At 41.9% G+C, this 123,946-nt stretch overlaps 3 protein-coding genes across 16 annotated transcripts; all 3 read left to right on the plus strand.

The window, feature by feature from the left end:
• Positions 1–1,414: 1,414 nt before the first annotated feature.
• syt3 (synaptotagmin III) lies at positions 1,415–39,257 on the plus strand. The gene is made up of 13 exons (XM_039825714.1): positions 1,415–1,748; positions 7,802–8,149; positions 9,697–10,109; positions 16,478–16,873; positions 18,404–18,512; positions 19,271–19,447; positions 23,786–23,912; positions 27,057–27,275; positions 31,039–31,159; positions 33,420–33,591; positions 34,236–34,365; positions 35,444–35,537; positions 36,015–39,257. Exons 3-12 carry the CDS (start codon positions 9,959–9,961, stop codon positions 35,531–35,533), a joined length of 1,692 nt encoding a protein of 563 aa, XP_039681648.1. The 5' UTR covers positions 1,415–1,748; positions 7,802–8,149; positions 9,697–9,958; the 3' UTR covers positions 35,534–35,537; positions 36,015–39,257.
• Positions 39,258–45,153: 5,896 nt separating this feature from the next.
• On the plus strand, positions 45,154–72,162 carry med25 (mediator complex subunit 25). Of its 7 annotated transcripts, none has more exons than XM_039825619.1 (21): positions 45,154–45,282; positions 45,601–45,682; positions 46,806–46,955; positions 47,111–47,156; positions 47,297–47,421; positions 47,564–47,662; positions 48,514–48,634; positions 48,811–48,967; positions 51,307–51,431; positions 51,580–51,655; positions 51,947–52,200; positions 57,180–57,281; positions 59,758–59,843; positions 59,939–59,996; positions 60,094–60,201; positions 60,824–61,000; positions 65,318–65,428; positions 65,627–65,698; positions 67,980–68,150; positions 68,264–68,384; positions 71,557–72,162. In XM_039825619.1, the coding sequence occupies exons 3-21, from the start codon at positions 46,810–46,812 to the stop codon at positions 71,658–71,660; spliced, it is 2,259 nt and encodes a 752-aa protein (XP_039681553.1). In that variant the 5' UTR covers positions 45,154–45,282; positions 45,601–45,682; positions 46,806–46,809; the 3' UTR covers positions 71,661–72,162. The 7 variants fall into 7 exon arrangements, with proteins under 7 accessions (XP_039681553.1, XP_039681556.1, XP_039681557.1 ...); XM_039825622.1 differs by having other exon boundaries at positions 65,321–65,428; XM_039825623.1 differs by having other exon boundaries at positions 59,761–59,843.
• Positions 72,163–79,026: 6,864 nt separating this feature from the next.
• lrrc4ba (leucine rich repeat containing 4Ba) lies at positions 79,027–111,468 on the plus strand. Of its 8 annotated transcripts, none has more exons than XM_039825706.1 (6): positions 79,027–79,175; positions 82,981–83,091; positions 86,429–86,520; positions 87,024–87,144; positions 103,857–104,397; positions 107,270–111,468. In XM_039825706.1, exons 5-6 carry the CDS (start codon positions 104,152–104,154, stop codon positions 109,226–109,228), a joined length of 2,205 nt encoding a protein of 734 aa, XP_039681640.1. In that variant the 5' UTR covers positions 79,027–79,175; positions 82,981–83,091; positions 86,429–86,520; positions 87,024–87,144; positions 103,857–104,151; the 3' UTR covers positions 109,229–111,468. The 8 variants fall into 8 exon arrangements, with proteins under 8 accessions (XP_039681640.1, XP_039681639.1, XP_039681641.1 ...); XM_039825705.1 differs by lacking the exon at positions 79,027–79,175 and adding an exon at positions 80,801–81,074; XM_039825707.1 differs by lacking the exons at positions 79,027–79,175; positions 87,024–87,144 and adding an exon at positions 80,801–81,074.
• The last annotated feature ends 12,478 nt before the right edge of the window (positions 111,469–123,946 follow it).

Here is a 123,946-nt window from a genome sequence, read left to right on the forward strand (position 1 = left end):
GAAGAAAGAAAGGGAATCGATGATTGTCGATCCTGAAAAACTCAGCTATACTGTACATCACACAGAGAACAAGAGTCAAAAGCACACACTGTTCACTCTGTTCATTTATTATGAGCAGGCCCATATGCAATGAACATCTTGAGGGGCAGAGGGATGACTTGCCTTACATAACTGCTAAAGTTGGCACTGTCTCAGCAGTAGAGAGAGAGAGACCCTAATGCAGGGGTTCACACATGTTCAACTCATTAACCCGAAGGATTACACACAGACAATCTTCTTATTACATTGTCTGTTAGATTTGATGATATTTTTGTTGATGGATGTGATTTGATACAGAACTGTACATCTGAATATCAAAACTACATTCCTACATTCTTTCACTGGTTGATGTACAGATTCAATTATAACTGAATTACAGTTTTCTTCATTTTGTTGGGCGAGTCCCCTCTGGGAACAAATCAAGGACCCCAAAGGGCTCCCTGAGGAACATCACATTGAAAACAACCACTTGGTTACAATGTCTAAAATGTATTCCCGATCGTCCGCGGAGGGTCCTCATTATCCTACCAATGATGTTACCATAAAACACAGAAACATTTTTATGTGCCCCCTCTCTGCTTATATGAGGCCTGCCGGAATATCATAATCTAATCTTGACTCCAATAAGACTGTCTTTCTAACTAGATCATGGCCTCTGTATACCTCAGCTGCTCTTCTCATTGAGGTTTCCATGGTGCCCACACGCACACAGACACACACAGACACACACAGACACACACACACACACACACACACACACACACACACACACACACACACACACACGCTAAAGCCATGTCCTTTTTTGGCTCAGAGCCGAACATTGGCCCTCCATTCCATCTCTGCTCTCCACCGCCTGACATCCAAGCAACACCTCCTCCTCACACTCCCCCATCCCCACCTCCACTTCCACCTCCTCCTCTCATCCCAGGGACGCTACCATAAAAAGGAGGAACATTTTATGTGGCCCCACAATCCACCCACCACCACCACCTCTCCAGGGGCATCTACAGGAGTATTATTATCTAATCACAGTTTTAATAAGATCAAACAAGATCCCGGGCCCTTCTAACCAACCCATGTGCCCTCCAGGCTGAAAGGGCCATTATCCTCCACACTATCCCCCGACCCCCCTCACCCCATCCCCCCCAAACACAAACACCCCAGCACACACCACCTCGCCCTCTCTGGCGTTCTCTCTACATGCCCCACATACATCAGCATGTCTTTAGCACAGGCAGGGCTGTACAGGCAGTGAGTGGAGAGACAGAGTATTAGTATTCAGAGCACAGGGAGGAAAAAAGGAGAAGGAGCGAGCGAGCAACCGAGTGAGAGAGTGAGAGGGAGGGGATAGTGAAATAGAGAGGAGGAAAAAACACAAGGAGGGGGGAAAATATAAAAGAGGAACACAGGAAACGGGAGGGAAAATCGAGGAGGGAAGTATCATATTGTTAATTTCGCTCTCAGTCTACCATCCCGGTAGCGGGGCTTACTGCTCGGTGCGTCTTCGAGAGAAGAGAGAGAGAGAGAGAGAGAGAGAGAGAGAGAGAGAGAGAGAGAGAGAGAGAGAGAGAGAGAGAGAGGAGGCGGTGGACAGCGCGAAAGAGGGCGGAATGCCCCTTTACAAGCGTCGCATCTGACTAAAACAGCGGAGAAGCTCGTAAATCGGAAATTGGACAGAGGGAGACAGTGATTTCTGCAACGCCAAGGTAGGAAGATATCCCCTTCGTTACTCCTGTACCAGCATGCATTCGGCTCTGTAATATGCGATGTGTGCGTTCTTCGCATCATATCTCTTTGATCCTGCATCCCGCACTGGGCTCTGCTGAATATACCCTAAATCTAGCAGCATGTGTCTGTTTTCTATAAATATTTAATGTAGCCTATATTATTTGTGCATCAACCAGGCTCTTCTATATTGCATTCTGCCATTGGTAGATATGTTTCGAGCATATAATGGGATGCATGTTGTGTGGAGTCTGTACAAGATATATAGGCTGTACTAGCCTCTACAACAGATAAAAGGCTCGTATCTGTATCACAACTGTATCAATGGCAGCTATCCTCACTGATGATGATCATTTAACTTTTTTCTCCACGCAAACGCTATTAGATATAAGATGAACAGACAGTTAGGGTGCGCGCACGAGCACGCAGAAAACACACAGAAGACAGGTTGACGTGCGTAAGACGTGCGTAATTCGCCCTCCACCCCACCCACACCCGCACCCCACCCCCCCCTACCATCAAAGGCACAGTTGCGCTGGCTTGCCACAGAGAACCATATTTATGCAAATGGTCAAAAAAAAAAAAACATTGAGACACACTTACTCACCGACTCCGAAATAGCGGTAGGTGAAAAATGAAGTGAGGGCGGTTATGTGTGTGTGTGTGTATGTGTGTGTGTGTGTGTGTGTGTGTGTGTGTGTGTGTGTGTGTGTGTGTGTGTGTGTGTGTGTGTGTGTGTGTGTGTGTGTGTGATTACACTCCTTGTCTGTAAATAGGTCCCGCTCTGCAGCTACATTGGCTGTGCAAGAGACAGGAAGAGCAGCACCAATAGCCCAGGGTTCCTGGCTGGCCACTTGCTCACTATTTCCTGTCCCATATAGACAATTTAGACACTTGCTTCAACAGGCCCACAGTGGTGAAAAGGTGTGAGAGCCTGAACAGCAACCTTTGATATGTGTGAATGTGGGATAGAAATAGAGATAAAAGGAGACTGCGTGTCTGCTTGGATGTAAAGGGGGGTTGGATTTCATGTTTATAGAGATATATGGTCTTAAGCAGATATTAAGGCCCGCTCTCCCCCACCTTATGTTATTTATTTGCTGAAAGGGTGTTCAGGAGCTGAAAGGGTGTCCAGGAGCTATTATAGGAACAACCTCAAAGCTGAGGCTCGGCAAAGCTATTACCTCTAGTCAATAGACATTAATATCCCCACGCTCAATCTTGGCCTTATACGGCGCTGTCTCTGTCCTGGCGAAACACAGTAATGCTCCACTGGAGTAACCAAAAAGATGTGTTGTAGTAGCCCTATCTGTTTACCCCTGTGCATCAATCTGTCACAGCCGAATGAGCAGAGAGGAGCGATGATAGCATTGTCTCAGGCAGACAATGCTGTGGCCTTGAAAAGAAGCGATGCAAAACAAAAAGGAGGATATGCCAGCGCCGGTGGGGAGAGGTCATGACCTCTATGAATCAGGGATAGTTCTGACAAATGGCGGATGATCTAAGGGTACATGAGTACATCGATTTGAGATGGTACCCAACATGATATGGCCCAGCAGGGTATAGCAGAGCAGACAGCATCAAAGTCTGGAATAGAGCCATTCGCCAGTCTGTAGAGAAATGACACGTTATTAAAGGAAATACTCTTACTGTAATGCAAAAATTGGCGCAAACATGCAGACATGGGAAGTGTGAAATTCACTTAAACTCTTAAGCAAATTTGCAGACAGAAACACAAAACAACAAAAGAATCAGGGCAAGGATGAGAGTTTCAATAAAAAGATGACTTCCAGGTAAAGATGAAAACAAAAGGAAGACCGTGACAGTAGATATGAGGACTTGAAAGCAGGTTCAATGAGATCTGACTGAAACATCCTATTAGGTATATCCAATGAATTAATCTCCTTTGTCTATAGAAGCATTATGTTCTCCCACAAAAAAGGGTCTAACTGTTCTCAGTTCAATTTTGCTGTTATAAAATTGTTTAGTTTCTCTCCTTAAAAATTGTTATTCATTTTAGCAATAAACAGTAATTCCTATTAGAGAGGAGGTGAGACTGAACATACTTTTATTAAGAGAATAAAGATATGATTTTAAATTAAATTCAGAAGAACCTCAAGGTACTACTACTACTACTTCTACTACTGTTCCCACTGCTAATAATATTGATCCAGTTACATCTGAACTGGAAAAGCTACGATTGTAGCAGACTCACATTTCACGTATTTTACAAAGACAAACATAATTTGACTAGAAAATGAAATCCCAAATGATGATATGGGATTGCAATAGATCACAGGTTTGTGGTAAGCATCTGAATGTCTTCTACTTCTTATTCAGCAGACAGCAGCGTTTCAAATGCCTTATCACTGTAATTCCCAAACCCAGCTGAGGTGTGTGATTCATCCCTCGGAGACAGATTGCACATACAGATTTCAGATTTCACTCGCACAGTCTAACATGATCCTTGTTACTGAAAAACCTGCCCCCCTGGGTTTTATCAAATTCACATTCATCCTGCTCGAGGAGTTTGTTTGTAGCTGTTCGGTGAAATTTCTGAACAAGAGATAAAACCACTGGAATTCTTGTTTGAGAAGTCCTGAGCCAAAAAAATAAGAAATCCAATACAACTACTCTAAAAGAAAAAGTGAGGGGGTGTATTCAATACTAGATAAATATTTATTGGTTGTATGCCCCAGCAATAAGAAATGGGAGTACTGTGTCGAGATTTCTTCCTCACTTTTTGGATGTGCTTCCTCACTCAAATTTATATTGTGTTTGTTGGATTTTTCTTTCTCAGCTCTCTGTGCACCTGAGGGACGCTCCAAATCTGTCCTTCCTGTGCAAATACAAGAATGATCCCTTCATTATAAGGGGATACAAATATAAACGCCTCATCTGCTTCATCGCCTGTAAGCTAGATTGAGGATGTTACGGCTGGAGTGAGCCATTAAAAATTAGACATTTAGCTGATGCTCTTATCCTTAGTGATTAACAGGAAGGGCCGACCAGGGGCTCAGTGTCTTACTCAAGGACACCTGTGTAGGGCTAAACTCGTAGCCTCTTTCTGACTGATTTACCCTTGAATTTGGGTTTATATCTATTGATTCTTATTTGTAAGTCTAATCTTTCTTTGTGGTGCAACTGGCCTTTTCCCAAAAGATATATCTTATGATCTGATTGGCCAGCTTCTCCCATGATTGGGCACTGATGCTGATGTGATTCACTGATGTGATTGGCAGGATCTCTGTATACTGATTCTCCCTTTTCCGTAGTGTGATAATACTGTGACCTTGCATGCTGTCATATCTTCTCAGCCCAATTGAACAATAACCTCACGTGAATCAGCCTCTTATCCCACCCTGTACACAACCATTTTTAACCATAACTAGTCAATGCAAAGCACCTCATGAATGCTGATCAGTATGTAAATGGCCTGGCATTTGTTCTTTACGCCGAATCATGACAACTGAGCCAACTGTATTTGGACCGGGATGGCGCGGTTCCGGCGCGTTGCCCTCTCTACTGGACCCAATTCAGTACATAGATCCAAGAGCTCAGCTTTAGGGAATTTAAATCGGCATATTAGCCAGTCATCGTCATGGTCCCTGAAGTTTCTTTCTCTACTATTTCTTCCATTGGCGTAGTCCTCCTGCAGGGCCATCATGCAGCATTACACACGGGTTCACCGCAGTATTTATATGTTTACAACAATTTGTGATTGTAGACACCTTGCCAAAATCACAGCATCAACTAGTGGTATCCCTCACCCCGAGATACAATTTGAAGACGAAAGTCTCAGGGAAACACACTTTTCTTTATGCAGGTTTGGTCATGAACAGTATTAAAGGTCGGACCGATAACGTTCGGACATTAATTGTAACGATTGCGCGAGAGTTTAACGGCTGTATTTTCAGACTTTGACATTTGATGATATATGCACAGTATTAAAGACAGATATTTTGTTATTTACACTGTGTTCTGCAGTTATCTAATGGTAGGGTATTTGATACTATCCTGTATTCTATGCAGTCGGGCCATCTCCTCCTCCTGCTCTCTGTAGCGGACAATGTGATGGTGAGACAGCGCCGATTAAATATTAAGAACAAATTTTGATTTAAGATTTAAGTTGGATTTTACAAGGTCTTCATGGAACAAGTATCACTCAGTAAAAGCGCAAATAACACTGCTGGATTTAATTTTCATGATAACGTGGATGATATGGAGTGAAGAAATGTGCGTGAGACATCAATACTTGAAAATATTAAGAGTAATCGTTATTCCCACATTTATTTTCTGCAGTCTGACTTCAATTCACCACCTCACCATCTGTGTCACCAATTCCCATTGTCTCCAAAATCCGCGTACGCATGGGTCAGAGTTTGCGTGGAGGAACACACATTCTCCCGTCAAGTTTGTTTTTTATAAATAACAACCTTCACGTGGGAAGTGGCATACGCACATTTTCAGCCCCATTTTGTGCGTATGCCACGTTCATAAATGAGACCCCAGGTCTGTGTTGTGGTGTATTTGTTCCCTGAGAGTATTGATCCCAGGCAGAACAGCAGTCAATGGAGCGTCTGTGGGAGGTTTAGTGTTGCTCTGTACACTACAGTAGGAATGTGCATCTCTGGGCATGGTGATATCTGAGTGGAATGATTCGTCAACATGTTTCCGAAGGCATATTTATCCCTGAATAACCAGCCTCTGTAAATATTTAACTTGTTGTAAATTGCATCCCCAAACCCTTTATTAATATTGTTGCTGTGTCACCCCTCGCCGCCAGCTTCCTATGTTTTTCTTCTGCCCTTCTCTGCTCCACTTTTTTTGTTCTCTTTTTTTGTCTGTCTGGCCCTCAATTTATTGTCAGCATCTCTTATATCCCTCTTCCTCTGTCTTGCTACACAATCGTTCTTTCTGTCTGTCTCCTCAATTTCTTCTTTGCCTCTCCCTCCCTCCTGATGCTCTCACTGGCATTTGAGTGGCCAGTTTTGCGCCAGACAGCCATTCCTCAGATTGCGATATCCTGGGTTTAAAGTCACTCAGACAGATTTACTATCTTAATGGGAGTGTGTGTGTGTGGGGGGGGGGGGGGCTGGTATAGGATGTAAGGTCTGGATGGCGTTTTGACTCGCTAATTTCTGACTCATTTTTCTGCAATAGGCTGAGCTGAGACAGATAAAAAGACTCTGCATTATCGAAGTTTTTTTTTTAGCTTGACATACTATCCTAATGTGACAATCAGCTTCTCAAAAGAGACAGTGACAGAGGGCTAACAAGGGAGGAAATGTGTGTATCTGTCTTCAAGAGGAGAGGGAGAAAACTAGAAAGGGAGTGGATCCATGTCTTGTTTCGGAACTTGTTCAGAGTGAAATATGTCTTTGCCTAATGCAGTGATTGATTGATTGATGGATGGTAGACAGATGGACATGTAAGGAGTACTTTGCTAGGGAGGTGCCACTCAATGCACAAAGACTGATGCTGACATTTCCCAGAACAACATACATCAAATGATCAATAGTCCTTACCCTGTCCGACGAGGCACCTTGTTTGAGAAATAGGTCCACTGCATCACAAGGACAAATCAGCTCAGTGGAAAAGGGAGCTGACCTCTCTCCATGAACATTGTTTTGCCAGTGATTTATTTTCCAACCACATCACAGCTTGTACAAGATGTTTGGCAGGACATATTCAATACCAAGGTTTTTGCAATGGATCTGTATTATTAGACACAACTTTGCATAGGTTCTTCTCAGTCAGAGTCCCTGGAGACTCGCAGAGTGTGAGAAATTGGAGTTTGGGCATTGACCTGCTTTTATTTAGACAGAATGAGTTCAAAAATAAAGACAGTATATTAAAGAAGTCTAGTTTCTCTTGGATGAAAGGACAAGGAGCACAGGCAGTCACACTTAATACATGGAATTATAACGCAATCTGATGTGTTAGGAGATTTTGTAGTCCTCCAAACCTTGGTGAGGTTTTGCAGTTTGTTGGTGTCTCTTCACCTTATTGACTGATTCTAATTGTTTTCCAGGGGATGTCGGAGAGCTTCAAGAGAGTCTCCACAAATCCGACAGTGGGTTCAAATCCATGCTGATGTGTTGGCAAGACCACGAAAAAATGATGCATTCCAGTTGGAGCTAAATGACTAAGAGCTCAACTCTTTTCACAACTTGAAGACAAGAAAAAATGCTACTTGTCTACAGGCTCCTGTTTGTAGTCTTGGAAACATTAGGAAAATAACAAGCTAAAGGTTATGCATGTACTGCAGGCATAACTCTGCATTCCCCAGCCAAATCTATTTGCAAAGTAAATTTAGTGTCTCCGCTCTGGCTTGCAAAGTCGACATGGCCCAAAACCTCAAGAGTCAAGTTCAATAAAGGTAAAAACACATAAACCATAGCTTTATGACATATTGCTTTCATTTGTTTTGCTTCTATAGTACAACAGATCTATGTGAAGCTAAATCTGAGGTAGCTGGTGGTTCATCCAGGCAATAGATTGAATATGTTGAATTATTACAAAAAAAAAAAATGCTTAAAAAAAAAGAGAAACCACTACTCCAGTCTTCTTCACACTCACAGTGTTTGTAGTTCCTTCATCATATTTGTGTTTTAGGGACTCATCACAAGACAGCTCATAATTATCTAAATTGCTCTGTAATTACAGTAAAGAGTGTTTTGCTTTGAAATATAACATGTTTCAGGATGATTGACCCATTGGTCAGTTTTAGACACCAAAATCATCACTGTTTCCCCTGGAGATCATTGCCAGTACGGTTCCTTGTAATTAAGTTTGCACCAGGTTGAGTGAGTACTGAAGCATCTGGCATAGAATAGAATTGAATAGAAATTGAAAATTAGGCTTTTACGGGTAGTGTGTCCATTTTTACATTTTGAAATTACAATAGTAACTCAGTACAGTCATTGTAACTAGGTTTGTTTTTGGATACACTATTTTAGCTACACAAAGTCACCCATCAATTACCTCCTTCACTTCCCAAAAGAGGGGGTAAATGTATCCTACATAATTCAAAACGGGGTTTATTTATTTATAGTATATTTAAACTTGCATTAGGTGATACTTTCAATATTAACATTAATTAAATGAAATGAAATATGAAAGGGTTGCTAGTGCCGAACCCACTGAAGAATCAACACCTCTGAACAACTTTGCAGCTCCACATAGCTTTCAGCTACTTTTTAATTTGATTCAAAATACTCTATGCATACCTCAAGGGTAGGTTAAGGCTCATTAAGGAACTGGTATAGTTCTTCTGGCCACACATGGTGATTTTATTTGCCCAGAAGCCTTCTGCTGCCCCCCATTTTGCAATGGAGATAAATGGAAATAATTTTTTGGTCTTCAAAGCACTGAACATGTAATGTTTAACAAATTGCAATAGCAATGTGCCCTTGCAGAAATTACGCCCTGGTAAATGAGGCTAATCTACAGACCTCGCTGTCAACATTTTTTTTTCTGGAAGTATTCTCTACCAAACATAAAAAAACAAACAATTACCAACAGTAAGGCCTGTGGTTTGTGGTGGCGGCAGTGAGGCTAATAGCTTGATACGTGATAAGTAAATAGTGAAGTTATATTTCTTCATAATATGGCTGAACTTTTAATGTGACTTTTGCCAGTTTCAACACAAATCTTCCAGACTTTATAATTTTGCTGTAGTTGCAACAACATCACATTTTCTCACTTCTTACATGATGCCAGTTCTCTAGTATCACTCTTCATAGTGTATGCTAAAGTGATATTATGTAGCACCAGAGCCAATGATCTATCAGGGACGCATTGATGGTTTTGGCATCAGTGTTCTCACTTAATGGGTAAGGTGACCAATCTGCCAAAAACTTGATTTGTGCACTTTTATGTCCCTACATTCACATTGCCATTTTTCTCTCCCTATATCTCTTCCAGGGAAAGTGAGAGGGGTGGGTGTCGCTCAGTAATACATGGGCACGTCAGTCTGGTCTCTGTGATCCAGACCAAGGCACCCTGCAGAGTCCCTCGCGTTCCTTTATTGCCGCTGGCCCCTCAGCTTCCTCTTTCTCAGTTCACACCTTGCAAAAGGTGGACGGGCCAACCCTCTACTTACCCGGGCGCCGTCCGATAGGCAAGGGCGGCGAGGGCTGCGCTGTCATTGGCTGACTGCTGGTGAGAGTGCGATGCGGATTGGAGGATGTCGGGGGACTGGGATGAAGACCTGTGTAAGAAGGCGCTGGTGTTGGTGGAGGAGCTGTGCTTCAACTCCCCGAGAGGTTACAGCCAGAGTGAACGCTGCCAGGAGTTCAGCTACCTGCTGAGAGGTCGCAACAGACAGGTGGACACAGGTAACTGACACACCAGGAGCTTCTCATGAATCTATTTTACAACGTCTGCATTTGTAAAGACTCACTCCTTGGGCCCTATTTTAACGATCTGAAACGCAAGTGTGAAACACAAAACGCAAGTAGCTTTTTGGGCGGATCTCGGGCGCTGTTGCTATTATACCGGCGGGATAAATGACTCTTGCGCCCGACGCAAATCTTAAATGGGTTGGTCTTAAGTAGCTAGGTGTGGTTTGGGCGTAACGTGAAAATAACCAATCAGAGCGTCATCTCACATTCCCTTTAAGAGCAGGCGTATTGTTCCGTGGCGGATTGCTTATTATGACGGCGGATTTGCCTGGCGCACGCCAACGGGAGCTGTCCGGGATGCGGCAAAGTAATAAATGCCCGTCTTGTCCGGGTGGCGATGTTGCTGCGGCCTCTCGGGCGCGTCTCCCGACCAGATTCCACCGGAGTGTCCAATCCCACCGTAGTTCAACATCACGTCTCCTTAAGTCCTCTAATATTTCCTCATTTATGTCATCAACACATCCATGATTCATGGAAATGTGTAAAACACAACAAGCCACAAAGAATGCTGCGACTTTTTGAGGATTGTACTGTAAAATGATCTATCTAATGATCCTGATCTATCCAAACACATGAAGCGCATTTTCAGTAATATTTTTATTTGTAATTATGTATGGTTTTCAAAAATTTGAACTGCTGTAGATGAGAGAAGTGTATGCGCGTTGTGCACACGCTACATTATGGCCAAGCATTCGTCTCTAAAATAGCATCTGAATAACGCGCCACTGACTTTAGACCAGGTTTTTCCTGGTCAGTGGCGGAATTGTTTTCTGAAACTGCAAAATAGCACCAAGTAACGTTTGCGCCGGGAGAACGCCTTCTCTTTTCGCTGAACCGCCCCCGGGAGCGCAAATACATTCCCTAATTTACCGACGTGCGTCTGTGGAGGGAAAATTCCGCTGTACGTGGGGTGCAAAATAGGAATGATACATGCGTCGGTGTACAAAGGCAATTGCGCTGAGTGCAAGTTAGGTCCCCTTGAGTATAAAGGAAGATTTTCTCCTGTTTGCTCTCAGAGGATTCAACAGTTTATAACAAGACTAAGGCTGCATTCAATAACCACCTACCTTCCTAGCAGTACTTATTGATTTGGCCAGAATGTAGCATGAAGTATGCAGTCTGCAAACAAAAATCCCCGGATGTCGTATTGATTAGGAAATAATCTAAAGTATGCATCAGACCAAACTACCTTGCCTATTGTGTCCCACAATGTGAAGCCTAAGATTGTCATTGCCAGTGACTACTTATGTTACTGTTGTGCACCTGACAAATAAAGAACTTTGAACCTTGAACAATGCAAAGTGCTGGAACGCCCGTGCACCGGAACTGGAAAGTAACTGAGCCTGGCCAGGCATTCTGCAAAATAAATAAATTCAACGGTTTCATTCATTATGCTGTATGAAGTACATACTTGGTGTGTTCGCATGCTTACATTTCTAATTAGCAGTAAGCACAAACTACAGCAAAACCTAATGGGATTGTCTTTAGTTTTGCAGGTATTTGATCATAAACCAAAGTATTGGACAAATTAAAATTTTGTCTGACAACGGTGCTAGCTGAAAAGTCTGTGAACCACCAAAGCGATTACATTTCAACCAGAGGGAGACATGAATGTCCATACAAAATTTGATGGCAAACCATCTAATAGACAGACCAACATTGCCATCCCTAGAGCCGTGCCGCACAGTGAAATTTGCTTCACCCTGCCTTAAAGCAATACTTCAACCAAAAGGTACCCCTGTAGTATCAAACGAAAGGTGGTTTGTACAAATTGGTAGTTTCCTCCTTCACACAGAATAGAGGCTGTGGTCAGCTTGATTAATACTAGTTAAAATGTACTCCAATCATAACCTTTTACAATGGAAATAACAGACACCTTTCAAGCCTACACGGCTCTTTGATACTGAAAAGATTTTGGGAATTGCTTTGAGGAACTGATCACCCTCTCAAAAGGAATTCTGTTAATATGGGCTCCATTGAAGACTTTTAGTATGCCATTGTGGTCTAAATCAGGCTTTTACACCCTGACAAGAACAAAAAAAGAACTTCAAATATGGTATGTTTTTCATGAAAGTGATAAAAGAATATTGACTCCAAATATTATTTTTAAATCTTCAGTAGAATCATTTCATTATTGCCTCAGCAGTCGCGGACACATACAGCAACATGACAAATGCTAAGATAGAGATTGTTAGAGGTAGTGTGCTCTCAGAACAACAAACCATGAAATATTCATCTACTAGACTGAAATGGCTACGGTACATGTCCATCATGTCCATCCCATTTCTTTTACGAGACCCAGAAGAGTCTTGGTAGAATTCTGTGATTGTTATCTCAGAGCTGGATTGAAAATATATATATATATTCTTTATTTTACCAAACAAAATAGGGGCATAATGCTGCATCGTGGAGTGTATTGTGAGCAGAGCATTGTGTGTGGGTTCTCATTGAAGCATTAGGAAGTGCAATGCGCTGTTATGCAGATTAGCGCGGATATCTGTGGCTCAGTGTAGATTAGCCTGGATTGGCTGCATGTTGCCTCTGGAGATTTGGATGGCTCTGTGAAGAAATGTCACACCATGGTTTTAGGCGTTGGCCTCCCTCGCTTACCAGCTGTGATTTTGTGGTGTTTGCTGACAGAAGTCTCCAAAGCCTCCGAGGACGTCGACCGCCGAAAGCTGTCAGCGAATGGCTTGTGTAAGCAACGGAGATGTTTTTGATGTGGAGCAATGTACAACTCCCAGTGGGCTTGCATCAGTCGCTGATTGACAGGGAGTCTCAGTCTCTCTTCACGGTGCACTTCAGAGGCCTACTACCCACCCACCTACCGTCCGCTGACTGGCTTTTTATGCTTTGTGGATTAGCGATAGATCTTTGGCAGGATCAGTGCTCATGAAGGTACAGCGACTGCCCTAAAGAGAGACAAATGGAGCAGAGTGGTTTGGCCCCCGACAGTCCCTGTGCACGTTTGATCACAGCCGTCTTATCAGCGCACCCTGATCTGCCAACCGCACACAACCTACTCCTCTGCCTCTTCGCTTTGTTTTTCCCTCTCCAGATCAATACATTAACCTTTTTCATCCTTAAACCCCTCCCCTTTTTATGTTTTGCTCTAAATCATTGTCAAGTTGTTTCCCTCCATCGCTCTGCTCCGGGCTCTTTCTCTTTCTCCCTACCATTGCCTCTTTGGTTTCTACTCTTTCACACATGGCATGGTTGTTGCATCGACTTTATCAACCCTCCTCCCTTCCTCCCCCTCCTCCTCTGAGAAAACGAAAGGGGGAATAAACCCAGTCAGCTTATATGTCTGTTTCAACATGTGCAGCAATCTGTTTTCAACCCTCTCCCTGTCTTTCCGGCCCTGTTGGCCATTCTGTGCTTTGGATCGTTTTCCCTTTCACTCCATTCCCCTTCATCATTACTGTCCTTTCTTGATGTCTTCTACCTCATCCTACCTTCCTTGGCCTCGTTTCCTTTCCCCCCGCTTCATCACTTTGCCCTCCTCCGGTCTCCTGATCTCCATCGTCACATTCTCTCTTGCCTTGCTCTCTCTTCCCTTTTTCTTCCCCTTTCCATCCCTTGTTTGTCACTTCCTACCCCGTCTCATTCACCACCATGACCGATCGATGTCCACTCGCCCATCCCCCACCTCCGCAGCCCCCCCAATCATATCTTTTTTGAACAAGTGCTGATTAATGACATACACAGACTGATGAATAATTCACCAAAGAGAGAGCGAGGAAGGAGAGGCGAGGGGGGACAGATACATATAGGTAGGGGTGACAAGCAAAGAGACAGTCGCTGAAGAGAGGAACACAGTCATAGCGTGCAGAGGCAGACAGCATGGGAAAATAAATGATAGAGAGCAATAAGGGGTTTTTGACGAGATTATATAGAGGAGAGATTGAAAGACAAAGAGAGGGAGGGCGGGTGGAGACAGAAGGCAAACCACATTCCAGAAGATGTACCCCAGGGCTGGAGGATTGGCTGCTGTTGTCTTGTTTTCACTCAGTCTTGTTGTCAGCCTGTTACAGATACAATTTCATTCTCTTTTGTGTGATTTAACAGTGTTCATGTCTTTGTCATGCCCATTAACACATTAAGAGTAAATTGAAGGAAAACGGGGTTAAAGGAATACGCCACCGTTTGTTGAAATAGGGCTTATCACGGTCTACCCTGGCTGTAGATAGGTGGGCCAACGCATTTTTTTGTCTTTTGTTGGCTCACTTTTACTCACAACATGCTAACCGGCAACATAGGATTCATAGGATTCACTACGCTAAGCTAACTAGTGGTGGCGCTGCCGGTGTTGCACCGGACTAAAACAATGCATGCACAAAAAATGCGTTGGCCCACCTATCTACAGCTAGGGGAGACCGTGATAAGCCCTATTTCAACAAACGGTGGAGTATTCCTTTAAAGAAAAGGAGGCCTTTTTTATGGATCTGGTTCAGGAAACATTTTCCTCTGATGGTAATTCATTGCTGTTCTACACAAAGGTGATGATTGGCCTGCACGCAAGCAGGAAGATGTTAATTGGTGGCCCTTATCTAGACGAAACCCAAGATGGCGAGAGGCAAAAATTCCAGTAAGACGCTGCAAGGTGGGGAAGCGTACTCGGTTTGCAAAATCTGCACACTGTATCGTAATGAGCCTTCTCAGTCTACTTACAACCTATGAATATTCATGTTCAGGGCTCTTGGCCTATAGTTCATTTTGGGCTCTGATTGGTCCTTTTGTCAAGACATAAATCAGACCCAAACATGCTATTTATAAAGAAACTTCAAACGGCACAGGATCATTATAAATATTCATTGTATATTTAGTCTATTTATTTATAAATATTCATGGAATATTTATAGGGTATTTTAATAATAATTTATGAATACATGAATGTACGTATGATAGGCTCCGACATGTGCAGTTGTGCACTTCAAAACCATAAACAGAACTACAAAAGTTCCCTACTGTAGCTTTGGAGCTGATGTCAACTCTCTTTCATTTATGCTCTCTTTGACAGAGGCTGTTGCTGGAACTGTCCGGCAATCTGGTGCTGAAACTGCGCTTTTCTTTTATTCTATACACTTTTTCATTTGAATGAGTCATACTCCACCCTCCCCAACACACATACTGTATCCTTCACCGCCCCATATTCAAACCCCCAATCCCATCCTTCCCTCAAACCCAAGCCTTGAGCCGTCACAGACTAAAAATGATCAAAAACCATGAGGAAATGCAGGATGACATTGCACAGAGATTGACATTGTATCACTGTGGGTGTTTTTTTATTGTTAATATCCACTCTGCCAACCTTTGCCCCCATTTTAAGCTCAGGATTCAAATGTGGAATATAAGCTTCAGGGGATGGTTGCATCAATTTAGGCCTACAGCGGGTTCCTTCTCCTGCTCCGTGATTTGGGATTTTTTAGATGTTGTTGTGATGCTGTTAATGATGTGTGTGTGTGTGTGTGTGTGTGTGTGTGTGTGTGTGTGTGTGTGTGTGTGTGAAGGAGGTGTATGGATTGTTGATCATGCAGTGGCTAACTCCTGATATGTTAGGCATAGATACCAGATGTGTGCTAGCAGCATGGCTCTATACATGGCAATGTAGGCCTGTCTCTCTGTCCACTTTGGTCCAGAGTCAGAAATCTCAATAACGTTTGGATGGATTGTAATGAAAGTTTTTACAGGCATCCATTATCCCCTTGACAATGAATCCTACTGACTTTGGTGATCCCCTGACTTATTCCTCTAGGACCACAATGAGGTTCACATTTGTGGTTTTGAGTGAAATCTCTCAACACCTATTGGATGGGTTGCCATTCACATCCCCCTCAGGATGCACTAATAACGTTGGTGATCCCCTTACTTTACATCTAGCACCATCATCAGGTCAAACTTTTTATTTGATATTCTGGTTGATGACCTAAAATACTGGCGTTCAGACTCAGTTGGAGTTTGTGTTTAGTGCTAATTAGCAGGTGTTAGCATGCTAACAAACTACACTGGTGAAGATGGTAAACATGCTAAATATCATCATGTTAGCATTTTTGGTGTGAGCATATTAGCATGCTGATGTTAGCATTTAGCACTGCTGTGCCTACATATATCTTACAGAGCTGCTAGCGTGACTTGTTAAAACTAAATTCTCTTCATACATCTTTAAATGAGACTTCTTTCTTTCTCTGTAAATACATACGCTATAATGACCAAGTAATGGATGCTTTCTCTTTGTTGAATCTTCTGTTTATCTCCTTATTTTCTTCTTACTCCCTTCCATGTCTTCCTCTGGTCCTCTGTAGAGATCTCTGTCAGCCTGCTATCGGTCATTGTGACATTCTGCGGCATCGTCCTCCTCTCTGTCTCCCTCTTCGTCTCCTGGAAGCTCTGCTGGCTGCCATGGAGGGACAAGGAGGGCGGAGGCCTGAGCCTGACATCGGGGTTGCTGCCCGGAAGCGCCGGTGTCGGAAGCCTTGGAGGCACCGGGGGCTCGTCACTCTTACCCCCCTTGCTGCAGAGGAAGGAGGGCCACTCCTCGTCCTCGCTCTACCCCTCTCTGGGCCAGCAAGGCCAGCACCACCCCCATTTCTCTGACCTGGTGGGGCTGGAGAGGGGGGAGGTCGGAGGTGTGGTTGGGGGTCCACAGGAGACCCAGGAGCCCTCCTACTTGGATATGGACTCCTACCCCAACAATGCTGGTGAGAGTGGAAGCAAGCTCACAGACACCCTTAATCCCAGTCTGACTGTAAGAGTAATGTAATGCCCCGGTCAATAACTTCTCATTTTAATACACTCCCTGGGTACAGAATTTAATACATTTACATACAGTAAAAATAATGAATCTGTGCTGCAACAGTGTGATGAATGCTGACCATTATTGAATATGCAATATAAATGGCTTTTCTTTCAATAGTGCTACATTCAAGGAATATTACTTTTTCATGTTACTGGGCTAGTCTGTTATTACATTTGGAAAGAGGTAGTCTGTGACTTTAGTTACAACCGTTTTTTTATTATTATTATTCATTTGTTTATTTCTAAGCAGCATACTGTGCAGAGACATATACTTGCCTTTTAAGATTTCCATTGCTAACATGTTAACACACAGTTGTTCCAGACATTATTATCATGCCATCGGAGTCCTGTTTCTGGCCACCTGGGGAATATAACTACTATATTTACTCCTCTTTTAGCTCTGTTTGGCCTCTTCAAACCCCTGAGAAAATCTCACTCTTTAGCTACTAAATGTGTAACTTTCTTAACCAATTTTGTTAAAGCTTGTTTTCAGAAAACAGCTGCCTAAAATCACTGAACACAAAGTTCATGTAAGCATTGAAACTGAACCAAACGTGCCAAAACAAAAACAATGAGCTCAAAAGTTTGCTAGAGCTGCCGAGTTGGCTCATAATTCTGTGTAGGTTTGTTACTACAAGCAACCCTTTTACACTACCACAGTCTTTTGATTTAATCTCCAAAATAAATACATATGCAACAAGTAGGTAGAAACATTTATTGATCAATTTGATGATTGACAGAAAATTAATTGGCAACTATTTTGATAATCAAATTCATTTTTAACTTGTTTTCTGATGTTTTATAGACCAAACAAGTAAAATGAAATAAGCGTTAGTTGCAGCCTTAACACAAAAACACATAAAGCTATTGATTGACTCAGCTTTAAAAGAACTTTCCGAGAAAGCATGTGTTAGTAAGATGGTTGGATTCGGCCAGTTAAGCTCAACGGGATAAATAATAAGCCATTAGAACAAAAAGCAATTTTCACAATAAGATATAGACTATTATAAACTGATATGACAGATGTTTAGGACCTGGTTTGATGAAACAGCTCAGGTAACAGCTATGGGTTTTCACTCTGCTGTTGTATTTATTCTGGCTGTCAACATTGGTGCAGGTTGTTAATCATGATTCACAGTCAAATGTTGCTCTCTGGCTTTATTGCAGTTGGATGTGCCTCCTTTCATATCCATGTTATGAATTTCATGTTCTGCTATTGTAAACATGTCTGATCATTCCTTCCCTTCACTCTGCTATTAAATCACTCTCTGTCGAATCAATGTAATACAATCAACGTAATCAATGATGCTGATTGCATTACAACAAAACAGACATTGCTCTGGGCCGCTGTAATGACCAAGGCCACTATAGTACTGACAAAAGAGACATGTGAGTCATCGAAGATTGTTTTTTCCACTTTCTCACTCTGTTAGGAACTCTGAAGCTGAGTCAGACGTCTCCAGATGTCCCCAACTCAGAGGTTGGAGCCCAGCCCGTTAAAGACCTGCCCAATGCTCATTCTCAGCAGCAGGTCACCTCCCGGTCAGTACTGAGTGTATGAGTGTAACGGGCGTGTCTGTGGGTTTATAAGAGTGTGTACATTTTGTGAATTTTTCAAGTGCAGTAGTTGTTTGTTGTATGTTTCTGTTTTTAAACTCAGAGATGCAGAGGTGAATAAAACAGGAGTGAACCTTAACCTCCAGGGAGTGATCATTAAAGGGAAATCAATAAAAAAAAAAACACATGATTGAAAATTAGGAAAATGTTCTTTTTGTGAGCAAGACCATACTGGTTGAACGATGCTGGCTTTAATCTCGCTCAGCTCTAATGAAGGCTTTTAAAGTCTGTAAATCATCCTGGACTTTGTGTGAACCTCTTCATATTAGTTTAATTTTGAAAAACATCAATTTGTTTTAAAACTGGTGCTGATATTATATATATATATATATATATATATATATATATATATATCCAAAGCACAGCTGCATTTAATTCTACAAAAACAGAAAAAAAAACCTACTATTTTTTAACAAACACCAATTTGTGTTTTTTGTGTGTGTGGTTTGTACTCCGGAAGCACCATCATAACACAACTAACCTTGATTTGATAAGACTTTCTATGATGCATGCATGTGTAAAATAGGTGTGTAAACCCTTATGCAAATAAAAACAGTGTATAAACTCAATTTAGGTGGTTTACCCGCCACTGCATCTCTGATTAAGCTGCTGAATCACACTGTTTGTGTGTGCTGCACTCTCCACTTAATATTCACCCTCTGAGCTCTAATGTGTCCGTTTAGGCCCAAGCCCATGACTCACCAGCTCTCCAGTCCTGATTTCCACGGCGAGGAGAAGGAGCAGGTGACTAGCATTGGGCAGATCAAACCGGAGCTCTATAGGCCCAAGGGCGACCAGGGCGAAGGCAAACAGGGCGACAACTGCGGCAAGATCAGCTTCCTCCTGCGCTACGCCTTTAAGTAAGTCAAAGAGCTTACATCAAAACAACCTGCTCACTCTGTCAGTGTCCTCTTATGTAAAACGTGTAGCCTCTGAACATTAATAAATCATTGCCACGATAATTTTAAGATCTAAAGTTAAACTGTAACATCACCACCAGGTTGAAGATGCTGCCTCTGTGGGGAGACCCATTGACTTTGCTTTGATCAAAATAGTGCAAAACACAAACCTTTTCTATGGTTCTTCCTGTGACTATGACTAGATTTCATGGCAATCCAGTCATAGTTGTTGAGATTTTTCAGTCTGGACCAAAGTGGTGGGCCGGCTGACCGACATTGCCACTAACGCAGCTAAAAGCAATAGATAAATAAATAAATACATACATTCTGCATTATGTGGATGCTTGGGATAGCTGTGCACAGCTTGGAGAATTGGATCCTTAAAAATGAGACTAAACATTGTTTGTTGAATCCAACACTGAGTGGAACTACCAGCACCTGCAGTTTTGCTTATCTCTGGTGAACATTGATGCGTCTGTTTTTGCATCACTTTGATCATTGGGTGTGCATTTGTTCAAACACTAAGTCAGACGCCGGTTTGCTGAATTTCTTCATGGCACAGAACAGAGAGAGGGTGCTTCTTGGAAAAATATATTTTAGTGTGTTTATCCTCTTCAAAAAGAAAACCTCCAACACAAGTAGAAAAATTGAGTTTTGGATGGGAACAGCATAACATACAATACCACTAGCATGAGATGTGAGGGGCTACTAGTTGTTGTCTCGACTGTGGTCTCTTTTGTTTATGGTAATCATACTGAAACATGAATGTTTAAAAAGCAACAGCGGTGTCTTTTATGTACTGTGTGGCACAGATTTCTGTAGTTACTTTCATTTAGCTCCTTTGACAATTTTCTGTTGAATATTCTCTGCTGGATAATTTGGGTCTAAGTACGTAATTGGTGGGTGCCATGCTGTGAAGAATGGGTGATGGGAGAGTGTGTATATGAATGTGTGGGTGTGTGTGTATTGTAAGTCAGGGTGGCTGTGGGTTGTGGGGATGAGTGTGCAGCTCACTTGCTCGGCCTCTCTGTGGCTCAGCTGGCTGTCCCCCATTTCTGCCTGCCCCGACATGTCGAAACATTACAACAGGCGAAAGTGCTGATGGTCAGAAATGAAAGGGAGCGAGAGGCCGTTTCAGTCATGAATTATATATGGCGAGCCACTTTAAACAGCAGCCCATGTCAACACATAATAACACCAGACTGTGTTATAGCTGGAGTTACAGATACAGAGAAATGGCATGGGAGTTAGACGGACAGGAAGGTTAATGATGAAAACTATTCATGTGTCCCTTATTCCCATTTATAAAGTCACGAGATAATTTATGTCGTGCTGTAGTTGCCTGCCATTACACTGGAGGGAAATTGTTTTCATGAGAGGAGTAGAAGAGAGAGAGGGACTGAGGAGTAAAGAAGAAAGGTTAGAGATGTAGTGTGGGCATGTCTGTATATGTACATGTAGAGGTGTTAGCACTGGGACTGTGATAAGATTGGTATGTTAATGTGTGAGACCCAGCTGTTTGGAGTGTAACAGTCAGAACAACGGTGTCAATCCTCAGATCTTCATATCCTCTGGGAAAGGCATGTCTATTGACAATCCCATTAAAAGCTGACACATTTCCACTGTGGGAATAACAGCTAGCTTCTGTCTGCCAGGAATAAGGCCGAGAATTTCCCTCTGTGCTCCAGCAGTAATAGGTATATTCTCTGCAGTATGCCTCGTGGATTGTGTAAAAACCTTGGTTTGGGTTCACGCTCATGTCTTGTTCTGTAATAGGACACGTGAGTGCAGGACAATCTTCAACCGTGTCCTTGTAACAAACAACAAAAGCAGGAAAATTCATGAGGGGTGTTTTTTTTGTACACAAGCTTCATGTCGTTTTCAATTATTTTACATCTCTATTTTTTCCTCTACTTGCCATGAACCACACTGGCTAATCACATCGACTGCATAGTCTCTACCACCAGCATGTCTCAAAATCATACCGGATTATAGATCGTTAGATACATATTTGAATTGGTCCGAGTTTGCTTGTTAAAATATGAATCTGGCTGAGCTAGAATTTCCATCCAGCAATTTCCCCCTGTATATCATCTCCCTGATTTGATGTGATTGCAGAGTGGTCATGTTTATCCGATTGCATTAATTGGATGTGATTCAGAGGTAAACATGTGTCCGGATTGGCCATGGTTATATTGTCAACAAGCGTATCTTATTTGTGATTGGTACACATGGACCTAAGACGTTGTCGGGGTCACTGTGACGTTTACCCTGCACATCATTTCTCAGCCCCAAAGTTCACGCTGCTCTCCTAAAGCAGCTAATGAAGTGCTGACACACTGGTTAACATGGGGAGACACAGTCTAACGAGGTCTGATTAAAGGCCTCTGAGCCATCTTCATCTTCATCTGGTAATTAAATACATAATAAACGGTGCGTGAGAAGCAGCCATGACTCTGCATGGAGTATTTGAATGTAAAGACGTATGTATTATGTCTGCTCACGTGTGTGTTTATGCTTGCATATGTGTGTGCGTGACAAAGAAAGACTCCTGCTACACTGATTACATGTGCAATTGTGACTGAGTATATGACGGTTTGTAAATATGATGACCAATAATGCTATTTTTAGAGCAAAGCTGCTGAACATTCAAATGTATTTATCTACAGGCCTATTTGCTATCTTTAAGCCAAATATCCCAGAAAACACAGCGCAAGTGTACAATGTAATATTCTTTTCTTTTTTGGCATTCTATTCAGTGAAATAACACTTACCAGTCAGTTGGCAGAAATCTGCAACAATTTTGATTAATGGTTTGAATCATTTATTAAGCAAACAGACAAAATAAAGCTGCTGCTCCCAGCTTCTCACATTGGAATATTTGCTGCTAATCTGATTATTTTTGGGTTTTGGATTGTAACACAATACAGTGGAAGTTAGAGAAATCTTAGAGAACTTAGAGAAATCTGTGATGGGCATTTTTTATTATTCACTTTTAAGGACCAAATGATAAATCAAGAACATAATCAGAAGATGAATGAAAGTAATTGGTAGTTGCAGCCATACATTACTAACATAACTGAAATCATAAGTCTATTTTACTGCACTGTTTACAAATAACACTGAATTATACAGCATCCATTCAGCAACTTTTAGCAGCATCAATCAAACATGAATTACTTAGATTTATAGTTGTCTAATAAAAAAAGACCCGTCCACCAATTTTGGAGTGGTAGCCACATTCAAATCTGTATTTTAGATTTTGGTGTTGGGGCTAAATCTTTTTGTTACAGCTGGATTACAGACTTTTGCCTTCAAATGAATAAGAATAAGAAGCTAATAAAACACATATTATTTATACTGTACTATAATGAAATCAAATAAAAAATAGAAAAATAAGACACATCCATTATAATCATGTTATGTTAAGGGCTTTCTTTAGACCAGTGGTTCCCAACTTGCTTTGGCTGTGACCCTGTGATATATAGGTTGCGATTATTTCATTTGAATATTTCTTGTAGTATTTAACAAAGAAACCATTCCCCAAAATAAACATAATATTGTGTAGCAGTATTTTGTCTGTATCATTTTCTATCCTAGTAATCATCTGGTGACCCCTTAGATTCATCTTTCTCCCAGTTTGGGAACCAGTACTTTAAACATTCAGTGCAGTACTGGTTAAAATATACAGGAAATATAGAATCAATCAAACAAATATGTTCAAACATTGATGAAACTGATAGTGGAAGGTTTAGTGAAGGGTCAAGGTTTAGGTTTTTAGTGTGGATCTTGTATGTATCACTTATGCATTAACAACTATGTGCATGTGGCCTAAAGTGAGTGTGGAATAAAGGCTGCTGTGTTAAGGATTATTAATGAGCTCAGCTTTGGCCTCTCTCACTGGCGGTACTGTACATCTGTGCTTACTGTGCTTACATTTAACATTGCTGATAGTGCAACATGATACAGCTGCAGGGATGACACAAACACACACACACACACAAACACACACACACACACACACACACACACACACACACACACACACACACACACACACACACACACACACACACACAACATTCTATTTCGGTATTCCCAGCTTCAGAAAAACGAAACCTCCCACACCATTATAAGTGTACAAAGCTTGCACAGGTGTGTTTGTGTTTGTGTGTGTGTGTGTGTGTTTGTGTGGGATCCTTTCTGGGTCTCAGTTTATTTGTGTGAATTTGTGCAAACCTGGCCTTTATGCCTTTTTTTATGAGCAGTCTAATGGAGTTTGCTGAATGTGTGTCTCAGTACGGAGCAGTTGGTGGTGAAGATCCTGAAAGCTTTGGACCTGCCAGCGAAGGATGCCAACGGCTTCTCTGACCCGTATGTGAAGATCTACCTACTGCCAGACAGGAAGAAGAAATACCAGACTAAGGTAACTCCCACTTTCACTACACTCACCTGTATCCACAGTGGAAACAAACGAACAAAAAAAAAAACTCAACATTTAAAAATCATCAGGTCTGACTTGCTGTTTTCTCTCTGCCTGTTTCCTGCTGCTCTGATGACCCAGCCTCCCCATGGGGAATCATTACAGTTTCACTAATGTAATCTAATCTAATCTGGGGCATAATTTATTCAACATAATGTGCCTCAGACTATTATGCACTGCTACTCAACTCCTGTGTGTTATTCTGGTATTTGAGGACAGTATAGTCAATATTTGAGTACATTTCGGGACGTTCTGTACCAGAAAATGTACCCTTAGCTCTCAAAATATCCTCCTCTCTTCTAATTTATTCTCTGTGGAGGAGCTCAAGATGTATGAGGTCAGTAGCCCCACAGATGTGAGTTGTAGTTCTAAGTTTGAGCTTAAATATCACCAGTACTTGTCCACCAGGAAAGTGTGACAATGAAGCTGTACCAGTTTGAAATGTCTCCCCTTTGGTTTCCCCCTTTGTGTGACTGTCTCCTGTATATCACAAAAGCCCCTTCAGCCATTGAAATGATTGAATGCTTCAGTCATTTGCATAATACTGCTCTTCTTTTGTTTAGAGTTTAGATGATTGTTTCATTTTAATCACATCCCCATTAACATGTCATTTTTACACCACTCATATTTTGCCATGCTTTTATCCCTTTCAACTAATTTCAAAAGAGAAACAGACATCACCTATAGTAGATTTTGGAGCTTTTGTGTTCCTGGTTTCTAAAGGCACAGCATCTCCATCTCCAACAGCTGCATGTTAAATCCAGAGCTAACAAGTAATCATCAAGTGCTAATAAGCTGGAGTGACAGACCCACTCATGCAGCGACAAAAGTTGGATTTGGAAAATCGAGTGTGTGTCTTTAATTATCACCAGCTTTATTGCATGACAGCATTTATATCAAATGCTTTCATAGCAAATAAATCCCACCACTGAATCAACAAATTGTTGTGTTGGAGATTAAATGAGATTGAAGACAAATTTAAATGTCGTCTTGATGAGCAGGAAATTACAGCCGCCTGCTTTACATCTGATTCAAAAGGATCCATTTTATTTGACCTGTTACTGGGGTGACAGATGGAAAAGGCTGCAAACACAACATACGGTTAAAATAGAGGCGAACTGAAAAGCAGTTACCAATAGGAAATGTGTTAGAACATTTAAAAGAAAGATATCCTGTACGTTGTTCAGCATTTTGAGTTTTAAATTTAGTTTTAGGTCTTTATTTAATTTCAGCAGGTTTGATTTGATTCTTTTGAGGAAGAAATTCACTTTTCTCCCTCTGGCTGAGGAACAAGGTCAGTGTAGTACAGGTTAATTATGTTGCCCAAGGTCTTTTCCGCACTTCTGGCAAAACAAACCCTTCTGGGACATTCTGTGTCCTGATATGTCTTGTCTTTGTTTTATTTCATGACATTTACATGCAATAATGTCTGTTTTGCTTTACAATGTGATTCATCCAGGCAGTTAAGCTAAGCTTTTATATCCACATCAAGTCTCTGGTAGTTCTTCTGTGACAGAAAAATAAATAAAAATAATCCTAAAGAAATTTCCAACGTTTCCAATTTGTTTTGAAAGAAGAACTGGGTGGTTGGCAGGAGCAGAAAACAGGAAGAACAAAAAAAAAAACACTTGCCAAACCTAAACTCCTCAAATCTAAGGAAAAAGATTTAGTACAACACCACAGTAATGTGAGCTCAGTGTCAAAGATGTTACCAGAAGAAAATGAGGATCTTGTCAATCACTGCTTTCGGAGAAAAGGAGTTTTTGTGTGCCACTTAGATAAGTCGAGTTTTTAAGTATGAGACTTTTGCAGTGATGGTTACATTTGAGTCACGGATAAAAGCCACAAGACAAAAGCTGGCAGGTCGTTTGACAGCACTTACTGTGTTTTTGAAGATTCCAGAATCCTTAGCGACTCCTCATTGAAGATATCAAGTCGCACCTTGTGAAACATTTAAAAATGTACTTTACTGGGCAGCAGATGGAATATATATTTTCCATATAGATGGAATTTCATGCCGGCAAAATACAAAAATCTTTGAGGATTCTGGACGCATCTTCAAAACAGCATTAAGTGTTGTCAGACAACCAGCTGGGTTTCTCAAAACCTGTCTTGAATTTGTCTTTGAGGAAACCTCAACTCATGTCTGTGACTGGAATACTATCATCAATGCAAAAGTCTCAAACGTAAAAATGAGGGTTAAATAAAAGGCAGAAAAAATAGGGGCTAGCCCAGAAAATGAATGCTTTAGATTAGTGGTTCTCAAGCTTTTTCACATCAAGGACCCCTAAACTGACACAAATTAGACCACAAACTCCCATCTCATAAGACTTTGTCCCAGGGTCCCCTACCTGATAGAAATTTTGCTTTTAGATGTTTTATTACAGAAAGTGAATGAAATTCATGAGCAAGGGTCCCCAGACCCCACTTTGAGAACCACTGCTTTAGATCACAGCTCACAGATTACTATGTAATTATTGAGTATATAGCAATAAGTATAAGTGAAGAAGACAAGATGTCTGGGGATTACAGGGTAACAAGGCAGGGAAAATGAGGAACACGTTGTAATAGTGTTGATATTTCAATTACATGTATAGTTTCATTTATTTTAAAATTATGACTTTAACAAATACTTTTTGAATTTTGAATTATTATGATTGTTATTCATTTTAGTGTACATTATTTTTGTTGCTGTACTGTGGCGAGTTATTAATATATAACAACTTAAATGTTATTTTCTTTATGTTTTGCCAACTGTTGAAAAGCATTCAGTATTAATTTCAGTTTAGGTAATAACCATTACTTTTAGTATCTTACAATCAGGACAAAGCATTGGAAATGTGAATAAGAGCACCCCTTATTACAGTGAGTCTGGGGTATGTGGGCTATAAAGGAAGTAGTCCCTTATTAACCCTCTTTTACTGTTATAGTGGTGTTAAAGGGTAAAATAATGTTGTTTGTGCCCCCATTATTCTTTGTACTAATTCCCTTGTACCTACCCATCGGTACCCCATACTGTAATGACTGTAATTTATAGGCTGTATTTAAAGTGTTACTATAAATTCTGTCTGTCTGTCTCTCTCTCAGGTCCACAGAAAGACCTTAAACCCAGTGTTCAATGAGACGTTTCAGTTTGGCGTGCCGCTGAATGAGCTACATTCCAGGAAGCTGCATTTCTCTGTGTACGACTTCGACCGCTTCTCCAGACACGACCTGATCGGCCAGGTAGTGGTGGACAACCTGCTGGACTTCAGCGAGGGCAGCGGGGACAAACCCGTCTGGAGGGACATTGTGGAAGGCACCGCGGTAAGGATGAAGCTCTGCTGCAGAAATAACACAAAACAATCACATTCATTTGGAAGAGATGCCCACGGTAAATTAGACTAGATGGAATTTGAATGAGCCTTGTGGCGATATCGGGCCGTAGCAGCTGCAAGTCATGGGCCTGGGCTGTGGTGAGTGGGATAGAAGCAGGAATGGAGCTCATCAAACATGACACAAGTGACAGTTTTAATTCAAGTAGAAATTCATGTATTCATGATATGAAAATGAATCTGAATTCCAGCTTGGAGGAAAGAAAATATGAATGAAAAATAAAGATACAAATGTTAAAAAATAGCATTGCAGTATGAAGCCAAACTAAATATGAACACGAGTACACAATATAAAACAAGAAATATGTGGATATGCTGTTGTTGACATAATAATTTGCATAATTCACATTAACAGCTGACATGGGGCGTACATACATATACACGTCTCAGATTCATATTGCAAATAATAGAAATATAATCATATTCAATTTACAAATGTATAGTATAGGTAAACAATGTGTAGGTTTAGTGTCCTACAGTTTGTTCACCTCATACTATCATTGCAACGGTGACTCTTCGGATGCAAAGAAAGGCCACAATAATTTGAATCTCATAAGCAACTAAATGAACGACTTTTAAATTTACCCACTACGTAATACTGTATGTTCAAATTGAATGTGTTATTATTAAAATAATATTTTTGTAGGGTTTACAATCTTACAAAATTAAGGTATTCAAAAAGTTTCTAATTTCTTTTTTGGGATCAAGTCAAGTCAAAATATGAAGTTGCTCATATTAGATTAATGCAATTTTGACTAGAGCTGCAGATAAATCCATTAATCAATTAGTTGTCAACTATTCAATTAATCACCAACTATTTTGATATTCGATAAATTGGTTTGAGTAATTTAAAAGAAAGAAAAGTCAAAATTCTCTTATTCTAGCTTCATAAATGTCAATATTTTCTATCCTCTATAACAGTAAACTGAATATTTTTGAGTTGTGAACAAACTTCAGTGGGGCTTTGGGAAACACTGATCCACATGTTTCACCATTTTCTGACATTTTTTAGACCAAACAACTAATCGATTAATAGAGAAATTGATCGACAGTGAAAATAATCCCTAGTAAAAGCCCCACTGTATTTCAGACACCAAAATTCAAAATAAAACATGTAGGCAACTGAGGATAATCAACTGTGCCTTAATAGAATCAATTGTGCCTCTGTCCTGTGAGATGTTAAAAAACATTCTCAAGCTTAAGTATCTTGTGGTGGTTCATTTTATAGTTTCTTACAGGATTCAAATGATTACACCATTTCTTTGCTTTTATATGACTCAAAGAAGCATGTGCCTTATTGTCTGTTGCCTGAGGGTCATATACTGTATAGAGAGGAGTATGGAGGACAGAAATAGCGCAGACTGGAAATTGTCTGCAGTATAGATTCATTCAAAGTCTGGTAATATACAGTGCCTTGCGAAAGTATTCGGCCCCCTTGAACTTTTCGACCTTTTGCCACATTTCAGGCCTCAAACATAAAGATATAAAACTGTAATTTTTTGTGAAGAATCAACAACAAGTGGGACACAATCATGAAGTGGAACAAAATTTATTGGATATTTCAAACCTTTTAAACAAATAAAAACTCAAATATTAGTGCAAAAAATTATTCAGCCCCTTAAGTTAATACTTTGAAGCGCCACCTTTGCTGCGATTACAGCTGTAAGTCGCTTGGTATGTCTCTATCAGTTTTGCACATCGAGACTGACATTTTGCCCATTCCTCCTTGCAAAACAGCTCGAAGCTCAGTGAGGTTGGATGGAGAGCGTTTGTAAACAGCAGTTTTCAGTTCTTTCCACAGATTCTCGATTGATTCAGGTCTGGACTTTGACTTGGCCATTCTAACACCTGGATATGTTTATTTGTGAACCATTCCATTGTAGATTTTGCTTTATGTTTTGGATCATTGTCTTGTTGGAAGACAAATCTCCATTCCAGTCTCAGGTCTTTTGCAGACTCCATCAGGTTTTCTTCCAGAATGGTCCTGTATTTGGCTCCATCCATCTTCCCATCAATTTTAACCATCTTCCCTGTCCCTGCTGAAGAAAAAGCAGGCCCAAAACCATGATGCTGCCACCACCATGTTTGACAGTGGGGATGGTGTGTCCAGGGTGATGAGCTGTGTTGCTTTTACGCAAACATAACGCTTTGCATTGTTGCCAAAAGTTCGATTTTGGTTTCATCTGACCACAGCACCTTCTTCCACATGTTTGGTGTGTCTCCCAGGTGGCTTTTGGCAAACCTTTAAACGACACATTTTATGGATATCTTTAAGAAATGGCTTTTCTTGCCACTCTTCCATAAAGGCCAGATTTGTGCAGTATACCTACTGATTGTTGTCCATGGACAGAGTCTCCCACCTCAGCTGTAGATCTCTGCAGTTATCCAGAGGATCATGGGCCTCTTGGCTGCATCTCTGATCAGTCTTCTCATTGTATGAGCTGAAAGTTTAGAGGGGACGGCCGGTCTTCGTAGATTTGCAGTGGTCTGATACTCCTTCCATTTCAATATTATCGCTTGCACAGTGCTCCTTGGGATGTTTAAAGCTTGGGAAATCTTTTGTATCCAACCGGCTTTAAACTTCTCCACAACAGTATCTCGGACCTGCCTGGTGTGTTCCTTTGTTCTTCATGATGCTCTAGCTTTACACGGACCTCTGAGACTATCACAGAGCAGGTGCATTTATACGGAGACTTGATTACACACAGCTGGATTCTATTTATCATCATTAGTCATTTAGGTCAACATTGGATATTCAGAGATCCCCACTGAACTCTGGAGAGAGTTTGCTGCACTGAAAGTAAAGGCTGAATAATTTTGCACCACTTTTTCAGTTTTTTATTTGTTAAAAAAGTTTGAAATAGCCAATGAATTTCGTTCCACTTCATGATTGTGTCCCACTTGTTGTTGATTCTTCACAAAAAATTACAGTTTTATATCTTTATGTTTGAGGCCTGAAATGTGGCAAAAGGTCGAAACGTTCAAGGGGGCCGAATACTTTCGCAAGGCACTGTAGAATCACAGCTCGGGAGAGTCCAGATAGATTACTGGAAAGGCACCGCTGGCCACATCCAAACTTTTTACCATGCAGCGTCCAAGTAGATTTATATGAAATATTCATAAAAGCCTATTAGCAAATTAGACAAAGCAAAGTCTTAGATTTTTTGGCATGGGTGTTTCATTTATTAAATAAGTTTAAAGCATCAGCCTCTCAGCATATTTTATTTTATGTTTCACCCGGGGAAGTATTGATTAGTGAGGCACTAAGGAGTCATCATGCCACAGTGTGACCTGAATACCACCGGTGTCATTACTGCGGTGCCACTGAGACCACAGACAGCGAGAAGATCAGTAGATGGGGGGGGGGGGATAGATATAAAAAGCCTGAAGAATCGTCACCTCTACTTAACACTTTCCTTACTTGGGGACATTGACACATTGGCATATGATTCATTTACAGTGACAGCCCTTCCCCTCTGCCTAAACACTCTGCCTAGCCGCATTAGGACGCCTGCTGTCACCCGCCGTCAGTCACAGATGTAGCTCTTTTCTGGCCATAGACAATCACAGCAAACCGAAGGATATCTGTCAGTTAGTGTTTTTCCTATCTGGCTCTGTTTCTGATGCCATGTGTGTGATCATGGCGTTCCTGTTTCATTTCTGATCACTGTCTGTGTGTGTGTGGTGACCTACAGGAAAAGGCTGATCTCGGGGAGCTTAATTTCTCGCTGTGTTACCTGCCCACTGCAGGCAGGCTCACTGCTACAGTCATCAAGGCCACCAACCTCAAAGCCATGGACCTGACTGGCTTCTCAGGTAAAGGATTAACACACACACACACACACACACACACACACACACACACACACACACACACACACACACACACACACACACACACACACACACACACACACACACACACACACACACACACACACACACACACACACACACGCACATCATCCTGCTGCCAGACCTCCAGCCAGCAGTCTGACTGGAAACTCATTAAAAGGAAAAATATGACACAGAACAGCTTTAAAAAACAGCCACTGGTGATGTATGTGAGTTAATTTTGTGTGTGTCTTATTCTGATTGATAACTTGCTAAACATGCAGTAGAGATATTTTTTATATGTAAACATCACAATTAAACATGGTGTCAGTTTCATGCAATAAAAGAGTACTTTTTATGTTATTTAGTGAGTTTTCCCCACCATCAGCAGTCTAAATGGACCAGAATGCTCTACATCTGCAAGATACAGCTTGTTGCATTTTGACTGAGGAATTAGTGATGGGCGAAATGAACGAACAAATCTTTTTGAACGACTCTTTATAGTGTCCGGTATGTACCGGGTCAGCCTGTCAAACGTACCTAATGCTTATGAATCCCACTCATACTGCACACACACTCGCTGTTATCGTAGGGTACTGCTCACAGGTGCAGTCGCTCAAAACACAGGAAGTGGGACCACCAATAAATAAGCGGGAATCATTGTCTCAAACGAGGGTGTCAATGTATGAGTCGAGACAGACTGGACAAGATCAAAAGAACCGCTCTCTCGAACTGTCTGCTACTTTACCCTCAAAAACACATTTCTGTAACATCGTCTTGAGCTTACATAGCCTACCTACATACAAGTGGGATGCTGAATCAATGCATTAAAATTGATATTTTATCTTTCTAATGTAAACTTATAAATGAGGACTGGTAATGCATTGAAAAGTAGTTTTGTGGGGCAGGCAGCACTAGCTGTCGAGTGTCACAGAGAAACTGACGCCATATTTTGTAAAAAGTACAAAAACTCGAAACTGTCGATACATTCGTGTGTATCAACTCGAAGGAACAGATTCTGTGAAAAGAATCGGTTTGCCCATCACAATGAGGAATGCCACCCCTCTTTTGCTGTAAAACGTTTGTTTTTACTTTTATTATCATTACAGTTTACTCCTCCTGCAGGTAAAACCAACAGGTTTGTGCAAAAAAGAGATTTTTCAAAGCCTAAAAAAAATCACTAACTGAAGTAGAAGTAGATGAAGCATGTTAGGGAAGGTCCAAAACAGCAAATGACAATAAATCTTTGCTAAATACTTCCTGAAGGGACCACAATAGAAATAAGCCCCATGGCTTTATTGTGTTATCCTGACTTTGTTTTGGTTTTAATGTATGGTGCATAGCTGTATCGTATTTTATAATGAAATGGGCAAATAAAATCAATCAATCAATCAAGTGCGTTTCTAAATGAGTGTTGGAGAATCTGAAGTTAGATGTTTCCTTCAAGGACTAGAGGTGGAGTTTATACATTAAGAATATATTACCTGAAGCAATAAAGTGTATTATATACAAATACAAAAACCAGTAAAAATAAGTTGCATTGTGTTTTATTGTGAACAAAATCAGCTGCAGGTGTAGCACCAATTACTGTATATCTGCAGAAATAGACAAAAACAACAATAGTTTTACCTGTGAGACTGATGTCAAGACGTGATTGCTAATGCTAATATTGAATTAACAAAAGCATTATAAAAAAAGGCTTTATGCTTTAGTTATCCTTCACTTAAAGACTTAATTAAAACGGCAATGCCCTCTCAGATTAAATGAGATCTCAGATGATAATGACCACACGGCGTAATTATTGCCACAGTGGTCCCAAGGTGATTGCAGTGCCTTAAAGATGCTTTAAAATGCAGCATACAAATGGAGCCGTGGGTGTGTGTGTTTTCCTTGGCTGCTGTCACTGAGCTGCACATGTTGAATGGATAAATGTGATTCAACCTGTGCTGCTTTTCTCCCTTTGTGTTCTTAATCCAGCTTTGCCAAGGTGACTTGATTTTCATGCCTTTTATGCGTTACTGACGCGGATACCTGTGAGCATAATACCTAACAGCGTTTGCAGGAGTCCCCCCTTATCTTTTTCTCTCTGCCTTCTCCCCCTCTTCCTCTGTCTCCCTCTCTTTCTTCCTCTTTCTTCCTCCATTACTTTTCTTCCTTCCTTCTTTTTTCTCTCCCACTACTCCCTTTTCTCTATCTCTCTCTTTTCTTATGCATTCCATCTTCTCTCATCTCTTGTCTTCAGACCCGTACGTGAAGGCCTCTTTGATCTGTGACGGGCGAAGGCTAAAAAAGAGGAAGACTTCCATTAAGAAGAACACACTGAATCCCACGTACAACGAGGCGCTGGTGTTTGACATTCCCAATGAAAATATAGAAAGTGTATCCATCATCATTGCTGTGATGGACTATGACTGGTGAGCAAGCTGAGGCATTATTATATTGTAGGGTACTCGGATGAAGCTGATCATTACTGTGAAGTGTGCTGCTTATTGAATGTGTGTTTGCACATGCAGTGTGATGTTTGCTGTTGCTTTTTGGGTCGTCACATTTTGATGGTGTCGCGGCTGTGTTGAACACGAAGAGGGGTCCCTCATGAGTCAGCCTCCTGGTGGACGTTCACCTCATGAATAGACATGATTTATGCTAATGTTGAAGGAAGAAGTGGAACCCTGCCAATGCTTGTCTGTCTGACGCTTGCAGCAACACTTGGCTGTTTGATGTGTTTGTGTATAGATGCACCGCCTCCCTATTATGTAGTCTGCCCTCCATTTGGCATTTCCATAGGTGTGTGCTTTTGTATGTTTGTGCTCATGCCTGATCCCCCGCTGACATCAAGCTTTTATGCAGGGTTGTGTGTATTTGTAAGCTGCTATTCTGCTTATACCTCAGCTGCTGCACTCTTTTTCCAGTACTCAATGTTGATAAATGAGACTCTCCCTGTCCGTTTCTTACAAGCTCTGTCTCCCTCTCTCTCCCTGCTTTATTATATCCTCGCTCTCTCCCTTTCTCTACTCCCCTTCCTCTCTTGCTCTTGCTTCCATCCCTTGCTGCATATCAGTATTGGCCATAACGAGGTTATAGGGATGTGTCGCGTGGGCAGCGAAGCTGACGGTCCAGGGAGGGAGCACTGGACAGCCATGCTGGCCAATCCACGCAAACCAATAGAGCACTGGCATCAGCTTGTGGAGGTAATAAGCATATGATCGTGTGTGTGTGTGTGTGAGTGTGTGTGTGTGTGTGTGTGTGTGTGTGTGTGCGCGCGTGCGTGCGTGTGTGTGTGCATTCATGTGTCGTATGATCTCACACCACATATGTAATGTTCAGTTCATTATTAGAAAGAAGTAGTACTGTAGCAGCAGCAGCACTGACACTTGAAGAAGTGCAGTAGTGATAGTAGTATAGAAGTAATGGTTCAGTAAGATAAACATAGCAGTGATATAATACATATTCAGTTGTTTTACTTAAGAAAAGAAGCAGCACTAATATTAAAAACAAATGAAGTGATTGTAATTTAATTACAAAGTTTAATTTATTTGTTTATTGTTGGGTAATTAATCTACTGTATAACACATTTATATTTTAAAAGTGAATGATCTGATTTGCATGTCAAACATTAATCAAAAGCTAAGTAATTGCTAACTATAGCTGTAGTAGAGTTATAAATACAATATATTCCTCTGAAAAATTGCAGCGTAATGTGAAATACTCAAAATTGTACCTAAAGGAATAGTTCTTAGTGCTTATTTGCTTTTTATTGCAGAGAGTTAAATGATAACATCAATACCATTCACATATCTGTATGGTAAATATGAAGCTTAACTTAGCTAACCCGCTGTTAAATCACAACATTACTTTTTATAAATTTATTTTGTGGGGATTAAACAAATGAGATATGTGTTAATTATATAAGCTTCAGAGTTGTTGGCAGGCGGATTTGGTCATCTTTAAGCAGAGCCAGGCTAGCTGTTTCCCCCTGTTACCAGTCTTTGTGCTAAGCTAAGCTAACTGCCTGCAGCTTCATATTTACTGTACAGACATTAATCTGGTATTAATCTTTTCATCTAACTTTCGACAAGAACGTCAAGAAGCACATTTCCCAAAATGTTAAACTATTACTACAGGACTTGAAAATAGTGATAGAAATAGTGGTGGGACCCTAGCATAACTGCAATGCTAATATACAATTTCATGTTGAACTGAATGTATGGAAAGCATTTATTTTTGTCATGAATAATTAACATAAACAAAAATGTTATTTCCCTGCAGGAAAAAGCAATTGGTACATTTGTGTCAAAGACTGCTACAGCATCCTCCCCTAAGCCGCACATCGTGGTGGACAGTCCTCACTCCGATTAAAACTGTGAGCATTTCCTGGTTTAGATCTGACATGTTTTTTTTTTATCTTATCAGCATGCTCCCATACTGCTAGGAGTATTTTCTAGGCAACAGTGTATTAGAATGTATATTACTATTCCACACATACAATCAAATACCTCCTTGACTACTGCTTGTAAACAGGACTCGCTGTTTTGGAAGTACATCCACGTTACTGTGCAGCAGATGCTCTTAAGTCAGATTTCCACAGGAAAACTGGTGGAGTCTTTAAAGGCATGACCTAACTGTGAGTGTGTGATAAAGTGGAGGCTGTGGTGCTGTCAGATGTAGGAGCTCTAAGGCATAAGCATCTTTATAATCTAGATGTTATGGGTTATGTAATGCATTTTCCCCTCCTCCCTCTAAACTTACAGTACTGCATACTGTTTATATATTCTCTCCCCCCCCCACCGTCTCTCTCTTACTTAATCTGCGTCTTCTTCCTTATCCCCTCTTTCCTCAGGTCATTACCATCTCTCCAGCTCCAGACTTTCCTTTCTTTCCTCTCATCTGTGAATAATTCTCTCCATCAAAGAAAGAGACGCAGAGACACTGCTAGTGTCCAACTGCTAGTGTGGTCTTGCTCCTGCTAATGAATCCTCCAAGTCCTGTGCTGAAGCTGGGGGGAAGGGGGGGGGGGGAATAACATCCATCACATCCTACACTTTGAGCATCACACTCCACATTTACAAACACATGCAGACACTAAATGGTACCGTAGGACTGATTTTGGCTGTAAATTTGTGATCTAGCAAGGGAATGAACAAACATAACACACACACACACACACACACACACACACACACAAATACACACAGAGTTTGTAGTATGTGCGTAGTTCATGTGTGCTTCAGATTAGTGTAGTATTTCATCTACGAGGAGTGTGATGTGACAAACTTTTCTCTCTTGAAAAGAAAAAAAAAGAAAAAAAAGAAAGCCATCCTAGAATGGTCATTTCAACCAGGACCAAAGGTTCATGCCCTTGTACAGACTATAAAAGAAGAAAATCACTATGTCGATATTTTTCTTTGCAATATTGGTGTACAGTATATGCCGTACTGTATGGGAAAACATCTCACATAGTACATAGTAGGACAAAACATTCGAGGAGGATTCTCCCGGCCATTTTGGACGCCTTCTCCAGGCTTCGCATCCTCTTGTTTCAGACTTAACTCGCTTATTTTCCCCAGAGGAAAGACGACAAAGCGTCCATTGGTCTTTATTGATGTCAGAGGAGCAATAAAGGAGGACAGACTAATTGGTTTAAGCATGTTACGCAACCTTGAAATGTGTCCCTTTTCCTCATGCTTTTTGTCACCATTCTCATGGTGCTCATCAGTATCAATATCTCTTTGATTATTTTTGCTCTGTTGTTTGTGTGATACAGTACACATATAACCAGGAATCAGGAAAGGAGTTTATTCATGCCATTTTAACAGTCCACTGAGGATGCGATGGTGTGATCTTCCGAGAGACTGGCTTTCTGGCTAAACCAGCAGACTTTTCCTAATGTAGGACTACACAGGTTGAATGAAACCTGCGTTTAGGATCGGACCAGCATCTGTTTGGAGTGCATTCGCCAAAGGATGTATCCCACAGGAAAGGATATCACCACTCTATTTTATTTTTCTATCATTCCAGAACTTTTTTTTCTTTTCTCAAGAAGTCATCATCCAGCTTCAACTGAGAAAATGATTATCTTCAAGTCCACATCATGTCCCTGACAAGACTTTAGAAGGACACACACGTCTGTGTTGCTTTTATTAGTGTGTGTTTCCGTGTTTGTGGGCGTGTTTGTTTTGTATTTGTGCGCGTCTGTGTGTGTGTGTGTGTGTGTGTGTGTGTGTGTGTGTGTCTGTGTGTCACTGTGACCTTGTGTGTGACACGTTTCTGTGCTTACTCCCTACCTCGTCCCTTTTCACTCTTCGCCTCCCTCACTTCCCAAATCCCGGCATCCACAGACACAGAAATGCTTGTCTCTGGGCCAATCGTGTCTTCTGTCCCGTGTCTTAACAAGGAGCCATTTTTTGTGTGTGTGTGTGTGTGTGAGAATGTGTGTGTGTGTACTATACGTGCCTCATTGCACTAGGTGGGGACAACACTGTCTTTCATAGACATTAGTTTGTATTGTCTATGTTGTCTCTGAAATCAGCTGCCAATCATTCAACCCTCCTCTCCTCTCTAACCCTTGCCTGATGTAAGTAACTGTGTTGATCGTGTACTTCTTTCAGTAATTTGTGTACTGTATGTCCAAGGGGGAAAAAAACAGATGGCACAGTGATTAAAAATTGAATTGTTGGGTGTGTTTTGATTAAATTTACAAGAAAGGAACGTGAAAAAAAATGAAGGAAAAAACAAACAAACATTTGAGGCTTATTTTGTATGGCCTACAGATCATGACAAATTTAGATCCCCCTTAAAGCAAGGCAACAGAGAGGTGTTGTGAGAAAAAAAGCGCCTGTGCACTTCCTGTGTAAACCGATACAGACTTATAAAGCCATGTCTGTCACCGCTACTACGACTACTACTGTAACCTCAGCAAAACAACAGTACAACACCTCACTACAGCTACTTGTATTGCTATTATTGCCATTTCTTTCTCATCCTCTCGCACACACACGTCTATGTTGGAGTGTGTGCATGTTTCAGGGTAGGGATCTAGTTTCTTTATATTTACCTTTTGTCCGTGCAGGTGCAGTGAGAATTACCGGTGTGCTTGATCAGGTATATGGGGGTGGGGGACACATTCCACATCATACCTGCAGGTATTCTGTGTGGTTTGTCAGCTGGGGGATTATTGATCAGCTTGACTAAGTATGATATATGGTTGAGATATGGTATTGATCTATTGGTCTCGAGGCCCAATAAGTCTCTCTTTCCCAGGCTCTCTATCTCTCTGCTTGTTTCTACCCTATTTAGCCCTTGTGTTACTGCCTGGTGATAGATTAAAAAACTCACAGTGGAACCAGCACATCCCTTTATTCTCTTCCTCCCTCTGTCTGCCACCTCCCTCTCTTTCTGTTTTTGTCCATCTGATTACTGTCTGATTACTCATTCTTTACTCCAGCCATCCTTACCTTCCTCTACCTCCCCCTCACACCTATCCATTTCTCCCTCTATTTTTTTTAACTCTCCTCCCCCCACCCCACCTTCCAGCTCCCTCTGCTATCTCACATCCCTCCATCTTGCCCTCTTTCTTTCTGTGTATGACACCCCCCCTTCCGTCCTCTCTATTCTCTCTCGCTGTCTTCTCGTGTTAGTGCAGTTCTGAATGGTCATGGGAAAACATGTTTGCATGCTTATATTAACATGAATGATGTCAACTTGATGCAATGGAAAATTATATAAGTGATGCTTTAAGCAAAATCTGACAATGAACTTGATACTAATACTACTAATGACGACTAAATGGAGACCTAGCAATTGTTTATCTCTGTGGTCAAAAACAATGATGAAATAATTTTGTTTATGCTGTATTTATCTCAAATTGGTATTCTTTTTGATTTTCAATTGTTTTTTATATATAAAATTTATTCAAGAGGTTTAATTTTTTTATTGGTTAAAGCTGAGAATTTGAGTGAGGGGTTCAGTCAGGGTGATTGTTTGAGTCAGGAGAGCTGTACCAGGTCGCAGGATATCGATGAATGTGTAAGTAACAGTGTGGCTGAAGCAATGATAATGGAAATAAAGGATATGTATCATCCAACTTTGTGTTTCTGACTTCTTTTAATCCACCGGGTGGGGAGGCAGGAAAGGTGGTGAAGCTACTGTCACACACCAGACAGTGTGCTATATATATAGTATGCAAGGCCCTGGGCATTTCAGATGTACACAGTCTATATTTGACTCAGGCATGGGAGGTAAGACACTCTTCCTGGACAGAAGCAGCCTGAACCCAACTTCTGACAAGCTCTCTGACTTTCTGCTGTGCATTACTGTAAGTTCTGTGTAATTATTTAGCCACTTTGTCATGAATTCTTTATTGTGGCCGCATTTCCCTAAATGCAAAATGGAGCATGGCTGCCTGCCCTGTGTGCTTTTGCTCCATCTGCCCTACTTCTTTGTTGTCTCCTTTTATTTTTAAAACACTCATATTATTTGTCATGTGGTTATTATCTCTCGATAAAGCGAAGATGCACACCAGTAGCAATCTGCAACACCAGGGCTTCAACAGCAGAGAGAGAGGAGGAAGACCGAGCTCAGATGTGCATGGGAATGACAGAGAAGGAGGAGTAGGAGAGGATTAAGCAAATGAAGGAGGATGAAGAGCGGGAGAATGCCAGCGTGGAGGAGGAGGAGGAGGACACAAATGGGAAAACCTGAAGAAGAGAGGGGATAGCTGCATGCGGGATGTGTGTAGAAGTGGAGACTGGAGGTGGAGGAGGATAGCTCTGTATATAGACACACTCATCACGGGGCACCTGCAGCATACTGACAGTGTTAACAGTTCAACAACAGCGAAACACACACACACACACGTGCACATACACACGTGACAACACACCAGTTAGCACAGCTTTAATGCTGTAGACTGTTGAGAGAGAAAAGTGGAAGGTGGGGTGGGTACTGCTGTCTCCATGGCAACGTTCCCACCGTGCAGAAAAAAAATCATTTAGTCGGAAAGACATTTCACTCAGTTCAGTGAGCTGTAAGAGGGGAGAGAGGGAGGGGGGAGGAAGTTAGAGAATGGGGGAGGTGTGTTCAATATAGAGCTGTTTGTAACACACTGGAAGGATTTATCTAAAGTAAGCTGACAACAAGGCATTAGCTCTTAATGCTAATTTATCTCATTATTATCCATGATGATAATGAATTCCACCGCATCATTAAAGACGAATGTAATAGCTTTGGGTAATACTTTTACAATTTTCTTGACATTTGCCATCTTTATGTAACATGTTCAATTTCACTTTATACCATTACATTAGCTGCACCACCTACACGCCAGAAAAACCTTTCGTGACTGGGACTCAAAACTTTTGTTTTCTTATCTTGAAAGCACTGCGCAAAGGGACTCCGACCTTTTTATGAGACCACTTATTATGCCACGTATACAGTTTTTAACATTTCATTCCAACACTATAAATAATATCCCAAACCTTTCAAAACAATGAATTTAATGAATGCATGCAAGTGGAAACCTCAACCAGTAGGGGTATTAAAGTAATGTAGCTTGCCTCTGCAGTGAAGCTGTGTTTGAATACAGGAGCTGGGCCCCAGGATCTGACCTTCTCTGTAAATTGCTTTCATGGAAGAAGTGAATTGTAAACAGAAACTTCTGTGAAACATCCTTTGACATTATATCTCTGCTATCGTGGCTTCAAATGAGGAACGCTAGAAAGAGGAATTTATAAGAATGGATTTATTTACAAAATGAATATCTTGCCATTTAAGAAATGGGAGTACAAGTCCATATTCAAACCCTTTTCATTACGCCCCCTACTTCTACTGCACAGCACCATTGCCAGACACGATAGAAAAAGCCCCAGAGACTGGCAGAGCAGGGTGCTATCACAGCATCCCAAATGTTCTGGGTAGTTTTGGTAACCCATTTGTGTGGATGTTAGTGTATCAGCATGCTGGCTGTGATTACCTGTTGTGAGCAGACCATCTGGCCCTCAGCGACCCAGCTGGGTACCACGATCAGGAGACGGATTGCCTTTACCACACCACCTGGACCTCGCAGACATGGAGCGTCGAGGCACCGACCATATTTCTCATTCATATTTTATTATGTCATTCTTTGACCAAACAAAAACAAAAAGAAAACATTGTCTGGTTTTCCCAAAGGCACTCACGGAGAGCAGGCTTTCTGTAATTGCTTGGCAACTGCTGGCACTGTGTGTGGAAGTTCAAAGCAGCGAGACACACAGTACATCCCTCAGAGCAGCAGAAAGCATCAGAGTTGCAAACTAAAAGGGTGCCTACGTATGCACATTCAAACACACACACACACACACACACACACACACACACACACACACACACACACACACACACACACACACACACACACACACACACACACACACACACACACACAAACAATTCTGTCAGTTTAAGTTGGCCATGTAGCTCAGACAAAATAAAAAGCTCTGTTTGGGGTTTCATTTTTGCATCCATGGGATAGCCTTGGGCATGAACCTACCCTCAGATGAACTTTTATGGAAGCGGCCCTGCTCACTGACGCCCAAATGGAAAAGCCGCTTGAGCCCACAGCTTGTTGCCCTCCCGAGAGTTTGGGTTAAATTGATACGGAGCATTGTTTCTGGGAGTGGTTTTGAGTTTGATGAGCTCTGAAGCCCTTTGCTGAACGCTGTGCTGAGCTGACTGGCTGGCAGTGCCACAGGGGACTAGATGCTATGTTGGATCCACAGAAATGCGCCGATGTGTTACAACTACAGGTTAGCCGCTGGTGCCTTGTGCTGATCCGACAGCAGGTTATCATGCTGATTGCTGTTTTCAGCTCTGAGGTTTCGGAGGGAATGCAAACCAGCTAAACCTGACCACCAGGTTCAGTGTATCAAGTATCAAATCATCAACATTTTATGTTCATTTAGATATCAATAAGATAATGGTTAGAAGATACATTTTATTATCACCTGGAGCTTTTTCTTTATGTAACTTTACTAAGTATACATATAGATACACCATAGCAAGGCCCTTTAAGTTGCAATCTGTAACCTTGTCTCTCTGATGAAAGACCAGGAATCTACTGTACTTACAGTAGATATTTGCTGACATCTTCTGGAGATCTGGTTCAACAGCACTTAGATATATCCAGTGTTCTTGAAGAGAGCTCTGTTTTAAACACAAGAAGAAGAAGAATACACTATATTTTCTTTGCGGTGGGAAAGTTTATTCTAAAACACACCTGATGTTTCTATAAGCTGGAGCTGATCTGTCATCAGTAATATATTACATATTTCAAGGCTTACATGATCAGTCTGGAATTACTGCTACGACGTACTCTGAAACAACAGTGATGAAGTTCCAGGCAGTATCTAGAAATGCAGCTGTCAATCTCTGAAGAAAGTAAGTTTAGTACCTTCAGGTTTGAGTAGCTTCATGTCTTCATGTCTGTCAGGAGTCTTGTACTTTTGCTTTAATCAAATAGACACATATTGCATGATTTTCCAATGCCCCCTGCAAAACTGTAACATGCTATGGGCTGATCCTTGAATGGTGCATGATTCAGACGTCACCTCACTCTACGTGCTCTCTGCAAGAAACATGCTGAAGGTCAATATTCAGTGAGGGCTGGGGTCCCCTCCAGACTGAGCATCAGACCACTCTTAGCCCCACGGTTAAATCAAACATGTTTGTTTTTTATAAGACAAATCTGAACATGATCTTGAGCTGGCCAAAAGAACAACACTGACAAGCATGTCTCTGTCCCTGTAATCTGTAAAAAGCAGTGGTTAAGGTTAAGGTTAAGGGTCACTTTATTATCCCCGAGGGACAATTTGCATTACAGCCAGCAGTAACAAATAACAAATACCAAACAGCACCAAAGAAACACAACAACAGTATAACATAATTAAAATTTGGATTCACAGGATACTATTAACAATGGGGATAACATCAGGGATGAATGATCTTTTAAATCTCTTCGTCCTGCATCGCGGCAGACTATATCTACGCCCGGAGGGTAGCAACATAAATTCACCCCACAAGGGATGACTCGAATCAGCCAGGATGGCTCTCGCCTTTTTCAAAGATCTGGCCTTATATAGGTCATGAAGGCCATCTAACGGTGTGCCCGCAATTTTGCTGCACACCTTCACGATACCTTGCATTCTATTTTTTTCTTTAATAGAAAGTGACCCGTGCCAGCAAATAAAAGTAAAAGTAAGAACTGATTCAATAAAACAAGAGTAAAACATTTTCATAAAAACAGTGTCGACATTGAAACTGCGAAGCTTACGAAGAAAATACATGCGCTGATGTGCTTTTTTACACACAGCATCAACATGGGACTCAAAGCACAGTTTACTGTCGATCACAGTCCCAAGATATTTGTACTGCTGCACTAGTTCAACTGGTTGATTGTCCCGTGGTTAATTGTGTGATGCTAGTCAGAATTTTAAGTCTTGTGTTGATTATCAGTTTAGCTCTTAAAAAAAGATCCCTGGCTGATAGATAGATATATCTATTTCAGGATGGCCATTAGATGGATTTGAGGCAGATGCGATAAATGACCTCTTTCATGACTAATGCCACTAGCGGAACACCTTCAAAAAGTGAGGTTAAAAGGTTTAAGCCAAGATAACATTCACTGATGACCTCATGGTTCCAAGCTTAATTTACTCTCAATGGGGGTAATCTATTAAGTGCCTTTGTTTAATAAAGCAGCAGCTAGCTCGATAGGAGTGCAGCCACAGAAGTTGAATAAATTAAACTTGGATCTGAACTGAATGCACAAGAATAAATAGAAAAATAGTTTAGATGAAGAATATTAGACAGCCATCAATTAGGGACAGTTTCACATTCATAATTTGTAATTAAATTGAATCAGTTTCCTAACAGAATTGTTCAAAGATATTTTAAAATAAAAAAAGTTAGAAACACTTTTATCTATAGACCTGACTGCTAATGTGACAATCAGACAAGCGGATCAGACAACAAGCCAATTGAAGAATGTGAAACACATCACTCCAGTTCTCAGATCTCTGCACTGGCCTCATGTGTGTCAAATAGGCTAATTCATTTACAATACTACTGTTGGTTGATAAAGCAATCTATGATTTAGCGCCAAAATACATTTCTGGCTGTCTAGATATCAGGTCATCTGGGGACCTCTTGAGGCCTGCTCCAACTCCCATTGCTTTGCAGTTGAAAGCTTTTCTGTTTGCCACTGCCTTTATTTGGGGCTTTTCATCTTGCACTGCACTGTAACTGGGTAGTAATTTAGCCATGTTTATTCGTTTTGTCGTTTTGTATCTTATTAAAGTTCTTTTAAGCCTATCTTGTGTGTATGTAATTTCTTTTATATATCTCTTGTAAAAACCACTTCGAAATGCCTTACAAATGAAATACAAATAAATGCAGGCTACCTTAGGCTCAGTGGTGTAGTCTACGTGATAAGCAGGTATACACAGTAGCCTATACCCACCCACTGAATGCTCCATGATTTCCACATACCCACTTAAAAATGCCCAATGACATGCAACAACATACTTTCCATTATATTTTTGATACATTTTGAATTGTCATCTGTGTTTTTCTCCTTCGAATAGGCTAAATTAAGGTATTTTTTCCACCGTAAACTGGTGCATAAATGCAAGGAATAAAATGCAGGAAATTAAGTCTTGACGCGAACACGAAATAACCCTGGGGGAGGACACCCAGACCCCCCACTATGATGTGCCCCCTCCCCCCAAAGGCAGATTCTGGCCCATATATATAGGCCAATATATTTATATACTACTGCCTAGGCCACTTGCGACATGATGAACATGTGGGTTTGGATGCTACGGGCAGCTTGGTTCAAGATTTTTGAACCGTAGGAGGCAGCACCCCCGAGACCATAGATATATACACTATGCCCCGAGACGAAGAAGATGTTCGTTACGTCACATTTTGTGGGCGGGTCGGTGTTTGTCACTTCCGTCAAAAATACAACAAATGAAATGATGCCAGCATTGAGTTAATTCTAACTGATTTACGTTATATTTGTGTTTAGCTAGCTAAGTAATCTCACGATTCGACTGGCAGCCGGAAACCACCAGGTCAGTCCACATCACCTTCTAGCTAGACGTTGGGATAGTTAAAGATATTTTAACAAATATAGCTTAAATCGCTGACGTTTACCAAGCTAAGCTAACACTGACTCTATAGCTAGCTCTGTGCAGTTGTGTGTGTGTTTTGGCCGTGCAGACTCCTTTTGCTTTCGTTTTCTAACTCACCAGAGCACAGAAAAGGGCTCATAGCATTTAGCAGGGATGCTTCGTTTTACCATTGAGTTAGGTTGGATAATATTACCTTGTTAGTCAGTGCACAGTATCTTTAGCTACCTAACTTCTCACTTTCTCTCCTGGGTTCAGCAGAACTTGAAGCGACACACCTTTTATACGTGGTTCGTTCTCTCTGTATCCCACCAGTGTAATGTGTCGAGTGAAGAAATAAGAGGTGATAAAATTGAACTATTTACATGTGTGAGGTTTTTTGTGTGTACAGTGTTTACGAATAGAGGAAAGTAAAAAGTTCTGGACCAGACTTGAAACAAAATTAACATAAATAAAGTAACTATTATTATCTCAAAAAAGCAGTTGTTTATTTCTCTATATACTAGAGAATGCTCACGACTAATTTAGTTGCCGATTTTCTATGCAATCAGTAGTAATGACAGTTGTGGAAGAAGTACTCTAGCAATACCATAGTGTAGAAATACTCTGTTATGAATAAAAGTCCTGCATTCAAAATCGTACTTAAGTAAAGGTACTCATTATGCAGAAGTAGTGTGCCCCTTTTCTGAATATTATATATATATTTTTTATATATATATTTTTTTTTTTTTTTTTTTTTTTTTTTTATTCAGAAAAGGGTATATAATATTCAGAAAAGGGGCACCCTGCATCATTTTAAAGGAGGAGTTCATTTCAACGACTTTTTATACTGCAGGGTGACAATACATCATCATTCAAAACAATCTGACTCGGCAAAGTAACCAAAGCTGTCAAATAAATGTAGAGTAAAATATACAATATTGGCTAGTATTTCTACTATTCCAAAATGGGATAGTAGAAATAGTGGAGTAAAGTGGTGGTGATGGTGCAGTGGATATGACACATGCCTTTGGTGTGGGAGGTCTGGGTTCAATTCCCATTGCGATATATCAACCAATGTGTCCCTGAGCAAGACCCTTAACTCCTAGTTGCTCCAGAGGAGTCAAACATCTGACATACAGCATAAAAATTGTATGTTGCTTTGGATAAAAGCGTCAGCTAAATGACATGTAATGCATAAAAGCACAGCATAAAATAGAAATACTGTACTTAAATACTGTGCTTGAGTAAATGTACTTATTTACTTTCCACCACTGAGTAATGAGCATTGGGAAGCTTGGATGCTTGTAAAGTAGTGCTGTTGTTGTGTTACTTTTGAGTTAGGAAATAAATGTAATCCCTTGTTCTTCCGGTTGAAAGGCATGTAAAGTTCCTGCATTGGAAACGCTCTAATAATAGATTTTTCTGCTATACCATGCATATTGCACTTGCATAAAATGTAAAATATGTCCCCTCTTCTTGTCCAGATCCATGGTGGCAGGTTCGGCACTCATGGAGCCGTCCACTAAGCCCGGGACCAACCAGGTGGCTGATGTGGTGTTTGTCATTGAAGGGACGGCAAACCTTGGACCTTACTTTGAATCTCTAAGGAAAAATTACATACTGCCAGCTATTGAGTAAGAACACTACATTTTCCCTTTGCAAAGTTATTCCTGTATTATTCATGTTGTCATGTCTAAATGCATCTGTTTTATTTTTAAATTTTATCAAAGTTATTTCTGTATTATTCATGTTGTCATGTCTAAATGCATCTGTTTGATTTTTACAATAGATATTTCAATGGAGGGCCCCCAGCAGAAACCGATTTCGGTGGAGATGTAAGTGTTTCCCCCTCCTTTTTTTATTTTTTAAACGTTTCAACTCCCATTCTTTGTCAGTAGATTCAGAAATGTATTGCTTAGAAAACTCTGTCAGTGTTGCTAATATACATATTCTCATGTGTGTTTTGTCCTTCTAGTATGGAGGGACGCAGTACGGTCTTGTGGTGTTTAACACAGTGGACTGTGCTCCTGAGTCATACGTCCAGTGTCACGCACCAACCAGCTCTGCCTTTGAGTTTGTCTCGTGGATCGACAGCATCCAGTAAATTGTTAAAATTATCTACTTAATTATTATAGAGTTGAAGTTCCTGTGGTTTCATATCGCTTTATTTTATCATAACAGATCAATAAATAAGACAGTATGATTTTGCGAATATTAAATATGACCCTGTTTCTTCACACAGGTTCATGGGTGGCGGAGCAGAAAGCTGTAGTCTAATTGCAGAGGGACTCTCTGTGGCCTTGCAGCTCTTTGATGACTTTAAGAAAATGAGGGAGCAAATGTAAGGCAGTCTTTTGGTTTTGCACTGTTCACTTATACTAGGGCTGCTCGATTATGAAAAAAAAAATCACAATTGTTTTTGTCAATATTGAAATCACGATTATTTAACACGATTACTTATTGACGTGTTGCATTTATTGAACTTAAAAAACAGTTAAACAAATCAACAGTGAACTGTAAAATTTCTCTTAATCCTTTTTCTGTGGATCTGTTTGAATTCCCGTCAGAACACAAGACAAAATAAGAGTTTACTTAGAAAATGTAATTTGCAAAATAGTTGTTTTTCTCGATTACATTGTTTTCGTGATCGTTAGGAGCCACAGCCCGAACTTGGACAGTCTACACATTTTCAAAGTACCATCACCACCTCCAATGGAGGGATTGTTACAATGATCCCTATATTACTACAATATATTGCTTCTGTAAAAAAATTATATGACACTTGTCCTTTACACCTTGGAAGTGTTTACTGTTTGGTCATCATAAAGTAATGTTATCCGTCTGAGCAATCAAGGTAACATAACCATGTTTTTTGCTTGATACCGGCAAAGTTGTTGTTATGGTGTGGTGGTAGAGATTGTCCTACTGTTTGATCTACTAAGGGCAAGAAAACCATGCAAAAAAACACACACATTGAGTGTCTCCATTGAAATAGCTGTAAACAGATCTACAGACTGCGCTTTAGATTTTCTAAGTAGCAACAACAACTGAGCGATGCAGCACCCCAGTGTTTTACCTGTGGTTCCTCTGATGCCCTCTATAAAATGCTTACATTAAATTCAAGTAAAAAAAAAAATCACAATGACTTGAAAATCATAGCTTTTTGCTTTCTCTTTTTCTACCTTTTACAAGAGGTCAAACCCACAAGGTGTGTGTGCTACTGTGTAATTCTCCACCATACCTGCTTCCTGCTGTGGAGAGTGTCAGCTACACCGGCTGCACAGCAGACAACTTGGTCAAAATCATCAGAGATGTGAGTTATCACTTATATCGTCTCCATGATGTACTTATGACAAACTTAATTGTGTCATTATTTTTGTTATAGGTATTCTATGGATGGGGTAGTTTCATTGGTATTTGTATTTGGTTTACTTTATTTGATAAAAAGCAAAATGAGCATTGAATGTATTTCATTGTCACATTTCTTAGAGAGGAATTCACTTCTCTGTGGTGGCTCCTCGGAAACTGCCCGCTCTAAGGTCTTTGTTTGAGCGGGCGTCTTCAGGAGGAGGTGCGGTTGAACCCCATCCAGACTACAGTCAGGACCCCTTCCACATGGTCCTAGTCAGAGGCATCTCGCTTCCTGGTGAGAAACATTTAACATGTTCTTTAAGAATATTTTTTTATTAAATAGTACACATAGAGAGGGAATGACATGCAGCAAAGGCCCATGGGTCAGATTGGAACCTGAACCGGTGCCAAGGATTCAACTACATGGGGCGAACACTGTACCCAGTGAGCTAATGGTCGCCCTGTTTGTTTGAGGGCCACTGCTGTAAGACCAGTCTGTCCAAATCAATTTAAATGTCTTCAGAAATAAGTAAATTTGCATTAGACTGTGAGGATATGTTTTAACAATATTTATTGTATGGTTAATGTGATGTTTTTTGGCTCTCCAGTTTTAATCAGTATCTGTGAATGAGCAGAGTTTTTTTGTGGTTCACAGGTAAAGCAGTTAAGTCCTTCATAAACAACATGAGGGATAATTACTATCATGAAACCATACCGGTGGCAATAGATAGCTGTTTTACAACCCAGAACTTATGCACTAAAATAACTCTCTTATGGGCATTAATCTATTTTAGATTCATTTTTTATCAAAATGCATCTGATAAAATTGGTTTTGCTGTATGCTTTTTGCCTAGCTTTAAACATCAGACGAAAACGTTAATGACTAGCTGGTGCAGAAAGTTGAATATCTAGCAGCTAAAGAGACAGGTATTTTCTTTGCCAGCAGGTTAGCAGGTAACAACTTTATCAGGAGGTATACTATGTCACTACTGTGTCTGTCAGCTGGTTGTGGAGCTTGTCTGCCCACAGGTGGCCAAAATCAGTGCAGCTTTAATAATACAAACTTCTTTGATTCCTTTTGACTGAATCATTTTTTTTAATTATGTTTATCTTTACGAGAGCGGCAGAGGTCTCAGCGTAGCCAGACATGATCATAGATGTCTGCAGAAAATGCAAAAAAAAAAAAAAGTGAAGCATTTTGTAACTTTTGTTTTGAAAAGTGCTATACTGTATAAATAAATCTTGACGTCCTTACATGATGCAGACAGAGCCACGTACACACCTTCTAAGAATGCTTGTACAGTATAGCACTGTTCATACTTACCAAAATGTTATCTGTAACCACCATGCAGTACAGCGTAGTTCAGTTTGATAGTTTCCCAGTTGTAGCAGCTGCAATATTGTAAGCTTCTTATCTCCAGACACACTTTTGATAGGCTGTTACACCACTTCTTTTTTTCTTTTTTCTTTTTGCATTCCTCAGGGCTGCGAAAGACGAGAGTAAAGCTGGCATTAATGTTGTCTGTAATCTTCTTCCATGCAACTTTTTTTTGTCTTTTCACTGTGGTGCTAAATTGCCCTTTTTATTATTCGCTTTCTCTGAGGTACCTCCTCTACCAGCAGCAGACTTTCCTCCAAGCTCCAAGTCTGGTTTTGATCATATTTCATTTTGGCCAGTTTCCTGTAATTACATCCTGAATAATATGGTTGTAAGATACTAGTTGCTAATTTCACATGTTAACTGCTGCAGGAGATACTCAAAATTTCCCACAATTCCACTGCAAGACGATGTGATTGATTGATGTGAAGCAAATCTGTAATTGGTGTTAGCTTCAGCAGTCGTAAATAAAGACCTAAAGAAGACCTAATGGTTACTCCTGCACCTTTCTGTGAGTCGGTGTGAAGTCCTTATTAATATATGTCTTATAGTGAAGTACTTTTATTTTATAGTACAAAGTACTTTTCACTGGTGGAAAGATCACCCGGGGAAGACGTCTTCAATTGAAATACTTTATTACCAAAGAATATTACAAAGATCTGAGTCTTGACTCTGCAGAACACTGGACACAGTGACCTGGTTATAAAGCCTTATTGCTCCTCCTCCTCCTGCCAATCCAAGATACCAAGATGCCAGTCGATGGCTGTATTTCCCTCTCTTCTGACGTAGGCTGTTTTCACTAGTGGCGACATTTACCTTAGTTGCCAGTTAATCAATATCAGGATGGTCTTATCCCAATTCAACATTTCAACAGTTCTGTTTACTTCGCCTGTCCCGTGGGGCAGTTCTGTATAAAACAGTGTTATCTATTCAATTCAATTACATTTTATTTATAGTATCAAATCATAACAAGAGTTATCTCAGGACACTTTACAGATAGAGTAGGTCTAGACCACACTCTATAATTTACAAAGACCCAACAATTCCAGGAAATTCCCCCAAGAGCAAGCATTTAGTGTCTGAGGACACATGCACTACTACTAACTTATTAAATGTACTGCATAACTGAATAACATATCATTCAATTATACATGTTAATTAACATTAAGGCAGTCATTTCCACTATACTGTTTTACTCCTACATTGGGAGCAATGTAGTGTAAAAACTCTAAGCTCATCCCACTGTCTGTCTCCAGTTTCCTCAGGTGGAGGACCTGGACCACTCAAACCTGTCCTCCCTCCTCAGCCGCTGCCTGTCAGTCAGCCTCTTGGTGGACCTTCACAGCCCCTTCCACCCATCAACCCAGCCCACCCTTATCAGGTAATGGGCAAGCAGCCACACAGCGTAAAGCTTCCTGGAGACTAATTCCTGCCGCCGGCTTTTGGCTCAGTTTCAGACAGTGGTGTTTATGTTCCTTCCCTAAAACGTTTTACTCAGCATTGTCTTCCTTTAATCTGCTTGCTGACAGAATTCAGCCCCCATGACTGCTGCTCAGGTGGCTGCACAGATGGCCGTGGATCAGGCCAACAACCAGAAGAGTCGCTGTGAGTTACCAGTGGACCTTTTGTGAACAATTTATGTTAGCCAAGGTTTTAGTCGCGGCGTCTCTGTCTGCACAGTGTGTGTGTGACTGTGTCTGTATTTTACAGTATAGCTTATTGTCTCTTTTTCTGAGATGGTTTTTAGATTAGTAAAGACCAAAAGTAACCAAACATTTGTGCAAAGGTCAGAATGGCTTTTTTTAGAATGGTGTTCGGTAATGGTCATGTGCCTTTTTTACATGTTTTTAAACGTGGTATCCGTTCTGACTTTTGTGTTCTCTCTGCCTCCTCCAGTCCCAGGAATGGTCAATCAAGGTCCTCCGTTCCCCAGTCAGCCAACCCTCCCATCAGTCCCTGGGGTGAAGCTCCCTCAGCCCAACATCGCAACAGTCACTACAGCATCACAGCCCATGATGCCACAAGTTGCTCCCAATCAGCAGCAGCAAGTCCCACCCCCAGGACAGCCTGTACCCAATCAGCCGCCGCAGGCACCACCTCAGCCGCAACCCAGCGTGAATCAGCCTCCAGCGCCTTCACAGCCCAGCATGGTAGGTTGTGATCATTTTTTACGAACATTTTCCATTACAGCAGCTTGACGACCCGTAACTTAACATGTAACCATTGCGTACTAGATATATAATGTGATCATTAGTGAGCTCACTAATGACAATGGAGGTGATGGTAGGCGTTTTTGTTACCTAGCCAGGTGAGCTATTTCCCCCTGCTGGCAGCGGAACCAATCTTCTCATCTAACACTATTCCTTTAATAATGCAGAGCATGTGTTTAGATACGCACTGCAAAGGAGTGTGTTTTAATATAAAGGTTATATTCTGATTCAGAATATGTGACATGCATGTCTTGCTGCCTTGCTATTTATTTTTCTGTGCAAACTTAAGATTGTTGCCACCTTTTCAGTGATGTTCATCTAAACATTCCGGTTTGTAAAACACAGTGAAAACACAATAGATTCAGGTTGGGGCGCAGCCCCAGGATACAGACCATTAAGTTCCTGTAGTGTAATAGGACTATTGCTGAACTATGGCATATCTTTACTGCATACAAACAATTTCTGAATTATACTAATTGTCTTAAGGGTGTGCTATAGTTGCAGTTTGAAATCCCAACCAATATTTGTGTTGCATCTCCTGTAATTTAAATTCAAATTAGATGACATGTTCTGCACATATTCAGCTTGTCTTGCTCTCAGTATCTACCTCCATCCAGGTCCATCAAGTGACACCGTATTGAATTGTCAATAATTGTTTTAGTTTTCATATATAGAGTTTTATATCCCTTTCACCAAGCTTTTGTACGTGTACAAGAGGTGTCCTCCTGAGTCACACAGACATACAGAGGATGTGATCATCTAACCAACCACAGAGAAGACAACAATGTCATACACTGCCTGACCAGGGACAAGTCGAATCACATTTATTTATAGAGCACATGAAATACAATCGCATAAGTGAAACACAAATAGATAAATAAATAGCTCTAACAGATTAAATTATTTTGTTTCATGTTCTATTGACAGTTAAAAGAACTCAAACGCCATTGTATAAAGTTGGGTCTTTAGCCGTGATTTAAAAGTGACGATAGATGGCTAGGGAAGACTGACTGACTTACACATACAGAGAGTTGCAGCGGTCTGAAGCCTCTTCCACACATAGTTCCTGGTAAATCACTGAGATATCCTTTTTTGGCACCGCTAGTGATTTTCACTATTCACACATGCACAACACTCAAGAACACTTCCGTCTTGGGCATTTTCACACATGCCATAGCAATGCCGGAATAGATGGATCAAGGGACAGTCTAGCAGATGGCGGTAATGCAACCCTTATGGTTGCCAACCGTCGTAAAACTCAACAGAATGAAAAATAAGATTGTGCAAGGCCTGATTTACGTTTATCTTGTTTTCAGGAACATTGCGTGCTAGAAGCAGTTTTTTTTTTTTCTAATGTTCTTGTTATGTATTTAATATTCAGCTATAATTGCTGTCAAATCCCCTGCGAAATCATGAAACTTTAAAAGGTCTTGAGGTGGGGAATTTGCAGTACAGATTTCACTGAGGACTGAAATAAACACATTTTGTCGAATCTAAATAGCTTTTAAACACCCAAGAAACGCACCAGGTTGATTAAAAAAAAAGAACTTGCTTTTAAGAATTTTATTTACTTTAGACCGTAGGCGTTCACCCTCTTAAGGTAACAAAAGCATGTAAGAAAATCTCCAGATCTCTAAAAGGAAGAAACATTTTTTATTTTTACTGCTGATGACTGAATTGATTTGACTGATGTTGATTTGAGCGCAGAGTCCAACATGATGCCTACATTTCTGTGAGGCTGACCACACAAGTCAGCCTCTTGTTGGGGAACATGGGTTGAACATGTGTGTGGTATAAAAGCAGTATAAGGCTACGTTTTAGAAGATTGGTGACAGGATCCTTTGTCCCCAGGATCCCACCTTGAATTAAGTAATACTTCATTACAGTAGTTTTTTTTTATCATAGCCAGCATTCTGTGGAGTTTAAATAACCAATTTGGTATTGTCACCCACTTGTTAACCCTTGTGTGGTGTTCGGGTCTGTGGGACCCATTTTCATCCATCCATCCATCCATCTTCGTCCGCTTATCCGGTGTCGGGTTGCGGGGGGAGCAGCTCCAGCAGGGGACCCCAAACTTCCCTTTCCCGAGCAACATTAACCAGCTCCGACTGGGGGATCCCGAGGCGTTCCCAGGCCAGGTTGGAGATATAATCCCTCCACCTAGTCCTGGGTCTTCCCCGAGGCCTCCTCCCAGCTGGACGTGCCTGGAACACCTCCCTAAGGGAGGCGCCAGGGGCATCCTCACCAGATGCCCGAACCACCTCAACTGGCTCCTTCGACCGCAAAGGAGCAGTGGCTCTCCGAGCTCCTCACGGATGACTGAGCTTCTCATAATTTCTTTTTTTCCTTTACCCTTATCTTTTTTTTATTTTTTTTTTGGTTAGGTGCTAGTGTCATCGGTACCCTGCAACTGCCTCCCGAGTCCTCTGGGATAACATATCCCGGGAAAGACTCCTTCTTCAGTCGGACGGCTTCCCTGACCACCGGTGTCCACCACGCGTGTGCGTGGGTTACCGCGCCCTTGAGGCACCTAAGACCCTAAGACCACAGCTCCTCGCCGCAGCTTCAGCAATGGAAACTTTGAACATTGTCCACTCTGGTTCAATGCCCCCAGCCTCCACAGGGATGCAAAAAAACGCTCCGCCGAGGTGCGAGTTGAAAGTTTGGACAGGGGCCTCCTCCAGACGTTCCCAATTTACCCGCACTACACGTTTGGGCTTACCAGGTCTGTCCAGAGTCTTCCCCACCCCTGACCCAACTCACCACCAGATGGTGATCGGTTGACAGCTCTGCCCCTCTCTTCATCCGAAGTGTCCAAAACATACGACGCCTCAGATCAGATGAAACGATTATAAAATCGATCATTGACCTTCGGCCTAGTGTGCTCTGGTACCAGGTACACTTATGAGCATCCCTATGTTCGAACATGGTGTTCGTTATAGACAATCCATGACTAGCACAGAAGTCCAACAACAAACAACCACTCTGGTTTAGATCAGGGAGGCCGTTCCTCCCAATCACGCCTCTCCAGGTGTCTCCATCATTGCCCACGTGTGCGTTGAAGTCCCCCAGCAGAACAATGGATTCCCCCACTGGCGCCCCATGCAGGACTCCACTCAAGGTCTCCAAGAAGGCCGAATACTCCGAACTCCTGTTTGGTGCATATGCACAAACAACAGTCAGAGTTTTCCCCCCCACAACCCGCAGGCGTAGGGAGGCGACCCTCTCGTCCACCGGGGTAAACTCCCAGCGCGAGCGGCCAGCCGGGGGCTTGTTAGTATCCCCACACCCGCCCGGCGCCGCACACCCTGAGCAACTCCGGAGAAGAAAAGAGTCCAACCCCTATCCAGGAGTACAGTTCCAGAACCGAGACTGTGCGTAGAGGTAAGCCCCACCAGATCTAACCGGTAGCGCTCCACCTCCCGCACCAGTTCCGGCTCCTTCCCCCACAGAGAGGTGACGTTCCACGTCCCCAGAGCCAGCGTCTGCTGCCCGGGTCTGGTCCGTCGAGGCCCCTGACCTTCACTGCCACCCATGTGGCAGCGCACCCGACCCCAGCGGTTCCTCCCGCAGGTGGTGGGCCCATGGGCTGGAGAGATGGGGAGCCACGTAGCTTGTTCGGGCTGTGCCCGGCCGGGCTCCGTGGCAAACCCGGCCCCAGGCGCTCACCGACGAGGCCCGCCGTTGCGGGCCTGGCTCCAGACGGGGGCCCCGGGCTTCCTCCGGGCAGGGTCACTCCATTTCTACCTTGTTTTTCCATTGGGGTTTTTGAACCATTCTTTGTCTGGCCCCTCACCTGAGACCACTTTGCCTTGGGAGACCCTACCAGGAGCACAAAGCTCCAGACAACACAGCCCTCAGGTTCACAGAGACACACAAACCTCTCCACCACGATAAGGTGATGGTTCACGGAGAAGCAATGTTCAATGTTTGTTAAAAGAAACATTATGCTATTTATTATTTATTCTAACTCAAACTCATTGGCCTTGGCTCATTTTCTGTGAAGAACATAAAAAAGAATAATTATTACTTATTTTCATTTTCATATATTTTCATATCTTTCTGCACCTGCTATTCCCACACAAAGTTACAAAATTGTTACATTTCAAGCACTTTCACCTTCTCTGATTAAGTTCTAAGAAATAAGCACCAATAATGATCAAAAATCTTGTTTCTATTTCCTTTTACCTTTTTTATAATTGAATTTCCTTATTTTCTCACAAAAAACGAAAATGATCATAAATGTGAACTCACAGTGGTAAATGGCAAATATCAACCATAAATGATGTATATATCATTGGTAATTGAGCCAAAGTAAACGTCTATTAAGTATTTTACATAAATTGTTAAGGCTGTATTGATTTAAAAGCCTAATAATGTGGTGGGTCCACCAGACCCAGGAACATTGGCTGTGTAACAAAAATATGAACACCACACAAGAGTTAAGTCAGTGTTTAAATCATGTTGATATTTTCAAAGGTAAGTGGCCCGACTCGAGTTAGATATTAGAGAACCAAGACTTTAGTCTGTGATACTGTACTGCCAGCAGCCTGGAGCTGAGTTTGCAGACTAACATACTGTCTGAAGTCTAATATCAAAATTAATTTTAAATGTTTGCACTGCTATCGGATCAAAACCAGAGGAGATTCCCTTTCCCTCTGTTTTCCATTCATTCATTAATTCTTCTCTCTTGGTTTACAACATACTTGTGAATCTTGTTAATAAAGATGAAATCATCAAAAAAAAAGGCAAATCTAATATTGAATTATTCAGTTGAATCAGCTGTACAAAATTACGTGCTTTATATTATTCTCTAATAGTCTGTGTTTTCTTCCTTTTGAATCGACAAGTGCACTTGTATTTCTTGAAAAGGTCTTAAATTGTACATGTAACCCCCTCATCTTCTATTTTCTTGACAGTCCGGTGTGCCTGGAGCTCAAGGCAATCCAAATCCCATTGGACAGCAGCCAGGTGTGGCCAATAAGATTGTGGCATGGACAGGTGTTTTGGAGTGGCAAGAGGTAATACCTAGTAAAAGGTCTGATTTTAAATAGTTGGTCCCCTGAAAATAAAGCAGTATTATACACTTTTAAGAGAAAGTGTTGTTTAGATCAATCCCTGCATTTTGATTAGAATCACATAGTTGTACTGATAACTGAATGTGAAGTGGTTAGTAGGCGTAAAGCTCAGCATTGTGGCTGAGGTGAAAGCTATCCTAGTTCAGTGGTCCCAAACTTTAGTCCTCTAGTTTAGAAGTCAGTTAAAGGAACAGTTCAACATTTTGGGAAGTGCACTTATGGCCTTTCTTGTTGAGAGTTAGAGGAAAAGATTGATTCCACTCTCATGTCTGTACGGTAAATATGAGACGACAGCCAGCAGCCGCTTAGCTTAGCTTAGCTTAGCTTAGCGTGGAGACAGGAAACAAGGAGAAACAAATAGCCTTCCTCTGCCCAAAGGACACAACATCTGCTTCCCAGCACCTCCTAAAGTTCTAAAAGTACAAAACCAATGTTTTCGTATGTTAAGTTGTAAAAACAGCAAGTCGTGGTTTTATTGGCCTTATGTGCAGCAGGTTTTTTTCAGTTACTTCCGACATTCCGGGGCTAATCCTCACTGTCTAGGAGCTTTCACTGTTGGGAGTGGTAATAACCACCTGTCATTGATTATTGTACAGTATGATTAATTGCACATTATTTTACCGTCCTACTAATATTGCCTTAACTCAAGGTCAAATCAAATTAGTTTGCAGTTGCTGTGATGAGCCAGGGAAATGGATGTTAATTGCTTTTATGCCACATTCATGAGGCCTTCAAGTGTTTGTGTTTGTGGACAGACTCGGATCAATCGCCTCTATCGACTATAGTCTCATCCTCCCTCTTCTGTTTGTCAAAATGATCTAAGTCAGTTAAATGGACAGGAATAAGAGTGGGAAGCTTAGGAAACTAAATCTTGCCTGTGAGCATGTACAGCTGCAAACAACCTAAGTGGACAGATTAGGAGCATGCAGCATTGCTCTTAATCTGTTATTTCCTCCTCCAGTCCGCTCATTAGGCTTTCAGCTCTGTAAGTGATTCTCCTCTGGAGTAATCTGTAATGTTGAGGAGAATTACACTACAGACACTAAAACTCGTTTGAAGAAATGGTTGTTGGATGCCAGCACACTTGGCTGGAGCTTGCTCGGAGTCTAGTGTTATCAATATGGTTTGCTCTCTTTTGGCTGCATTTCAATCTGTTAATTCCTGAAAGCTTTTGTTGTCTCAAATGTGGGCTAACTATGGTTTTGCCAACATTATTTTTTCAATCTGCTCCTAATTGAAGGTAGAAGTGTTTTTTTTTTTTTTTGGATAGGATTGTTTTGTTGCTCTTCCCACATTTTATTCCTGCTTTAGTGAGCCCTGAAACTAGATAACCCATTAGTCTGCCGAGAAAACCCATCACAATACATGTGTAATGGACAGCACAGGGACTACAGTAGGCCTGACTAATATGTGATTGATTGATCATTGATCCTGTATTGATGCCCTGAAGATGAAGCACGCTGGCGGTTTTCCCAGTGGGGTTGCAGCATTGATTGATGCTTTTTTTTTTTTCATTTTTTTTTTTTCTTTCAATCTTGACATTTTACCAAAGAACCGGTTGTCTGCGGGTCTTTAAAAGTCCATCCATCCGCCCATTTTTTAATTGCTTGTCGTGAATAGGGTCACAGTGACAAAAGGGTGAACAGGGGTAGCCCACATGTCCTTTTTCCTCAGCACTATTCTCCAGCTGCTCCAAGGTCAGCTGGAAGATGTAATCCCCCAGCATGTCCTGGGTTTTCCCTGGTGTCCCCAGCAGTTGTTCATTCCCAGATCACCTCCAGAAAGAGACAGTTAGGAGGAGTCCTTAGCTCGCCACGAGTCGAGTCAGTGTAATGGGTATGTATCACAACAGCAACCCATGCACCCCATAATCAGGCAATGCCTCTGCAGTTATATTTTGCCAAATTAAAAGAAGTATGTGTATTTCCCACGTCCATTTAATTAGTTGCAAAAGTAAAAATGTTGGCCGCCATAACTCTTGAATCTGAGGTTGGACAGTCATTTGGAGTGTCTTTTCCAGCGCTTCGGCGTAGGCTTTCTCAGGGACTTTTAGGGTTGTGATTCAAAAGCAGTTAGAACACACAGTCCAGTCCTCCTTTTAAAGTACATGTCCACTCTCAACTTTAAGGGTGTGTGAAAAAGCTCAATAAAACAATATGCACTTTTTTTATATCATATCCTCATAACATATTTTTACTAAACCCAATCAGGATTTATGTTTTATTTTCTCTTGTACTTGTTCTGCTTACGGTATCTTGTTGAATTGAAGGTGTGGTGGTTCTGACAGCCTTCTTCTTTTGTTGGTTTGGTCACAGGTTCATGTGGGATTTTAAGATGTTCTGCTCCAGGTGTTCTTTAGGCTCACTGTCTAACTTTACTCTTTTTTCGTGTCATTCCTCACCTCCCCCCTTTCCTGCAGAAGCCTAAAGCCTCTTCTATGGATTCAACCACCAAACTGACACGCTCTCTGCCATGTCAAGTGCATGTTAACCAAGGGGAAAATCTGTGAGTAGCCAATCAAACACTATGGGCTTTATCTGTAGTAAAGGGTGGGTTGTTTTGTGCAAACAGTTTACCGCTGGCATTGTGTCTCCAAACAGAAACACGGACCAGTGGCCACAGAAGCTCATCATGCAGCTGATTCCACAGCAACTACTGGTGAGACCATATTCTTTAGCTATTGTTTTAGTGTGTGGTGACACTTGCCTATTATTGATGCATAACTCAAGCCCTCTCTTGCCTGCTCCTTCTGTAGACAACCTTAGGTCACCTCTTCAGAAACTCTCGAATGGTTCAGTTTCTCTTCACCAACAAAGACGTGGAGTCGCTGAAAGGCCTGTACCGCATTATGGCCAATGGCTTTGTAAGTTTTCCAGCACTCTAGTTTTGTGAGGTTAAAATCTGTTTTCCCTCCATGTCCCCAAACTTATCCATCATTCAGTTCAGCTCAATACATTTTCCATGAGTGGCAAGTGAGTGCCAGTCCCACCTCTGTCCAGTAGTTGGACTGAACATGAAGCTGTGTTGCAGTGTTGTGTTAAAGACTCTAGAGGGGGTTCCAGCCCTTACATTTAGTCCCTTTCATACCAGATAGTATGATTTTAAACATGCTTTGCCATCAGTACAGACAAAACCCTTTTTAATTGTTTCGTTATGATTCAGTTCCAGAAGGCGAGCATAATGATAGGGGTTTTGCCAGTGTGGTGCATTGTTAATGAGGTAATACCATTGAGAAATAGCAGAGGCATTAATAGTATTCAGTCCAGCTGAGCTCTGCCTCTTTGCCTGAATTTGATTTACAGCTCAGTGAAGGCACAGTATGAATTAAGTTAATACCATTTGCGTTCAATTTATAAAACCGATGTGTTTGTTTGGGCAAAGGAGCTCAGGAGTAGGTTATGTCCCCCAGCCCGCCTGAGCCCATCCCATAATTACGACCGGGTCCCATGTCAAGGTCTTAATCTGCCCTGTGACCCTCCCTGCAGGCCGGCTGCGTCCACTTCCCCCACACTACCTCGCCTTGTGAAGTACGGGTGCTCATGCTGCTCTACTCATCCAAGAAAAAAATATTCATGGGCCTCATCCCTAACGACCAGAGCGGCTTCGTCAACGGCATCCGGCAAGTCATCACCAACCACAAGCAGGTCCAGCAGCACAGAGCGGTAAGTGGTGATAGGAGGAGGACGTGGGGCTAGTGGGGAGAAAGGAAGGCTTCAGTGTGGAGACCAAAAGGAGGTGATAATGAGGAGGCATTATAGAGGAGCACGGGGGAATTGAGGAACATTGTTTACGGCATTAAGGTGCATTGTTATTGACATTTCATTTAGAGCGCCCAGTATCTTCACAGCGGCTGCTAAAGTCTCTCTCTCTAGCAGAAGCTAAGGGGACTAGCATTAGCTAAATTCCTACTGCAACATTAGCTGACTGTTGCACTCCCACTTCATTATCTCTGCGTAAGTGAGGGAAATAATAGGTGCAATACATAAACTGTATGCACTCTTTATGTTGAATTGATTGCATCCTCAACAACATTGTCTCTTTAACACGGTGCACTGTGTACTGTTAGGTTACTGTTAAAGGTGCTCTAAGCGATGTCACGAGTTTTTTTGGGCTACAACATTTTTTGTCACATACAGCAAACATCCCCTCACTATCCGTGAGCTGCCTGTCCCCTGAACACACTGTAAATAAAGTGCGGTCTCTGTAGACAGCCCAGGCTTCACAAACGGCAACAAAAACAAACTAATCCAACCTGCACCACGAAACATAACAAACAGTGTTCCAGCCAATAACTGACAAGAAGGATTTGGGGTTGGGGGGTTAGTGCGCGGAAGGGAGGGGGAGGGGACGGGATGAGGAGGAGGGAGGGGCGAGCTAACCTCTGTTTTGTTTGACAATACTTCGAACGTCAACAAGAAGTGACATCACCCAAATCGCTTAGGTTACCTTTAATGGTAATTATACTGTGTTAACATCCATTTAGAGCTTCACAGCTTTTAAGCTATTCTTTATACACTACACAGTGCCTATAGTGTTTTATAAAGTGTCCATTTTTCTAGGGACAATTGAATGCTAACTGTAATAATTGCAGCACCTGAAACGGTCTTTAAGCTTACATTTGTAATTGTTTTTAATTACTATGATTATTATGTAGTGAAACACCTGAAGTGACACATTTACTGTAGTATGAGACTGTTACCATACTGTTGGAGGGTTTGTCATATTTAGAGCTGAAATGATTAGTTGATTAGTTTAAAAAGTGTTCGTAAGTGATCAATCGTTTAAGTAATTTTTAAGCAGAAATGCCCCAAATCAGCTGGTTCTGGCTTTCTAAATGTGAGACTTGGTGATTTCTTTGATGGGCATTTTTCGCAGTTTTCATTAATCAAAAATCAGCTGAACGGTTTGAAACAAATCTGAATTCAATTATTTTGACTGATATTGCAATTGCGATTATGATTTTTGAAGTTCAGGACATCTCTGCAGCACCACAGTATATCATTCCATATTTAACCAATATTGCACCTCCTGCTATTTGAAAATTGCAGTAGGCCATATTGCGATTTCAATACAATTTGGATTAATTGTTCAGCCCCGATTGGAAACCTAATCAAACAGATAAATCAATAATTAAGATAATTGTTAGTTGCATTCCCAGTCCTATTACACCTGTCTTGTTTTTACGACCTGTACAGTGTAATGTCATCCCAGCAGTTCAAAAATGCATAAATTTTCCTCATCAGTTGATGACATTTCACTGTAAACCAACAAGGCGTAATAATTCATAATACCAGAATATGCCGACTCCGTCATCTTTGCTTTAGTTTGGAAAATGTGGAAAGTTGTAGATTCAGCTTTAAACAAAGCACAACTCGGCTAGATATGAATTTTTAACTCCAGGCTGCCCAGATGTTAACATTACATGAGACTCGCTGTATCAGGAGTGATAGAGTGGCAGTGGTGTGTGCCAATCTTTAGGGACAGGAGGAGAAGGAAATCTAGAGACAAGGCCCCTCCTTTCAGCCTCTCTGCTAAAGGTAGAGCACTTCTTGTTTCTGAGTTCATTACAGGTTACAAATGCTGCTGTCTTGTCCACATGACATGGAGATTTCACTTTCCCTGTCTGCTCATCTTGATCCCTGGAGACAGGGTGATTTAAAATGTGTCCTCTGGATTAGCTGTCTTTTCCATCACAGGGCCCCACTCCAGCTTATTGCATCCAGTGAGGAGGGATGCTGCATAGGTCTGAAATAATGCAGCATTTAAAAATGAAGCCCGTTGTCTGGTTTACATGAGTTTGATTCAATTCTCTTCGCAGCCTGCTCTCATCAGTGGTGATAGCGCTTGTTTAATCACCCTGCTAATTTTATGTCTTTTCGAAAAAAGCGCGTCAGCCCTATATGTAACTCGAAGCTGTGTTTGTTTGAGCATCAGGGCATTTAGGAGGAAGGCAGAAGACATGAAATTCTAATGAAGATTTTCTTTTTTTCTGGCTCTTGTGTATCATTACATATTCAGTGCTGCATTGCTAATAGGGAAGCGCTACAGCAATCTTAACGTAATTAAAATTTCAATTTGGACCAGTAGTTAAGGTTTCTCTGTGTAAAACCCTGGAGTGGCATTCTTCAGGAACCAGATTCCAGTTTGTTCTGTTTACAGCAAGACCAAATTGAATATTTGTCCCTGCAAAGTGATGCGGGCCCTAAATCGTGATCCGGGATTTCACAGGTTACTGGGTTAAAGACAGGAGATAAATCATAGACGAGGAGAAGAGAGAAAGAGGCATCTGTTTTGTTAGTTCCCTCACAAGACCTAAAGCTGTGTGTTGCTCTGTTATTGTTGGTCAGAAAAAGAAAATGCACCATGCATTACCGCAATCCCAGTGTGATTTGTCCAGATTCAGCAAGATGGATGGGTGAAGGGGTTTTTCCATTGCATTTTTTTCCCTGAGTCTGTTAATAATTTGTGTTTAGAGGAGGGATGAAACCCCCTCATTCCTCCTCGTCTCTCCTTCAGTGTAAAAATAAAACACACAAGCTACCACAGCACCTACACAGCACAGCTAACTCAGGAGCCCTTCTGCCTCTTTCAAAATATTCCCTTTTTAAGTAGTTATCAGTCTCAGATTGTGATTTTAAGCAACAGGTTGCTTCCTTTCTTCTTTCTCTGCGTTTAACTCCAGATAGATACTGTATATTCCTTTTTCCACTCCAGACTTTTGTTAACGGCTTTAGTCATCCATCTTCAATTTGAACACCTCAGCAGGTGGTGCTTGAAGTTAAGTCTCCACTGGTGTATCATCATATCCATGTTTGTTTTTGCTTTCCATCTGCACACTCACAAAGTGAATATTTGGTTTCAGCCCAACACAGTCAACACCCATTACATGCGGAAAATATGTTGACTTTAAATACAGATTATGGATCTATTATGGCAAGATAAGAATATCCAAATATATTTCTAGAACATATTCCTTTATTTGGACAAGAGGCTTGTATGTTCACCTTTTTCAAAATGGGTATGGTTGTTTTTAATACATATATTTAAATTATTTTCAAATCTATCTTATAACAATACTGACAAGCCAATATGTACTTAGAAAGGGTTATGTGTAAGGAATGTGGGACAAAATCCACAGTTCTCTTTGTGTTCAAATCTCAGAGCAGATTTGGCACACAAAAATAAAAAGTAACCTCGGAAGATACCCAGTTGATTTGTCTAACTCGGACAGCTGAAGCCTCATATTAGCTTCAGCTGAACCTCAGAATAAATTCCTGCACAAAACAAAGAGTGAGGAGACTGTTGGCAATCACTTAAATTGAAATTGCTTTAAGAAGCGATCGGTTTTGGGCCAGTATGAGAAAGAACAATTACAGCGACCAGTAATGCTTTTACTGTACTTATGAGCTTGTACTTATTTATGTATTTAATTATTTATCCAAACAAAATCTCTTTTTCAAGTGAACATGTATAGAATTAGCAACAACTTGCATACACAGAGCATGCTTGTTTATTGATGTGTGAAACACTCAACAGATCACAGTGAGCTTGAAGTTCTCCCTTACTTTGATGGTTGCGGTGTTCTGGTATGATTTGGAAAACAGTGTGTACTACTATAAATAATTTCAAGATTCAAAATCCTTTATTAATCGAACAGGGAAATTCGCAATGTTACAGCAGCTAGGGATAGTGCAAAAAAGAACAAGACACTCAAACCGATAAACAAACAGTGCCGATATTTTTTTTTTTTTCTTTTTCAGCAGTTAGCCACAGGCACCTTTTAGTTCTAAACAAGAGGAAGAGACGTACAAAAAAAGGGCTTGTACTTGTATTTGTACTTGGCAACTTTAATGTGTTAATGAGTATAGAAGTGAAGCAGAGGCGAGAGTGACGCATCTGCATGCAGTCGATAAGTGAAGGTGATAAAATGTTGAACAATATACTTTCTGCTGTTTCACTTTCTCTCGGTTTCTATGTAGCAGTTGGGCGGCGCAGGTCCGATGCAGCCTGGTCAGGTCGCCCCCAACCAGAACTTCCTCAACAGGCCCCCTGGCCCCATTCCTGTCTCCCATGGCAACGTCCAGCAGCAGGTAAATTAACCCACTCTGCGCTGGCATGTCTGCCTGGGTTTCCACACCAGTTTCTTTCACTCTGCCTGTTGACACCTTTACTGCCCCAGTGCCCACTGATTTTTGCATGCATTTACTGGTAACCCTTTTCTCCACTATTTTTCACTCTTCCACCACTCTTCCCCTCTCCTCCTTCTCTCTGATCTGTCCTGTGTCCAGTCTGTGGTGGTGGGCATGCCCTCTGTTAGTCAGGTCTCTATGATGGAGGAGCAGCAGAGGCAGAACAACATGGTGAGACCTGCAGTAGCTTCTTGACATAAAAGCAACATGTGTTCAGGGTGTCCACAGCTTTACTGTATTACAGCATCATTCAGTTTTAGGTTTTATCCTTTTCCGCTGGGCATTTGACACGTTTTATTGAACTGCACCCAACAGATTTATTGGTACAATGCACATTTTTCAACACAAAGTCCTTTTATCTATGCTAAACTCAATTCCAGGCTTTGTGGACATCCTGTTTTTTCATTTCTGTTAGGAATCCTGTGTTATAGATGTACAAAAACAGACACGCTGTCACTCCCATCCCACCTCTCAGCATAAGGCTGGTGCACAGCTAAATTCCTTTCAGCATGTGTTGACTTCACCACTCCCTGTTGAATGTTCCTCATGTAGCATTTTTTATTGATAACATGCATGCATACGTTTGCATATACATGTATTTTTGAAAAGCAACTCTTTGCATGATGCATTGTGCATGATGTGACATGCACAATGCATGGATTCAAACATGTTCCAAACATGACAGTATCCGCTGTGTATGTCTGTTATCTTTCATGTTTATCCTCCAAAGCTGCATTAATGTCATGTGAAACATTGCAGACAATAGCTTCACTAATACTAACCTTAAGGTGGTAAACACTTCTGTGTTCCATATACAGTGGGGCAAAAAAGTATTTAGTCAGCCACCAATTGTGCAAGTTCTCCCACTTAAAAAGATGAGAGGCCTGTAATTTTCATCATAGGTACACTTCAACTATGAGAGACAAAATGAGAAAAAAATAATCCAGAAAATCACATTGTAGGATTTTTAATGAATTTATTTGCAAATTATGGTGGACGTATTTGGTCAATAACAAAAGTTCATCTCAATACTTTGTTATACACCCTTTGTTGGCAATGACAGATGTCAAACATTTTCTGTAAGTCTTCACAAGGTTTTCACACACTGTTGCTGGTATTTTGGCCCATTCCTCCATGCAGATCTCCTATAGAGCAGTGATGTTTTGGGGCTGTCGCTGGGCAACACAGACTTTCAGCTCCCTCCAAAGATTTTTTTTTTTATGGGGTTGAGATCTGGAGACTGGCTAGGCCACTCCAGGACCTTGAAATGCTTCTTACGAAGCCACTCCTTCGTTTGCCCGGGTGGTGTGTTTGGGATCATTGTCATGCTGAAAGACCCAGCCATGTTTTCATCTTCAATGCCCTTGCTGATGGAAGGAGGTTTTCACTCAAAATCTCACGATACATGGCCCCATTCATTCTTTCCTTTACACGGATCAGTCGTCCTGTTCCCTTTGCAGAAAAACAGCCCCAAAGCATGATGTTTCCACCCCCATGCTTCACAGTAGGTATGGTGTTCTTTGGATGCAAATTCAGCATTCTTTTTCCTCCAAACACGACGAGTTGAGTTTTTACCAAAAAGTTCTATTTTGGTTTTATCTGACTATAGGACATTCTCCCAATCCTCTTCTGGATCATCCAAATGCTCTCTAGCAAACTTCAGACGGGCCTGGACATGTACTGGCTTAAGCAGGGGGACACGTCTGGCACTGCAGGATTTGAGTCCCTGGCGGCGTAGTGTGTTACTGATGGTAGCCTTTGTTACTTTGGTCCCAGCTCTCTGCAGGTCATTCACTAGGTTCCCCCGTGTGGTTCTGGGATTTTTGTTCACCGTTCTTGTGATCATTTTGACCCCACGGGGTGAGATCTTGCGTGGAGCCCCAGATCAAGGGAGATTTTCAGTGGTCTTGTATGTCTCCCATTTCCTAATAATTGCTCCCACAGTTGATTTCTTCACACCAAGCTGCTTACCTATTGCATATTCAGTCTTCCCAGCCTGGTGCAGGTCTACAATTTTGTTTCTGGTGCCCTTTGACAGCTCTTTGGTCTTGGCCATAGTGGAGTTTGGAGTGTGACTGTTTTGAGGTTGTTACATTACAGGCCTCTCTCATCTTTTTAAGTGTGAGAACTTGCACAATTGGTGGCTGACTAAATACTTTTTTGCCCCACTGTAATTACCATATATAATTACCATTACCATAAGAAGTATTTTTAACATATGCAAGTTGTCTTGTGATAATCACTTCTATAAAAAAATAAAATAAAATAAATCCCTGACAGGATGCAACCACCCACTTGCTCGAATCTTTGACCGTGTTGATCACGAGTAACCAAAATACAGATATTTTTAATCTCTGTATTTGTTCTATTTTTCTTTTTTTAATAAGTAGGTCATAATTGGTTTTCTTATATGACTTGAATGCGATGTAAGACATCTTAAACGTTCCTTCAGATGACGATGAGAGCAACCGGACCAGCCAACCAACAGCCGCCGGTCAGTGGTGCTCCACCCAACCAGGTCGCACAAAGCGGACAAGCCCAACCCCAGGGTCCCATACTCCGCCTCTCAAACCCAGGAGCCAATCCACAGCTTCGCAGTCTTCTCCTAAGCCAACAGCAGCCAGTAAGAGTGCAACAAATGGCTCTGAAGTAAATGTCTCATACAGTAACTGCTCTTCTGGAAGTCTGCGTTTTTGTAGAAGTTAACGTGGCTCCCCTGTCTCTGTGTCCTTGCAGCAGGGTGGGGTGTCTCACATGCCAGGCATGATGTCTCATCAACGTCTAGGGCCACAGTTGGTCCATCCGACACCAGGAGGGGGGGCTCAAATGCAGGGCCAGTGGAGGCAGCCCTTGGCAGGTCAGCAAGCACCCCCCCACAGAGGTGGAAAGAATTCAAAAACATGTCACCCAAGTAGACATGACATTTCAGAATATACTGTAGGTCTGAAAATGTGTTTTTTGAAGGGGAATAAATTAGATATCCAAAACGATTTAAAACCACTACAAAAACTCACGTTGCTAGAAACTGTCCAAGTTAGGGGAGATGAGGGTTTTTTGGTGTCTGTCACATCAGGCATCCAAAGTAAAATGTAGAAAGTCCTTAAAGAGCGATTCTAGGTCTTTTTATTCCTTTTACTGCACTATACATTACTACAGCATACTGTACTTTTTTATTTGATTATATATATATTTTGTATACAAAATAATTATCTTTTCCCCCAATTTCACATGCAGCCTTCCGATCTAAGAAAAATCAACTTGCATCCACATTCGATATTTGCTCATTGTTTGTTGTTCAGGTTTGATTTTCTGACAAAATAGTACAGGAACACGTCTAGTGTCATTGTTGATTTAGAAGTCCCGGGCGTCTGAGCTTTGAGGCAGTAGATTTATGCATGACTGTACACAACAGTAAAGCACCTTGATGTTTGCCTATGTCATTCAAATCTGAAATGCCTCTTAGTTGACCTTCCTAGCAAAATTAATGGAAACAGATGGCTGCATGGGAGAAAAAAAACATGCTTGACAAAGTATGGTATGATTTGGAAAACAGTGTGTACTACTATAAATAATTTCAAGATTCAAAATCCTTTATTAATCCAACAACAGGGAAATTCGCAATGTTACAGCAGCTAGGGACAAAAAGACATTCAAACCGATAAACAAACCATAAATGATTGTATCATTGTTAGGGATTTACCGACATGGATTTAAAAAAAAAATTAAAAATACGGGCCAATGACCAATACGGGCTGCTGATTTTCTTGAGCCGATATTTGGAGCCGATACTGCTTTTGCTCCCTCAATTTACATCATAAAAATGTAAACCCTGCCACACTGGATTTGTTTTCAGAATCTGCTTTGCCATTTCTTTAAAAAGGAATAAACAAAAACACAGATCAATGTCACTTCTGCAATCATCTTACATTCATATCAACCAAATTATGTGTGCAATGTGCATTATTTGGATGGGTGCACTGCAAATGGTTAACTGTGCAAGGGTAAAAGGCTTTCATCAACATCTACAACACAGCCTTGATGTGTATTCAGTCCCTCCAGGATTTCGCGGCCTTTTTTTGAGATTGTCGCGGCCCCAAATGTCTGATTTTGCGGGAGCTTTTGTAAAAAATTTTGATAAAAGTTGTGATGTCTTTTGTATGTTTGTTGCAATTAAGTTTTTTTTGTATAGTTCTTTAAAAATAAAAAGGAAACTTGTTTTGGGGAGAATAAAACCTCAGCCTCGCCCGCTGCAGAGAGCTGACAGGATTGAAACAGCAGCAGCTTTTAGCGACTTTATAGTGAAAAATTAGGGCTGTCAAACGATAACAATTTTTTAATCGCTGAATTTCTAAAGTTAATCGCATGTTTTATCACATGAAAAAACTTCTATTATTTTGCATTTCAAAACTGTTTTTTTAAGTACATATTAACAATGTAAAGCAATTCTTACCAGTGTATATTGATTGTGAATCAAATTAATGCAAAGAAAGTGACTTTATGAACTTGATTTTAAGATTTGTATTTGTTTTCTTATTTATTTACTGTAAACAAAAGAAAAATGTGTGACTCTAGTCACACATTTGAATCTAGAGTCAGTAACTCCTAAATAATTTTGATTACTCACTGACGTCCAGTGATCACCTTGCATCATTTTGCAGCAGATCCAGCTGCTTTCTCCGTGTCGTACAGGCTGTGTTCTCTTAATACATCCATGCTGTGTATACGTGCGTGAAACTACTGTGCCCCTCGATGGCAATTTATAAGACTGGTCAGAACATGCCAACCGTAGTACGTGTTTAAGACCCGAATCTGCTATGATGCTGACAGGTCTGCAGTTAGTTGTAATTTTTGGGGATTTGGTTTCATCCACCGGTCGCTGAGTAGCACTTTCCAAAATAGTGCTTTGGCTGAACCCACTAGCATCAACCTGAGTCACGTTAATCGTACTACTATGCTTAGCTCGTAGGAGGTAGCTCAAGCTTGACGTGCTTCGTGATATTTTAATTTGGCTTTACACAATGTGCATATGGCTTTCGGCAAGTCCGGGAGGTTTGGAAAATAAAAAGCGCCATTCAGAATTGTGTTGCTTCTGTCTCCATCATGCCTGCAGCAGCGGCAAAGGGTCAAAATAGTAGCCTGTTAGGCATGACGCAAAGCCGAGTGAATTAATAAATGTATGTAAATGCATGCGCTTAAAAAAATTAACGCGTTATGCTCTGCCCTTAATCGCATCGAGATTAACGCGTTAATGCTGACAGCCCTAGGAAGAAAAAAACATTACAGCGTACATTGATGTTAAAATGTATACAGGTTGGCAGGACGGTCTGAAATATTTTGCGCGGTCTTTCGCTGTACGTTTTGTTGGTAAAAGTGAGATGTTCGAGTTACACACGTCTCGTCTTACAAGGAAATGAATTTGGCGACGTACGTGTGACGTCAACCCGTTTTCACTCCCGCTCGGTCATTGGCTCTCAAGAGTCACATACTGATGCAAAGTCTGGCACGTGGGACTGCTGGGATTGGTTGAAGTCACGGGAATCTCCGGTTATTGGTCAAATTTGCAGAAACGCTGCGGTGATTGGTCAAAATTGTGAGTCACACCAAAGTCGCGGTGATTGGTTGAATATGTATGAATTGGCGCGATCGCGAAATCCTGGAGGGACTGTGCATTGCTTGCTGACATATTATAAGACCGATATAATCAGGTCATCACAAAATGTCCGTTGTCAACACATTAAAATAATTTAAGAAAACAATAAACCTGAAAAGTAGCCATTGAAATAAAGTGCTTGATTTGTAATTTAAGGCTGCCATGGTGCTGGTTCCAGCACCAGCACTCTGCTAGTGGGGGAGGACATTAAAATGCAATTGTCATTCAAACTCCAGGATTCATTGTACTTACTGTATGTTTAATTAAGACCAAGACCTAAAAGTATTTTTCTATGGAAAATGTCAATCCTGAAAAAGTATTTAAATCTCTCTTCCACTCTCTCCACCCCCCTCCCAAAACATCCCAAACCTGTGTGCAGGTCAGATGATGATGTCTGGAGGCCAGAGAGGTGCTGTGCCTCAGCCTGGAATGCCCCAAGTCTCCAGTGTCATGGAGGATGAAATCCTCATGGACCTTATCTGATTGAGCGTCAGGAACAGGATTTTTTTGTTATCTCAGCAGCCATTTGCCAGTTTGGACACATGCATCCGCTCTGTTGCTTTATTGCTACAAATGTTCAACATAGTTAAGGAACAAATCATGAGTAGTTTCTGATATTTTTTTTTTTTTTTTTTTTTTTAACGGGACTGAGCAGCTGAAGTTAATTAGGGGCAGACAATGCAAGCATTAGTTTTTAGTAAATGGTCAAACCGAGAGCACGCTAATCCTCCATGCTACTCACTGGAGGAAGCCAAACCAGTGGAAACAGTCAATCATGTTGTGATTCTGGAAACTCTACTTTTCTATACATTTGTTTTTGTTTTGAATTTTATCATAGAAATCTGAAATAGTGTTGTTGTTTTTTTGTCTTCTTTCAGTTCCGATTTGTTTTGTTAGATTTTGTTTTTTATTATTATTGATAAAGTTGTTTTATGAGGAAAAAATAAAATTATGGAGTATAGATCATGCAAGAAGTCACTGTGAATTTGGTTGTGTTGTTTTTGCTTTGCATGCACATGGTGATGTTGTGCTTGTGATGGCCAGCCAGAGTCTCCACAGTCCTGCCTCTCCCTGTGTGAATGCAACTAGGACCCTTAAGGTGAGAGAGAGAGAGACTGAAATAGACACAGTAATAGATAGTTCAGTATCTTTTTGTGCCAAATAGTGTCACAGTGTTAATTATAGCTACTCCAATATGTCGTGGAACCATAGAGAGTCCCCTTGTGCCAAGTAGTCCTACCAGATGGCGTAAGTTGGCCATGGTTCCCTTGGCATAACGTACAATCAGGCTGACCGCATGCGCACATGGCACAGACTCCGCATATATGCCCACAGTCTGCTTTCGAAACGTGCTCTCACGTGCGTCGTGTGTGCCAGCCTGCACACCAACACGCTATCCTGTCGTGTACCTGATAGGGGCAGCTGAAGCGGCAGAGCCCAGCCGGCCGTGCACGGGGAGAGAAACAGGCATGAACTTTGCTCAACCTCACATGTACGTTCATGACACATTCACCTATCAGTTTGTGCATTTTTTTCTTCACACTTGGACAATTTTTCTGAAAAACAACAACACACCACAACAAAAAGTCGTCTCTCTCCTTCCCCTTCCAAACAAAACCCCGTTATTACACCCCCCCCCTGTTGTTTTCTTGTTTGTTCGCTTTTTTGGCCTCTGCTTTACATGGACTCACACAGATAGACACTAGTCCCTCAGTGGCTGGTGTTCATCCCTCCCATCCCTTAATCACTGACCGGCCCTCGGAGCCCGGCTTAGCCTCTCTCTCTCTCTCTCTCTCTCTCTCTCTCTCTCTCTCTCTCTCTCTCTCTCTCTCTCTCTCTCTCTCTCTCTCTCTCTCTCTCTCTCCCCCCCTTTCTCCCTATCTCCATCTATCCACCTCTCTCACCATCGAGCTATTAGCGCCTGTCTGAACTCATTTTTCAGTTTTTCAGTATCTCTTTTATTAACGCCAAAAATGTTCAAAGGTCCACGTGATGAGCTGTAATGGTAAATGAAATGGGGACTATGTATGTATGTATGTATGTATATATATATATATATGTATGTGTATGTATGTATATGTATGTATATATATGTATATATATGTATATATATAATATATATATACATATAATATATATATATGTATGATGTATATATGTATGTATATGTATATATATAGTATATATATGTATATGTATAGAGTTGTTGTATAGAAAGCTGGAATATATATATAATGTGTATGTGTGTGTGTGTGTGTGTGTGTGTATATATATATATACAGCATATATGCAGAGACAGGAAAAATATATATGTGGCAGCAGGCACACAGCAGGCAGGAAAGAAAAAGAGAGAGGTGAGAGAGAGAAAAGAGAGAGGAAAGGAAAGAGAGCAGTGAGGAGTATATACACAGGAAAGAGACAGGAGAGAGAATATATATATAGTAGTGCAGGCAGGAAAGAGGCAGTATATATAGTGAAGAGTAGCAGTGAGAAGAGAGAAAGAGGAGACACAGAAAGAGAGTATATAGGAAGGAAGGCAGTGGTATATATGGTATGGTGGTGGAGAGTTATTACGTACGTATTATTATTATACATACGTATTATTATTATTATTATTATTGCCGCATTAATATTACGCACATACGCACATATGTACATGACATACGTACGCATTATTACGCATATTACGCATTACATACGCATGCGCATTACGCATACGCATACAAAAGACATACGCATACGCATATACGTATTACGTGACATGCATTATTACGCATACGTGCATTACGCACATATCGCATACGTGACATGCATTATTGCTGCACAGACATGCACATACAGCATTACGCATATTGCATGCATTACGCATTACGCTACGCCGCATTACGCATTACGCATACGTATTACGCATTACGCTATTGATACGGCATGCATATTGCATACGCATTACGCACATACGTATTACGTACGCATTACGCACATACGCATTACGCACGCATTTATTTACGTACACATACGCATTATTACCGCGCATTACGCGCATTATTACGCTGATACGCATATTAACATTATTACGCATTATTATTACCGCAGTATTACGCAGCATTACATGCGGCAAGTATTATTATTATTACGCGCATTATTAATACGCATTACGCAGCATATTGCATGCGGCATACATACGTATTATTATTACGCATACGCATTATTACGTACGCACATACGCATTTACGCATTACGCACATATTATTACGTATTACGCATTACTATTACGCATACGCATTATTACGCATACGCATTACTGTACGTATTACGCATACGTATGTATACATATTGCATACGTATGAGTATATACATATATATATATATACGCATACATTATGTATATATTGTATGTATATATATGTATGTATGTATATGTATGTATGTATATGTGTGTATATATATGTGTGTATGTATATGTATGTATGTATATGTGTGTGTATATGTATGTATGTATATGTATGTATGTATATATGTATATGTATATGTATATTTCTTTTTCTTTTTTTTTTAAATCAATACTAAACGGTAGTGCCTTGGAAGCCGAATGGTTACTGCGCAGGCCACACAGTGTTGGAAATTAAGGGGCAAAAATGCCTCAAGAAATCTCAGAATGCCCCTAAAAAATGTGATTTGAGAGGCAAAAAAATTATTCAAAAGAATATATATTTATTAATTTAGGCCAATATCTTAATCCTGCATTAAGCCGTTATTTTCATTCAATTAATTTAATTTCCATTTCTGTCTCTAAAACAGTGCTTTTAAAAGCTCTGATAATAGCAATCGTATGCTTTTTATTTACTCATGTTTGCACAGGGTATTTTAATGTTGGTGCATTACAAAACAGCAACTTTATGCATTAATTACTATTTTTGTAAAGATACATTTTATAAAGAACCTGACTTTTTAGACAGTGGAGACAAAAGTGGCCCCCAAGATATTTTTTTAATTTCCTGCACATCCCTGGTTTGATTCCAACTCTGGGACCTTTGTTGCATGTCATACTCTCTCTCTGTACCATATCCAGTCTGCCTCTACACTTTCCTCGGTCTAATAAAGGCAAAAAATGCAAAAAAAAAAAGGTACGACATAAACATCCGAAGACTTAATGTGTGGCTGAAGTGTCAACCACTGGCACTGCCACCATGTCTGATCAGCATTGCACACTGGTTGGTAGGACTGCGTGGAGACACTACAACTGGATTAGATATAAATGTGTTGTGACATATGGGGGTGTGATTGATTTCACAAAGAAAGATAAGTTAGGGCCTAGTTGCCTCATAGCTATGACTTTATATCTTCTAATTGTGGCTTTGCAATAATGTCATAATTAGGAAAAACAAATCATGATAATGTTTTCAAAATTATTAAGGTTTCCATCTACTTGGCTCGTCAGGATTTGGGTCACAGTGGCTGGTAGCAGGTTAGTCAACGTAGCCCCCGTCCTTCTCTCCAGCCATGTCCTCCATCTTCTCCTGGGGAGATCCAGAGGAGTTCTCAGACAGTGTGTTGCAATCCCAAGTTTGATCAGGTCTTATGGACAGACCGAGCAAACCCAAATGTGTAGTGAGGGTGAACTGGGAATGTCGGTTTAGCAGGGCCTCGCCACTTACTTTCAGAGGGATATATCCTTTATTCTTAGGACGGCTGGAGAAATTGAAATGAGTGGGCAATGTTCAAAGCCTCCATTGTGGAGGCAGCTGTCTTCATGTGCTTTGAGGACTTGGAGATCGTGTCCCTTGAGGTGTCATGTGGGGGTTGCTGTGAGAATATGGGGATGCTGGGCTGTTGATATGAGCCATCAAAGCCATCTGGACCTTATACACCCGGAGAGAAAGCCATAGCATGTTCTCTGTGGGTAGAGGGCTTTTGCCAACATGAAGTATTCTCCCACAAATATCATTCCATTATTTCAAAATGGTTGTTAAAAATCTAGATGTAGGGGGGAAAAAAAGCATCATAGTAATGTTAAGAATGAGAAAAAAAAAAAAAAAAAAAGCTGTTGAGCTGCTGCAGGTGCTGCTTTTTCTGTGAGGAGAACTTGTATAATTATTTTCATCATTCTGGGTCAAATGACATCAAAACAAAATTACACGTTTAAAGACTTACAAAAGTGAATGACTTTCCTCTGAATCAGATTTGGTATTGGCAGCTTTAAAGATATTTAAAGATTTTTGTTATGTCATAGAAATATCACAAGTATACAATATTGCTGTACAGTTTTTATTATTTTCTCTTAAGATCATCATCATTATTATTATCAGGAGGTAATCCATGTGGTCAAGTCAGTAATATATGAACTCAAGACACAAATCTCCTTTGTTCTGACCATCAGTAGCAGCGTCTGATTGGGGGAACTCTGTTATGGATTGCGTCGCACAAGAAAGTCACCAATAAAACAAAGTTGAAACCAGTCTGCCTTCTACACCAAAGCTTATTATTCTGTCTGCATCTGCATTATAGGGTTGAAATATTTAGGACAAATGTATGACTAAATGTCCTATGGTGACCAATTTCACCCCCAGAACCTGAGGTTCTCATCTCTGTAGACCAAAATGCAATGCAGCAAAACTCAGTCTGCTGCTGTAACTATCCATTTCTGCAGTAAAGGTTCGCTACACATACACCTGCCCCCAGAGTCGTAGCACAAAATTCTGGACCCTGTACATATGCATTCTCTACAGGCCCCTGCCCCATCCACATTTGTGCCGCTTCATATCAAGAGTGATGCCAGCCACATTTTCAGTATGTAGGAAGTTTGCACCGGACACATTTAAGTATCCAGGCATGTATATATAAATTGGTTGATATACTACCAATAACTATCCCACAAAGCAACGTACAACAGAAATGATGACCTACTAACACTTTGAATAAATTGTGCACAATGGCACTGGTAATAGTTTGGGGAAAACAACTAATAAAACCTTTGAATACAATTATTAATGCAAATTTCAAACTGACAAAAGTGCTTCAAAGTTGCTGACAACCTTCAGTTCTGAGGAAAAAAAAGACCATCATTGTTCTTGTATACTAACTGCTAAAATCAGTTATGTTTACTTTAAAGTATTAGTACAAATTGAATATCTCCTTGCGGTATCAATAAAGTGTACTTTCTTCCAGCTTAAATTATGCAATTAGGACACAGTTAGAAATCACTAACTTAAAAAAATAAGCAGGTAGGCCTATGACAAAATAAAACATGCATTAAACATCTCAATATAAAGCTTCAGGAGTATGGAAATTTCCTTTAGCATGTTTCAGAAATTTATGACATTTGCATAAAAAATGTAACTAAGCACTTTAAGTGGAGTTAACCTTGCCCATTACATGCCTGCACACATCCTTGCATATGGCGAAAGTCTGAGCTGTTTGACTGCTCTTTACAGCAGAGTGGTTTGGGTCAGAGTGAATTAAAACGCTCCTGCTCCATGTTGGTTGTGTGGCATTTAGGTTGTTGTCCCTCCCTGTTGTCGCCACGAGGAAAGAGGCAGTGGAGCAGTTCGAGGGCCAGTTAGGGGAGGCTATGGACTAAAGATGAAGATTATAGTACAGCCTGGTGGCAGAAGTGCTGCTCAGCATAATGGGGTTTATAGGCCTGGGGGCAGAGTTTGTTTTACGCCCTGCCGGAGGAGGTTGACAGAAGCGAGCGATGGAGGAGCAGGAGGGACAGTCTTATTATTAAGCCTCACCACACCGAGTGAATGTGTTGTGATGGTCGTGGTGGTAGATGAGTTTAGCCTGCATGGAGAGATTAAGAGGAGGGTGCGGGTTGGAGGAGCATATAACACCTAGAATTGAATTTGTCTTCAGGGGCTGGTGGTTGAGGTCCACTTGGCTTGGGTGTGGGCAGATCAATGGTACTATTGGGCCTAATGGATGTGGTTGCCAGATTGGGCTGTTTCTGATAAGGGAGGAGTATTGGCTTTAGTAGTGGAGATACAAGCTTGGTTAACGCTGTGTTTAAAAGAGCTACTTGCTCTGTGGGTGAAAACAGTGTTTCAGGGTTTACACAGGCATAAGCGTTAGAGCGTTCAACCCTTGCTTGCTAGTCACGACAGGCCGAGTGTTCAATTTGGTATCACACAGGTTGGAATCTTTGTAGCCACTGGCGTGCTGTTTCACCATCAGATACGGATCAGGGCTCAGTTAGGGCCTCGGAGGCTGTGGAGAGTTCAGTTTTGAGATAGCGTGTGAGGAAGGCGGGGGGAGATGCAGAAACGGCAGGAGGAGAAAGGCAGGCTTCGTGTTCACAACACCACCGGCGTATCTGCCCCACTTCCTTTCGCCATGCCGTTGCAGCACAGCACGGCGATGGCAGAGGTTTCACACCAGCGCAGCAACTGCAGCCGAGGCCCCCGGACCTGAACATAACCCAGGGCAAAAAGAGCGCCTGCTCGTCTCTCAGCCAAATATGCCAGCACAGCATAACACACAGCAACACAAGGCAGAGCACAGGAGGAGAGAGCAGCCTCATCCACAGGGCAGAGGCAGAAATACTAGATGGCAAGCTTTCTGTCTTCATATGAGGCGCATTAATCCTCACAGTGGCTCCCATCTTTATTCATTCATCGGCCTGTGGTGGCCACTCAATCAGTCAGTTAAAGGCTGGCTTGGTGGAGCGAGCCCTGCACACCCACCACAGGGAGGAGGGGAGGGAGGTTATACTCCACACCATATAGCCTGAGCAGACACTGCAGTACAGATATACAAACAGAGTGGGCTGGGGAGGAAGAGGAGGAAATGTGAGGGGGCTCTTTTAAATAATGAGGCCGGGGGTGGGGGGAAGAAAGGGAGAGACAGGGGGAGATTAGACAACTGGAGGTGAAAAGAGAGCAGCCTTGTATCAAGACTTAGCGAGATTGAGAGGTTCAAAGTAAAGGAGGGAGAGAACAGTCAATATCAAAAGCGAGCGATAGGGAGAAATCCAGGACGACAACACCTCCACAGACAGAGGTATGTATGTGTGAGAGAGGGAGGGAGAGAAGGAGGGAGGGACGTGGTGGTGGAGAGTGTGTGAGAGTTAGAGAGAGGGAGGCATATCCACTGCACTGTTGTGTGACTGGAAATTTAATAGAGAGAAAGAGGGAGGGAGGCAGGAAGGCAGCAGGGGAGGGGAGAGGAGATAGAGAGGAAAGGAGCGACGCAATGCAAAAGCACTGAGCGAGAGAGCGTTGTTGTTGGAATTACAGAGGACTGGGACAGGCTGTGGATGCTACTAGACCCTCACTGCAGAGCGTGGGGATGTGGATGGGGGGGGGGGGTCAAGTGAGTGAGAACATATTGTGCATAAAGTGGAAAAGGGCAGCCAAGGCCATGCGGAGTGTGCAGTGTGCAATGTTTAATAAGAGAGATACAGGTTGGCCACCCTGTTGCTGCATCCAGACTGCATATGTAAGGGTCAGTCTTTACTTTGTTCCCCATATAAAGTGTGTGTGTGTGTGTGTGTGTGTGTGTGTGTGTGTGTGTGAGAGAGATAGAGCAGAGCTAGAAGGAAGACACGTGTGTGAGGAGTGTGTGTGATAACACGTGCTTGTGATGGAGAGCTGGCGTTGAGGTGCAAGAGCGATCCTCTGAGTCTCGATATAGAACGTTATCAATCCAGCACTAATCACCCGTCTGAAACACCCCCCACCCCACCCCACACACACACCCCCCTCCCTCTTTCCCTCTGCTATCTGATGGACACTCAACCACCCACCCACCCACTCTCTCACATATGTCCTCATGTTAATATCCTGCTGAGGTGATTGACAACTCATCTCTGATCACACCTTAACCTGACCCTAAACCTCACCTCACTCCCCCTTTAATTGTGTACTCCCCCTCCTACCCCTCTTATCCCATTGGGAGTCTCACTTGACATCAATCACATAATTAAAATAATAAGAATTTGGTTTCTGTAAAATATACACACAATCTCTCCTATCTCCTTCTTTGCCTCCTCCATCTCAGCATGTCAATCAATACACCTGTATACTGCATACATAGGCCTACTGTGTATATGATGGGAGCTGCAATGGCAGGCAGGACTCCAATCCAATGAGCCAGTGCTGTACAGGTGGGGCTCAGCACTGTGTGCTTGAGCGTTGCCAGGGGAACCGGCCAAGCAGCAAATGTTCCCTGTAACAAGCTGTAAACACCACCATCATCATATTATAGAGATTATACGACCATATGGACACACGTGTGTGAGTGATGGAATACAGAAAACCAAAAACTGAAGATGGAAAGAAAAGAAGACTAAATGTGCAGTTTGTGAACTGCAACACCGTGCAATGTAAAGGAGAAGTGTCATAACAATTGTGAAGGTTATTATAATGATTAAAGTATAGATGCTTTTGTTTATTATGTCATCTTATTTTAGGTGAGATTCATATTGAAGCCTTTGCCATGGGCTGTCTGGGTCTTGTGTATGTGCTACGTGCATGGTGATATGTCTGCAGGTTGCAACAGTAGTCATTGTAATATTTTTGCATACAAAAATAAGAAAATAAATATTGAGTAAATAAATAAAGTTTCATATTCAATGCCCCAGCAGCAGCAGCAGAAGTGTAACGTCCCCTTATCGTCGGCCAGTGGTTTCATCCACCTGAAGATTTCTGAGACAATTCTTATTACCAGGGGTGGCAGCGCAGCACTTGGAAAGGGTGAATCAATCTGAGAGAGAGAGAGAGAGAGAAAGAGAGAGAGAGAGAGAGAGAGAGAGAGAGAGAGAGAGAGAGAGAGAGAGAAAGAGAGAGGAGAAGAAGCCAGCGTCGGCGGAGGCTCTGCAGTGGAATACGCTGTTTTTTTTTTGAGGGAAGTGTTTTGAGCGCGTGTTTCAGGACTTGATCGCAGCATCCTAAAATAAAGGTAGGTCTCCCATCACTCACTGTTTTCATCGATGACATCCACGCAGACAGCCGAGATGCAGCTTCACGCGCTCTGTTTCTGTTGCTTGTGGCATGCGGGTTTGTGTGCGCGCGCGTCCGGACAGTTTGTGCATTTTGCTCCACGCGCAGCAAACTACTAATGCGCTGGAATGGAAATCCGCATCCATGACTTGATATGATGACATGAAGTGTCCCCGTGTGTGTATTCCGGTACAGGCCTCCTCACTCACTGCGTGGCTGATATCCAGGAATTACATCTATGACGAGACAGGCAGACGTGTGTGTGAGAGAAAATGAGGGGACATCAATTGATTTGCGTTATCTAATGTATGTCCATATGCACAATTCAAACTTTTCTTACATTCTCGTATTTTTTTTCATTCTTTTTGTTTATTTAATCCTTTGTCATCCGTTTGTTGTCGACACAAGTTAATCTAACCTTGGCGATAAGAGGAGCATCCGCTGTAGCACACGCTGTTGACAGGGCTTAATATTTGATCCGGTTAACGCGCAGCTTCCACTCAAATATACTCAATTAAATCGCCCTAATCGGACCCGTTTGCAGTGTTAATTTGTGTGTTGGGGTTCAGTTACCCGCGCCGGCCCCCGCTGATGACCCCAGATTCGGAGGAAAATGCGCAGACACCTTGCGGCTTATGCGCGGTGGGTTAAGCTCTGAGTCAGAGCCTGGGGCCCCTCCAGCTGAGAACAAGGAGCAGATAGATTAGGACTGATGAATGAAGATCTACTGCCTCTATCTGCAACACAATGATACGGTTATGAGAGGATTTGAATGCTAATGTGCAGTGTTTGAGAGAAATCCGAACGGGCTGGGACTGGCGGGAGGAGATTGCTGGCAGTGTGTGTGCGCTGTGGACCAGCTGGATGATCTCCTGAGTTTTATGATAGGAAGAATAAGTTATTAATGGGGTGTTGGAAGGTGAAGTGGGGCACTGGGGCAGGATTAGACAAGACAGGGGAGGGGGGTAGTGTTGAGGTGTGTGTGTGTGTGTGTGTGTGTGTGTGTGTGTGTATGGATTTAACAAGGAGGGATGGAGTGCGGGGTAATGCGTTGAGAGACCCCTCCAACACTGCAAGTTTTTTTTTTGCAGATTTGCAGAAAGAAATTAGCTGAAGGAGAATTTAAAGGGAATTCTGGAGGAGTGCTATAAGACATTTTTGTTTAACACATCACTGTCAGATGGGCGCTGTCATTATAAATATTCCGTTATCGCCACAGGCCGATTAATCACTACTGTTTTGCTGCCTGCATTTTATGTCCTGTGATTTCTATTCATGCATCCGTATTACATTTAACGCTCTTTACAGTACCTGTAAACTTCTACACCAGCGTAGCTCAATGACCATGACACATACCATTTATGAGCCCTGGCTTCACAGCATATTCATTCCAAAATAGGCCTGCAGAAGTAAAACTTTAAGAGGATGTTAAGTTTTTATGTTGCCTCTAAAGATATGTATTTTATATTGTGGGCATAATGTTCAATAGTGAGAAAGTGAGGCTTCTCTCCCCCAGCTGATCATGGACTGTATGCAACAGCACCAGTCACTGCAAGGCCCCGGCTTCATGAGAAGCTTGTCACTTGATATCACATTTAAAGGCAAGGTCCTCCAGCTCAGGACAGCACGTCAAAATATCAAGATGTCTCGCTGCTGCAAAAGCTAGGCCAAAATGTCAGTGGAATTTGTTTGTCTTGAACTTTGCTGTCCTCCCACTCCCCAACCCAAGCGTTACCTAAGCCGAAATGAATTTGAAGTGGGCCAGGTTACTAAAAGGCTGACATTTATGAGAACGCGGCCACTCAAAAGAAAACAAGAAAATTGTCTATTCAGCGTTTGTGATGTTTTTTTTTCTATGGATGGAGGAATTCCTACAAGCCTCATTCAATGAAATGTGGTGGTGGAGAAATACAGGGACAAGCTGTACTGAATAAGTGAAGGCCTGGAAGTAGAGGGAAAACATCGCACAAGTTACAGTAAGTCAAATCTACTTTTAAGTTTTGAAGGATCAAAGTCATGACACCTCTTGACCTAATATGCATGTTAATAAAATTGAACAATGTCATGATTCACAAGGAAAGGTTAACACAGATTAGATAATGCGATGCTGGTGGAATGTTTTATTCAGTTTATTCCCCCTTTAAGGATTCTGCACCTGTAACAGGCTCCACTTCCAGTCTGTTCCACTTATGGCTTAATGGAAAGACAGTTTGGCCAATTTTTATAAATTCAAATGTTTGCCCTGTAAGAAAGCTGAAATCATCCAGCCTCCTTTTTTCAATTTACACAGCAGATCCACCTTTTATTCCTCATCAGCTGAGCTATTGTAGAAGAAGAAACAGGATATCCTGAACTTTTTCACCAATCTAACTTAAAAAATACAACAACAAAAAAAAAAAACACAGAAAGCATGCGACCATCTTATTAATTTTAACTGTCAACCCCTAATTTGAACACATAGGCATACGTGTCCCACAAAACCGAGCACTGACTCCTTCCCGTGTCGCAAATTAAGCACCGGCTGAGCGATTCCAGTCATTTGAGGAATCAGGCCCGGCTGCTCTTTAATTTCCGAGGCACACCACTTATGCATGGCCGATGAGCTTGATGAAAACAAGCAAGCAGGTTAACAGGGACATGGTAAATTACACCTGCACACCTGGCCTAGAGGGAAGGTGTGACTTTGAGATAATGCCCAGCCCCCCACTGCTCCAGCGCTGTTGGAACTATGGAACCATTGCGGATTATTTCCAGAGGAGATGTGGAAAAGTCACAGCAAATCCTCCAAAAACAAACACACAAGGTGGGAAAGGGCACAAGAGGAGTCCAGCATATAAACTATTACCCCCTAAAATATTGCCCAATGTCAACGATTTGTGCATCAAATGAAGCCAGGATGCTTTCAATCTGGTAAAAGTAGTTTGCCTTTCCTCGTCCCCTTACTGTAAGGACAAAGGACTGCATTAATTCTGAGGGACGTCTCTGCTGCTACATTAGAATTCAAAGAGAGTAACTGTTGCCCTAAATTTGGTGTCTGTGTGAGTGTGCATTTGTGCATGCTTATGTTTAAGCACAGACACTCATTTCTGTGTATGGGAGAGCAAGAGAGAGATGGAGATTATAGATGACACTAAAACTGCTCTAATCAGGGCAAGCTGGTTGCTGATCTCTTCACGGGGCTAGGGTGTCATTGATTGATGGAGGCACGACTTGCTGATGTACACAGGTTGAAGGGTGAAGGGAGATTTGCTGATCAGCCATGAGAGGCTAAAAATTGACGAGCCTCCATCGAAGACGCTGGGATCATATCAGACATTTCCCTGCGGGTCGCCACGTGCCCATGCCATGCTTGAACATGGGGATAGAGATCTGAGTTTCTGTTTTTGTGCATGATATGGCACAATTTGAATCTCAGTAACCAGGGGGCTGGGAGTGCATGAGCACTGACCCATGCACAGCTGAAATGCTAAGCTGCCTATGATGGTGGGGTGGATATAATGAGCCATGATTGGTTTGATTGAGTCTCCCGTCCAGGCCTGGGTGTTGGCCCTTTGGGGATCATGATGACTGTCCAGGCATTAATTATTGAATAATAGTTGGAAGAATGGCAATGGTTAATGAGACAAAATGAATGCTATAATCCATTGAATTGACATAATTAGAAATGGTGAGATTTCCCCTGAGGAATATATTCTCATCATGACCTAAAGTGGAAAGGGATGCCTGAAAAATGGACTGAGGCAATTCCTTTCCCCTCCCTCCTCTCATGAGTCCGTGAATGCGCCATGGGAGAGCAAAAAATATCTGATCATGCGTTTGTGAAGATGGTCAAAAGTAGCTCGCTCGCAAGTCATCGCATTAACTCGAGAGACTGAAACAGCCGGGGCGCTTTATGCTGTTTGAAATAAGCTGGCCAGAGAAAGCGGTCAGCCCTGCGTGTCTGATATTGAGTTTGGCAAAGAAAAGAGATATTATCTTCTCCTGGTTAGATTAAGTATTAGTAAATGGGATTGGGTAATGAAGGCGGTCAAGCCTCAGTGACCACCGTGCTTTGCAGCCACTGCCGGCTTGGCTAGAGTCTTGAGGGAGTTTGTTTCGGGTCAGTGATGGCATAAGAGCTCAATACAGCATTGCAGAGTCAGGCTGGGGCCTTTTCTCTGTCTGCCTCACTGACTGGCTGCGTTGGCTGGAGGCACAACAGTAGTGGCATACTGATGCTGCTGATGATGACAGTATAAATATTGGTGATGTAGATGGCAAGTAACAGATAGTGCATGAAATTATAACCCTGATGACCAAACTGTGATGCTTAACAGTTTTTTTTAATCTCCTTGTGATTCAAGCATGACACAGACAGGTTTGGTTTCTACTGCGCTCTGAGAGATAACAATGAGATGCCTGGAGAGAAGTGTGGGCACACTGTCACACAAGATGACACGTAGTCAACCGTCATTGTTTTGGATCTGGTTGGAGCTTGTCGTATTTTTAGGGTCTGGTGGGAGGGGGCACTGAAGTCACGGTGAGATGGTGGCTCCAGAAGAGGCAGATGAGACGTGCCAGCAGTGGTCCCTGGAGGCCGCTAAGAGCCACAGAGGAGGTAGTTAGTGAAGCTGGGCGCTATCGCTGTGAAAAATCACAGATTTGGCCGTATGGTTAGGAAGATTACTCTCAGTGCCATCACGTGAACCTTACATGCCTTTACTGTTTGTTTTCCCATTCCCTGGACTCTCCACGGCATATGTAGAGTGTTGACTCAGTTGTACTACTTTATTTATATATTTTGCCTCTCTTGCACTTTTCTCTTGTGGTAGCTTTGGATTGAGTGGTGCAGCGGCGAGGCATTTAGGCTCAAATGTCCCTGTGTGGGACTATTGAAACATGGCTGTTAATTGGTATAGTGTGGTGTACTACTGTGGTGTTTTTAGATAATGTCGTTTTCATATATTTTTAAATGTGTAACACCACTTGATCCATGGTGAAACGTTGTTTTGTTTCACTATATACAGTGTATATAGTTGAAATGACAATAAAACCCACTTGACTTGACTATAAAGCCCAAGTGAGTCCTAATTTGATCTTTTTATTGACATGGAGAAAGTTGGAAACCATACATGCATATTTGGAGCATTCCGAGCCAATTATCCTCTCAGCTGTGTGCCTGTGGTGACCTCTGTCTAATAATACATCAAACTGACCTGCAGATAAAAAGAATTGTCAGCTATCAGTCATTGCTTCCCTCAGAAATGTTGTCATTTGGAAGTTTTATTGAGGCAAAAGCAGATTTGAACCAGAAACTTTCCCATCACACTGCAGGGTTTACTGAAGTGACGCCCCGCTTAGGCAGCTGCAGAGCAGGGCCGCGGACGCCCCGAGCACCCGCCGACGTGACGGAGACACGCAAGATGGTGAGTGGTTACTATGGCAGGTTACTATGGCAACCTCAGGTCTCTGTAAGAGCTTCCATTTCACACAGCGTGGGAGAGAGAGGGAGAGAGAGAGAGGGAGGTGGAGACAAGAACCTGCAGAGAGGAGAAGGGTGGAGAAATCAGCAGAGGAGGTGAGGTGTGGAAATAAACAAGCCTTAGGTGTAGGAAAGGAAAGCGGGCGAAGAGAGGAGCAGACGCGGAGGAGAAAGGCAGCATCGAGGGGTTTTAAGAGGAGAGGAGTGTAAAGGAGAAAAAGTGATGGAGAGGTGTGAGTGATGGGGTGAGACTGAAATGTGAGAGGAGCAGATCGAAGGGCAGGGAAGACGATCACGTGGCCTGTTAGACCAGATCTGCACTGCATCCAGACGCTAGAATATTTCAGTGCTGCTTTGTAATGGTTCTGGTGCTGCACAGTGTGTTCCCACTGTTTATCTCTCCTTTTCTCTCCCTTTCTTTTCCTTTCCCTCACCTCTCTGATTTAGTTGGCACGGTGCTCGGCTGCGAGAGACATTGTGTCAGTCTTGGTGACTGGTCTCCATGGAGACGTCCATCAGTCAGTCCGTGTCAGTGTTTCGTGGGCAAAGCCTTATCGTGTTTGTCAGCGTGAGTGTTTATCTGTCTGTGTATTAGTCAGTGTGTCACTCATAGAGAAGGCTGGGGCGAGGCCTGAATGGATGGGGGCCAAGAGTGTAGCTTATCACGCATGCACGCCCACGCCATTTGTTTGTTTATTTATACATAAAACTGTATGGTGGTGCGTACAGTCATTGGAGCTGGGGATGCTCAGACAGATGGACACATAATTAAAGCATATCCACCTCTGCTCCACATGTTGCACCACACTGTCTGAATGTTTATTCCCCTTTTTTCACCTCTGAAATCCTAATTAAACACTAAGCCCTGTTACAGTGTGAGATCTGTTGCTGTATGCTTCAGAGTGTAGTGCTGATGTTGCACTACTCCTTTTCTCTTCTGCATACCTTTAATGTTATCTTGTCCATTCTGTTAGGAAGGTTACTTTGGAAATGTAACAGGTTACCGATTACAAGTTACCCTATTTAAAATGTAATAGTATTTTAACTATTTCAATTACTTCAAAGTAATGTAATTTATTATATTGAATTACTTTTCTAACTTCTTATGTAGTGCGATAAAATATTAACTACTGGAAATGCACCAAGCAAAATATGATGATAAAATATCTCAATACACATAAGAAGCCCGGTGTGTGAAATTACTGTAAGCTATCTTAATTTACATACCGGCAGATGTTTCCTGAGGTTGGACCTCGACATATTTTTGACGTCGATAGCATTTTGATCACTGGCAAATATTCTTTACATTGCACGGTTATGTTTGAACCCTCCTCAGATTTTTGTATGAAATGTTTTTTATATTTCCAGCACTTTTATCGGTAGCCATAGTGGTATCTCTCAGACAGCTTGAGAGGCAATTTAACTGTCAGACGGGCTGCGCTGCAAATTCAAGCAGGAGAACCAATCGAAAGCATCCGAATAGCATCAATCTGTGGCTGGAATTGGCAAAAGAAGACATTGTGCATATGAAAAACATGCAAAGCAACAAAATTGTTATTATTTAACATACAGCCTAGCTTTTTACAGATAATATTCAGATGTAACCCCCAATGTAATCATGAACATTTTCATAAGTAACTGTTATTTAACTACACTCCCCTGCACAGCAACATGTCACATTATGTTACTGAATCCTTACGATGCCATAAACATTGTCATACTGTGGTCTTTGCACATCCTTTCTTTTTTACGCTAAAGATATACAGATGTGTAGCGTGTTACACTCAAACAGCGTGAGAATAAGCCACAGCGCCATTTGTGCAACCCAATATCCATGACCTTGGCCTTGAGTAGTGAAGTAATTCTTGCAATGACATTACTTATTCTGATCCCAAACAAGTATGTCTGCCCCTTAACGGTTCTCATGTAGAGCGGTTAGGTCGACTGTGTGTTCATGATGGAAATGAGAGAGACTTGACTTAGTGTTTACTCTAAAAACTGCACCTGTTAACTCCAACGTGTTACTGTTTCACAGCAGAGTTGTTGAAACTAAGCAAGTTCCCCGCTCCAATTAGAGAATCAGCGAGCTGTGTCCTGGTATGTGGATGTGCAGCACACCAGCCTCCAACTGTTAGATTTATATTTAATAATAAGAGTGCTCACTCTGGGGCTCTGCACCACCTAAATGTAAATCTTAGCACAACAGAGCAAAGTGCAATTAATACACCAGCACTTTTTGCACATAGCACTTTAATTCTTACAGTCACTTTTTAAGAGGTAGTATTTTCTGTACTGTCATGTGTCCTTCCTTCATGTCCTAAGATGTTTTATGTTGATCTTATGTTGATTTCATGTCGATTTTAGAATGGTTCCTCTGTTACATGTTTGTATTGTGTAGCAACAGATTGTAGCACTATGCTATTCTTTTCAAAATAGTGCAAACTATAAAATCCCCTCAGCAGTGCATTACACACAGATACATTAACATGAATGCAGACAGGCACTCGTATAAAGAATCAAAATCTTTAAATGCTCCTCCAGAGATTCTCAAAAATGTGACTGTAGTCTAAAATGGTGCTGAATATTATATTTGGCATACCACAATGTGTTTCAGTCAAATATAATATATATTATAATAATCATTTGTATTTTCAAGGTTTGTGTAGGAGTATTTGTAATAGCTGTAATGCAACAGAAAAAAACTATTTTCATTTGGATAAATTGAAAAAAGATTTCACTGACACTTTGGATTATTGATGCATTAAAGTGATTGTTCTACAATCGCTTATGATAATACTGAGGTATATAAGAAGCATAACAATAGTTGGCTGTCAAGTTCACATTCTGTGTCAACTAAATATATATGTGCTTCTTCTGGGTTGGATTTTCTGACAAAATACTTGTTGCCTGTGTGCTGCTTGGCAGCTATTGAATCTCTTGATTTCGGAGCGTCTCAACAGCACGTGAAAGCATCATCAAGTCAGTGATATATGTTGCAAAGGAGTCTACACTTAAAACTGAATTACCATAAAACAATAAGGTGGCATTCATAAACATAAAAATGATTTGTATCGACTTTGATGAATTACTTTCTGTGCATCAGGGAAATCTTTTTACATCATACTGAAATCAATGTAATCTAATGCATGGAGAACGTTTTGCAGCCACACAAGGAATAAGGGGCTATTCAACACATTTTATCGTATAAAAAAATCAATGGATTATTTCAGAAAAATGAAGTGAGAAAAGTAAATTTAATTGATGACAGATTTGTATGTGTAAGCAAACCTGCTGTAATTGTTTTTCTTACCTTTATCTTTGAACCTTACTGTATTCTGGGAGGTGATAGTTGTCATTCTCCTGTTTTATGCTACTAGTTGTATAAGGAACACATTTTTAAAACATCTTACCCAACTCTTCTCATAGATGTGGACTCAAACTCAAAGCCCTGTGGCTTGAACTCTCAGACATGTAACTTTTTATCATGAGATACACACTGAATGCAGCGTAGACCGACCCCATCGCTGAAATGTCACCAAACACACACACAAGTACAGAGTTGACACGCCACAGTTTGACCTCCCAAAATAAATCACACAGACACACACACACACGGAAAAAGGAAAGCGAGGGCAGCATGAAAAACAGAAATGCTGAACCAGATCCTCGTCTCCGAAACAGCTGGGAGCAACTATCGCTTGGCTCAGAAACACTGGGAAAAGGTTTTAGAGCAACTAAAAAATTGCGCAGTTTACATTGCACTGTAAATGGCTGAGAGACATTTTGATTAACTGCTGGCTTTAGCTTACCCCTCAGCACGCATGAATTGAGTGTATCAACACACTTAACAACCTTAAATACGGATTAATTGTTCACGAAATCGGCATCCTGACCAGGCAGCGCCACAGAACGGATAGTAATAACTGGATTTTTTTTTAAGTTGAGAGCTGGCGCGGTGAATGTGAAGATGTTAACATTAAAAAGACTTTTATCCCAACATGTCATGACAAGTGGTATGAAGCCCACAGTTAGGGATTTGAACATGTGATGTAATGTCTGTTAATGGGAGTGCTTTAGCAGGGTGATGAACACACTGACTTTTAATCTGCAGCTCTTGGCCCCCTCTGAAGGGGAGGAGGTCCCCACTCCTGTAGGAGCAATATTCTGAATAGATCAGGGCTTCTCTCTGCGTCCTGCATCCTAATGAGAGCAACGGCGCGTCTTTGGACATGTTGAGTGGGAGGACGAGGTAGGAGAGAGATACAGTGCAGAGGGGGCTGCAGTATATCCTATTTGACAAGGATGAGTGGTGATTAAAATGTGGAACACTGAATGCTCCGGTTTAAGAAACCTCATCAGGCTGTTGTGCTGTTTTCTAAAAATAAGCACTCATTGTAATATTGCTCCAATAACCAAAGTGAATACCTTCTTGTGGCAAAACACACATGAAATGTGTGAGAGTAACAGCATCTCAGGCTGCATGTCCTGTCAGGAGATGACATTAAGAAGCTTAATAAGTAAACAGGGAGGAAATGAGGAGGAGTTTCTGTCTAATTAATAGTGTATCACACAATCATAAGCTCAATTGACCTTCTGTACATTCAGTTGTGGAGTACAAAATGAGAGATTAGCTCCACTGGTAACAAGGCATTATAAGACATCAAAAGCGCATTTACTACATTTTTTCACGTGGAATGATCCTGGACGTCAGTGTAGTCTTCTAAAGTTTGTGATGATGCTTTTGTTTTAAGGAACTATTAATGAGTGTATAATCTTTTATTATAATGCAATTTAATGCGTCTTTAACAAGTCTTTGAATGCATCTTGTTTCCATAATTTGACATATTTCCATCCTAAACTGAATGTTAATATGTGATTAGAAGTATAGCTGATGAAAAAGATGCGGGTATTGGTAGGAGTGCCATCAACAAACCTCTATGAAGAGAGTGCACAGCTTTGCCAAGGCTAGACAATCAGTGAATTTGTACAACATTTTGTATGAATCAAACTACACACAGTGATAGGCAATTGTGTGGTTTTTTCACATTAAAATAACTCCATGCGTTTATGAGGAATAAACTGAAATGTTCAAGAATGCCGTTGCAAAATGTTAAAGAATTTCTGGATCTGCATTAAAAGTCCCATGGCATGAAAATTTTACTTAATGAGGTTTTTTAATATTAATAAGCATTCTCTCAGCCTGCCTATGGTCCCCCAGTGGCTAGAAATGGCGATAGGTGTAAACCGAGCCCTGGGTATCCTGCTCTGCCTTTGAGAAAATGAAAGCTCAGATGGGCCAATCTGGAATCTTGCTCCTTATGAGGTCATAAGGAGCAAGGTTACCCCCCCTTTCTCTGCTTTGCCCACCCAGAGAATTTGGCCCACCCATGAGAGAGAGACATCATGGCTTTCAAACAAGCAAAGTGGCAGTTGGTCAAGGCCACGAATTTATAGAAGGTAAATGGTAAAAACGTAGGTCTTTTTTCTCACCTTTTTGTGTGTGTGTGTGTGTGTGTGTGTGTGTGTGTTGTAAATTATATTATTTTACTGGTTTGTGTTGTATGCAATTAGCAACTGTGGTTTCAGACAGTGTGGCCCAAATAAGGTAACAGACTTGTATACTGCCTGCAGCTTGTTCAGGGGTTAACGTGGAATACAGTATTATTATCCAGCAAGGTGAAAAATTATTTGATTGTGACTTTAAAGTGTTCCGTGTACTTAGAAGGATTCATAAGCTTGCATATCTGTGCACAGGACTCAGTGCCTTACAGTTAAACCTATCTCAGGATGCAGATAAACGTAGTGCCATGTTTGTCAGTGTTACATTACATCCTTGCAGATACATATCTCTCCTTCAACACGCTGCAGGTCATTATGCTGTGGGCTTGATTCATCAGTAATAACTTGAAACCCTCCCTACTCCCATTCCCCAGCTTGTCCCATTTTGACGTACCAGCCACTTAATGATATCAGCTGTCAAACACAAATTGAGTATAAAGGTAGGCAGACTCAAATATGTTTCTACATAAACCTGTACTTGTGGGGAAATCACTGCGTACAAATGGAGAAAAAGAAATCAATATCAAGTACAATAGTGGTGTTTTCACCTTAATCTGGCAATCCCTGTTGAGGGGGGGGGTGGGGGGGGGAGTTATCGACTGGCATCATTGATTCACCTGTACTAACATCTAACGTCTGAATATTTCAATAACCTGGGGGGCTCTTTCCCCTGGGGGCCAGACATGAATGATGTATAACTGAGGCAACACAAAGGACGTTAGTACGCTATTAGTCACACTGCTTACAGTGTGTGTGTGTGTGTGGGCAAGTGACGTCAGGGCTTCATTCACCAGCAAGGCCAGCTTGCTCGTCCAGCTTTCTTTCAGTGCCATGGGGTAGGAGGGTAAACACAGCGGAGGAGGCCAGCAGAGGACTCAGAGGGAAGGAAGTGGGGGAGTGTGGGACTTCCTCTCTCCCTTCCAGCACAAAATGACACAGCGGTGTGTGTCCCCTGCACTCCCCCGACCCCCACAGCACCCCCATCTAAAAACTATTAACAAGCACCTTCTGTCATTGCCCTGTATTCCCACCCCCAACCCCCCTCCGCGATCATTAAAAAGAGAAAAACCCTCTGCGTGACTCGGCTACTTATGCACAATAAAACTGCTTTTTTTGTGTGTGTTTTCAATTAAATCAGGGCTTCTGTGTCCTGATGCAGAATTTCCCTTTTCATTTTTTAAAAGCCCCCTGGTCTTTCATCCCAAAGTCAATTTTGCCTGGCAGTTAGTCAAATGCTTTTAATGTTTATAAGTGCCTGTGAAGAGTGTAAGCTTTAAGTGTGATAGACTACCCTGAGACTAGGACGGGGCTGAGTCTGAAGGAAAAACCAGGCTAGATGAGCAGACTGGGCTAAACATTCATGCTGGCAGGGGGCAGACTGTGGACGGTCTGGATGGGATTATAATGTACCGATTATGGTGAAACCGTCTCTATGGCAGAATTACTATCTGACATGACTAGGATGCTGAAACAAATGAAATATGTTTCATTGTATTATTTAAATGATTTAATATTTGATTCAGCTTAGGTGGCACATGTTATATTTAACTTGGCCTCTGTGTACTGTATGTTATTCTGCATGAGCTGCTTTTTTTCCCTGGTTGGGACGAACCAGATATTGCAGGCTGAGCGAGGAGCGCCTAGCAAATGAAAATTTAGTGGTTGTTTTATGTTAACTAGCAGATGCTGAGGGTATCGTATTAGCACTGATTTATCATATCCTAAATTTGTCTGCTTCTTATGAGCTGTGCAGCATGGAGATCACATTTGTGATAGAGCAGCTCCACCTCGGCCTGGGAAGGCCTGAAGAAATGAATGTCTGGGAAAAGGAAATACCTCACTGCAGCTTTCTTACTTGATTGTATTGTGGTCCGTCATATTCCCTTCTAATAAGAAGCAGTGAGATGAAACTGATTTGGTTTGGCGCTTTGTGTTCAAATGCAGTTCACTGGAGGGGCCAGCCTCTTTGGAAATGAGAATCCCTTTAAGAAATTATGATTGAGCTGATGTGGAATTTAGAGAACGTTTGCCTGCTGGTCAAATGACCTTTAAATTATGAGAAATCTGGAAACGTCCATGTCTCCGTGGTAGACTGTTGGATGTTGCATGCTAACTCTTTAGCATTCACTGCTGTAGTTTGAGAGAAATTAAGCTTTTAGCACTATGAAATGTGAAGACTGAGCTTAGTGTACTTTTAGTGCTAATTCACAAATGTTCAAACTGTAAGCGGCTATAATCAAAATGTTATATTAACAATGGATCACATCACTTGTAATGACGAACCCATTGAGAATCCTCACTCAACTCTGACGTTTGCCTCAGTTCTACAGAGCTTTAAAGTGACAAGATGCAATTTTTGGCATTTGTCCTCTTATATGAATGAAAATTTGAAATCATACGCAATGACACGCAACATTGCTCAATTCAATACACTTTTACTGCTACAAGTTACAGGGGCGTAAATATAGACAGTGCAGGCAGTGGTGTTGCACTGGGGCCCGTAGGCGGGACTGTCCTTCTTCCTTCCTTATATACATAGGCACCAAACAGGCATATGCTTCTTATTAGTCATCCCAGCAACCAACATCCCCATAAAAGGGCATTCAAACTCCTCATGCTCTTCCAATCATTTATCTAAATAGTTGTTGGAGTGACTCCTGAAAATAGTTCTGAACTGACGCTCAAAACTGCTCGTAGGCAGAAATAAAAAGGCTAAAAAACGTTCATATCAGAGTCTTGAGACCAGGGTCAACAAACGTTGACACAGAAAAATGGGAAACATAGGTTAAACATTAAGTTAAAGTACTAGATTAAAAAAGGAGTGTAAGAGATAAAACAAAAGTCTTAAAAAATTAAAAAACGGTGCTGTTTGCTATACTTGCCCTTTAAAAGGCAAACCCAGCTCCTTCATGGTTTTCTTTTTTTTTAAATAGTCAGTAGCAATCTCTAACAAAATGATATGCTTATTCAACATAAACTATAAATACACTTTAAAAAATATCCAATTAAATGCAAGGGTGCAAACTCATCAGTGGTGAAAAAAGTAGCAAAGATGCCACGGGAGGATAAAAAAAAAAAATCTGTTTTAAAATGCGACTTCACAGTCAATTTTAGCATGAGGATAAAGTCTCACTCTAGAATCAATGTAATTACTGCTACATATGTAAGGGGGACATCAGTTCAGGGCACTTAAAAAAAATTAGAAACTCATCAGATCGACACAAATCACACAAATTACCTATTTTGGATTTAAAACGGCAATTTTCACTTAAAGGTGACAATTTTGCACCCCTGTATTTTCTTTGGTATTTTTGTCATATACAGAAATGCAATGATGATTGCTAAGTAATATGTATCTTGATGTTGTCCAATGTCAAGTCTCTATTTGATCATGTGATGGGACGACGGTAGCCAGTTTAGGCGCAAAATCTGTCAAGACTGACTGAGCACATCTGCAAGCTGAACACCTAATGGTGTGTGGTGTGTGTATGTGTGTGTGTGTGTGTGTGTGTGTGTGTGTGTGTGTGTGTAGTTCCCTAGCTTTGTAACTCCTCTTTACTTGTGCTACTGGTACAATAGCTTAGCATTTTAGCCAAATGCTAAAAAGTTAATAATTATTACCTGTGCTTCCAGTATTTTCAGTGCAAATCCATACTGAAAGTAGCCCCTGAATTCAAAACATGTACATGTAACATGTTTTTTTTTTAAATTACATTTGATTAATTGCTAAATTCATTTTAAAATGATCACTATTTCCAGATTAAAAATAAATAAATACTCACCTTTTAAAACAATTTTGGCCAGGGACACAGTGAGTTGACCATTGTGATAAGAACCCAAAAAAGTGTTGTAGTCCTAAAAATGGAGTTCAAAAGAATCTCCACAAAGATGGGAGAGAGGGGATGTTCCTCTTTTCAACACAAGTTCTCCCCTGAGACTTCACCCCCTGGCGATGCCTCAAGGTGCCAAGACTGTGTCAGTTTGTGAGAAGACATCCACTCGTCGCTGTTGGCATTTACACTGAAGTGGTAAACAGAAGGGTTGGAGGGAACAAGGCGGGAGGTGGATCTGGGTTCTTACTCTTGCCCTCTTCATCACCCCCGCTACACTAACTCACTGCCAGTCATAAGAAATTAGACCACAAGCATTGTTCCTATTCACAGACATCTTGTTTCTGAATCGTTTTTTTATTGGTATCTGTTATGTGGGCTGTTAAGGCCGATAATGATGCTGTTTGGATCAAAGGAGCCAATTTCCCTCAGCATTTTATTTTTCTCCAGGTGGTAAAGTCCCTGAAACGGCAGTTACAGTAGAACATGGGGCACTAAAAGTCTGCGACGAAACACAAGATAATAACTAAAATCGAACTGCTTTCTGTGGAATCTGATCATTGAATTCAGCCCGGACTAAGAGCTTTAGATGGTGGCGTTGATCAATTATGATATTGTCCATCATATCAGACATGGATCACTGCTAGCTGGTTTTTAATAAAAAGTAAATTGATTAAATTGATTGAGTAAATTGACTGAAACAGCGGCTGCATTGAAATATAAACATCCCTGAGTATCAGCAGCGTTGGTGCAGCGGATAAACGTATCTGCAGTTTGGGATAAAATCTGTCTTTGGTTATTATTTTAAATCACTTCCTTGTCTCAGAAATTGGGGATGTGTGAGAGCAGATTTTCCACTGTCTTAAAGCCTCACAGGCACAAACCCTGATTGCTGAGATGTCACCGCGATCAGGAAAGGTCATGGCTCCATTCCCACCGCACACAACCGACATGATGAGCTTTTCTCTTCCTCTTTTTTTTCTCGTTGGCTGCATGAACTGCCATCTTGGTGTGTGCCGAGTCATTATTGATGTGCCTCCATGCTGATGTGCAGACAGGACACTGGAGAGAAGGAGCACACGCCTGTAGGTACCGACTCGTCTCTTGTTTAACTGTCAGCACATCTTTCATGGTCATCTCTCCGCCTTTCTCTCACTCGGTGTATCAGTTAGAGAAGTTTCCAGCTAACCATCTGCTGCACAGTCCATTCATGGTCAGTATACTCCACTGATGATTAGGGTAAAAAAAAAAAAATTATATATATAACCAACCAGAGGGTCGGAAACACTTGGCCCTAGGCCAAGTGTTTCCGACCAAGTGTTTCCGAAGCCCTTCCGACCGTAGGGCTTCACGTGCACACACGCTGCCCTACGCTCCATGTGACATATGCAAATGCGAGTAGAATAAGAAAACAACTTGTAAAATGCCAGCGCAAGCTTTGAGCAGAGGTGTCGGACTGGGGGGGGGGGAAGGGGACTGAGTATACAAGGCACTCATGTGAGGAGTGCCCATAAAGATATTAGAGTAAATATCCCACAGAGAATGAATATGTACAATTGTATTCCCCTGGGTATAAGAGTAGAGTAGCTCTTTTGGGGAATAGCTGAGTGCATAGTGTGTGTGTGTATAGCAAGTGTGTGGTCGAGCGACAGAGAGAGAGAGATGGTGGATGTGCTCAGCGCAAACAGGTGTTCAGGTGATGGTAATCGGAGCAGAGTAGACATTAGCAGTTAAGTTGTCAAGCGGTAGTAAATGTACTGTAGGTTTCAGTTTGTCCATGAATAAATACTGCAACTCATCTGGAAGTTGACGCAGGAACGGCGAACAAGATGTCTGCCACGAGGCTTTGAGTTATCTAAATATATTAAGAGTGGTAGAGCCATAGTCAATGTGCACTTCAGTTTGTGTGATTTGTAACAATACTGTTACTGACTGGAGATTAGCAAGATTCATATTAATTTTTTTATATTTAAATTATTATTATTACTTTTTTTATTTATGTTAAATCCACATGTCACCATTCGACTTTAAGATATAAAAATATTTTTAGAGTGGCAGAGCCATAGTCAGGATATTTTTGCACTTGATTTGTAACTGTAACTGACTGGAGATCAGTAAGATTCATATTTATTTTTCATATATTAATGTTATGTTATATTAATTAACTTGGCCTGTTGTTCTGCAGTGCTTTATTGTCCTTTTTTCAGATTTTATTTAAGTGAAGTCATGATGATTATATTATATGTTTACAAGGCCTGACGTTATAAGATCTAGTATTTACTGTGATTAAATGTTTTTACAATTCAATAGCTAAATAAAGATTGCAATTCCTCTCATTTCATTACAACACATAGGCCTAGTCTAATTTGAAAGAGCAGTTTATATGTTGACTGTATCCAGTTTTGTGTTGGTCATACTATAGAATGATTTATTGCTTGTGTATATCGAATAAAACAGAAGATAAGGAACTTAAATATATAGCATACTGAATCCCAATAGCAATATTGGTCAAACAATTTGATTATTTTCCCATATCGTTCAGCCCCACTGATGATCACTCGTTTCTTTTGGAGAAAGAAGCAAAATCCATACACTCCATTCTGTTTCTTTTCCCAACCCTCCACTCCTACATTATGATTCTGCAGGTCACAGGTAGATATGTAGTGAAGGGGGGAATTATGCAAAATCATTTAGCCAACCTTTAGAGGCTGACATAAATCTTTATGAAATAAAATCCACAGGATAGGGTAAATCATTGCAGCTTGGATCAAAAATATGAAGATAGGAGTCTTTTAACCTGTTCAAACCTACAGAGCCTTTGGCAAGTCAAGCATACTGGGCAACCAAGCACAAATGCACAAAACTTGATTTTAAATTCCTGTCAAGATCCCAAAGGTATCAAATATGTCAGACTAAATTACAGTGAAGTAGTGTGTGTGTGTAAAATGATGCATGGAGCATCTAGAATTTTTCATTTGGAATTTCATGGAATCATGTAGCTTTCAAAAACGGTCTTGAATTTTTATGTTTTAAAGAACAGAGAATATACTGTATATGTAATGCTGTCCAACAGTGTGGGAAAATGTTTTATTCAACTTTGAAGAAAGTCTTAGAAGCTCAAGGGAAAATTTAAGAGGAATACTGGGAGCATTCGATTAAAGAGGGGGGGATGAATTATATTTTCATATCATTACAATAAAATGCTAGTTTTGCATGTTTTTAACCCATCCACTACCAACTTTTTATACTTTACATCCCAACTAACCATTTTGCAAGCATGTTGGATTTTACAGTGGAATAAGTTACTTAGGCCAAGGGTTCCCAGGGGCTTTTCAGCTCCAGAACCAATAAAGAAATGGGGTGTCTCTCAGGGCCCAAACTTGAATTGCCATGACATCTACATGTATAAACTACTGATAAAGAACACAACGAACCATGCATTTACAATGCATAGGAAATGTATTGCATGGCACCTAGCCGCAAATAAACACATTTCACTCTCTGCATTTCGCATTGCTTTGGTGAAGCCAACGTTTATAAACTCGAACATTATGCACGCATTCGAGAGTGAGGGAATAACATAAGTCACACTCAACGTTACCTTACCTCAGCTAGAGAGCGTGAACACAGTTTCAGGTCAAGGTTCACGAGAAAGTGAGAAAGTGTGGGTGGGGGTGAACAGCCCTGCCCACTGCATCTCAACTGAACAGACCAGCGTAGCAAAAAAGAACAAACTCTTCTGCTATTTTGATCAGAAAAATGATCTCACATTTCATAGCATTGTTATAGATTTTACTCTGCCAATTGGCGACACCAATAAAAACAGTCTGCGACCCACTTTGGGTCCAGACCCTAACTTTGAGAAAGACTGACTTAGGCTGTTGTATTGGGAAAGTAGAGAGGTCAAAGAGGAAGCTATGTGAACCACGGATAGCACTCTGAAGGTCATAGTGCTGGAACGGGAAAACAAGCATCAGCGCCTGAGAGCAGAGGAGCTGTCTATTTCCCTGTAGTGCTGAAATGACATCTGACTTTAACAAAAGGCATTTTTGGTGCAATAACCTCACAGTATTTGATACAAAGGCAAACGCTCAAATCAAAAAACATGGCATTCTTTAATTTCATGAACACATATATTAATTCAATTTCTTTTTTACTTGCTAAAATGTCAGTTGACCTACCTTTTATTTTTTTTATCACTCATAGGCGAGATGACCCTGACCTTTGCACTGGTGATTTGTGGTTGCTTGTCATTTGTGGCGACACACAGGACAAATTAAAGTGTATTCCCCTTCACTGTAAATCACTCCGGACCACATCATTATCATTATCATCATCATCATCATCATCATCATCATCATCATCATCATCATCATCAATCATCATCATCATCATCATCATCGTCAGCGCTAAAAAACAGTGATGCAGCCTCATGGTTTTTGGAGTGTTGATGTCATTCACACTCATGTTTGGTTTGTGCCATTTTGTATATGAGTGTGTATAGGGTGCTAATGAGGGAGGAGGAGGCAGGGGAGAGGGGGTGGATGTGGAATTGGTGGGATACAGCTGGACAAAGTGGGAGACTGTGGTGAATAGGTAACCATGGTAACTCTATTGGCTAAGATTTGAATGCAGAGAGAGAGAGCAAAAAGGGGGAAAGGAAGCTGCAGTTTGTGTGCAGCGGAAAGAGAATGGGGGGGAGGGATGATGGGGGTTAAGGGTTAATATGCATCATTGCAGCAGGTTAATCTTTCATCAAACTGCGAGGTCAATGCAGCGTTTACCCCCGCCACTGGACACTACAGTGTGCCGCACGGGGGAGGATGGAGGTCCAGGAAATAAGTAGTAGTAGGGAGGAAGCAGGCAGCTGGGAGGGGAGGAGGAGGGGGATTGAATGGGTTCGCAAAAGAGTTCGCAGAGAGGAAGAGAGTGTTCCTACTCTTATAGACGGAGATGGGAGATATCAAGGGAGATGGAGAACGGAAGAGAGAGAGAGGATAAGGAGGGAGAGTTACAGGTAGAGACTATTGTAACATGTGGATAGTGACAGCAGTGAGGCAGAAAACAATCAACCAGCCTCTAACCAGCTGTCAGCTCCAACTTGTCTCCTCTATGGACTCGTGCTCACCACCTCATCCCAACATCTGAGCTACCCATCTTAACCTCAGCCTCCACCGGCTCTCTTATTGTTTTTCTTTTGCACCTTTCAACTCTGCTCAGATGCTGTCTACCTGAAATAGCTCTGGCACTTAGTTCTCAGTGAAATGAGTGAAAAAAGGTGGCTGGAAATTAAAATACATAATAAGGTGAGAGTCGATCCAAAAATAACCCTCTTTATTCGTCGGTGTCGGGATAAAGGAGCAGTAGCAGCACTGTCCCTGATGACTGTTGCATCGTTGCCTGGTGTTGCAGTTGACAGTTGTTACTGTTGTTACTGTTATTGCAGTTGCAGTTGACAGTTGTTACTGCTGTTGCAGTTGTTACTGTTACCGTTGTTGCAGTTGCAGTTGTTACTGCAGTTGCCGTCCCACTACACTGGTGTCCTGTTCTTTGGATCAGAGTCGCTGCTGCCGATATGATTTATCATAGTGTCCTTGTGTGTGTTTTAATGTCATTGAACTACTGCATACGCATTATTGATCAATCTCGCCCCCACCCACCCGCCAGCCAGCCAGCCAGCCAGCCCCACCTCTCCTTCCTCCCTCTCTCTCTCTCTCTCTCTCTCTCTCTCTCTCTCTCTCTCTCTCTCTCTTCCTTTACATCTCCACCTGTTTCATATTCCTCCATGTGTATTTTCTTTTGCCTCCATCTCTCCGCCACTCTCTGCTTTATATGCGTCTCTGTGTTGTCATTCCCCCTCCCTCCATCTCTGTCTGTTTTATATGCATCTCTCTATTGGGCCCCCCTACCTCCCTTCCCCCCCCCCTCTCTCTCACTCTCTTTCTTACTGAGCAAGAAATTATTAATATTAATGTGTCTCTTCTTCTCTCCCTCCTTCACTTTTTTATCTTTCTTTTACTACTGATCTCTTTTTTTGCTCTTCCCACTATTTATACCTCTCTCTGGGTCTTTATCCCTCATCATCCCTTTCACTCAACCTTCCCTCCATCTGTCTCCATCTCTTTTTTTTTCCTTTCCCTCTCTCTCTCTTTCTCCGGTCCGCTCTCTGCAGCTGTTCAGTATTCATCTATTACTGTAGTGTTGATAATTCCCTTCTCTGCCCGCAGCCATACAGTCATCTATCAGATTAATAATCCTTCTCCCCTTCTCATTCTCATTCTCTGTCTCTCTCTCTCTCTCCTTTCTTACTGTGACAAGTGAGGATGCTGAGCGTGTCAAATGAGTTTGCGTGTCAAAGTCCCATCATTACAACCATCATCATTAATAACCGTATCTAGATTGCTGGATGCCCTTATTAAGGTTATTCAGGTCTAAATAACCTGCCGATGAAAAGAGAGGCTCTCTGCCTCTCCAGGCTGGTGGAGCCTGACTTGAGCTGGCCATCTATTAGTGTTAATGTAGACTGCACCATTCGCTACCATTCCCCAGCCCCTAGAGCATGCAATGCTGTGCCCGTACAGGAATGGAATTAGCATTTAAGTCCCACTGCCCCGTCTATGCAACTGCAAGAAAAGTGGCACTGCTTTTTGGATTCAGTCTCTTATTGTTTTCAAGGTTTGGGACTTGCTTTGATGAGTATGAGTTTTCTTAAAGGTGTTTCTAATAGCATTGCTGAGATGACGAAGCCATTATCTCACACCAGGGGTGTTATTTTCAAAATCAAGACCGCATGTCCCATAAACCCTGTTGCTTCCCGTCACAGAGAAGTTTTTTGTTTGTTTTTTTACTGAAGAGTAAGAAGTAATTTTTTCTTTTTTTTGTTACAGAAAGTATGTGCATCACATACGTGCTGAAGTGATTAGCCGAAATTATTCGACCAAAAATGAATCTACTATTTCGATGGCTGAATGATTAATTTAAGTAATTTAAATAAAAGTATTGCACATGTTCTAGTCAAAGCTTCACAAACTAGCTGCTTATTTCTTTCATGTCATGTGAATTTACTTTTACTAACTAAAGTAACTTCTGCCTGGCAAAATGTTATTATGTTTAGACATTTTATTGAATCCAGGTAACAACAATTAGCTCCTGCTCACTGTCAGAACGTACATTTGTTGAATATCTATGTTAGTGTGTAGGTATTTAATAAAGTTAGCATATTTGTCTCATTGAGCTGGTTTTTTGTTACTTGGATCCCTATATTTCTGTCTGAACACAGTTGTGCAAAGATCACTTTTTCTGTAGTCATTTTATTGACTATATGATTAATCGATTCATAAATAACAACGTTTGATAATGATAATAATTCCAATACTTTTGGCCCTAAACCCAGTGCAAAGTTTCCATTGAAAATCTGCCTAATGCTTGTTTCTATACAACAATTATACCAATGTTTCAAAAATGTATGTCTCTGATTTATTTATTTATTCTTGTTTACATGCTAAATGCAGTGCTGTAAAGAAAGAAATACCATGTTGTCCTACTTTTGATCGCGTGCTTCCGTACATATTTCTGCACCACCTCCTTGAACCATTAATTACAGAAACCGGTTTCCACCTGCCCTGGGTGTAAGGATTTGATTTCTGACAAAATGTCTGCTCAGGGATTATGTGGGATTTGATATGAGCAGTGACACAGAAGTTCTAATGCTTCTCAAAGATTTTTTTGACAATCCCTCCCATGATAAGCTGTACTGTAGATGTCTACCTATTATTTGTTCTATTCATTCTCTGTTGGTGAAAACACAAGTGCAGTCTGTGTTCCGTCTTTAATATCTGCTCTCTTTCTCTCCCTCTCTTTGTCTCTCTCTCTCTCTTTTGTTCTTCCACAGTAACTCCTGGGTTCTTCTCACTTCACAAAAAGCCTCACTCAAATCCCCAGACAACACAAGAAAAAAAAAGGAATAACATCTGTTTATCTGCATATTTCTATGTTCAAAAAACAAAAGGAAAAGACAAAGAGATCGACAGAGGACAAAAAATATCACAGAGGATGCGGAATTAGAAAGTACAAATTGCCACTGGAGGACCAAAGGGAATATATATACCTTTTCTCGCAAATCCACCAGTGTGGAGTCACCTCACCTGTACCTTCGGATTAAAGAGCAGGGTCATGTCCCAGTTGCCATGCGCATCGCCACGCTGACCTGCCTTCCCGGCCCTTCCCCCTTCCTCTTTCTATTGGCCCAGCTCCTACTGCGGCTCCTCCTCCCTGGGCCGGAGTTGGTGGGAGCCGCTTCCTCCTGCCCCTCCCTCTGCACCTGCTCCAACCAGGCCAGCCGAGTCATCTGCACCAGGCAGAACCTGGAGGAGGTGCCCGAAAGCATATCAGTCAACACACGATACCTCAACCTGCAGGAGAACTCCATACAGGTAAATATTGGCTGGAGGAAAGTCACTCATCGGGCGTTTTTGCATTTCATACGCAATACTTTGCATGAAAAAAATAACAAAGGTTATTTAGCCTATCACTATAAGTCGCTAACCTGACTCCGCCAGATGGATTGCTTCGCATTTGCTCGGCATATCCATCCGGGAACTTTCCGTTGGAGAACTTTTGGGAAGGGGCGAAAATACTGGTTAGCTGATTGGATAAACCATCTGTCTAAAACCAACGCTGATTGGCCCGGTCGTTTGGCTAACGGCTCCAAATTTTCTCTATCTCAAGATGCCAGACTGATCTGCGAGTGGAAAACTGGAGCTCGCGAGATCAGGACGGTCTCACGAGGCTAATAAGTCGCAACAAGTGATTTAAATTAATGGTTGTATAATTGGCTGTACAGAGATGTATGATTTACAGTATGTCTTTAACACTACATTCTGTTTGCCCATAATCAGACGGAAACATTTGCAGCCAGTTGTAAATGTTAAGACTAACGTGTTGATACAGGTTTTCTCTTGGAATCTTTAGTTTGGAGAAAAGACTTAACCGTAAATGTCAATAATGGTAAAGAAAAGGCATTTAAGCCTCCTCTAAACTGAGGGAATATTTTATGAATTGAAAGCAAGGCATATTTCCATGACACCATGCTGCCTTTTGTATGCATTACCAATTTATCTGGAGTCCCTAGACAGCATTATGTGGCTTTGCAGCTGCAAGAGAAGATCATTTAACCACAGACCATCGACACAAAGCACATGAATCTCTACTTTTATAAACAGAGTGGGTTGATTTTACTCTTTGCAGCAGCATTTGAAGTAATTGGATCCCTCCTCATGTTGCTGACAGTGCATTGTTCTTTTGTGATTTTAAATTCATGCCCACTACATCTTATCTCCTCTAATGAAAAGCAACAAGTATCCTAAACATTGTTAAAATTGTCCAGTGCATCTCTCATCATGTCAAACTGCTCTGTCGTCTGATGTCCTCTATTCCTCGGGGAACAACATCTTATTAAACATTATGTGACGTTAACAGAGCATAAATGGGACATTATGCCACATGATTTGGTATGTGAGGTTTAAAGAGATGCTGTTCACATGAAAGACAAATTGAAGAAATAATACCGATATCCGTTACGTTTCCTTTTTAGCCTACAAATTCAGATTCGGTTTGTTGTATCCTGCAGCCCAACTTGAAATGATTAAAAATCTAAAAATGTTTTAACACCTGAAGGCATCCTAGATTCTCTGGCTTATTTTTTCCTTCACTGAGTACCCTGAGAGTAAAGCCATGACAGCTCCCACCCCCTCTTAACATCCCCACCCCCCCCCTCTCTCTCCCCCCTCTTTGCCTATCGCCCCACCCCACCCCCTCCTGCTCTACATACAGAAGACTCCAGAAGTCTCCGTGTGTCTTACAGAGGGCTTTGGCCACACATATCTCAAACAATCAGAGATTTAAGGGGCTTTTATTCACACTTACTTGTTGTGTGTCTTTGCGTTATTGCCAACTGAGCTCCAGTTGGGCTGCACCGATGCTAGTGTGTGCTATCCAGGGCCCGTGGTGGCCATGTTTTTTAGAATCATGTCTTCCTGCATAAAAAAACATCTCTATTGGTTGTTCATTTGTAAAATGGATTAAAGAAATGTGTCACATAATGTTTAGACAATTTAAAAAATGTATTAATTTATTTAATAGTTTTGTCCTCCTTGGTGATTTGTGGTAACGCTTAATGTGAATAGTCCAACACTGATTATCAGCTAATTATCAAGGGATTACAATGGGTCAGTAGAAGGTCCCCTGAGTCTCACTAAAACAACATTGTGAAGAGCACTTTAGTGCCTGGAGCAGGCACTGAAATAAGGCCAGAATTAGGAATAGGACAGGGTTTACAGTAGGTTTACCACATTGCTAAGAGATGAAGTCAAATGTTTAACACCTGTTAAAAATAAGCATTGAACTACAAATTAAGCGTGATAGTTTTTCACCACCAGAACCCAACAAGTTGTGTCACGCCATTGCACCATTGTAGAGCAAATTGTGGATGGAGTTCTCAGAACCTTTTTTGAGGTGAAACTACTGTGAAACTCTGAGAACCTTCAAAACAAGACCACTGTGTTATTAGTTAGTAAGTTAGGGATTTAAGTTTTACCATTAAACACATCTTCTTATCAATAACATGGAAGCTCCAACATGGAGGCCAGGGTGGCTCTAGGGGTCTGTCTGTAGCCCACCTTCCCCTGCAGACAGCAACAATAGTCAAGGTTGGTTCATAGTGGAAAGGTCACCTGTTACCATTATGAGCAGAGGAATTAATTATTTATATATGACTAGTTTGTTTCTTTAAACATGTATTTAGCCATATTTATGCCTGAAAATCATTAATTGACAATATATTATATACAATATATTTTTATATACCATCTCTAATGAAAAAAATTATAATATGTCAGTACTAGAGCTTCATGTCTGTTAAAAGTTGTATGCCATGTAATATTCTATGATAAGTCAAAAACTAAACAAAGTAAATAAAACTTGTACTTTTAGGAAAACTTGTACTGCATGTGATCCTTACGTAATACAAAACAAATTTTGTATGGTGTTTTTTTCATCATTAAAACAGAAAATAACCTACTTCAGAATGTACATAGTTTATTCCACCTAGTGAAAGTTAAGTTACCCTGAGTTTGTCACAAATGGCTCAAACACAATTGATAGTCCACTGTTTAAATTTTACCAAAACCTTCCATTATCATATGTAACCACACAAATCTCAGTAACAAACACTTCAATGTCCGTTTGTAATCTACGTGAATCATTCTACATGTTGTACAGTAACTTCACCATTATCTGTCCCTCCAGGTTATCAAGTCCGACACTTTCAAGCACTTGAGACACCTTGAGATCCTCCAGCTCTCCAAGAATCAGATCCGTCAGATTGAAGTCGGAGCATTCAATGGCCTCCCCAACCTCAACACATTGGAGCTCTTCGACAACCGCCTCACACTGGTGCCATCACATGCCTTTGAGTACCTCAGCAAGCTACGGGAGCTGTGGCTGCGCAACAACCCCATTGAGACTCTGCCAGGCTATGCCTTCCACCGTGTGCCCTCGCTACGTCGCCTGGACCTGGGTGAGCTCAAGAAGTTGGATTTCATCTCTGACGCAGCCTTTGTGGGCCTCATCAATCTACGCTACTTGAACCTGGGCATGTGTGGGCTGAAGGACATTCCCAAACTGACAGCGCTTGTGCGTTTGGAGGAGCTGGAGCTGTCAGGAAACCGACTGGAGATCATCCGACCTGGGTCCTTCCAGGGCCTGGTGTCCCTACGCAAGCTGTGGTTAATGCACTCACAGGTGTCCGTCATTGAGCGCAACGCCTTTGATGACCTGAAAAGCCTGGAAGAGCTCAACTTGTCCCATAACTCCCTGCACTCCTTGCCCCATGACCTCTTCACGCCTCTTCACCAGCTGGAGAGGGTACACCTCAACCACAACCCCTGGATTTGCAACTGTGATGTGCTTTGGTTAAGTTGGTGGTTGAAAGAGACGGTGCCCAGCAACACCACCTGCTGTGCCCGCTGCCACGCTCCCCCAATCTTAAAAGGCAAGTACATTGGAGAGCTTGACCAGAGTCACTTCACCTGCTTTGCGCCGGTCATTGTGGAACCACCTACAGACCTCAATGTCACCGAGGGTATGGCTGCTGAGCTCAAGTGTCGCACAAGCACCTCCACAACATCTGTCAACTGGATCACCCCGAATGGCACGCTAATGACCCATGGCTCCTACCGGGTGCGGATATCCGTCCTGCATGATGGCACTCTCAACTTCACGAATGTCACCCTGCGTGATACAGGCCAGTACACCTGCATGGTTACCAATGCTGCTGGTAATACCACGGCAACTGCTGTCCTCAATGTCACCGCCGCTGATGCCAGTGTCAACTACACCTACTTTACAACAGTCACAGTGGAAACAGTCGAGACCCCGGGAGATAAAGAGTCTGCATTGGTAGCCATCAATGAGACATTCATACGTGTTTACCCTGGCCCCACGCCCTCGGGCCACCTGTGGTCAGAAGGTGTTCCTACCACTGCCTCCTCTCTGTCAGCAGGCTGGTCCTCCTCCTCTCCTCGGGCCACCCGACCAACGTTCACTGTGCCCATCACTGAGCCAGGCTTCTCAGGCTTGGATGATGTGATGAAGACCACCAAGATCATCATTGGCTGCTTCGTAGCCATTACTTTCATGGCAGCGGTGATGCTTGTGGTGTTCTACAAGCTGAGGAAACAGCACCAGCTACATAAACACCACGGCCCTGCTCGTGCTATCGAGATCATCAATGTGGAGGATGAGCTGGGGGCTGGGGCCAGTGGTCGGGGCAGCGGCATCTCAGGAGGCTCCACGGTGACGCAGAGCGGAAGCAGTGGAATAGGAGGGGGCCAGAGCCTCAGGCTGCACCACCCAGAGATAGTCAACCTGCCGAACCTGGCCCGATCAGAGCACCTCAACCACTACTACAAAACCCATCACTTCAACAACAACATGATGGGCCTGGGCATGGGCACAGGCACTGGTGTGGGTCTCAACAACAACAACAACCCCTCGTCTTGCTCTCAGTCTCAGAACACATCTATATCCTGTTCCCAGGTGACAACCAGTGGAGGAACACCCACAGGTGGCACCCTGCCCTCCCCTGTGCCCCTGCCCCAGTTGGGTCTCCACAGTTCTCTGAAAGGCCTTATGGGGAAAAGCCAGAATGAGCCCCTGCTTTTTAAGAGCGGCTCCAAGGAAAATGTGCAAGAGACTCAAATTTGAGTAAAAGTGAGAGTGGAAGTAGCAGGTAAGAAAGAAGAGCTGGTAGAGACAGTGAGACAGAAAGAGCCTGTGAGACCAATTGTAGCCTACTGTCGTCATGGACAGATTCCAGAGAAGATTATATTTCACAGTCACTGCTTTGTGTTGTCAATCTGTTGACAGAGAGAAGCAGATAGGAAGACTGACGGAGACAGAGTACGATATCTGATCAGTCCCACCAATAGCAGCTGCACATTCTTTTCAACTAAATCAGACACAAACATATACGATGTAAACCACAAACATCCAAATCATTCAGTTTTCTGTGCAGCCTGCTATAGTCTTTGCCAAAGTCCAAGATCAAGCCAACTCTTTTCATTTGCATCCACAATCACAGTGGAAACCTATGAATAATACACATGTGCAATGAGCCTCTCTAGGATTTCATAGGGAGACATAATATTGGCCATTGAACATGTTGTCAGATTACTGTTTGGCAGAGACACGGAATAACAAATAATGGTTTGGGTAAGCGCTATGGTCCCAGGTTTCCAGGAAGCACTAAAACAGAACTGAAAAAGCAAAATTAGAGCCGTGCAGCGATTCTGTCCAGGACACAGGTATCAGACTAGTACTTCACAGGGAGACAGAACAACAACAATTGTTTTTTCAGAGCGCTTTCACTCTCACTTTCTCATTTTTTCACTTTTTACCTTACTGGCTACTGTCTTCTCGGTCAGAGAGAAACAGAGTGGGTTATCATGGGAGAAGAAAATTCCTATTGCATAAAGGATAATGACAGATATAAAAAGGACCGAAAGTACATATTATATATACCGTAAATATATTTTCATTCAAAGAAATAAATTATAAAGAATCTTTATTAAGCTTCTGACTGAAAACTACAACGTCTGAAGAATATATATATAAAAAAAAAAAAAGAAGTACACACAGCTGTTGTAGTGGCCCTCCCTTACAACTTTTCCGAACTTGGATCAAGATGGCCGCTCCGACTGTGCTGCAAAAGGACACGTGTAGGAGAGTGTCATCCGTTGAGAGGGAGCTAAAACAAAAACCTGGCAAAGTGTTTGAGTGAATTTATTTTGGTCTCGTCTTTTTTGTAGCCACACACAAGTGTTTCCCTCTTCTGTCACATTCACGTAAACAGGGTCATTGGAGAAGGGAGATCTGTACGCTCTACTGCAAAAATATAAAATCAGCTCTTCATCATTTGGTATAGTGGATCTATAGCATTAATAATAATGATCATTATGATAATAATGATAACAAGTGTTTTTTATTTGTCATAATGGTCCTTTAATGATAAGCATATTAAACGATCAATGATATGCCAAAATATTCTACTCTACTTACTAAAAAACGTTGCACATGCTAGTGTAGCATGCTCTCTAAGAACATTTGGTTTCAACATACAGTATAATGTATCACGATGATGATATGACACATCATTGTTATTATGTTATCATTATTATCATTCATATGACTATTATTATTACTACTTGTGCCTACAAATAGCTCAGAAATACTTTTTTTCATTTGTATATGACACTGAAGTTGTTTTGTGATTGACCCTGTTGGACTTCGGCTAATGAACGGCAGTGGGACAGACTCAACGTGCCACTAAGTGAACTCCACATGCATCAGCAGGAAATAACCTGGCCCTCAAAATGGCTTCCTCAGTCCAGCCCTCACTGACTCGTCTGCTTTGATGTCTCAAGCAGTCAGGACCCCTCATGTTATCACGCATTAAAGACAGGACATGAACCTTTGATGAAGACTGCTCCTTTCCAGGGGATTATTACACAACTGTATCTCAGTGTTATCGTGTATGAGTGGATTTCATGGCAGCAGGGAGCTAAATGGACGACAGGCTTTGCCAAGCATTTTTAAAGGTAAGCGAAGCTCGTTCAGTGAAGGAGATGGTGACATACAGTACAGTATACAGTGGTGGGAGAGTTTTTCTAAAGAAAAAGGACACTTAAATGAAAAAAATATAGAACCTTATAGATCTCTTTTAAAAAAAAAATTATTATGATAAGTGTTTTTCATTTGGGTTTTTTATCTAGTTTGATTATTTTCTGTTTTTTTAAATCAAGTGATATCTTTATTGTAATATTGTTATTGTTATTATAATTAGCTAATTACACTGGTTAAAATTATGAGAGATGTTCTGTTAGCAGAGGTCACTTTGAAAATTAAATAAAACCTGGCACATAAAATGGCAGTTGAAGTCTGTGAAATTTGGTGGCTATTTTTTTTCCATTTTGTTGTAACCAACTTTAATTGTAACTGTTTGTATCCCTTTGGCTCTGCTTGAGATGAGACATAGCAAATGTGCAATCGGCAGCACTGGGTCCTTTTTCTCTGCACAGGGGGACAGGAAAGGCCCTGTTCTGGTTTACAAGCTCACTCACACTCGCTCTGTGCTTTCCTGAATGGCATCGCAATCACAGTGTTCAGAGTGCGATTGCGCTATATCAACACCTTGTTGCCATGACTTCACACTCAGACAAATGCGCCAAACGGCGTCACCATCGGCGCCTCGTGAGGCACCCTGTTGCCCCTTGTCAGTCACATTTCTTTTAGGTGCCAGCCGGCCAGTGTTCCTTCAATCGTAGCAAATCAACCTGAGCATTGTACCCATGTCCTCACATAAACCTCCCCCCCCCCCACAACCCTCAGCATACTGCCATCAGGTTTCCCTGGCAACTGTTGCTGCTGCGACAGCCCTTGTCACAGCGTCTTGATTTTTGGTTTGGAATGCTAAACAGACAGTATAGAATTTCATCCATGTGTGCATGTACATCCATCTCAAAGATCGTTTCCTTGTTTCATCGTTTCATTTTCCTCGTAAATGTATTTGATTTGTTTACACCAGCAACTATATTTCTTACACCACAGACTTTCTGTCAGTGAATCACACGATTTAAATGCAACTATCCCCTATGCATTTAATTTTCATAGGCCCCACACCACTGCTAAACACACCCTACACTTGTGATTAAAAATCAAACCCTGCATCAGTCATTAACATATTCCTTTCCCAGCACAAGGGATCCATATTCCCCTCACTAGTTATTTACATATTCATCTGCCTCTGTGTGTGCAAATAACAGAGAAATTATCATGTGGGCATGCTGGTGGGTATGTGTGTGGTGTGTGTGTGTGTGTCAGTTTTGTGTACATCAGTGGCTAAAAGCAAGGACTGTTACAAAAGCTATTTACCCCTAATTCCTCAGATACTGTGTGCCCTGCCTATTGCCTGTAGTAGCTCGTCACTTTGGAAAGCATTGTGTAGCCCCTATAGCTCCTGTGAAGTGGCAAAAAACCAGAGGCCATGTTATTGAGGCTCAGTGGTAGAGAGAGCAGCGGTTGAGCTGGAGACATACAGTCACAGTGCTGCAGTGTCTGAGTCACAGAGCACTGAACACACTCCCAACACTCTAATGGAAATGCTGTGTTTACTGTTCAGGAAGGGACCTGCTCATTCACCCATTCAGGGAAATAGGTGAAAAACACCAGAATGTGTGTGTGTGTGTGTGTGTGTGTGTGTGTGTGTGTGTGTGTGTGTGTGTGTGTGTGTGTGTGTGTGTGTGTGTGTGTGTGTGTGTGTGTGTGTGTGTGTGAATGCTTTTGTGTTTTTGCGTGTGCAGCTCTGGACTATTAAATGCATGTTGTACTGTTGTATAAGGCAAAGAAATCAGGACATCTGAAGCAGTACAGTCATAGCAAAAGATTTTACACCATTGTACTGCTCAGTGTGTGTGTGTGTGTGTGTGTGTGTGTGTGTGTGTGTGTGTGTGTGTGTGTGTGTGTGTGTGTGTGTGTGTGTGCCTGAGCATGTGTGTGCATGTTCAGGTGGTCTTACACTTGCTAGGTTGTGTAAGGAGGGGAAGAGAGAGGAGGGGCGGTCAGACCTCCATTTTAAATCCCCAGTTTATACCAGCTCTGTCTGTCTCCCTCTGCTTCAGGCTACTTTTATGATCCTCTCGCTGACACTTAAAGTAAAAACTGGGTTTTCTTTTCCGATTAAGCAGCTCCCCCCTCCTCTCTCTCTCTCTCTCTCTCTCTCTCTCTCTCTCTCTCTCTTCTTCTGCATTCTGGGATAAACCCAACTGATGAAAGGTCAATCAGGCCAACCTCTCCTTTCAAGAGATGTTCTCTTGAAAGCAGAGGTTGCCTCGTTTAGTTCTTTGTCAGTCTGCCATAACAAATTGAGGGTCAAGGGTCAAGTCTAGTGGAAGCTCCTGTTTACCGTACATCCTCAGCTAGCTAATCAAGGTTAGCATTCCCATTTTGAGTTGTGCCATTTGTTTTTATTGTTTTGCCCTGGCTCAGCTATATACAAGAGCAACACCTGTTGGTGGAGCTTAAGTGATTCTTAATGTGCATTTTCAGTGGCTGTATTTATGGTTAATCGCCTTGACAGTGATGTGGCTTTTAGTCATAATCATAACGATGCACACAAAATTATTTGCTGCTGCTCTCTTATGGGGCGTAAGGTTTGTGTTGGCGCAGATATGAGGGCGATCTAGGTTCAGTCTGCTGCTTATTTTGGCCACAATTGCACCAGTCAATTGCACCAGTCCCTAAGGGTGGTGTCACACACGTTACCCTCAGCTCTACAAGCCCTGCGTAAGCTCCACACTGCTTAATTTCTTTTCTGTCACCCCCCTCTTTAAAAATAGCAGTGAAGTGACAGCAGAACTTAATGCATTATTGATACACATGGTGTCAATGATGCATGTGCTTAGGCACCGGTGCTAATTTTCTCCTCGTTGCAGAGGCCAAGAGCATCAAACCGCTGCAATTTATATGCATCGTTATTGCTATTATTTTTCACACGGCCATCAAGACGGTCAGTGAGGACAGAGCCAAACGTAGCAGCTTGTCTCCTCACATGATGGCTGCTGTGATTGTGTTAAGTGCAGCAGTGTTTTGTGTGCCACTGTGTCACCGTGCCCCACCCAGCAGCAGCCCTGTATGTCTCACTACTCACTGTGCCTCTGCTGTGGGATGTTTGACAGTCAGGGGACTGGTTTCATCACCATCATGCTGGTCTAAGGCCGATTCGATGGCACCAGTTTTTAGATGCCCGGGTCATTCTGTTATGAGAGAAAGAAAAGCTTCTTTTTTTTTGTCACTGTAATGTTGCTTCTGCTGGGGCTTGAGATGAGATGTGCACAGACATTTTTCTGTGTCATCACTGTGAAAACCTGCCCTGAAGCCACTTATCAAACCTTACCACACACACAAGCATGTGCACATAAAGTAAGAACCACACACACTGACACACACACACACACACACACACACACACTGACACTGACTGACTGAGTGATTTATTGATTGAGGTGGAGCTTTCTTAAACAATTTGCAGCCGAGTGCAGTGGAGGTTAACACAAACCTCTCAACCACTGCCATTGTGCTTCAGTTGACACGTGTGTGCTTTATATCCTGTGAAGGTGTCCTTAATTTGAGAATGGCCGGGACATTAGCACATAGCTTATTTTCTTGTTGCCTTGGTAACCGTGTTGTTGGTCACAAGGTGTCAGTTTCGGTCATTTTGCGAGCTGTGTGCAGTCGGAGGGGGCTTCGTCAGTGTGTGTGGGCTGTGACGTGAGAGTGATGAGTGGTGTCTCATCCCATATGACAATCTCCTCTGTGTCACTCAGCTGTGGGTCAGCGGGGCCTTGTGAGCTGCTGCTCAGACGCAAACTGAGAAAAATCCACACAGTGATTGAAATAGTAAAATGGGACACGCTCACAGCCCATGTAATTGTAAAGTACCGATTAATGGCAATAGTAAAGCCAGAGCGCTACTTAACACAGAGCTTCTCATGAATGTTTTATAAAGGAGGATATCAGTGTCGTCATGTGAAAACCTTTGAACATCAGTGGAGTGATTACATTTTTATATTTGTGCTGAGGAAACTGTGCAGCCTTAGGTGCTGGTGAAACCCTTTCAGAACTCTGTGGGGTTAACAGAACAAAATGGTGCTGCAGGTTCAAAACAAGGCTGTTTTTCTTAGGTCCCGAAAAGCTGGCATTTTGGGCAATGCAAGGTTTTCACCCGACAGCGATCATATTGCGCTTTCAAACACAGATTTGTGTTTTGAGAACAATCTGGGATTCTGCGGCTCGTGTTGGGATTTGGATACATTCTTCTGGAGCAACTTCATGCCCTGAAGTGCAGTGGAAACCTACCCGTTCAGTTCTGTGATGTGTGCAAACACGGGGACTTGTATTGGAATGTCCTGAACCATCCGTAACTATTAAAGGATGTGCTGACCCAGCAGCTGGGCTCCTCTCAGAGGACAGGCTCACAGTTAAGTTTCCATACGCACATTCCCTCCTATCCCCAGAAGCTCGGCTCTGAGATTTACTGTTTATGGGCACCTTGGCTCGGCATCATAATCACACTCTGCTGTGTCTGATGTTTGTTTGAAGCTGGGCCGGGGCCATAGAGTACATTTCAGGGCTTTGAAGTGTAAATTCAGGTCTGGTTGGAGCACCGTATGGAGGGCAGCGAGGAGATAGCGACAGCCATATGGATATAAGCTGGTGGTTTGATAATAGAGCTGTCTAACCCTTATCTGTCTACTGAGGAGGCAGAGGCCCGGGAGGACGTGAGGTCAAACCCGGACCGGACGTCAACAGCGAGGGTCAGAAGTTGTCTGGGCTCAGAGGTGAAGCCAGAGCAGAAATCAGCCCTGACCTAGATAAGCCTCCCTAGCTGAGCTTTGAATCAGACCTGCAACATCCTCCCAGTGAACCAAGTTTAAAATAACGCAGGAAACAGTTGTAAACAGCCATCAAAATGAAATAAACATTTTAGTGGAGATATTGATTTTTTTTTTTTACTCTTTTGTGTCTCCACCCCCACATGTCAGCCAGTTAGCCATGCTGCTTTTCTCATTGGTGCTGATTTATTTATCCGGTCTGGCCCTTAGTACCCTCATTTCATGTCTGCTCTCATTTCTGCTCCCTGTCTATGTGACACCAGTCTTACAAGATATATTTTTAACCCTGATGCTTACGAGCGGCATTCAGCAGGCATGACAGTGGCCTCTGTTGTGCTCAAGCTTCAGTGTTTCTGTGCATCCCATCATGGCTGTGAGTACACTCACTGTACTGCTCAGCCAGCAGTACAGCCCGCTTACCACGCAACAGCTTCAGTTGCCTCAGGCCTCGCCGCCCTCTGAGCCCAAAGGAAATAGAGTGACAAGGGAGGACAGGGCAGACAGAAATAGAGAAAGGAGAGATTGAAAAGAGACAAGGACGACAGGAGGAATGAAAGAAGATCCTGTCACTACATATCTATGTAGGTTTAAGTCTACATGTGTGTGTTTGCACGTGTGTATGCATGAATGTAATATGTCAGACACACATACAGAGGCCCCAGCTCTGTGCGCCCAGTGTGTGTTTGTGTAATATCTGCATGAGTGGTGTAAGTATGCATATTTATGCATACGTCCTAGTGGGTTGCGTGCGTACTTGTGTGCACTTGAGTGCGCGCGGTATCCGTGTTTGTGTATCTGTGTACGGCAGAGATAAAGACATGAAGGAGGACGGGCCGCCGTGGTGCTTATATGTCACTCAGTGCTGGAGGGGAAATGACTTCTCTCTGTCCCCGACCCAAGGGAGGCAGAGGAGGAGCACAGCTGACTTCCCCTTCTTCTCTGCCTTTTTCTCACCCTCTCCTTCAGAAATGTAGCTTAAGCCTCAGTCACGGCCTCTTCCTCTTTCTCTGACTCACACACACACACACACACACACACACTCATAAGCTCGCTCACTCGCTCACAGGAGTATGTTTCACATTATCCCCCTTTCCTCCTCTTGTGCTTCTCATCCCTTTAACCCTCCTGTTCCCCTCCTCCGCTCTTCTCTATCTACCTCATGCTTCCTGTTTCACCCCTCCCACCATCTTCTTGTGCCATTTTTCACCCCCCTGCAGACTGCAGCTTGTGATTCTGTATTAACCCCTTGATCTACACAAATACACACACACACTCCCACGCTCCCGTCAGCCCCTGCACCACTCAGATCCCCTCTCAGGAAAATGGAAAACAAACCCAACAACAAACTAAGGCTTCTGATATTTCCTTCCCTCTGTTCAATTAAACATGGCCACCATCTGCTTTTTTTTTTTTTCGCTTCGGCTTTTCTTCTGCAATATTGATTATGGTTGTTCTTGTGATTGTTTCTTAAGACTGTGTTTTAACCTGTTATAACCACAGATGTACGTAGTATTAACACTTGAGGACCATGTCACAGGTGTGTGTGTGCGTGTGTGTGTCAGAGAGAGAGTGTTTATGCATGGAGGAGGGTGGATTTGTTCTGCTTCAAGGTTCTGTGCCAAATCTTTTTCAGAACGTTCAATCTCTGTTCATGTGCCATACTGAGAAATTTATGAAATAAAAATAACGTTTTTTTACTAAATTCAAAGTGCGATTCAGGTGTTTATTTTGGACTGTAGGTCTATTACAGTAACGTAAAACCATGTGTTTCAAATCGCTAGAGCACAGCAGCGACAAACCTGCGGGTCACTTTTGCCTGTATGTGTGTGTGAATTAATTTATGTGAATTCTTAACGTGCGTCGCTGTTATTTTCCCTGCAAGCCTTCTCTTCCTTAAGACAGCATCAGTTTTTTTTCTCAGTGTGCCGCAGCAGTGTTGCAGAATGTGTGTGAGTGTTTCGAAGGCATTGTGTCAGTGTTAAAGCTGATTTGACACTGAGGCTGTGGACCGGCTGGCTGCAGGGTGTAGCGTGACCCAAACGGCTGACCTACGCCTGCACCCCACGTCTGCCCATATGCGTGTGTCTTTGTGTTCATGTGGGTGCATGTCTGTGAGTGCGCGTGTGTATGTGTTGTTCGTGGGATGTTGTTTAGCCTGCGGTGAACACTTAGCTTGTGCTGGCTGGGGGTTTGCCAAGAGGTCAGCTTTTGAATGCTACTGACTCAGGGTTACAATTATTGGCTTACTGTGTGTGTGTGTGTGTGTGTGTGTGTGTGTGTGTGTGTGTGTGTGTGTGTGTGTGTGTGTGTGTGTGTGTGTGTGTGTGTGTGTGTGTGTGTGTGTGTGTGTGTGTGTGTGTGTGTGTGTGTGTTTTATGTGTGTGTGTGTGTGTGTGTGTGGTTGGGGTTATTGGTTGTTTTCTTCAACTATTTTAATATCACAGTCACAGCTCTGCTAGTTAACTGCTTGTCGATCGGAAACAAAGGCATCAAACTCTGAAAGTGTTAGATGTTATTTCAGTGAAGTGCCTTTCCAAACCTATCCCTAAACTTTGCCGCAAACCTGCTGACAGCTGAGCACAACTAAGGATGTAAAGTGTGTGTGTGTGTGTGTGTGCGCGCGCGTGTGCGTGCGTGCGTGCGTGTGTGTGTGTGTGTGTGTGTGTGAGCATGTGCGTGTGCGTGTGCGTGTGTGTGTGTTTAAGCAGAGCTCAGTGTCTTTATTGGGACAATGTACAACATTAAAAATAGCCAGGTTTAAACTGTTCAATAATGAAACCTAATCAATGAGCTGCAGACTTAAGACTTGATTTGGCCTTGAATGCTGTGAGACTTGACTGGACTTTGAAAACATTCAATCTTGAATTAATGAATTGTGTTTTGAATATTAAATTGTTCGGTCTACACCAGTCAACGTCAACTGGCGGCCCGCGGGCCACATCCGGCCCGCCAAAGCTTTTAGTCTGGCCCGCAGAATAATCATGAATTCACAAAATGTAAAGAGGAAAAAATGCGTTCTGTTATTTATCATTTCAAGCATTTAGAGCAAAAACCCAGCCCCCTGTATTTGGATTCTGTGCAGCGATGCCCGAGCTCCACACACACAGCTGAGCCGAGATGTGTGTGCGTTAAAACACACACACCACTGAGCCGGGATGTGCGTGCATTAAAACGCGCAGCACCTGACTGGGAACGATACGGCCGCTGGGGCAGATGAACTCACGCTAGTCTCTTTTCTGTAAGTAGGCTACAATAAAACCTTCGTGAGTAAAAAGTCAATACTTATCAATGCACTCACCTGTGTAGACCGGCATAAACATGTAGAAAGCGATATTTCAGTCTGCTCTGTCTGCTCAGTCCACTCTTGTCCACCGCGCTGTTTTACGCAAACACAGCTCTACTCTGCAATTTTTACAAACAAGCTAAAACAACAGCTGTCGGTTTTTAGTCTAACTGTTTATCTTAGTTTGCCGGGAATCTGGAAATTTGGACAAATTCTTGTAAACCTCACTGCTGGCTGAACAAACCAAACTCTCCGCTAGAGCGGTAAATCTACGGTGAAAAGACTAACGCCACATTTCCACTGCATGGTACGGCACAGCTCTACTCAACTCGACTCACTTTTTTTCGTTTTTCCATCAGCAAAAGTTGTGGATAGTAACTGGTACTTTTTTTGGTACTGCCTCGGCCGACGTTCCAAGCGAGTTAAGCTGTGAGTTAAGCGAGTGAGCTGGAGTTACATAAACACTGCAGACCACTGATTGGTCAGAGAGAACCGTCATGGCACGGGACAGCCTGCACATACCCGCCATTTTTAAATAGCCAAGAAATCATCAACTGGACTACAATTTATACAAAAATTGTTTTCACCCAGATAAAAAAAAAAGACAGTCCGCAAAAATATGCCATACACTATGTACACTACGCCGTACAACTGACAAAGAGCTATGTTCCTCTGTTTGGATGCATTGAACCCAATATCATGGCAGTTTCACATGGCGGCGCTATGGGCCGAGCAGCTGACGGAGTACTATCCGCAGTGGAAATACTCAAACTCAAAAAATCCAAACACTAATGGGTTTCATTAAGACCTTAGAGACTTGCAAATGACTTGCAATGTGAAGACTTGACTTGAAATTTCCCTTGAGGATTTGACACTTGGCCCGAGATTTATATTTGCCCCAAAAGACTTTAAAAACAGCTCTGCTCTTACATTATATTTTTGTTACTTTGCCTGTATGCAAATCAAGTCACAACACTCTAAACACGCTGCAAAGGCATGGTGTTTCATCCTTACAGTCTATACAAGTTATTCTTCATGTATAAACTGTACTTTTAAATCATGCATACACACAATTGTTTGAGCCTACTGCATAAATTCTCCCGTTTCCCTTCTAACAGCTTTTACATGTAAACCAGAAACCATTTTTTCTTCTTCTTTTTTTTTTCCAAAGCTGGTAATCTAGCAATTTAGCTTTTCTTTTTTTCTCTCTCCAAAAAATCACTGAATTCTGTAATCAGATTATTGTAATCCAGTTACACATTATGTATTACTCCTCCAGCCTTTGTGTGGGTGTGTGCATGAGAAGCAGCAGCAAAAAAAATGCAAACGCAAACAAGCACTGTCCTGCTTTGCATGATGTCTGCGGACAATCCATGTTAAAGATGTAATTTGTATTACCATATTTAAAAAAAAAGTGTGACATGTTCACTGCATAGGTGCATGAGCTTCAGTGCATGGTGGAAGGTTATTAGTGAGTGGAAAATAGTGCTCTTTCTGCATGTGTTGGAAATTCGAAATGCTGATGCGACACCACCTCCGTTCGCGTACATGCTATCCAGAGTGCAGTTTACGGTCGCGCTGAATAGATTATGCAAAACCACCTAACAATTCTCATTTTCAACTCACCGACACTAGTATCTACAGTACATGACTCAAGGGTAAAGCAGCGAGTGCGCACTAAAGATTGGAACAGACTGCATGAAATCCAGGGCAATTTTTACATGACAAAACAGTGAGGCTAAAGCATGCAACTCAATCACAAGGCTCTATTTCTCTCTCAGCTCTAGTTAGGTTAAAATAGTTGTGATTGAAGGTGGGGGAGAGGGGGGGCAGGCAGGGGGAAAACTGTCAGGGCAAAAGAAAAGCTGTTGGAAGGACAGGGATGGGGATCTGAGGAGGAGGAAGAGGACGAAGGGGGAGGGGAGTCCTAACGATGAGCGGCAAACAAGTTTTCGTTTTCTGCCTCCCCTTCTCATGAAAAGGCCAATTCTTTCAGTTGGCTGAAATCAAAGTGATTTCTCCCCCTGCTTCTCCCCTTCTGGGGCCTGTCGCATGTCACTCTCCTCCTCACTGTCATTTGTATCTGGTTTTCTGCTCTGGTGCCCATGCTGCGTTGGCTTCGTGGTTACTGTGGGAGGTCAGTGCTGGCGGTAGGCCTGGATGGGAAGGTCAGAGCCAGAAAAAGGTGCCTCTGTCTTCTTAAATTCAGTCTTGTGTGATGAACGGTCCATGTCACCTTTCCACAGACCCCACCCGCTCTTCTTCTCACCACTCTCCCGCTCTGCAGTGATACAGTTGTAAAGTGTAACCTTGGAGACAGGGGGTAATCATCCATCCCATAGCTACCCTTTCAATCCTTCTCCTTCCACCTCACCACCTTGCTGTCTCTTTATACCTCTCCTCCCCGCTGTCGCCTCCCACCTCCTCTCCACCTTTCCCCTCCTCTTCACCGCAACAGGCTACTTAGGTATTTTATTGGGTTTACAGTATTTTCTCAATTATCTGCCTCCCTCTTTACCTTCTCCTCCCTCCTTGTCCCCCCTCATCCTCCCCTCTCTTTGTTTGTCCTGTGGAAGGACGTTTGTTTTCCTGTGGGGGTAGAGGGGAATCGACATCGAGAGATGAGTTATTGATTAGAAAGCAGGTTGCAGGGGAGAGGTAATGTGATTCACAGAAAGAGAGAGAAGACAGAATGACACGTACAACCTATGACACGTCCTACATACTGTATCAAGGCAGCATACCCATACATATGCATGCGGATGTAACATATGTGCAGAGTGGTGTGTACACGCTGTTACATGCACACATGATTAAAGGTGACACAAATTGTCGCTGTTGTGTGAAAATCTTTGCAGTTCATCAATGTTTAACAGATTGGGGGATACATGGATGTCTGTGGGTGGAGAAATCAACATCCCGTCAGGCTCTTAAAATACTTATTTTGCTTCACTTGTAATGATCATGAATCCTTAATTTGTATTAGCTTGTTGGGTGTCATCAGTGGGAGCAGACCAAAATGACTTTGCAGGTGACTGGGTCGATACTGTCCTCCCCCGAAAAATAAGTTGTTTGTTCAAGCAGCAATTACGACTCATATTTACGTTTATAGTGGTGGCGCCCTCTAGTGGTCTCCCGTTTATTATTGAAGGAGCAAAGCAGCAAGTAAGGTGACCAAGTATAAGAGCGCCAAATTCCACGTAAGTAGGTAGGTTGAAAATCGAAGTAAACAGCAAGTATTTGTAACTTTACGGAACAAACAAAACTACGTCACGTTCTGCATCATGTGCAGAAACGGAAGTTAAGTAACGTAACCGATATTTTTACCTAAACCACGATTGTAAACTTAACTAAGTAACGTTAGTTTTGGTGCCTAAACATAACCAAGTACTTTTTGTGCCTAAACCTAACCAACCAGTGACCGTTTCACAACATTAACTAAGTGTTTTAAACCGCAGCTGTTACGTTCTCTGGTTTAGCTATAAAGAGGGAAAACGCATGTCTAGAGGCGCTAATTTCTGAAACGCTCCTGTGGGTGGTATTGGAGGGTAGGAATAAATTACCTATATCGTCGTATAGTTGGTAGGACTTGTTGATTGGATCACCCTTTCAACAAACCAACAGATGATTGACATTCATTGATACGAGATCAACACGCCACTCATTGGCTCATCCTTGGAAATCATGACAGCTAATCCGGAAATGTTGGCAAATCATTTCCTGAATAGATTTGAGTTGACAAACAGGATGCACAGTTGGTCAATTTTAAATCTGCCTAGATATGCGTGGTCATGCGCTCAGGAGTTAAGATGCAGAGCAAAATCCAGTGCTGCTGGTTGTTATGATATAAACCACATTTGTCCGACTCGTAGCCGCCAGAAATCGATTCAGAAATCGTGTGGATGTTAACCGAACTGAAATCCTTTTGCAAAAACTTAGTTCAAGATTCAGGGTAGCTTTGCAAGGCGATGCATGTCGGTCAAGCTCAAAACAAGGCCGTTTATTTCAATTCTTGAAAGGCAACACACGAGGGGTATCATTTTCCACCTGACTGGGACACATTTTAACTGCACTGTTAAGCACACCATAACATAATGAAAAACCTACACACTGTGTGGCTCACATACAAGGGCAGGTATGACACCAGCAGTTTTGCAGTGGGACAGAGCAGAGAATATGTCATCCCAGGAGAAGGTAAAAAGAAAATCCTGCAAACAACACAATATGTAATTTATAACAAGGATCTACCCAGGGACACTATTTCATGCACAGCTATCCATGAAGAGATGTCTTTTTTCTTTGAGAGCAAGCATATGTTCTGTCAGACACCGGTGAAGGCATCAACGTAACACTAGTCCACCAGCCAACGTGTGTGAGTGTGTGTGCAATAAAAAAAACTGCTCTTTAAAGAGGTGCCAGAGCATTCTCTGTGGAGCACAGTGTTTGCAGCATGTTGACTTGTGATATGGCGATATCACAGGCTCCCGTCTGGACCCAGCAATAGGCTCACGTCCACGCATCCGTTTCCACAGAGCTCCTCAAATCCTGACATCCGACAGGACTCTTACAAAGGAGATGAGAGCATTTCAGCCAGCCTGCTATCTCAGATAATTATCTCTGATATTCAGCATTCCAGACTAGAGCAGAACAACCGGGAGACAATCTGTACAAACAAACATGATGCGATTATGA

Source organism: Perca fluviatilis, chromosome 15 (assembly GCF_010015445.1).
Source record: "Perca fluviatilis chromosome 15, GENO_Pfluv_1.0, whole genome shotgun sequence".
Lineage (NCBI taxonomy): Eukaryota > Metazoa > Chordata > Actinopteri > Perciformes > Percidae > Perca > Perca fluviatilis.

Bases quoted from the DNA above. Each gene is read 5' to 3' on its own strand.
- syt3 (XM_039825714.1), top strand. From the start codon at position 9,959: ATGTCGGGGGACTGGGATGAAGACCTGTGTAAGAAGGCGCTGGTGTTG. The intron at 18,513-19,270 runs GTCAGTACTGAG...GTGTCCGTTTAG, and splicing joins CAGCAGCAGGTCACCTCCCG to GCCCAAGCCCATGACTCACC. The intron at 19,448-23,785 runs GTAAGTCAAAGA...TGTGTGTCTCAG, and splicing joins CTCCTGCGCTACGCCTTTAA to TACGGAGCAGTTGGTGGTGA.
- med25 (XM_039825619.1), top strand. From the start codon at position 46,810: ATGGTGGCAGGTTCGGCACTCATGGAGCCGTCCACTAAGCCCGGGACC. The intron at 48,968-51,306 runs GTGAGAAACATT...GTCTGTCTCCAG, and splicing joins CAGAGGCATCTCGCTTCCTG to TTTCCTCAGGTGGAGGACCT. The intron at 60,202-60,823 runs GTAAGTTTTCCA...CCCTCCCTGCAG, and splicing joins GCATTATGGCCAATGGCTTT to GCCGGCTGCGTCCACTTCCC.
- lrrc4ba (XM_039825706.1), top strand. From the start codon at position 104,152: ATGCGCATCGCCACGCTGACCTGCCTTCCCGGCCCTTCCCCCTTCCTC. The intron at 104,398-107,269 runs GTAAATATTGGC...CTGTCCCTCCAG, and splicing joins TGCAGGAGAACTCCATACAG to GTTATCAAGTCCGACACTTT.